Source organism: Sebastes umbrosus, chromosome 24 (genome assembly GCF_015220745.1).
Source record: "Sebastes umbrosus isolate fSebUmb1 chromosome 24, fSebUmb1.pri, whole genome shotgun sequence".
In the NCBI taxonomy this organism is placed as follows: domain Eukaryota; kingdom Metazoa; phylum Chordata; class Actinopteri; order Perciformes; family Sebastidae; genus Sebastes; species Sebastes umbrosus.
This window is the reverse complement of record NC_051292.1, coordinates 2,269,087-2,413,265: the sequence shown is the minus strand read 5'-3', so window position 1 is coordinate 2,413,265 and position 144,179 is coordinate 2,269,087. Positions and strand designations below refer to the sequence as shown.

The following is a 144,179-nucleotide window of genomic DNA, read 5'->3' as shown; positions in this document are numbered from 1 at the left end:
ACATAAACTGCCTCTGTTTGTCTCTCGTTTACTCTTGTTTACTTCCTTTGGCTTGTTTACCGTCGCACACGCTGACACTTTAAATGCTTATTCTGAGTCCACCAAACCGTGATTAATGAAACATCGAAGCTTTTCTAGCGCTTTAAGAATGATTTTTGAACACTTAAAGCCTCACATCCCTGTTTATCCCTTCATTAGTGTCCCTCGCACAATCAAAAACAAACTTTTGAACATGAACACACAGCGAACTCTGAGCTTCACACATGTGCACACACATAAAGTAATGAACTTTAGCTCGCCAGCTACGCACAGTAAGACAATTCCAACCCCTCGCACGCTCACACGGCGCTGCCAGCACAGCTTGCCATTAGCCCAGGGTTGTCCGACTCCAGACGATGTTTCCAATCTCTCGCACCATCTGCTCCTCGCCTCGGCGCTATCAAAAGGAGGAAGAGTGCAGCTTCCTCTTCCTCCTCCTCGTCCTCCCGACGAGGCTGGCCATCTTGTGTGGAGGTGTGAAAGCGCTGGGACATGATACCCCTGAAAATATAGTAGTGCTGCTATTGTTCCCTGACGAGTTGTCATCCTCTCAGATGATTCTTTAATTTTTTAGCTCGTTGTAATGTCGCTCTAAAAGCACACACAATCAATAAAACACTCAAGACAAGACACTGAAAACAAAGTGGCATTAACATAATAGATATTTGCAGGTAATAGCGCAATAGCATCAATAACATTTGCCATTAATTTCCTGGAAACGACGACTTTGATGGATTTTATCCCTCTGGCAGGAATGTTAAGAATAGCTTTCAAACTGTCAATATTCACTTGTCACCTATTGACAAATGTAGGTTTTAATGGAGCATAAAAAATGATGCCAGGACAATAAATGTTTCTGTGAATCTGAATAAATGGATGTACATTTATTTGCTGTTCATGCAGCCACATGAAGGCCATCCTCTCCTCTCCTCTCCTTTCCTTCAAGGCTGGAGGATTGAAAAATGAGATGGATGCTTTCTGCAGAATATAAAGCAGAGGACATGATGCATCATGCCAAGAGCTGACAGAAATACTACATGAATCATATGTGGTGATATTACACAATGTACTTTCTTTCTCTTTTCTCCGCGTAGCTCATTTTCACACGGCCTCGCTGACGTAAGACGGCTTTCGTGCCGCTTTCTCCTGCAAGAATTATGAGGGGTAATTATTTCCTAGTAAAGCCCAGTGATGTGTTGTAATCATGGGGATTGTTGTAGGTGCGTTTCTTTAATTTGCCAAATAAAAGCTTTTGGTGTGAAAAAGTGTCTGCTGATAATACTAAAAACCTCCATGTCAGCAGCAGAATAACTCATTTATTTTCATTCTTCTTTGAGAAATGAAGGCAAAGCTATAGACGGGTTTGAAGCACATTTAGCTCAAACTTCAAGGACAATCTTCTTTGTTATTTATCATCAGTGTGTGATGCTCAAAATAAGCAGTGAAGCGTAATTTAAACTTCTAAATCAGTTAGTGATTTCCTATATCTCCCAGAATGCTCTGCAAACCTTTACAACCTGTTTAAATATTTAAACCATCCATCTATCCTGCCATCAGTGCCCAAATGTCCTTTTTCCTTCCCAAACAACTTCCTCCACCTCCCGCTCGGGGACAAGCGGTGGCTCCCAGGCCAGCTGGGAGTTGAAATCCCTCCAGCAGGTCCTGGCTCTCCCTGACTCTTGGCCCTCCCCAGCTGGTCGGGACCAGACCACGGCAGCCAGGAGGCACAGAAACCAGTCGACCATTTGTTAATTGTTCTTTGTCTTGCATTAAATCATGCTTTGCTTTACTTGCTCACAAGCTGTCAAAGGTGGGAGTGTAAACTGAAAAGAACAAAACATCAAACTTCGCTGTGCTTGTAGATGTCGCTGTCAGCGCTAATGGAGAAAAAGAGATTTGTTTTCCAAAGCCTCACATGCCTTTAGGGGCCAGTTTCATAAAGATACAGTTAGACTGTAGGGATGTATGGGGTTAGTCTTTAAGGTTATGCCAGTTTACATTTGAGACTGGACAGAATGGACTTTTCCTCCAAAATATGACAACATGACAGAGTGCCCGGTGGAGAAAACATGATGAAATGACCTTCCAGTGGAGAAAATGTGATGACGTGCCCTTGAGGATGACCTTACAGTGGAGAAAACATAATGAAATGCCCTCTAGTGTGCATTTCTAGTGGAGAAAACATGATGAAGTGCCCTTCCAGTGGAGAAAATGTGATGAAATGACCTATAGGGTGACCTACCGGTGGGGAAAACATGATGAAGTGTCCTCCAGGGTGCCCTTCCAGTGAAGAAAACATGATGAAGTGTCCTCTAGGGTGACCTTACAGTGGAGAAAACATGACCAAGTGTCCTCTAGGATGCCCTTCCAGTGAAGGAAATATGATGCAGTGCCCTCTAGGGTGCCTTTCTAGTGGAGAAAACATGATGAAGTGCCCTTCCAGTGGAGAAAATGTGATGAAATTACCTATAGGGTGACCTTACAGTGGAGTAAACATAATGAAATGCCCTTACAGTGGAGTAAATGTTATTCGGTGTCCATTGGGGTGCCCTTCCAGTGGAGAAAACATGATGAAGTACCCTTAAGAGTGACCTTTCAGTGGAGAAAATTCAATGCAGTGCCCTCTAGGGTGCCCTTAAACGTGATGAAGTGGATCCTATATATCCAATAATGTAAATTAATTGCATTTTTCATAATGTTACGAAGTGTGAGGAACAGCTGGTTGAAAAATTGTTTGCCCTTCTAGTGGAGTATATGTGATGAAGTGCCCCTTAAAATGGAGAAAACATGATGCAATGCCACATAGGCTGCCCTACAAACTACAGAAGTTCAGAAATAGTTTTCTCGTGGATGTATTAAGAGATGTGGACATAGGCTGGTGGCTCTAAATACTACAATACCCATGAGCCTCAGCTGCCACTGTTATGTAGAAGAAGCCAGTCAAAGGTGCACAATTAGAGCTGTAGTGCACTCAAAACGCTTTGTTGTTGAAGTCGGGAACAAAACACAGTGCCAGAGTCGCAGTATAAATAGAGAATCTGAAAGTGATTTTGGTTTCAGATTCCTTAAAAGGCATAAATATGCATTCCCCTATGTTACTATTCAGCTCGCTAGGGTAAAAGGGAAGCAACATAAAACCAGATTTTCTTGGTAAATTAAGTATTTACAAGGAGTTTGATTTTCTGTTGGTGAGTGGTGAGGCAGACAAAAGGAAAAGGGTTGCTGTTAGAAATCAAGGAGACAAATAGAACAAAAGGAGGACTCCTAAAAATGGGAGAGGAACATACTAAAAGGTACAGAGGCGGATCCTCCAATTAGGAACCTCCCTGAATATCCGGCTTCCCAAAAAGTGACTCAAGACAGTCAAGGATGCAGCTTCGTGCAACTGATGGTCGTCTTGGACTGTTAGTCAGATCTCTGGGTGAAGTCTGAGTCTTTGCCACTTCTGTTTTTCTCTACTTGCTGCTGCTGATGGTTCATAATAAACCAGACAGAGTGCACGCACTACAGTCGAGCTGTACATATTCAGTCTGCAACAAAAAGGAATCTCCTTGAAGTCAATACTTCTCACAGTAGATCGTTTTCTAAAGTGAGACGAGATGCTTTTAAATCCATGTTTAGAAAGATATTTTGAAGCTCTTGTCTCAACAGTCTTTTTCCAGCACCGCTCTCATGCCAAACATTTTGACATCTTCACATAGTTTCTACAAAGCTTGTGTTTTATTTAGCTCTTTAATTTCGCTTTGCTCTTTGATTCTGGGGGACATAATCTGACTTTCACCATCAGTGTTTCAGGCCTCTTCATCAAGATGATTAATGGGAGTAAAGTCTGACCTTTCACAGAGATTAGGGGATAAATCATTAGTTATGAAATCCCAAAATAATACTGGTCCCATGCAAAAGGCTTCACGTGGATGAACAGGAATCCTTTATTCAATCTATTAGCATCTATATTCTACATGCAGACGTCTCTTTTCCTCCAACCTCATTTGTCTCCTGATTTTCCAAACCGAGTGGTTTGCTTCTCCATCTGCCGTTTTTCAATCTTCCATTTTCTTTGGATTCTCCTCTTTTCCTCTCTTTAAGTATTTACCTGTGTCTTAAAGCCATCTATCAGCCGCACGCATCCATCTCTGTGAATAATTTATAAATGCAGACTCGTTCTCTCTCGTTCTCTTTGCTCTTTCAATCTTATTTCCCCGTCTCTTCTTCTTCTTCTTTTATAATAAATGCAGACCTTTCTGCCCTTTTCTTGCTCTATTCCTCTTTCAGGTTAATTATTGCTCTTTCTTCCTGGATGTGGCTTTCGCTCACATTTCTGCTGCTTTTGTCAAGCTCATTTTTCTCCTTTGTTGATGGATGCATCTCATTTCTTTTTTTTTTTTCTGTGCAAACGTGTCTCATTTTTCCCTTTTTCAGGCTCATTTTCTCTCTGACTTCATGGATGTGCACTTCTATCTCTCATTTTCACTCTTTCTCTTTAACTACTAAACAAACACTGTTTATTTTTTTGTTCCTCTTTCAGTTTCTTCACTTTCCAACTTGTTCTTCCTCTATCTTTCTAGATGCAGACCTGGGTTTATCTTCAAACTATCTATCTATAGGAGGTGCTGCGGCTATCAAAATCGGTTTGGTTTGTAAACTACACAGCAAATACGCTTGTGGGAACTTTACATCTGTACCAATACTGTATATAATATATAGTTCCTATTTCAAAAAAGGCTTAGTAATTTCCGATAACAGCTGGTCACTGTATAGTTTCAACATTACTCAAACCGACATCTTATTTTTTCGTGCACTTTGCTCCGAATGTCCAGCAACACGTGTCAATTTCAGCACGTTACATGCATGCAATCTTTTCAAAATAAACTTCCATCTTCACAGGAAACAACTTGGTTAAGTTTAGGAAAAGATCGTGGTTTGGGTTAGAATAACTACGGAAGTGACGTAACTTAAAGGGACTATTTGTAACTTTCAGAAATGTTTGTTAACAGCGACACCTGTGGCCGTGAAATCAACGAAAGTCAGCGTCGGGCTCGCGCTTGCTCGCTCTAAATATACCTGAACGAGCATCGCTCAAAACAGTGAGGCGACACACGTCAACTAAAAGCACAATATCACTCTATATTTCAGCTGCTTGGCAGTAATGTTAGCTGACCAGACGAAGGTCTCTTCATGAACAGGATTTAGATCTGATCCTAGTGTTGGCTTTTCCTGCCTCAGCGCAGGCTGATGCAGCGGGGCTCTGCAGCGTGTCTCCCTGCTCCCTCCGCTCGCAGCCGGAGAGAGCAGGGAGACACCGGCACCCGGGCGGTAACGAGACTACAACGTGTCTCTCTGAAGAGCTCCGTCACTTCACAAGACACGGGAAACCTCTGTTGGTCTGGAGGAGCTGCAGCATTTATTTCTGCACAAACGTCCCCTGTACATTCACTAGATATTCTCAGAGCTAAACTAACTCTTCTGCAGTGTGGAGTGAGCGCGCGTTCACGTCTAGAGGTGGAGCGAGCTGATCGAGAACGTGCGCTCTCTCTGAGTGAAGGCGAGCAGGCAGAGGAGGAGAGGCAGTGGCCACACGCGAACGCGCATATGCGAGCGCACGTGTCCCGACCCGGTACATTTATACGCTTAAAAAGTTACAAACAGTCCCTTTAAGTACGTTGCCTTCTGGTTTCACATGAGACACAATCATCGGTTTCCTAGGTGAAAGTTTGGTGTTTTTGGACCTACTCATCCACCCCGACATCCTCCCTACGCAGCGTTTGTCGCTCTTTATACATGTGGATTTAGTGGGATATATACGATTACAGTGCATTACTTTTCGTATTTATAGGTACGTACGGTGTATGAGAACAACCTGCTCAAACAAGAGTAAATGGGGATGATATTCAGCGGTAGATTAATCCACATTTGGTCCAGTGTGGCTCCCTGATGTGTTTTTAATAGTTTCTGGACAACAATGGAGCTCTATAGCAGAAAGGAAGAAGATATATCAGGCTTTTGTTCGTACGATCAATTCACTGTTCTTTTCACAGGAACCGCTGACAATAAGAGAAATGTAGAATATAGCGAGTCCAATCCTCTCCATCTTTCCTCCAGGATTGCTCAGCCTCACAGTATATATCTGACTCAGTTGTGTAATATCTCACCTCAGATGGACCACTCTGTCCTGGTCTGACCCACCAACACCACCGCACACAGCAGCAGCCTGGCAGCGCTAAAAGCATGTTTGTGTTTGTGTAACTGCTTGTGTAACTGTGTGTTTGCATCAATTTCTGCTTGTTTTCTGGGTGTAAAACATGATAAAAAATAAAAAAAAACCTGGATGCACAAACCGGATTTCATGAAATCCAACAACTTACAAAACAGATTATGTAATCAGAGAAATTATCACCAGACAATTAAGGTTTGAGCGTCTCTTGTAGCTCACAGCGAGACCAAAATGTGTGACTCTCTTGTGAAGCAGACGCTGCCAAAGATTTCTGCTTGTGTAAGTCTAAACTTCCTTAGTGGTACGAACACATTTTGACTAATTAGACCTACTTTACTGTGTTGAAATCTGTAACTTCCAGCACCATAATGTAACTGACGTGACATTTCTGTGTGTGTGAATGAGTAAAACCTGCACTAATGTGATACTACCCTCCAGTACGCGGCTGATTTCCTCCGCTCTGAGCAGCTTGTACCAGGACAGGTGCCAGCACACATGCTGATCAACATTTCTCAATAACGCTTCCAACCACAGTTAATGTGACAGTTCTTGTGTTTTATAATACTCCAACAAAGAGACGATGTATTCATTAAAATGCATTGTGGCTACCAGCTTGAAAGTCATGAAGAGGGAGGTGTGGGAACATGAAATGAACTAAAAACTTATTTAGTAATTTGATTCTTTTACTCAGTACTTTGAATATCAAATATTGAAATGCAAACCCTTTCATGCAGCTCGGTCGCACTAAATGGAGAACGAATGACACAGTAATGCAAGTTATTTTGCATGCAATAAGAACGCCTTTCTTGCTTTTGGCGTGTCATGTGTACGCCATGTTCTGTATTGACTGCAATGTAAATGCATCCTTGTGATTACGCTACACCAACCTGGTCTCAAAGGAAGGCGTTTAAATACCACGACATTACAACAACATTCCTTGTGTCATGTAGACACATTAAGGCTTTTTTGCGTGTACGCGATACAACAAAACTATGGTAATGCCTGTAGTTTGGTTTAGGCAACAAAACCACTTAGTTAGGTTTAGGAAAAACGTCATGGTTGGGCTTAAGATAAGTATTATTTTGAAGTTATGTTAGTGACGTTTGTGTATGTTACGTTGTTTCCGTACATATTTTACTTAGTTCACGTACTTATTTGAAGTCCAACCATAATTTTATTTCCTAAACCTAACTAAGTGGTTTTGTTGCCTAAACGTAACTACAGCTGTTACCTGTTGGAATGGTGAAAAAGCAGAAAGAGGACACAGTCGAGCTAAACAGTCCACCATGAGCTACTGACGCTTCATTTCACTACATTTGATCTTGTTATGTAACAGCGCTGCTTCCCGCAGTCTGTCCTCCACTAGCTCCCTGTGTGTGTCTGCATACCTGTTGCCTATTACTCAACCGTGACACACACAATCATAATTATATGGACAAAACATGTTGCTCATGTTTACCAGATTTCAGCAAAATAATTCAGAGATAGTTTGCATCATCAAGCAGACAAACACGGCGCGGACACCCTCTCATCCATCCGTCCATCTCTGACGCTTTCTCTGCAGTAATTGCAGCACAGGGTGGTTGTGCAGGAGGCTGTTCCTCTGACTGGGATTGAGGATAAGAGGCGCCAGCCTGCCTTTAGGGCTTTGAGGCTTCCTCAAATCTCTCTCCTCTCTGCCTTTGAAATAAGACACCCTCCCTCGGCTTACTACAGACCCCCAGCAATAGCTCACTGAGGTGTCGGGACCCCTGCCGAGCGAACCGAGGGGGCCCATGGACCTCCGGGTGTCAGGTCTGAAAGAAAATGCTTGTCATGGGTGTTGCTGGTAAAATGTAAAGGCAGCTTCTTTTAAAGAAATCTTTTCATTTTCAGGTTGGTGTTGGAGCGTCGTTGCAGCATGTCCGCTTGATGAACGGGATGTAAGGAGAGGAAGAGCGCTTCAAGGACAGCGGCGTGATGAAATAGGTGTGGAAAAAAAGGAAATATTATTGAGGGTACATTCCTGGATGTTGTTGTTGAAACAAGCGATGAGGTTTTTGTACAGTCTGATGCAAATGATGTGTATTATATATAGCTGTTGCTGCTGCTGCTGCTGCTCCCTGGAGACGCTGCTATTGTTGCAGGATCAGGTGAGGTACTGACAGGTGTGTATATGTGTGTCTTCACAAAAGTATATTCAGGGACACACACACACACACACATATATATATATATATATATATATACACACATTGGAACAGACACTTATGTCTTTGCTGTCTCTAGCGATGGTAATCCCAGCTGTTGATGTTACTGTGTTTTTCTATTTGGGTTACCCGGAAAACAGAAGAAACAAACTTTAAATATAGAATTTATAACTTACAGTTTAGATATTTTTAGTTTTTAGATGTTAGATATTTAGTTCAGAGCATTATGCATCTATTTTTAACAACGTATTCTCATACTACGGTTCATCATCCCAGTCTCACAGGAAGGCGTATAAATACCACAAGTGTCATGAGTACGCATTGTAGCGTCATTCAAAGTACAACGATTTTATAAAAGTTACAAAGATCAAACTTTCAGAAGTTGTTGGGGATCCCGAGACGGTTCCTTGGGGAACTCCTTCATGCTCCGAACCTCTGGACTCAACAAATAACCTTGAGGCTTGATGAGAAAATCGGTTCTTCTGCTTCTGGAGAGTGTTTTCTATAAAGCAGCAAAAACACAAAGCTCCGAGTTTGGGAGGTTTTGCAAGTGATAATCAATTCCTGCTTTCTATAGTGGAGCAGAGACTAATGAGGAACACATCTGCAGCACCGTAGGGATCACTTTTATTAATACCATCGTGTCTACGGCCTCCCCAGAACACACAGCTTGGCCGTGCATCAGCGCTTACTCAGGTAAAGTCGTTAAAAACTGAAAAATAAATAATTCCCCTCCCTGTTTCTGTCTCTTTTTCTATTGTTGCTGTTTAGTGAGAATCTTTAATATCCAAAATATCAACTTTTGAGGGGCTAAGCGTTGTTTTTAGGTTGATATCAACTCTTTTTATAGGAAATAATAAGAAAAGATAAAGTTCTCAGTCCACAGAGATAAATCTAAGCTGAATTAAATCTTTAATTACAACATTAAAAAAGCAAGAAATTACCAAGCAGGTAGTAAAATGCTTTATTTACTACATACTTTGTCTTTTGTTTTGTCATTCATCCTTTTTCCTGTTCCTTTTGGCCTTATCTTCTTATTTTTTATCTCGTAAGTCTGTGGGGAGATCGTGCATGGTGTATGTCGGTCTGTCTGCAGCTAGTCTCGCATACTAATGGACCCATCAGCCTAATATGTTTTTATTTATTTATTTATAATTTATTTTTTAATTATTAAATTATTTTTTATTTATTTATTTATTTTTGCACTTATTTTGTATTTATTATATATTTATTTTTAAATGCATGTATTTATTTTAGCATTTATTTATTTATGCACGATTTTTTTCTTTGCATTTCCCCAAACTTATTTATTTCCTCTTCTGTTTAATTTTCCCCTTTATTTATTTTTATATTTATTTTTATACATTCTTTAATTTGTTTATTTATTTTTGCACTTATTTTTTATTTATTATACATCTTTTTAAAAGGATGTATTTATTTATGTATTTATTTATTTATGCACGATTTTCACTTTGCATTTCACCCCTTATTTATTCCCTCAAACTTATTTAATTACTCTTCTGTTTAATTTCCCTTTTTATTTTTTGGGTATTTATTTTAATTAATTTTTAAATGTATTTATTTATTTTTGCATTTATTTTTTAGTTATTGTATATTTATATTTAAATGTATCTATTTCTTTATGCATTTATTTATTTATGCACGATTTTCCCTCTGCATTTCACCCCTTATTTATTTCCCAAAACTTATTTATACCTCCATAGTTTTGTTCCTTTAAAAAGATGAGGGATTATCTTAGATCTCTTTTGCCTCTTTCTTTCCTCCCTTTTAACTTCCTGTTCGCATTTTTGCCTCATCCTTGTTTCCCTCCTATTTCCCCAAATATCAACCTCTCCTCTTCCTCCTCTTTCATCATTTATCTGCTTCTTTTCCACTCTCTCCTCCTCTCCCTCTTTCACCTTTAAGTGTCTCATTAATAATTCTTCAGCTCTCCCTCTCCCAGAGCGTTCATTATCGTGGCGGCTGCAACACCTACGCCACTGTAATCAATCCAAATTAAAAACTTAAAGTCGGCTGGAAATAGGAAGAGTCGGGAGTCGGACGAGTACGGAGGGATTTGCTTTCCTCAGCGGCCTTTTGGAGGAGAAACGCCGGCTGTGTTTTCTGTTTTTTTCTGTTGTTGTTTTCATTTATTTCTCGCCTGGCAGCACCTCAGAAAGAAGAAGGCAACAGTAATTGAAATTAATGTTAGTGTTTGCATCAAACGGGCAAGGGTGTGTATGTTTGTTAGGGTGGGTGTGTTGGGTCAGGTAACACATACACACTGATGAAGAAGACACACAAACTCACAGAAGATCATGCACACACAAACACACACACTCAGGAGACTCCTCTCTGACAGTGATGAAGTGGAGAGTGTGTTGGAGCCAGGAAGAGAAGAGTGATGAACGCCGCCGCTGAGACAAGTGGAAACCACCTGGGGGAAGTGTGAGGATGTGAGACGGTGTTCGCACGGAGGATACCAAAATATATAACGTGTGCAAGCAGAAAAATCTGATTCAAAACAAGCAAACACAAGTCCAGGTTAAATATATTAAATTTTTAGGTGCATAAGCAGAAGTTTCTTTTACTTGAAGCATATTCTGAGCTGCACTCACTGCAACAGAACCTCAATAAGTCAGCGACTTCTTGTGGCCGAGGACAACTTTAAAGGGATGGTGTGAAGGATTTGGCGACATCTAGTGGTCTGGCTGCAGATTGCAACCAACTGAGTACCCCTCTGCTCACTCCTCCCTTTCCAAGAATGCAGCAACGTGAGTCAATCTCATGAAAAGGTGTATAAATAGCACGACATTACAAGGACGTACTGCATGACATGATAACGCATTTTAGCCTTTTTCCCATGACCCCTACTGAAGGCAACAAAACCACTCACTTACGTTTAGGAAAAACGTCATTGTTGGGCTTAAAATAAGTAAAATATGTACGGAAACGACATAACAGAAGTATGGAAAACAAATCACAAACGTCACTAACGTAACTTAACACTTAGAGACACGAACACCCAACACATTCTCATCACAACTTGTCACATACTGCTGCTTGGTCACGAACCTTGGCGTCACATTTTCAGCATCAAAACCACTATAGTTACCCTTCTCGTCACTTTAGGATTAGACAACAAAACCACTATAGAAAGAAATACATGATTGGGTTTAAAACTATGTTTGTAAAGTGAAAATGAAACTGAACGTTGTGAACACGGGACATGAACAAACAGCTGATTGTAACGTGATACACGGGACACGAACAGCGGTCTCCTGGATGAAAGCCTTGTGTTTGTTAGACAGTTTGTTGATGGGTCCAACAAACACAAGCCTTTTTACCAGTGTTTTGTTTTGCAACTTACGTTAGTGACATTTGTCATAAGTTTTCCATACTTATGTTACGTTGTTTCTGTACATATTTTACCTTTAAGCCCAACCATGACATTTTTCCTAAACCTAACTAAGTGGTTTTGTTGACTAAACCTAACTGTGGATGTTACCGTAGTTTAATTGCATGGTGTACAATGACATGTAAAAAGCCTAAAATGCGTCCTCATGACACGCGGAATAACATGCTATTTATACGCCTTCCCATGAAACTGGATTGGCGTACTTTGGCCGTGACAAAGCCTCGGTATTTGACGCCGTTGGAATGAGAACGGGCTGGAACTCTGGTCTCCTGGTTGAAAGTCCTGCGCTTGTTTGACCCTGCCACCATAAGCAGTCTTTCTCGCTCTTTATTCTACGTCACTAGATGTGATCGCATGTGCATTTACATTGCAGTCAGTACAGACTACATGCTGTGCATCTACAAATGACACGTCAAAAGCAACAACGACAACGATGCGGGTGAATTTACTGATCGCAGCAAAAAATGAACTGCATTTGTTTCTTTTTTTGTATGTTAAAATGCTGATACAACAAAGCCCCTAAAACCTTCCTGATTGCTAATGTTGCATAGAGAAAACCCTGGATTTCACTTTAGAAATACAATGTCTGGTAAAAGGGAATAAAAGAGGTGACGTGCATTAAGTTACTATGAAAGAAAGTGTGTGTGTGAGCGAGACAGAGCAGGCAAAGGGGGGGTGGGGGGAATGCATTATAGTTAAATGTAATGTCTGTGCATGTGTGTGTGTGCAAATCCTTCCAGGAAAAGACAGACTGCAGAATGCAGTATGTGCTTTGTGTGTGTGTGTGTGTGTTTCTGCAGACAGATAATGTATTTGAGAAGTCCAGTCGTCTTTCTGACTGGCTGCAGCGCTCAGCACGGAGCCGACGATGATGCAGGAAGTACCAGTAACTCAGTACTTTTACTCCTCTTTGGTTGTAACGCAGTCATTTCTACAGTTTTAATCTGTGATCCGAAGATGAGCAGAAGATGTTGCAGCGATCTACATGTAGAACATCAATAACTGACTTCAAGTTTTGGTTTCTGTTCCTGTTTTGTAAAAGGTTTTAGGATGGACACTCTGTACTTTAAGACAACAGGGAGGACTCCATGAAAGAAGACGTACAGAGATTGATTTCTTTATGCACAAGAGCAGGAAATAGTCTAGAATCAAATGCAGCTTTTAGTTTAGAGAAAGGAGATCCTGGGAGATGTAGGAAACCACTAAGGGAAAGAGAAGCAGTTGGTTAGCACAGTAATGAGACCTAGCAGCGTCAGAACCTGTTCTTCATGTAAGAATGTGGTTGCAGGTTGAACCATCAGGCGCCAGGATGTCATCTTCGTCCTCCACAACAACCCACCTCATCTGCCTGCAGTGCCCTCGGCGCTCGGCCAGCAATAATTGCGTTTGGAGTCGAGTCAGTTGAGCGTCGTCTCCGAGCTGAAGAGCGCTCCGGCAGCAGTCTGCCTCACTGCGCCCAGACTCGACTTCTTTTTTGTCTCTCTTATGTAATTAAGCAAATGTGGTTACAATGAAACGACTCCCCGAGCTCCCAAAATAGGAGGGAGGTGTTAATCGAGGAAATGTACATAAGCTGCCTGTGGAGAAAGCGCTTCAGAGAATAGGATTAACACATCAAAACGGTATTGTCAAAGGCCATAACACTCACCTGCAGATGTTTTCTCTCCACAGGATGAAGAACAGAAGGAGTTAGTTTTTCCCTCTCTCTCTGACATCCATGTAGTCGACGTGTCTGACATCACACGATGAGCTTTAAGGGGCGTTTAAGACGATGTAAGCTTTTCACTAAACATGGCAGTTACATGGTCTCAGATCCATGAAGGTATGGTGCAACTGGTTTTTCAGCTCCATGCTTGAGGGCACATTGGTGGAGCAACAAGAAAAAAGCTATTGGGTTTCACTGTAAAGCTGAGACTCTTGTGGATCCAATGAGTCCAACTGTATTCATGTGTGATGATGTTAGTCCCCATAGGAGACATTTCATTTTGTTTAAACTTGACCTTACTGTATAAAATGACCTGTGGTGACCTCTAGGATAATCACAGCCTCATGAAACTTTACAGCCACAAACTAGAGACCTAGAGCATTCAGAGGATGGATGGATCAGACTAGATACCTAGAGCATTCAGAGGATGGATGGATCAAACTAGAGACCTAGAGCATTCAGAGGATGGATGGATCAGACTAGAGACCTAGAGCATTCAGAGGATGGATGGATCAGACTAGAGACCTAGAGCATTCAGAGGATGGATGGATCAGACTAGAGACCTAGAGCATTCAGAGGATGGATGGATCTGATTTATGACTCCCAGCTTTCAGATGATGTACACCACTTCTATGTGACATCTACTGTTGACCTGCTATCTCCCCGTAAAGACCCCCTTTACCCCCCTAAAAAAAGAGAAAAACAGGTCTGTTGTGGGCCTCAGAGGGTTAAAGAAGACGTGAACCAAATCAAATATTCTGCTGAAACTTTATATGAAGGCTGTATTCTCCACAAGGTACATTCTGTCCATTAAAAGCGTTGTAACCACAGCGTATAGGTCCATTTGGACTGTACGTACCATATTAAACTCCTCTAACCTTCCTACTGTGAATGTTATGAATCATTGCACAGAAACATATCTCATGTGTCCTTGCAGCTCTCGGCCTCAGACTTTTCATTTCCATTTCCACGCGTCCCGCTGCCTTCTGGGAAGGACCTTGTTATGTGACGAGCCGGCCGGCGTGGAGGACGACACACAGACCCGTGTACTTGAGGGCGAACACACCTTATTGCAGATTTCTATTTCAACCTTTAGTTTTCATGACTGGTCTCACATTTGAATTTAAATGTTCAGAATATAGCTGAACGCTTGAACTTGTCAATTTATGGTGAAGGAGTAGAAATTTAAAGGACATTTTTAAGTTCCACTTCTCACCACCACGTATAAAAGCATTGAATAAAGTAGTGACAAACAGCACGGAGTGATGAATAAAACATGTGACTTGAAGCTGAGTTTGTGTGTTCGATCAGATCCATCCGTGGAGGTTGAGGGGGGGTTTAGCTCGGTGGTACAGATCGATGTTCGCTGGAGTGTCTGAGAGCACAGCGATCCTTTTGTTGGCTAAAAAAGCTTCTCGCTCGCTCTCCCTCTCCCAGCCTTTCATCTTTCATTTGGGCTCGGGGCATTGATTGGGAGAGCGGGGAGCCGTTGACATCAAACCGGGCCACTGTCTTTTATTCCTTCCACTTTTATTGAAGCGAGGACTCATACAGGTATGCCTGTCGTCGTCGTTGTCGTCGTCGTTGTCGTCGTCGTTGTTGTCGCCGTTGGATTGCAAGGCTACAACGCAGGATTTACTTCAAAAGGCGGGATTATGTGTCATATATTGTCCAAGAGAAAATGTCCTTCAGTGAATGTGAAAAGAGGATTTATAGTTGCAAACATCAACGGTCGATATTTATGAATGAAAATAATAATAAATAGTACTTAAAGGAACACTTCACTCATAAAATGACCATTTCTATATCAATTACTCACCCCATGTTATCTTCATTTCTCTTGCACGCCTCCATAGCCTATTCTCATTCCCAGGGCGTAAAAATTACCGACGTTTTTGTCACGCCAAGTGGCGTGTGATACCAACACACACGGCAGCCTTTTACATCGGTATGAAACGCACAAATGCCCCCTGCGATTAAGTTTCACTTTCACGTCACAATCAGTTGTTCGTTCGTGTCCTATGTTCACAACGTGAAGTCACATTTTCACTTTACAAATGTAGTAATTATAAGCCCAACCATGTAGTTTTTTCCTAAACCTAACTAAGTGGTGTTATTGCCTGAACCTAAGTAAGTGCTTTTGTTTAATTCACAACATTAAGAACGTGTTTCCTGCAACCGAAAAGTGAGAAAAGTGCCATTGGAATAAGTGAAAATTTGCTGTGTAAGATTTTTTGAAATATGATGTAATATTTAGGCCTTTCAAGATAAAAAAAGATCATGAAATTAGCTGGAAAAACACATTTTGAGCTACATTTCACTAGTTTTATTGTCTAAAAACATCCCTATATCTCACTGAAATGTTACTTGTTAGAATATTTTGTTTTATAGTGTTCTTTGTGAGATATTTTGACGAGTAATTAGACAAATATACTTGGTAAGATTATTCGTTAAATGGTCATTTTGTGAATGAAAGTATTCCTTTAAGGCTCGGTTATGCTTAAGCTTGCAAAGACTGTGCTCACGGTTAAAAGAAAGCATGTTTGTCGGAGACGGGAGTGTCAAAGTCAGACATTTATATGTCCAACCATCCAACTGATCTCCTCCCTGAGAGGATTAATGTCATTAATATAACGTCACGCTGTTTACTACGTTGCTTCTGAGTGAGGACAGTCATTGTTCGTCCGGGAAAACACAAACACAGATCATTTTTAAGTGTTAATGTTTGTAATTTTGCAGCTTCTTCATCTTTAGTAGCTTTTTAATATCTGAATAATACTCTTTTAAGCGATGCACTATTACAAAAGGCCATTTCAAAGCAACAACTGACGGATCTTCTCATGAAATAAAAGCATCAAGTTAATGTGTAGAATATGAAAAGTGCATTCAAGGTCATTACGAAGAAACAGTCATCGACCCTGAATCACAACTCCAGATGTTTACTTTGACACGCTATCAACGTGATGGAGTTGTTTGCGTGCACGTCTTCATTAGGCTCCGGGGTTAAACTTTAACCAATCAAATCGCTCCCTTAATTGTGCACCTTATTGGAGGATTGATAATAATTAGAGTTGCTTGATGGGAAGTTAATATCCGTCAATTATGCAAGAGACAACAGAATAACAAAGATGAAACAACGCTCATCGTTATTCCCCTGCTGATGATTTGTTTGGAGCGGAGGATGACAGAGACTGCAGGCTGGCCTCAATCTGTCTTCAAGAAGAAATACATTTGAATATTAAATACTTTTTAAATCTCTCCGGGGAGGGTTGCCTTAACAATGTGTACTCTTTTAACGCATCTGTAGCTCACATTTACACTAAGAGCTGTCAAGAAAGGTATTAATAACACATAATATACCTAATTTTATGTCTGTCTGTCCCATATTTACTTAAATAATTAAATATTAAAACAAACTTTTTTGTGTGTGTTTCTATTGAATTCCTACGTACTTACTGTAGGCACAGATAGAGAGCAATAACCTTGTATATTTTATACTCATTATGTACTGTACTGCCGGTTAAGAAGATGTCACGGACAAGCATAATTGCTTTAAATAAGGACATTAGTTCTTCAGGTTATAAAAAAAGAGAAAGAGACATTACATTAACTCGCTCTAAGCCTCGCCCTGACGACTTTCAGAAACATCTGTATAGTGAGCGGATGCACCGGCGAACAAAACAAGACGGAGGTCACAGGAAGTTGAAGTGGAACTCACTGTGTTGCATTAAGTTTTCAGGGATTTATACGCTTTCTCACTAAAAGATCTTTTGTATTACTGTGCTCGTATACATTTGAATAACCCCCCAGCTTTGCAGAAGTTTTCATTTGTGATATCTGAAACTCTGCTTGTAAGGGTTCAGTTTAGTCACATATTTTACCTCTATAGTACCCTCTTTTTATTTTCATAATGTATACCCATGGTCAATGATATTTAAAACTGAATATGTTGATTCACCTCCTACATTGTGTAAGAGTTATTGTCCCCAAGGCTGCTGAGAACAAAGCTGGTCCTTGGGACCAAAAATACACCAAACACTGTTTTCTATATGCGTTTAGACAGAAAATAAAAATCAATTTCCCCCGACAGCTGAGACCAAAACACTTCTTTCAGATGTCAGAAACACACACACACACACACAGCGGCGCTCTGCCTGAGCTGCAGGTGAAGGCACGCAAACGTAGAGGAAGCCACAGTGTGAAAAACGCCTGTGGTCGACTTAATACACTGCAAAATATGGCGATAAGCACGCGGCATTCACAGCGAGCCGGTGGGCCGGACTGATTACACCCTGTAGACCACAAGACAACAACACCAGCAGACGATCTCTGCTCTCAGAGCGCAGCTGCAAACACACTCTCTCACTCTCTGAATGATGGTTTTACATCGTGAGTGATTGATTTTAATACTTTTATGAATCATTTTTATTTTAAAAATCCCTTGAAGGACTTTTTTATTTGCCTTCAAGTGATTTTACTTGACATACTATCATGGAGAATCTCATCAGAAAGGTCAAAGGTCATCACAGCAGTGTTGGCTGTCCTCTGTGCCGGTGTTGGTCACAAATATAGCGGTGGGATTCCTTCCCTCTGGCCAACCTGATTACTGAGATCAAAACACTTCAGCAATGGAAAGCATTTTTGAAAAGTGAGGATTTACTTGTTCTGAAATTAAATAAATTAGTTTTCTTACTTTAAGTAACTGTGAGGAACTTTTAACAAGACCATCAGCGAGAAGATTGGCTATTGGCTTATTGTCATCGGGTCAGATTCCCCACGAAATCACGCAGGTTCACCAGAAACCCTTTCAGCCCGCCGTGGACAGACCCAGATCCGGCCTCGCTACCGCCTTTGACTTGCAGTCGGAGCTCCGACGGGAGGTGAAGAGCTCCACGCTGGGAGCCAACACCGACACCACGCTGCTGGAGGCCCATTGCTGGGCTCGCTGGAGGAAAGGGAGGCACGGGAGAACCAGAACCAGGACTGAGCGGGACAGACGGTCAGACTCTGCTGCAGTAAAATGACTCTGGTGCTTTTGTCCACAGGGACCGCCAAAATCAACACAAAATGAAAGTTTCTCGTAGTAACTTTAACTGTCTCGCTTCTATTTCTTTGTTTTTTGCGTTGCTTTGTTGTTTTGCATGAATAAATTAAAGAAAAGTACTGTAAATGAGTTGCTTTGTCTCTAAAGACTTTAGTAAAGGCACTAAATAGCCGCTTTCTCTGCAATAATCTGTATACCAGAAATCTGTTTTCAGTTATCAGAAACCTGATAAACCCAGCTAGATTTCTCCTGTAGAAAGCCAAATTGCATAGATGTGCATGACAAAGACTTTAAACGGGGAATGTACTTCTGTTTAGAGATGCAGATGAAAGAAAAGCGATGCAATGTTGTATTCAGAAGAAGTTAATCCAAAGTCTGATTTTACCTGAAACTGACACCTCTGCAAATCTACATACAAGCTGGCTTCTAGAGCCGAACATTTGATTATTAAAATATAAAATTCAGTCACATTGCGTGACCTGATTTCTGTTTTTCTGTGTATGTAAATGTGCAGAATTTCCCTTTGAGACTGGAAGTTTGCCCCGTCGTCCTCCTCCTCTCTCTAAGTTGTCCAGCTGTCAGTCATATTGATGAGCTGTCGTCTATCATGTGTCTGAGGTAACCGATGTCCTTAAAGCCCCTACATTAATCTGGTGATCTAGTGTGCTTCTGAACACTCTTTGTCCTTCCTTCGCCTCGAGGTTGTTGTTGGCACGCTCACATGACACGCCCAGCGGAGGTGAAATATACCCCAAAACATCAGACTGAAAAGTCAAATTCAAGAAAAACGGATGAGGATGCAAACTGCTCTGTAAATATCATAAAATATGCATATATGCACATTGCTTTTGGTTCAGTCTGAGGCGGTGACATGGCTTTTGTAAGTGGGGTTGTATGAGGTAATTATGCGTAGTAGGTGTATTACCTACGGTAGATGGCGGTCGGCACGCCCCCAGTCAGGAGTACCAGCACCGGAGCAAAGCAATGTACTGCTGTACGTAGTACTGTAGCCACCAAAACAAAATCTATATCAGTTTAAGTTTACGCTATATTAAAGGGACTGTTTGTAACTTTTTAAGCGTATAAATGTACCGGGTCGGGACACATGCGTGCTCGCTTGTGGCTGAAGTCCCCGCTCCTCTGCCTGCTTGTCTTCACTCACACCGGGCGCGTCCTCGCTGTCTCGCTCCACCTCTACACGTGCATGCGCGCTCACTCCACACTGCAGAAGAGTTAGTTTAGCTCTGAGAATATCTAGTGAATGTACAGGGGACGTTTGTGCAGAAATAACTGCTGCAGCTCCTCCAGACCAAGAGAGGTTTCCCGTGTCTTGTGAAGTGACGGAGCTCCGCAGCGAGAAACGTTATCGTCTCCGACCAAAACTCCGGTGTCTCCCTGCAGGCGCAGTCGGGACGCGATAAAGTTTCTCTTCCTGCTTCAGCACCGGCACCGACCCGCTTTTCCTGCTTCGAAAAGCCAACACTAGGATCAGCAGTGATTCATGGAGAGACCTTTGTCTGGTCAGCTAACATTACTGCCAAGCAGCTGAAATATAGAATGATATTGTGGTTTTAGCTGACGTGTGTCGCCTCACTGTTTTGAGCGATGCTCGTTCATGTCTACGTAGAGCAAGCAAGCACGAGCTCGACGCTGACTTTCATTGACTTAACGGCCACAGGTGTTGCTGTTAACAAGCATTTCTGAATCTTACAAATAGTCCCTTTAAGTGTACGCTATATTAAGAATATTTGCACCGCTTTACCTCGCCGTCAGACAGTCCTTTCCAAGGGGGAACTGAAGTCGTTGTCTCCACCTATGGTATTACCAAAGCCACCAGACTCCATTGAAAAAACACGGGGGTTGCTGTTCTACGGCTGCCTCAATCGGTGAATTTGTTTGTGTTATAGTGTGACTTTGCTGAATCCAAACTAGTCACACAATAACGCAAACAAACCAACCAATCAAGGCAGCGATAAACCAGCAAACTCAAACTGTTCTGAGAAGTAAAATTGCAGTTTTGTCTGGTTGCTTTGGCGAGAGCATAGATAACAGCTTCAGCTCCCTGTTGGATACCTGTATTGAGGCAGATCCTAACCCATCTGCCTCGACTGGAAAGCACTTTGTGTCACTTCCTGTTGTTTTTAAATGTGCTACATAAATAAACTGACTTGACGTTGCAGCTTTTATGTCCAGTTATGTTTTGATCCTCTAAAACTGGACATATACACACTTATATTACCCCTGATTCCAACAGGCTTCAACCTCGAGCTCCAGCCAAAAGCCAGACAGGCGCCACACACCAACACACACATACACACACTCAGCACCGCTGGTCCGAGGCCAGCTTCCAGTGCTCCGTGTTTGTGCCAGCCCTGTCATCGCCGCTCCAAACACGCTGCTTGATAACGCCGGAGAGAGACACAGAGAGCTGCTGCCAACGCGGTATCTGATCTAACTATCGCTTCATGCTATTAAACCACAGTGATCGTCTTGTGTAGAAACCTGGCACGGGTGTCGGAGGGAAGGTTGGGGAGGGCATGTAAGTCATTGGCTTATTCGATTAGGCTCCACCCATCACAGATGCTTCATTGATTTAGTCCTGCAGCACCTCCAGAAGGCTCAGCACTGATTTTTCATTATTGCGCTTAATAACCTGTGACACTTTTATACAAGAAAACGCTTGTTTTGCTGCTTTTTAAGGCGACTGGAAAACCTTCAGGAGAGGATGTGAGGAACAAGACAACCTTTAATATTTCATTTAGTGTAATTAAGCAGGCAAAGTATTTTAGAAACACTGCTTGCATTATACTTTCTGTGTGTTTTATCACCCTTAATACAACCTTATTCACACCAATGTTAAAATAGTTTTGAATTTTCAATTAGTTTTGAATTTATTTTATTTTATGCAGTTGTTTTCTACTATTATTATTTCAAACCATGATTGTTACTGACGCATTCAGATTTATACGTGTACGTGCACTAGATATATGTATTTATTATTTATATACATTTTATTCAATATGTATAAATATATATATATATTTTTACATGTTTTTATGTTTTTTATTTCAGTCATTATAATGTATCTTATATTTTTACATTTTAATTTACTCATTATTATTATTATTATTATTATTATTATTATTGTTATTATTATTATTATTATTGTTATTATTATTATTTAAAGTATATTTGATACAAGGCTAGGTTAATTATAAATAATATATCAGTACCACATTTCTTTCTATAATTATCAATTTCTTATGTCATTTTATTTTATTTTATTTTTCTGGTTTCAATAGTTGTTTTAAAAACAAAAAAAAGAAATGTTGACACACGTTGGAATTGAATTGTAAAATAAGCCTTTCGCTAATAAAAATAAATATTTATAGTTTTTATTTAATTAAATTTTTACTTTTCAATTTTATTTTAGTTTAGTTTCAGTTTTTTAGTTTTGTAGTAGTTTTAAATTGTGTTTGTTTTGGCAAAGTATACATATATATATAAGTATACATTTTCTTAAAGGTAGTCGTTTTTATTTATTTTCAGGATATTAAAAAATGAACCCCAAGTTGCGCTACACAGCAGCCCACTTACTCCTAAATGCTTAGGACGGGTTAAATGCAGAGGTCAAGGTCATGTATGTATGTGACGATTCAAATAAGTTAACATCTCAAAGTGTGAAGCTTTAGAATGCAGCCTGATAAAATAAATAGCTGAAGGAGGTTTTTAACCAATCTATCTCACAAAGAAATACGATTAATCCTGATGCTGGACCGGACTGCAAACTGTGTATTGACCTGAGGATGCAGCTTATCCTCTGTTATTTATTACACCTCCTGCCTTGATCTGCATGCAACCTTGAGTTTTGTTGTTCTTGTTCCTCCTCCGCTGCTCCTGCTGCAACTTCCCCTATAACATCATTAAAGTTTAATCTCATCGATATTTGCACATTCCTGAATGTTGGACTGCAGACACACAGATGTTTTGTTGCTGATATTGAGCTGCATGTTCAGTTAGAGAGACTGTAACTGGGTTGACTCTCTCTCTCTCTCTCTCTCTCTCTCGTGAACACAATGTACCTTCTTAAAGGGCGAATGATGCTAATCATATCAGTGTGATGAGCGCTGAGCGATGCCCACTTCACCTTCTCCTCACTGAAAGGAGGATGCAACAGGGTTGTGGAGCAGCTGGATTCAACGACACTCTCTATCAAGGTCAAAGGTCATTCAATCAATCACTCAATCAATCAATCAATCAAACAATCTATCTATCTATCTATCTATCTATCTAGTGCTCTTATAATCTGTCTGTTTCCACCAGTTCATCATTCATGGAGCGACGGGTGGGTTCATGTTGGGTAACTCGCACGCACGCAAGCACGCACGCAAGCACGCACGCACGCACGCACGCACGCACGCACGCACGCACGCACGCACGCACGCAGAGGTTGAAGCAGAGCGAGGCTGACAGCTTTACAGCCTCGTCTTGTGTACAAACAGCGTCCCGAAGCGCCGTCGACCTCCAGAGCTCTGCATCACTTTTAGATATGTTGTCATCATTGCCATCCGTTTCTTCAAATAAAGACCACATTTCCCATCAGCCCCATTGATTCTCTTCTCTCTCTCTTCTGTACCCTGAAGAGGAAACAACATGTTTACAGTAAACGTGATATATCAGCTTTCCACCAGCAGAAACAAGACCACAGGAAATGATCCTCTGAATGGCTTTTGAGGAGAGATGATGGCGAAGGAATGCTGCTTCTGTGTGCACTGAAACCTTAATTAATATTTTTGCAAGAAAGATGGTCCTTTATGGGTGGAAATTACAAATTAGTAGTAGTCAACAAATGCACTTTTTCTCAAAGATTGAAGGTTAACTAAGTTTCGCGCACCTCCAATATATTGGTCAAAATCGAGGCTGACAGTTAATCAATATCACTCTCTCTATTGAATAGAGACTCGATGTAATAGAGAGTCACCGAAAGATGTCTTATTCACCGTTCGGTTGGACTTTGCACCTCTCGGGTCACTTTTGGTCGCAAAAAAACAAGATGGTGATGGGCAAATACTAAGAGTGTGTTCCAATCTGCGTACTTCTGTACTTGCACTTTCTATTTTGAGTGCATAAGTGCGTTCACACTGTGAAGTACGGCAAAATGCAGTGCACTCAAAGTACCCGGATGTTGTACTCAAAATGGTCAGATCGTTGAGTGTGGGACGCTGGACACTTTTCACACTCAATTGTCGCCATCTTGGCTACGTAGCGGAGCCACGACCACTATTCAAACATACGTAGATAACAGAATAAAACAATACGTAAACGTACCGGTGCATTTTCAGCCAACAGGAGGACACATTGTAGGTGACGACGTTGGAAACGTTAGTTAGTTAGTTGACGGGTAAAACCTGAAGGAGGCAGCAGCAACACAACGGATGCCAGCTGCCGTAAAACCCGAAGAAGAAGATATTTTGGCGGATAGCGAGCCTCGGTGAAATGTTGCGGTCGTCATTTCCGGTCAGTGCGCCGCAGTGTATTCGATTTGAGACGACCCTACCCCGTTGAAATTTACGCACTACTCAAGTAAGTACAGAGTGCACACAGTGCACTACAATGAAGTGTACTTCAGGAAGTACGTGGATTGGAACACACTCATTGTGACTTGCAAAAACTAACATGGTGACGGCCAAATTCCAAGATGGTGGAGGCCAAGAACCAAGACGGCGATGGTCAAAAAGCAAGGTGGTGACGCCCAAAATGCCGAACTGGAGGCTTCAAAACCGTAATGGGTGATGTCATGGTGACTACGTCCACTTCTTATATACAGTCTATGGTCGATACAAAATGCGTTTTCTGCAGACAGTTCATTGGTCTGCAATGAGGCGCCAAATCCAACACGTGGGGTTTAGTCAGGCCTCTTTCAAGGTCTTCCAAGTCACGGAAGGACTTCTTACTCGCATCACCAAGGCTTTGGACGTTTGAACCCAACGCCAGTTGACCTTGTGACCTCGTTCTCTAGGTCACATCCAGCTTGTGTCACTCTTTCCCCACGTTAAATTCTGCGACAGACGCTGCTCTGAAAGCTCGCGTCAGAGAGCAGGGGATTGGCCCGCGGTGACGTAATCTACCTGATGAATGCATACCGCTCCTCCTCCTCCTCTTCCTCCTCCTCGTCCAGGCAGCCGGCCAGCCAGCATGAGCTCATATGTCCTTGGGAAGGAAAAAAAAAGGGCGAGAGGGGGCATCTTTCATTCTTAAGTAGCCCCTTGACAAATGAAATGGGACTGAGACACTTTTTTTTCATAACACTTCAGAGAATAAGAGCACTGCTCTGTGAGGCTGCATTTACATTTATGTGGTCAGAGAGACTCTAAGCAAATGATACAGTAGGAATGAAGCTGCAGAGGCATCATAAGATCAATAAATACTAAAGATAGTGACGCAAAAAAATGCAAAAAATCACCTTTTAATTCATCTAATCTTGAGTTAAGTCCATATGTGACCTGTGATATCTTTAGTTTTCACTTTTCACACATTATTTCTGCATTGTGCACATCTTAACTAGTCACTAAAATGACCTAATGTAGTTCAAACAAATGGGAAAATCTGTCTGGTTCTATGAAAAGGTCTGCAGTCTTTTCTGCTCTTCCCCTGCTCATTTAAACACTTGTTGACCTTGATACTAGAGAGCGATATTGAATGATGAATTAATAATGTTTTCATCCCCAAAAGGAGTCTTGTTAATACAGCACTGCTTGCCCAGCTATTAATCTGCCCAAACACAACCTTGGTAATAAATTCCTGAAGCTAATATAACTATAAATTTATCCCATCTGAATGTGAGTGCTGTTATCTGATAGTTTGTTAAACACTGCCCCCTTGTGGCTGAATATGTCAACTACATCACATTCAAATTAATACATATTTCAGCTCATAAACTCCCACTGCAGCATTAGAATAACACAAATAATAACATTAACTGTCCATACTGATAAAATAACAGCTGGAGTACAGTTTATCTTAATTTATGTAGCTATAAATACTCTATATATTGTAAAACAATGCTGTCAAATGGAGGAATGAACCTGTGTGATGAAATACTGACACTTAGTGGCCAAATTATATATGACCAGCAGTTGAGAGTTGATGAATATAACTGAAGAATTAGTGTAAAAATACTTAAAAGTAAAGCTGGAAAGAAAATATAAAAAAGAAAAAATCACATTTAAAAAACTTAAAACAATAATAAGAACAAATATTGTGCATAAACTTGTCCTTGAGTAGAGTTCTAATTGGCTTAATTACTGTAATAATTATATTTTGCTGTATCATCACTAACTATAATCCAATTATATGATAAATAATGGCACTTTAAGTGTTTTTATTTTTTATTCTAACAGTGTTTGTATAGTTGTTTGACAGTGTGGTAAAGCTAGGTCTGAGTATAATAACTAAATTATACAGGCAATTAGTGGTGGAAGAAGTACTCAGATCTATTCTATATATATATATATATATATAAATAGATTTTATTTAATTTTATTGTTTTTAATTTTATTTTTTTACTTGTGTATATTCTTTTTACTTATTTATCTATTTTTTTGTATATAATGTGTTTTTCCTGTATATGTACTGGCTGATTTTATATTAATATTAGGTTTGTTAAGTTTCTTTGTACCGAGAATGTTATTATTGGGGACGTTTGTGAATGTTTCAAAATTAACAAAAAAACAATAAATATAATATTGAAATAAAAAAGACAAGAAAGAATTAGGGTAAAAAAATACTTAAAAGATGAGGTGGAAAGATAATATAAAAAGGCACATTATAACAGTAATATAAAGAAATACTGAGCAGTCATTTGTCTTTGAGTAGAGTCCCATTTACTGTAATATTTAATGTAATATACTGTAATAATTCTATGGTAGAAATACTATAACTGCTAATTATGCAGAATGACCAATTTTGGAATAAAGTATATTATATAATTTGATTAAATGTAGAGCTAATTTTAATTACTTTATAAAGACTACTGCTGGGTATAATAATACATCATAATTTATGAGTTGATTTACAATTCGTTGCAAAATTGCACAGTAATTGAGTGAAAGTAGCAAATGTAACCTACTTAGTTACTTTCCACCACTTCAGATTTCCTTTTATTAAACAGGGCAATAAACACAACGTTTGGAACCTGACGTCATGACGTCGTGGACATGCATTACGTCATGACGTCACCATGGACTTCACAGGTGTGGCCACATGGCAATTAGCAGCTGAATATTATACAGAGAATATTAACAATAAATTGTAAATCGATTAAAAAAAAAATGATTTAGAATGAAAGAACAGCATCTTTATCTTCGACAGACTCGACCTGGAGTTTGGTAAAATGTTTTTATATATATATATATATGGCTTTTTCCCTACAAATTGTTAGCTATAAGCAGCTATTTCACTTTGCAGTGTGTAGTTAGCTGCTCAAGTTGGAGCTTATTTACTTTATATACTTTTGAGAAGTTTAATGGATTAAAAATGCATTTTAATAATGTTTTATGTTTTGTGTGTGAAATATGAATCTGCATATTAAGTGTGGAGAGATGAATACAGTGTAGTGGAGTAAAAGTAGAATAAAGTAGAAATACTCCAGTATAAAGTACCTCAGTACTGTCCTCAAGTTACTGGAGTAATGTACTTACTTTTCAGTGGTGGAATGTAACTAAGTACATTTACTCAAGTACTGCATTTAAGTACAATTTGAGGTACTTTACTTGAGTATTTCCATTTTATGCAACTTTACACTTAAATATTGTACTTTTTAATGCACTACATTTAGCTACTAGTTCATTTTAACATAAAAAACACATCATAGTCTATGTGTTTATGATATAATGCATGCAGTGCTGTACTACTAACCTACCCAGTAGTATTTAAAGTACCAAATTGGACTCCTAATTGAAGAACTGCAACATTAAAATGTATTTTGTTAGTGATAAAACAGAATAATATAATATTCAGCTATTCTGCATAATGAGTACTTTAACTTTTCACTACATTTTGCTGATAATACTTCTGTACTTTATTGCATTCATTTATAGTGAATATACTTCTACTTGCAATGGAGTGTTTTTAGACTGGTATTTGTACTTTTACTTATGTAAAAGATCTGAGTACTTCTTCCACCACTATTTATTTTCTTTATTGTGACATGAAAAAGCTTTGTAATCTGGAAGATGCATACATAAATAAATATACAGTAGTGTAGCTGTTAGAGAACCTGAAGGAAGTCGATAATGTACTACAGTTTTGCAGGTTTAATAATGCAAAAATGTATAATCATACAGATTTGTGCCTTTTTTAAATAAAGTGATACCCAATTCCTAACATCACACTGTGTGACAAACGCATGCAGTGATCTAATTTGACTAGGACATGATATTCTACAGTACTGTTGTGTTTTCAGTGGATATTTGAGCTCCTTTGTAGCTGAAAACTGAATAGAAATATCTTGTATAGAAGTCGTGACAAGGCCAGTGATTGATGGGATGTGGAGGAAATTAATTGAGCGTCTCATATGAAGGTTGATCTCTCTATCTGTCTTCTTCTCTCTCTTTTCTCTCTCTGTTTTTGCAGTTTTATTCTGTGATCTGATGTGTTGCAGCCACGGTCCAGCGCACAAACCAACTCCACAGAAGAAGCAAGGACACAGGTAAACAAACATGTTCACCCAGGTACACTTTGTTAGAAATACAGCAGTGTGTTGTCTTATTGTGAAAATAAAGGTGTAACTAAAATAATCTCCGATAGATTAATCATATCAGATTATATATTTATGTTTCAAATTACATTATGCTTATTTTTCTTAAATCCTGATTTAGTTTTTTACATCTTTGACCTTCATACCTATTAGTAGTGTTGTCAAAAGCCCAAGTTGACGTCCTCAAATGTCTTGTTTAGTCCACAACTCAAAGATATTCAGTTTACTGTCATAGAGGAGGAAAGAAACCAGAAAATATTCACATTTAAGAAGCTGCAATGAGAGAATTTAGACAGTTTTTTCTTTAAAAATTACTCGTCAATCATCAAAGTAGTCGGCGATTAATTTAATAGTAGACAACTAATCGATTAATCGTTGCAGCTCTATCTGACACGCTTGTTTTTAGGCTGATTTTCACCTCTTAAATATTGTAAGGAACAATTAAAATCGCTCTACACAAATGGAAATAATGACTCAATCACCTCTACTGTCAAACATAACTAGAGGAAGGTTGAGTACACCCTACCTTGCTTCTACCTTGCTTGAATTTATCTCTTAACTATGATCACAAGGCTGCAAATTATCATCACCTTCCCTTCGTTATTCTTTAATTTAACCAATATAGTGTCTATTTGGTTAGTCCGGGGAAGCCCAGCCTAAGTGAGATGTCGGATTTGAGCGCCACATTATACATGTAATAACAGTTTAAGGATACAATCCATCACTGCTATCCTGTGTCACATCAGCCGGTGGAGGAAGGAGAAAAAAAAGAAGTTGATCCGTCTCCCTGGGTCATCGTTTCTCAGCGTAATAGATGACAAATAATTGGTCATTCATCAATAGCAATAGATGAGAGCTGAAATGATTTATTGCCTTTACAACAAAAATTGGGCCGGCCGTGCAATGATGATGGAGCTCTCTGGTCAGTGAAGCAGAAAAAAGGGAGGGGAGGGAGGGAGGTAGAGAAGAGATGAGGGAAGGGATAAAGGGAGGAAGAGGAAGAGGAAAAAGTGAGGGAAGGAAGGAGGAGGGGTCAAGAAGAGAGGTAAGAGTGATGGAGATGGAAGAATGGAAAAGAAAGGGGTGTAAACAAACTATGAAAAAAGCAAAAGAGGGAGGATTAAAAGAAGGAGGATAAAGTATCAGTATATTTGTGTTATTGTGTGACTTTGGTGAATCTGAATTAACCCTTTGAAACACCAACGTCACACAACAACACAAACAAATGAACCGATCGAGGCAGCGGTAGACCAGCAACTACCGTGTTCTGCGAGGTAAAATTACTGTTTTTGTCTGGTTACTGTTGGCGAGAGATAACGGCTTCAGTTCCTCGTCGGAAACATAGACTGTATAGCTGTCTCACTGCAAGGTAAAGCAGTAAAAATATTTTAAATATAGCGTACACTTAAACTGATATTTATTCTTTTAGGTGGCTAAAATACGTTTTGCTCCCGAGCTGGTACTCCTGTCTGTTTCTCCAAACTGGGGGCGTGCCGAGCGTCATCTACTGTAGGTAATACACTGACTATGGGTAAGTACCTCGTAAAACCTCACTTCTAAACACCCAAACTATCCCTTTAACAAGTCATGTTTGTCTAAAATGTTGTTTTGTGTTCAGTGCAGTGAGAACATTTCAACCTTTCCCCATTAGAAATAGACTTGTTTCAGGAATTAGTTAGAAGCTAGTGCCTTAATAATGAAATTTTGAGATGCATCATCACGTTTTCGAAGGGGTCCCAAACAAACACTAAATGGAAAATGAGAACAATACAAGACACAATGTTATATAACACAAAAACTTAAACTTGAATTTGATTTAAGTTGCTGCTTTTCCAGGGAGATGACACTGCCGAGGCTGGGAAACGGGAGAGCGACGCATCCTGACGCATGTCATCGTGGGATGGGGGCTCGCACAGAGAACGACGGTGGGTGTTTTGTCCTGAAGGCAGGTTGCTGCAACAGAATCAAGAAAAGTTAGACGTGATTTTAGTGTTAAGTTGACTTTTATTTTTTGCTGATTGGCCCGAAATCCTAATCCAAGTAGAAACCAAATCTGCAAAGGCCGTTCGTTCTAGTGACAGTTTAACTTCTCCAATAGCACGATGCTTTGACAAGCAGGCGGTCCCGAGCTACATTACACCTCTTCCACTTATTTAGTTCCGGCTGCTCCGCCATTGACCACCTCTCAAGTCATGATGGATCGCCCACGACCTGATAATCCTGCACAGTTGCAAGATGTGAACGCACTGCAATCCTTTTATTGATCGCTCCAGTGAAACACAGATCCCTGCCTGATTACCACCTTGCTGTGATACTGACGGAGGCCTCTCCATCTTCTGCTATCAGAGCTCGTCCTCCAGGACCGTCCTGGATGAGGTCTGGGGTTAAAGCTGGGTAATAAACATAAACAGACAGGCAAACTTAATTTTACTCATGTTAGTATGAGCTTCTGCTGTCCAAAGCTGTCAGTTGTCATCCATGTCATCCAAAATTATCCAGTCTTCAACATCATGAATGCTACATCTTTAAGTGTGATTGTCTCCTGCCATCATTTGGTCACTTTGGGATGCCCTTATTTGACAGATGACAGTGTAGAGGAAGGTAAACTCACTATTGATGCATCTATTTTTTCCCCTGATATTGCGACATTGTGAACAACTAATCCTTGTTGAAATCAGCAGGTTAACGTCATTAACTAGCTCCCGTCCTGCCGATTTCAAACGTTAACTCAACGTTAACGACGTGCAGGACTGTGCTGCTAACATCTAACGTTAACTAGCTCTCGTCCTGCCGATTTCAACACGGGAGGTGCCATTGATTTACATTATGAGGCGTTCAGGTTCTAAAAAATGAGTATTGGGTGATGATGTGTTCAAATGTAATCTTGTAAAATGTAGTTTTTTTTGGTGAGAAACTTGAATAAATTCAGTTGTTTGAAGGAAATGTTTTCACATCAATATAAAATAGATAATAGAGAGAGAAATATGACTTGTTTAAAAAAAAAAAACAGTATGCAAATGGTAATAAAGGAGTGGATGTTGAAGTGTATGATACTTACTGTTTTACTTTACATTATATATATATGTTTTGGCATTTTCAAGCCTTTATTGACAGGATGGTGGACAGTTTAGAAAGGGGAGAGAGAGCAGGGACGATATGCGGAAATGTCTGCAGGTCGGATTCGAACCCGGGCCACCGCGGTTAGGACTCTGCCTTGCTTTGTCAGCGCCCGCTCTACCAACTGAGCTATCGGGGCACCCTATATGTCGATTTTTACCGTGGTATTGAATTGTTATTGAGAATTTCATTGGTATTGGTATTCACTGCTAAGTTTCTGGTATCGTTACATTCCTACCCGGCACGTTTGATACACGTTTTAACCACTCGGCTTCCAAGGTGCTCTGAAAATAAACTAATCTAAATGTAGAAATACATAGTGCATGCATGATGAATGGTAGCTTTGGATGCATTGTGTAGCAGCCAGTATGGCAGATGATAACTGAGACTCTTATCTAACAAAAAATATAAAATAAATCAGTTTTGGAATAACTTACTTTCTAGAAACTAATGCATGTTTTCATCCTCAGGGTTCGGGCTGCGGATGGACCGAAGTAATGGATGGAGTCTTCCTGGCATGATGAGCAGTCTTGAGGGTATGTAAGTAACATGACACTCCCTTTAAACAGTAGGCAGTCCCGCACTGCGTTCACAACAACCTGAATCTGACGACATTGAAACGGTCATCGATGGCAGACAAGTTATAATAATCCTATAATAATCAATTGAAAAATAAAACAGATAATGGTGTAGCCACCTTTCCACACAGTCAGACTATGGTTCGAGCCTGTCAGGTACTTTTGTTTGTAAAAAACAACAACATAGATTTCTGAAATGCTACTTCCTTCCTCCTAAAAGTCAGGGAGACACATTTCTTTTGGCTCTTAATTTGTCAAAGCACTTAATAAAACAGTTAGTGGAAGAGTGAAAGTGCCTCAGTCCATCTCGGAGCTCTTACTCGTCAGCATCACAACAGCTACTTCATCTGAGCCGAGCGCTCAGCCAGCCGGCGTGTCGCAGTTATCAAAAGTCATAATCTCTGTATTTATCTGGCCGGCGGCCGAACTGGCACGTCTTCAGTCACAGAAACAAACTGGATCCACGACCTGCCAAAGCATCGTCCGAATCGATAGATCCAGTTACAGTAAGAGGCTGTTTATCTCGTCATCTCGGAGGGAGGAATTACAGCCAGGCTCTCGCTCACTCTCTCGTTGCATTCTGGGAAAGCTGACAGACACTGGGAGCTCTATGGTGGACGGTTTGTTGGTTGTCTAGGTAGGGGTCCAATTTTGAGGATGAGTGATGGAGGATTGTTTTACAGCCGTGGCAAGAGAGACGGCTGGCAGATCGGGAAATCTGAGAGGTTTCACTGGCCGTCTCCTCTTACTTATTTCAATGTTTCTGCCCTCGCTTCACATCCTTTATCCACTTCACAGCACTATACTTCCTCCTTTCATCCCTCTTTTCTTGCTTTCTTTTCATCTTAAATTCATCCTTTACTCTCTCTGCCCTTTGATCTTCTCCCTAACGTCCTGTCCACCCTCTTTTTTCAAACTTCTTCATCATCCTTCTAATCCTTCCTGTCATTTCTTTCGTTCTTTCATCTTGCTTTTCCTCCTTCATGTTTCCCTCCATCTGCATTTGTGGTGGCCTGTTCTTTAAAACTCTGCTACCTTAACGTATTTTAGAGCTGCAACTATTTTGATAATCGATTAATCAAGTATTTTTTCATGAAAAAATGGCAGAAAATGCCTCTCAAACATGTCAATATCCTGCTTTTCTTTGTTTTATATCATATTAAACTGAACATCTGAATCAAGACTCAATAGTCTAACAATGGTATGTTTAAATCGCATCATGGATTTGGAGAATCGTGACACCGCTAACCATTGTAGACATCTTTATGGTCAGTTTTCTTCGCTTCTTTCCACCTTTCTTTCCTCCTCCCACCCTTGTTTCCTCACTCCTTCCCTCCTCCGTCCTCGCCTCCTCTGCCCTCGGTGTCATGCAGACTTCCTTGCAGATCACGGTCTCCTCTCTTCTGCTTCTCTGACTTCTGTAATTCTGTTCACTCTCCCCTTCCTGAGTAATTGAAGTAATTTCCCACCTTGGCTATGATGAATGTGTCCCACGCTCCCGCCATGCCCTTCTACTTTAGCCGGCCTAATTAAAGAAAACATTCCATGATTGCCTATTTTTCCTCGAGCGTGACAACCTATTATTCTCCCCAGCACCTGATTAGAGAGTTATTATGCTTAGATTTAGATTGATTTAACCGGGCAGCCTAATAAAAGACTACTTGGGGTTTGATTTAAAGTGGGTGAATTGCAGGTTTTGGAGCCAGTCACGGTGTGTAATTGTTATTACTGGTTCATGATATGAGCCGAGTCGCGGGGAGGGGAGTTCTCCAAATTGAATTAGAAAATTAGAAGGTCACTCTGCGTACAACAGGTGACATTTTGGGACATTCTTGCCACGATGGAGCTGTCAGGAGGAGGGACGTTCAGGCACAGATTTGTCCGGAGTGATAAATCGCATCCATCACCGCCTGCAGAAACTGACATATTTCTATCAAAGCAAGATTAATCTCTCCATCAACCGCTGCAACGCGGCTCATAATAATCCCAGAGAATTGGATGCAAAATGGGTAAATTGACGGGTGTTTGTGTTGTGGTGCTCTGCCCTGGGTTTATACTGTCTCAATAAAAGCCAAATAGGAGGATACAGTCACATAACCCAGCTGCTCCCGTGTTTTTCTGAAAGAAAATCAGAGTTGTGTCGGGTGGCAGCCTGGGCATCTTTTAATTGTAATGAATGATTGCTTGGCCATGTGAGTTAATTTAATTTAATTTTGCAGATTATAGACAGAAAATATCTTTTTTCTAAGACCTTAAAAAAACACTTCTTGAGGGAAAATCTAATACTAAATTTAATTTTTTTTAGATACTATATTGCTGCTCTCCTTGACTGTATAAAATGACCTGTGGTGACCTCTAGGATAATCACAGCCTCATGAAACTTTACCGCCACAAACTAGAGACCTAGAGCATTCAGAGGATGGATGGATCAAACTAGAGACCTAGAGCATTCAGAGGATGGATGGATCAAACTAGAGACCTAGAGCATTCAGAGGATGGATGGATCAAACTAGAGACCTAGAGCATTCAGAGGATGGATGGATCAGACTAGAGACCTAGAGCATTCAGAGGATGGATGGATCAGACTAGAGACCTAGAGCATTCAGAGGATGGATGGATCAAACTAGAGACCTAGAGCATTCAGAGGATGGATGGATCAAACTAGAGACCTAGAGCATTCAGATGATGGATGGATCAGACTAGAGACCTAGAGCATTCAGAGGATGGATGGCTCAAACTAGAGACCTAGAGCATTCAGATGATGGATGGATCAGACTAGAGACCTAGAGCATTCAGATGATGGATGGATCAGACTAGAGACCTAGAGCATTCAGAGGATGGATGGCTCAAACTAGAGACCTAGAGCATTCAGAGGATGGATGGATCAGACTAGAGACCTAGAGCATTCAGATGATGGATGGATCAGACTAGAGACCTAGAGCATTCAGAGGATGGATGGCTTTCCTAGCTAGATTGACAATAAGGGGGTTTCTGAGCAGTTTACACAACAGAAGTGCTCGCTATCCAATCGCCGAAAAATGCAGGAATCTCCAAATGTCAAACGTTTTTCATCCCAAATCACAGCATGGCTTTTTCTATGGTGTTCCTCAAGGTCTTGGTGTCTTAATGTGGTATTTTGGGGGGATTATTGATCACTTTTATCAATTCTCCAGTGGTAAAAAAGTGTTAAATTTAGCACCAAATCTGTGTAACAAATGGTATCAACCGAAAAAATTGCTGCAACAACTTATGAGACATAATAGAGCATTGGAATTACCATCATATACTTCTATCACAACGCTCCTATACACTATCACAGATTTATGACTAGAACAACTTGACACACAGCGCTGAGCTGCATCTCAATTAATCTCCAGGTTCCCAGCTTTCAGATGATGTACACCACTTCTATGTGACATCTACTGTTGACCTGTTATCTCCCCCTAAAGACCCCCTGAACCCCCTAAAAACAGGTCTATGAAAAAGCAGGATGGAGTTGAAATATCCTCGGTATACCACCCTGTTTGAACCTTAAAACACTAAAATCTGCTCCTGTAAATGCAAAAAGTGACATTTTAAAACTAAAAATATTAGATTGGTACCTGCTATATCTAACATCTGTTTTGGACCCCCCATAGCTGACTGATGGCTAGTCCTCTCCGTGACCTCGCTCAGATCTAGTTAGCATAACTGCACTTACTGACGCGGCTGAGCAGCATTTTGATAAATTGCACGATTAGAGGTAAAATGAACAATTTGACTCGGGCCACGCCACGAAAAGCACAGAGGCTTTACACTCTGCTGTCAGAGGGTTGAAACAAGTCCATCTTTCATGTCTGAAATCCAGCGGTGTCAGAGTGAGCTCTGTGTAAGTTGTCTTTGACGTGTATTCACTGTTGGGATTATTGGCAGTCACTTCTTCACTGTCACTGTGAGTAATGGCCACGTACTGTAGTGCAGCTTATAACTGCAATGGGTAGATTGATAGATGAAACGACTGACGGGGAGATGCATAGATACAGTAGGTGAATGAATAGATAGTTTAAATAGATTATGTTTGAAATAGATGCATCAGACAAATGCATTGATTAGTTTTTGAGCCGACAGAAAACAGAAAACAAACTTTGGTTGATGATTAATGTGTTTTAATGAATCCATTTAGGTGTCAGTCTAGTCTAGTTAAAGCAGGGGTCAAAGGTCAAACCTGCAGTATATTGCTCCGTCATTCCCTACATGTCGTTGCTGTACAGAGGATGAGCAATAGATATGATTAATGATTGCATATTGTCAAAAATGAAGCAGTATATGTAAGAATATGTTGCAGTCACGGCTATTCTGGCTTCTCTTCACTGGCTCCTTGTGCGTTTTAGGATTGATTTTAATATAAATTGTTAAATGGGCACGCTCCGACTTATCTCTCAGACCTTTTAAAACCACATCTTGATGATGAGAGTTGACCATTTCAATCCTTTTTCCTTTCCTATTGGTCTAAACGCTTTTATTATTTTAATGTCCTGTTGGTTTTAAGTTGGTCTTAGTTGTTTTATTGTGTTGTTTTTATGTTTTTATGTTTAATTGTACAGCACTTTCGTCAACTTTTGTTGTTTTTAAATGTGCTTTATAAATAAATTTTGGATTGGATTGGATTGGATAAAGAAAATAGAAAATAGGATAGGAAAATAAAAATAAATAACTAATAAAATAAAAATAAAAAAGTAAATAAAAAATGCTACTACTACTAATAATTAAATATATATTTATTATATATACTGTATATATATATATTTAATTATTAGTAATAATTAAATATATTTTAATTTAATTATTAAAATGCTACTACTACTAATAATTAAATATGTATATATATATTATATATATACATATTTAATTATTAATAGTAGTAGCATTTTTTATTTACTTTTTATTTTTATATATATATTATATATATTATTTATATATATATATATAATATATATATAATATATATAATGTTGTTAAGTTGCACAATAAAGAAAAACATGAGGTCTTTAGGTTTGCAGTAGACGCTTAACTATCTATATAAAGGTCAATCGCTCAAATAAAATAAATAAGAAATAATATAAAAAGAAAAAACTAAATAAAAAAATACTACTACTACTACTACTACTACTATTACTACTAATTAAATATATATATAATATATATAATATTGTTAAGTTGCACAATAAAGAAAAACATGAGGTCTTTAGTTTTGCAGTAGACGCTTAATTATCTATATAAAGGTCAATCCGCTCAAAAAAAAATACCACAAAGCAATTTAGAAAATTTCTGCGTTAGTGTGGATCATGTGTAATCATGCTTTTCATATTTTGAATTGATGATTAAATTCAAATATATTACTTTACAGTATTCCAGTATAAAAGTGTAATCAGATACGCGGCACAGACAGAATATAGGTTAATCTGTATTAGAGCCAGAGAGGTGTTTTTCCTTTATTTTAATGTATATTTTAGTCAAATCAATCTTGCTAGCACGGCACTTTAATCCTGTGTGAAGTCATGTTGACATTGAAGCTTTAAACTTGACTCTACACATGTTTCTGTGTGGTTAATTCAAGCCCATAAGCATGTATTCAAATAAATGATAATACTGAATTACCAGTCCTAATATCATGCTTCTTTTCACGTTCATGCATGGTCATGCATGTTGGTCTCGCCTCGCTGTCTGTAGTTGTGGCTCGGGTTGCCAGTTATGTGAAAGACCTGGTCATATTCCCCTCACAGTTTATTTGTTACATTGGTTATTAAAGCTGTCTGCCGCCTGGCAACAGAATGAATGGGAGGAAAATTGTGCACAGATAGATCCTCTATTTGTCCAGTCAAGCAGCAAATATAGACCTGAAGTGGCGCAGCATGAGTGGAGCGAGATACTGTATGGAGGGGAAGGAGGGAGGATGGGGAGGGAGGAGGAGATGAGAAGAGAAGGAAAGACCAGGGAGAAGGCAAAAGCACAGAATGAGGCAGGTTTTTGTAGTCAGCTAGATGAATAAGATCGAGGGAGAGCACATTTCATACATACATAATGCATTAAAACACACATAATATACAGCATAAAGCATTAAAACATACAAATTAACAGAATATTAACTATTTTAAAAGAAATAAAAATGATAAAAACAGAAATAAATGTAAGTTCAAGGTGGATAATGACGAGTGCAATCAAAGTTGGTGATGAAAATAGATATTTCTAACCTGGATTTAAAGGGCGAATGCATTATTTCAGTTTTTCCGAGAGGCATAAGAGCAAATTAAATGGTATAAAGGGAGATGTAGGAAAGAAATGGAACTATCGGAGCAATAAAAAGCAGAGAGAGAGAAATCATATATGCATGATGTTTATTAAGTCTTGGATAAATGAGATGTTGCAGCAGCCGGCTGGACGATAAACATTAAAAATAAAGAGATGATTTCTTTAAAGGATTAATAGTACTCCGAAGTCACTGATGATCACTCACTGAAGACTTCATTATTCCAATTAATGGGCCCCTCCGCTACTTGACCCGACCGTCAGAATTAGTGGCAAGGAACCTTTAAGTCAGATGGATGAACTGCCACCGCCTCGCCGGCTAATTGGCAGCCACAATCAAGAGCGAATATGTATCAGGAGGAGAAGAAGAAGAAGAGGCTGAATATATTAGCAGAAGAAGAGAAGAAGAAGAAAAATGAGGCTGTAAGCAACATGGCAGCACCAACTGTCTGGGTGTCAGGGGTGGTGGAGAAATGGTGATGGGACGGGGGAGATGGAAGAAAAAATGATTCATAAATCACAGAGAGGAAAGCTAATGTTTTCTAGGAGTTGATCAGAGTATCATATATGTGTGTAATTTTGTTAAAACTGATCTGGTCCAGTCAGACGTGATTGATGCGCTTTTGTTATGCATTAAAACATAAGAAATTGATTGCCTATCATATAACCTTTTTCCAGCAAAATTGGTGCATATATGCACGTTTTTTAAACACGTGAAAATCCACTAAAAACAGGCGTTAGACTCCTTTCCCATTGCGAGTATGCCGTGCTGTTTCACTGGCCTTTTTTGTCCTGGTGTGTCAAGTTCGACATTTTGAATGAAGTGTGTAAGCGAGGTAAAATTACTGTTTCTGTCGATGGAGTCTGGTGGCTTTGAGGAGCGCATATAACGGCTGTTTCTTTCACATCTAACTCGGTGAACTAAGGGTTTATTTCGACCAAACCAGAATTGGTGATCGTTGGAACAAAACCAACTAACAAAGACGATTTTGATGAGTTTTATTTTGTTTCCGTCGAGTATGAATGAAGTGTGTTTTACGATGAACGGCGAGGTAAAATTACTGTTTCTGTCAGTGGAGTCTGGTGGCTTTGCGGAGAGCATATAACAGCTGTTTCTTTCACCTCTAACTCTGTGAATTAAGGTTTTATTTCGACCAAACCAGAATTGATGATTGTTGGAACAGTGGACAGACTAAAGCTTTGTTTATACTCACGCGCTTTATTCTTTGGTAAGTCTGGTACCTGAAGCTTGATGTGTACAAAGCGATCTCTCATATTCTTCCACAGCATGCAGCAAAAAAGCCTCTACTTTCTTCAAAGAAGTTAATGACATGTGACTGTCCCTGTGGTCTCTCAATGAACAGTCGTAGAAATGTCTGCACAGGCCAACCTGCTCGGCCAGTCTCCCCTTGAAGGCGTGCATGGTGAAATGAATACTGCAGTGCACACAGTGGGCGTTTTTTATATATTTTATGGCGCGCGCACCTTGCGGAGGGCTTCACTACAGCGAGGAGGATTGTTTCTGTCGAGTTTGAATCCCTGTTGATTTTATTTATTATATATTCACTTCAAATTTAGTGAGTCCACCCGGGTGTCATGTTTCCATCACTGCCGATAAACACCTGTGAATACTGCAGAGTTATTTGTCCTGGGAACGAATACCGGTTGTATCCTTTCCCACTAAAGACAAAAGCCAGATGTTAGTAGGTGTTAGTGGGCTGTAACAATAAAATAAATACAGTAAAAGTGGGAACAAGAGCCCTGCTGTACTATAAGCAAAGGCCAAAGTAAAATACAGTACAGTTAAATGTGAAAAAGGAGATGTTTTGGCATGAAACTGGTCAAAATCTCAACATATAAGGGCTCAAAACGTTGGTGTCTTGTGTTATTAATCGATTCCTACCTCATGTATACAGATGAGCCTCTGAACGTCAGATACTTTGGTTCTCATGGCTCATTTCAGCTGCAAAGATTACATATAAGAATACTACAAAACACACACCTTCTGTGACAGTTAGATCCCAGCGATGTGTAGGCGCCGTAGAGTCGATACTACCGGTGTGGGTGGTGCGTTCAGGGCCCCTCGGGGGGCTCCACGGAGCCGAGATGAACGGGGCCCAGGTGAGTCGTGCTGCGTGCTGCGTGCAGACGCAAAGCTTGTTTCCCGCTAAAGCAAACATAACCGATGGCCTCTTCGTGTCCTCACATCGATTTTCTCTTGCAGGGGAAGAAAAAGGGATAAAAAATGGCGGCGCACTCTCCTTCTCATGCATCAGACAAGTCGGGCATAAAATAGTCCGTTTGGATGGGTGATCATGAACTGGAAGCAACGGGGAAGTTTACCAGAGCTAAATGGATGCTCAGACGCCACTTTTTATCTGCCTCCCACCTCGCGTTACAGCCGTAATTTATGGTAATAATATCCCTTGAAATGGTGGCGGGTAAAGAAGCAGATGAGAAATGGGCCTCCTCGCAGCATGTTTACGTTGCCCTATATGATTGGAGAAAACAGTACTTTCAGCGCCGTAGGGGGGAGAGTGGATCACCTCGGGCTGATAGGAAAAGGTGATTCATCCGAGGTTTTTCACAGTTTCACTGAGCTTTAAGCTTCATTACAGGCATTGCTCAAGTAAATTCAAACGCTCAGTCTTTTCATTCTTCTCTGCACGGACTGTCTTGTCTACCGTGTTTCGTAAAGTCAGTGTCTATGTTTGCATACATGGTCTTGTCCCTTTGTAAGTCCTCTAACTGCAGGCATTTTTCTAAAAGAAGAAGTCCAAGATGTTAAAAGTGCAGCAGATGATGATTCATACTTTAGTAGAAGCCGTGAGGTGATAAGACATGTAGGTTTATCTTCGTGTGAGCAGCCCACGCAATGCACCTGAATGTACATACCTCTCCCGTAACTATAAATAAATGTTCTGTAACAGCAGATCCTGCTCTTAGTATAGCGTGGTTTCACAGTATAAATGCTCTTAACCATTTCAGCCCCAGTTTTCTCAGTGAATATTGCTAATTTCCTCAGTATTTTTTTCTAATTTTCCCCTTAATAAGCTCGTCAAGCTTGTCATATATACAGTGCATAAGCACTAGGAATGATTGTGTCCCATGTTTTAGATCCATATAAGCAGTTTCCACTTTAGTTCTTAACAGTGACGATTCTCCTGTGTAGGAGTGAACCCACTCTGGTTGGTTTATGGTAACCGTTGACCAGAACCACTTCATCCTGTGACCCCAAAAAAGGCCTTTTTATCATAAGAGGGTGACTCATATATGAGGGTGTTTGATGATCCAGCACATCGAGTTCCTCCCTTCTCCTCCCCATCGTGGCCCTATAAGTCGTGACAGCAGACAGAGAGCTAGTTAAGATCATTTACATCCTGGCCATCAAGAGTTTGAGATGGCTCATTAGCCTCTAGCATGTAGATAAAGCTCCAAATTGACAAGTGCAAAGTATGGGCTGCTCCTTCAATTTGGGGAGAACAGGAGGAGGAGGAGCTGAAGCTGAGGAGATTGATGGTGCTACGTCCTCCTGGCTCTGCCTTCGCACTCCCAGAAGTCTCGTGGCTCGGCTTGGTTGTTCGCCGGCCAGACGGCTGCCACCGACCCCGACAGAAGGCCAAATGTGCTCTAACTGTAACAGCTCCATTACCATGGTGATTAATGAGGTTGTCAAAAACGTAACTCCAACACCTCTCCCTCCTTTATTTATATTTTTATTTAACCCACAGCCACTTTTTAAAAAAATGTTTAATTTATTCTAATTATGCACACCGCCTACTCCTGTGCTGTGTCCCCAACCCACACCCGGCTCTCCTTAAACCTTTTGGTGCAGATTAACGTAACAAAAAGTCTATTAATTAATGTTTTTTTGTGGCTTTTAATTTCTGGCAGAGGATGCCGTCTTGATGCAGCTGCCTGTCGAGGCCCGTCACTGTTGAACCCGTGCCAGGGAAGTGCAGATGTAATTCTGTTATCTCTTGCTTAGTCGTTTACGCAAATTAATTTGAACAATTAGCCCTCTACCGGCCTTTCATGAATCATGCACGAGACGCTGCCAAAAAATTAATACCAAAAGATTTCCATTTCAAAATGAGATAGCTCCCTTTTCGGGACTCAAATGTTACACCTGCTGTGGTACAAAATTAAACAGATGAAGGGACTTAAAGTAATATCACGTGGTTACTCAAGTCATTGGTGGATGCAATGTGAATACGTCTGAGACTTTTAAATTCACCTGTGTGATATGTTAAGATTTACTATATATGGACTTTATAAATAAGAGGTTTATTCCCACTTTGCAGATAAAAAACCCAGAGTTTCCATTATACTAATTAAAATAACTGCTAACCTTAAAGGGTTTTCATTAGTCTTGGTTTAACTGTTTCAACCTAACGAAAAGGAAAGTCTGGTGTTACTTTCGATGGTAGTTTTGCATGAAAACGGACGAATATAAAAGTACTAAATATCTACACAAATACAAGCTATCGTCACCTTAAATCAAAAGATAATAAAGCCACAAAAGCAAAAGAGAAAAAGAAATAATGCAGGCACGTTACTAAAATATTTCAACATGCAATATTTTCTCGGCGCCGTCAATTACTGTCGCAAAATGAAAACGTGCCAGATCAATGTTAACTGGTTGACCATCCATAATAAATACTTACATGTAAGCTATGTCACTGAGTTGTCTCTTAGCTCTAAGGGAATTCTCGTTCTCTCTGGTAAGCAGTTATGCATCATATACGTCTAGGACTTTTAATGTGAAAGGTAACAGAAATAAAAAGGGAAAAGCGTTGATCCGCTGCCGTTGTCAATGTGGGGACAATAAGTGCATTTTTCCTAATTAATAACGCTGCTCTGCTCACATTTAATACCTTATTTTTGCACCACAACTCATGGATTTGTCTCAATCGTGCTGCTCTGTTTACCCTCGTCCGTCTGGCATTTTTACTTGATTGCAATGCCTTATGGTATCTGTTAGTGACCATTGTTGTCCACTGCTTTCACAATGCATTATGGGATAGTTTCAGTCCACTAGGGTATATTAATTCGCACTACACATTTGGACAGCACTGAAAGCACCCAAAGACAAATTACTGCTCATTTACTACTTATGTTATTAATGTTAAATCCTGCAAACAGATTACTAAATACAAAGCAAACAAAGATTTAATACAGATGAGAGTTATATGCTCACTGCTGCTGGCTCCACTTCCTCTGATACAGACTCTGTTCTATCTAACAGACTTCAGATGCAGTGAAATAAATATGATTATCTCTTTTTGTTGTGGTGCTTTCCCTCTGAAGGCCAGCAGGGGGCGACTTCCCTCTACTCCTGAGCTGCTGCTGTCTCTCCTGTCCTGGCTGCGGTATGAAACAGGCCTTTCTTGGACACGCAGCCACAGTGTGTGTGTGTGTGTCATTAATGGCTGCCTTTCAAGCTGTCAGCCCTAATGAGCTGATTGCAAACGGAAATTGAGGTTTGAAATGTAACTGAATAAGCAGATTCTTGCTTTCACTGAAAGGAGGGAGCGAGGGGGGGACGACACCCCGGCATCCTCCTCGGCATTATCTTTAAACACCGGCTGACCACATTTTTTATAAAAAAAGAGGCCATTAAGCAACAATAAGTGGAATCCATACGATCTGCTCAATAATGACATGTAATTTTGTGACATTTATGTGTTCTTACGCAAATGTATGGGGCAAGGCTTCTCCCCTGTAAGTGCCCGCTAACTCAATTGAGCTTGTGTATTTCTTCAGCTCCGTGTTTAATGTCCATTAAGAGTTGAGAGACGGTGACTGAGGAATGTAATGGTGTCCTGGAGCATGAGCCCGTGTTCTTTCTTCTGTTACGCACTTTTAAAAGGACAATTTAGTGGGAAAACCTTGACTCGTTAATTGTATCATCAATTACACAACATCCGCTAAACTTTTTTTAAGGGTCATTCAGTTAATAATTAAGTGCATTTTGCTCACAAAAGCAGAGCTAATTGTTTAGGTAGGATTGATAACTTGAGTAAAATGACCAAACAAGTGATCTGGAAGGGAAGTTTAATTATGTAGCCTGTACTTCAAGTAAAAGTATTTTGTTTTAGGCAGAAACTTGGATATCTTTGAGTGGTGCTGCGTAGAGAAAATCATTTTCCATTGACATAAATTTGATGATTTTCATGCCAAACTAATAGGATTTAATATTGTAGTTTGTAGTCAGAATGAAAGGATATTTTGCTGTATATTTGGGTGTCAAGCCACCAGTTTAGCACTCTGCGGCTCACGTTACCGCAGTTTCACAAGCATGTCGGAGAACTACGGTGGCCTTCAGGTAACGTAAAAATGCAAAAGGCTACATGGAAAGAGGACTTGCTCCCTATGTAGATATAAACGTCTCTTTCTAAGCTAATGAAAACACAACGATTCTTAGTTTCAGGTGATTATACACTAATGAAAACATAGTTATGAATATAATATTCCATTTCGGCACCAAGGTACAGGACCGCAAACAGATCTCAAAGTTTTTCCAAATGTTTTTAAGGTTGGACTTGCAGGTGTTAACAAATTGTGAGCTTTATATCTTCACTCGTGCTGAGGTACTTTCCACACCGACGCCATGATGTGTGTCTGGCTGTGACGTTACTGTGCTGCTGTGTGCGTGGCGTAAAAATCGGATATATGAGACTGATCGGACGGTCATCGGTCATCGCCGATCAGCTGAAAACCACCCGGGTTTCTATCGTGCATCTTTAAAAAATATAGATATGGCTTTTAAGAATTTAAGACAGAAACACTACTAGCATACTCTATTAAATCGGACGAATCTACGCCACATATATAGCCTAATAAAGTGCATTTCTACCCAGCCTCGCCGGCTAACGCCAGTCCAGGTAGAGCAGCCGTTACCGTATCATCATCTCATCATTAACATACACAACACGGCTCAGGCTCTTCTCATTGACTGTAATCACCTTAATGCAAAAAGCTGATGAAGTTGCCAAGGCGCAGAGTGCTCTGTCTCAGACCTTTTCTCTTTTTTGTGTGTGTTTTTGTAATGGCGCTGTCATAACCGCTCTGCTCCGTCTGGGCCTAAGTGAATCTGAGGCGCCATCTTTTAAACGAGGCTAACAAATGAACACGTTTTCCCCCCATCAAACGGCTCCTGACAGTGATGCATGGGCTTCCAGATGAGCTCTGAAAAACTGATGGATCTGCGACGGTACAAGCGCTTAGATAAACTAATGCATGTAATTATATTTTCCATTCCCTCTCCATTGCGAGGCATCTTATTACAATATCATTAGTTGAAATGGTCGGCAAAAAAAATGATATAGTTTGCAAATTTCTTTCTCTTTCTTTTTTCTTTCTGTGTTTTTTCTTTTTTTTTGTCCATGTGGGGTAATTACTGGAAGTTGATTTCTTTGACTGGAATAAAAACAAATTCAATTTGTTTGCTTCTCGGGAAGACATTATCGGGCATCTCTGTGTAAGTGTTAGTAATTGTTGGAGGTCTTATTCACCGCTGTCGTGGATAAGGAGACCATCGAGATGGTTAGAGATGCCCTGTGTGTGGGGTGAGCAACACATGAGATAGATGTGCGTTGGGTGTGATTTAGATGTATCGGGCCTGATCCTTATCCTGCTTTTATAATTGATTCTAGCTCTTATCATATACTCTCTTCGATTCTTGTCATATAATCCAAGAAAGAAACCAAAATAGGCCTGCGTTGAAAGCTGAAAACACTTGTTTTTCATCAGATTTAGACTTCTTTTTGGTACAAAAGTTAAAATTAAAAATAAATATATCAATATTCTCTCACTTGCGATGAAGTGAAATGTATTATATGCTTGTTTATGACTATCACGGAGATCATCAACAACGCTAGTGCACTCCTACGCCAGGCTTTGTGATTATTGTGTATTGTGTATTGAGTATTGTGACTGTATTGCTAAGCGTAGACACATTTTTGGAGATTGCACTGGTGCATGATGCATGTGTAACTGGGAGGGTAACAGTTTTGGCATACTGTTGACTAATCAATGAATCGTTTCAGCTCTAGTAAGCGGTGCTGCAGAGTCCACTCAGTTCCTAGTAGCAGAGATCTGACCAGAGTTGGGAGTCCTAGTTGGGTCCAGTTCTATTTCTGCAGATCTCGGATATGTGCATCGGAAAGCATGAACTGTGAAGGAAAAATTACTTTTTGCTGCTCTTTTTGGCCGCATCGTGCTGCGGCGTTGTGTTTCTATTTGTGTCTGCGTTGATCATGTTTTGTATTGAATCTTAGTTGACTAATTCTGATTTCTATAGTAGTTTTTAATGCTATTTTCATGCTGAATGACTTATTTCCAAGAAAGTTCTGAGCACACCGGATTTCAAAGTGGTGCTTTTGTGTGGTTCTTTGTGGAAAAACTCAGTTTTACAGATCTGTCGCTTAAATCAGTTAATTGATTAGTCGACAAAATTGAATATGAGTGTTTTTCAACTATGAATTTCTTTGGTCGAGGACAGCCTTAGGTCTAATCATCGTTGGATTGACTGTCCTCAGATCCCTTACGGATCGTGTCTCTTTTATTTTGAAGATTAATTAATGCACAGCAGGTTTGGGTAGGTTCTCCACGGGGCAGATATCACAATATTGTTTACCTCGATATCGATATTGCGATGATATTGTAGGGTTGTACAATATTTACAATGAGATTTTTAATAAATAATCATCAGTAATGTGAATATAATGACTTAGTGGGTAAAGGAAAATAATAGAACAGCTAGAACAGTCTGGTAAATTCAGAAAATGTCATCAATTTGCTGTAATGCAGCCTTTAAAACAAAGAAAAGGCAACGCTTATGCCATATTACGATATCCAAAATCTAGTCTCAGATCAGGATATCGATATGATATTGATATATTGCCAGCCCTAGATCCATTTAGACTTTTAAATGTGCTGCTGAATTCATTCATATGTATTTTGAATCGGCTCCAACTCAGACCCTAATGATGCTTGTGTATGCATCCAACTTGCATTCGACACGTCTATCCACACGTCTTTATCTCATAGACTCAGGAGTGTGTAATGTTACAGTCCATCATAGTCTACATCTGTAGCAAGTGTGTTTATGCATGCATATTGCAGCTCTCAATTGCTGTCTCACTCTCGCTCTAATAAATACTCTCTCTCTCCCTACTGGAGTGCAACAGCTGTGTGTGAGTGGAGGGACTATTTCTGCATCCGTGTACATACAGTATGACTGTGTGTACACTTGTTAGTCTGCGTCTGTATGTTTAAACATGCATATAGCTCCTCTCCGAGTGTGTAATGTTCTTGCTCCATGCTGCAGCTGTGTGTTTATATATGCTGCTGCTCTCTCGCTCGCTCGCTCGCTCGCTCTGTGTGCGAGTGTGTGATGTTGTGGAGGAGCGAGGAGGGCTCATGTTGGGAGCAGTAGTGGAGCTCATTAGGGGAGTACCAGGGGAGCTCGGCCGCTGCAACCCCCAGCTCCCAGCGCTCCTCTCCGGGCCGCCGTGCCGCCTGGCCGGGCCCTCAGCCGCAGCCCCTTCATCTGCACACATCACACTGAAGGCTTGTGCACAGCGCAGTGGCAATATGCTGTCATATGCTGGGTGACGGGTGCACTTCACACCAGCGTCAGGCTTGTTTGTAGTGCTGATTCTGGCTGGGTTTTGTGCAGCGTTGTGCAAGAAAAATAAATATATTTTGAGCTATGAGCAAGCTGTTTTGAAATTTAAACAATATTTATTAAGACAGCCAACTATTATTTATCATTTATCCATTAATCTGGCAATTATTTTTGATTAATTATTTATTTTTTCTCTATTTATTGATTCATTTTTGGTCTATTAAATGGTGAAAAATGTTGATCAGTGTTTCCCAAAGCCCAAGATGACGTCCTCAAATGTCTTGTTTTGTCCACAACTCAAAGATATTCACTTTACTGTCATAGAAGAGTAAAAAAAACAGAAAATATTCACATTTAAGAAGCTGCAATCTGAGAATTTAGACTTTATTTTCTTAAAAGATTACTGAAACCAATTAATTGATTATCAAAATCAATCAAGGTGACTTCCCAAAATTGCTTTTTACAGTCCAAAACCCAAAAATATGAAGCTGAAATCAGAGAAAATTAGCACATTTCACTTGGCAAATGATGAAGTGATTAATTAATCATCAAAATTGTTTGAAATTAATCAATCTCAGCTGATTGAATAATCAATTAATTGGGTAATTGTTTCAGTAATGTGGATGAAAGGTTTGCCAATCAGGAAATATTCTGGTGGTGGAGTCATAACTAAAACAGGAAGTAGTTTATGAAAGTAAGAGAGTATGTATAGCATTTATATATGCAGCTTATTTTGCTTATATCATTAATTCTAGTCTTTTGGAAGAGTGATAGCAAACGAATGCAAGGAAAATGGGTCACCACATCACTGGCTAAAACAAAAACACACTGAATAGAAACATGCAGCTGACAAATTCAACACTACATCATGTTCACTTGATAATATTTTAATGCAGCGCAGCTTGAAACTAGTGAAATATCATCGCTGTGTACTGATTGCAGTGGTTTTCTTATCCGTCTCATGAGCCAATGCCTGATTCAGATCGTCATTCTGTTGTGTGTGATGTCATGCGATATCATTGGCTGTGACAGGCATGTTGGGAGTATGTTATATTTGGATATTCATGAGGTCAACAAAGGGAAATATAAATAGTTTTCTTTGTTTCCGAGTAGCCCAGTTGTGAGCCGGGCCACAGTAGTTATAGTTGTAGTCTTTTTGATGATCCAACTTAAGGATTTCATCAATTAGAAACAAACCAAAACACTTCCATCCTGGAAAAAGCTTCTTGAAATTAATGTGACATACCTATTCTGTGATTTGCAAGATATACTTAGCATATACGGGACTATCTTATTGATCAGAACATATATTATGCTGGTACTAATGCATGCAGTAATAGCAGGAGGCAGAGGGGAATGACCCAGTTATTAAAGCTAAAGTAAAACTCAGCTAAAATAAACCGTGATGAAATTTAAAAGCAAAATTAGAGAGGATATATATATTTTTTAAATCATGCTTTTATTGTTTTCCTTAAGAAAAATGACCACCTAAACCATAACAAATAAAGTAATATGTACATATAATAACAGATAGTAACTGTAAATTGAAAAAAACAAATGAGAAAAAATGATAATAGTAAAAATAAAATAAAAATGAGAAAAAAGAATAAAAAGCAAAAATAAAGAAATATAATAGATTAAAAATTAAAACTTTTAAATAAAAACAAATACTACCACTACTTATACTACTTCTCCTAATAAAGAAATATAAAGAAAAAAAATAACTGCAAATGGAAAAAAACAAAGTATTCAAAAATAAGGGAGGGGAAAATGGTAATACTAAACAAATAAAAAATAATTATAAAATAAAATAAAAATGAGAAAAAAATAATAAAAAATAAAGAAATATAATAATTTTTTTTTTTTTTTTACTTTTAAATAAAAACAAATCATACTTCTACTATACTATTACTACTACTACTACTACTACTAATAATAATAATAAAGAAAATATAAAGAAATAAAAATAACTGTTAATTAAAAAACAGAGTCAGAGTGGAAAAAATGTTAATAATAAAAAATAAAATAATAATAAATAAATAAATAAATATAATAAAACTTGTATAAAAACAAATAATAATAAATAAAAAAAATAATAATTTGGAGGTTCATCTTCCAATGTCTAAGACCCTCTTTGCATTGGTAATAGCAACTTTTAGCCATTTCAAATATTTAGTGCTCACATCTTTGATGAGAGTTCATTTATGAGGACCTCTTGTGGTATCAACTTAAGTTGACCTTAAGTTTCTTAAGGAATGACTCAGCAGTTCTTGAGGTATCAACTTATTTGCTTAAAAAATTGTGGAATTACTAAATATTTTAACGTTCATTCCCTCTGGAAAGACCTCTTAAATAAAAACAACACGTTATATAATGGACAGTAGAACAATATGTTATATTATGGACTGAACTGGAAGCTCTGCCTCTCTCTCTCCGTTTGACAAATGAGACTTTCATTGGACAATTATCGTTTTCGGGATCGCAAACGTGCGAACAGAATTTGTCACTGTCACTTTGTGTGTTTAAGGGCATATTAATCAAGTGATTAATTGCCAGATATTACCCACTGAACATGGCCTGTGTTCCCATTCAAGTGCTACTTTGCCTGTGAGCGTGATTGGTTAATGATTACGTTTTGGGTTTTGTTTGCAGAGGGCTTCTGAATTGATTTGTTTTATGTTTAGTGGCACATCTGAGGGCAGCTCTGCGTGCATTTTGACAATTTTTTATATTGAAGATGAAGACTGGAGGATATTTTCATTTCCTGGGATGAAAACTAGGAGCGGCATTTTGTTTTGACAGTATTTACTCTCTTCATTTAGATATAAATCCACATTTTGAGATAATTGATGGTGACTTTTTAAAAGTATCATAGCTTTAATTTCTGTCCCAATTTTAATGCTATTTTAAGAAGACATTAGCGAGTAGATTAACGTCATATCTGAATTATTATACTGATTAATTAAGATGTACATCGGGTTTTAATCTCATCTACAAATGATAGAAGGCTATATGTTGCCATGATTCTTTTTAGATGTATAGTGCACCATATATTCAGTTTCTCACTCTAGTTTTATGACATTTGATCTCATGTAACAGCGAAAATACTCCTTAATTTGGCTTTAATTGTACTAAGGCTGCAACTAACGATTATTTTCATTGTCGATTAATCTGTTAATTATTTTCTCGCTTAGTTGTTTGCTCTATAAAATGTCAGAAAATGTGGATCAGTGTTTCCCAAAGCCCGAGATGACGTCCTCAAATGTCTTGTTTTGTCCACAACTCAAAGATATTCAGTTTACTGTCATAGAGGAGTAAAGAAACCAGAAAATATGTACATTTAAGAAGCTGCAATCTGAGAATTTAGACTTTTTTTTCCTTAAAAAATTACTCGAAATGATTTGAAAAATAATTGACAATTAATTTAATAGTTGACAACTAATGGATTAATCGCTGCAGCTCTAAATTGTACATCTTTTAAAAATAGCACGAGCATTTATTGTCAATTAGATATTTAAAATTGAATCACAAAAGCCTTTTCACTGTGGTTGCACACCAATGCAAAAGTAAATAAATAAATAAATAAATAAATAAATAAAATAAATAAAATAAATAAAATAAAACACGTCATTGGAGTTATGTCAACTATTCCCAGTGATACAGCAAATAATAATAATAATAAAAAGACAGACATAAAGATAACGATTGAAAAGCTTACATATATAATCAATATAATATACAAAAGAGTCTTTTTTTATTATTATTTATTTAATAATATTTGTTTATAATTTTTTTTTATAATTATTACATTTTGTAAACTATCATTTTTGTTGTTATCTACGCCGAGTGTTCAGAGTTCATGCGTGGGTATTATGTTCAAAATCAATAAAGATATGTGACAGAAAAAAAGACAAAATCCACCTATTATTTATTTTGATAAAGTAATATAATATTTTTAAAATAAACCTTAATATCACAGGCTCCTTCACTCAAATATATTACATCATATTAACTGTATAAACAGCGTATTTAAAATATTGAATTGTTTAAAATCATCCTGAATCATCCCTGACCCCTGCATGTCCACATTTGTCTTATTTAATAATGCTTTTTATTTGTAGTTTCTGGTTTGATTTTTGAAGATGCACCAGCGCTGTAATTAAACACTAGAGGGAGCTAAGCTAATGCATGATGTGAGCATTTGCAGCAGGCCTTCCTCTCTCTCTCTCTCTCTTTCACACATACGTCAACACACACACACTTTGCTTTTTCTGCTCCAGTTCAAAAAACAATTCTAATTGGGCCTTTTTGCTCTCCTCCAACTCCACGAAAGACACGTACGTCTTCTCTGAACCTCCACTCTTAGATGCACAATTTAGTTTTGACAAATGTGATGTTTCAGTTAAATTGTTAATGGTGCTACAGGACTCTGCAAGCCAGACATCAAAGGGCATACATTAATACATACCGCTCATGTTATTTCTTGTTCTGTTTAGTCTCCCGGGGAGAGGAATACTCCGTCGAAGAGATCCTCCTGTTTTTTTTTCTTCTTAATAAACCCTGATATTTCTTTTCCTAAAGGTAAAGCACCTCGGCACGCAAATGAGGAGCTGATAAAATGAGGGATCTGAAAAACGAGGGGGCCGAGCCGGATGATCCGCCGACGTTAAGAGGCGTGCTTTGAAGAAAATTCCTTCAAAGGAAAAACAATAAGTGAAGCGGTGTGTGTGGAAAGCTGGTGTTAAATACCTCGTGTTGTTCTGAAATGCTTAAAATCTCAATTGGCTCCGTTAACTGGCATCTGGAGAACAATGAGTTGAATCTGTTAGGGGTTTGTAAAAGGCTTTTCCGTCTCCTTCCATATGCTGTTGCTTTGCATCTTCATATTAGGCAGCACACCTTGCTTCCACGCGCCGCGGCTGGATAATGAACGCTGGGGAACGCTGTGTTTGAGTGTGGTTTCTGATGTTTGAACAGCGCGAGGCGTGCTTGATTTACGGCGTGGATGGCAGCTTCAAGAGAGGACTTTAAAGATGGGAATTAAGTGTCTACTATTTAGACAAATTATTCCATATTTAATATATTTCACTGTTACAAATAGAGACAGGTACTAATGGTTCACCTGGGCCTTTTTGCATCTACATTTAAAGATGTGTAACAGTTTCTTTAAGGCTTTTTCAGATCTTAACAGATGTTGAAAATGTGAGAGAGCCCACACGTAACAACATGATATGTTCAGTTTAACAGTTTTGTTCCTATAGTGTGTGAAGAGCAATGATTTTGCCAAAACAGCCACCAAACACTAACAGATTCATTCATGAACAACACGAGTCCCGACGAAAAAAACAAACAGAAATCTCGCAAAATCTCTCACGATCAAACGTGACTTTGGCGGACGACGGGCAGGAAGATAGATGAAGTCATGGAGACACGTTAAATAAATACGCGTGTTGTTGCCACAAATCAACAAGTTGGTCCTACATTTCTGAGCTCCATCTTACTACTACTTTATGCTTCACATTTAGCATTAGCTCATGCATCAGCTGCGGTTGCCATGACAGCAGTGGTTGTCCAATTGGCTATCGTTCTCTTTCCCACGTGACGGCGTCATCGGCTGTCCTCGTGTTTCCCCACACATCGTAAATATTGAACATGTTTACACTCGGGCTGTCAAAGTTAACGCTATAATAATAATAACGCTTTAACGCCACTAATTTCTTTAACGCATTAACGCAACTTGCTATTTTTAGGTTGTAGTGGGCTCAGTTTTAAAGCTAGAGTGAAGATACTGGCATCATATGAAACTACAAAACCTAAGGAATCATATCATGTCATACTAGCTTGTAGAGAAGGAGGTTAAATAACGCTCCAAACTTACGCACAATTTTTGGTGAGGAAACCTGGCATGACCATTTTCAAAGGGGTCCCTTGACCTCTGACCTCCAGATAAGTGAATGTAAATGGGTATTGATAATCACATGCAGTTTTGGGCAGGTTTTTTATGCTAAATGCAGTACCTGTGAGGGTTTCTGGACAATATCTGTCATTGTTTTGTGTTGTTAATTGATTTACAATAATAAATATATACATACATTTGCATAAAGCAGCATATTTGCCCACTCCCATGTTGATAAGAGTATTAAATACTTGAAAAATCTCCCTTTAAGGTATATTTTGAACAGATAAAAAATGTGGGATTCATTTGTGATTAAATATTTTAATCGATTGACAGCCCTAATTTAATATTAATGATTTGAAATCGGTGAAATCTCTTAACATACCTCACACCGCAGGAATATCTAGAAAGATAATCTTTAGAAGCATCAAAGAATCAGGGCTTTGCTGATGATTGTCGGGAGGGGGGAATAAGACCCGGTGTGTACTCGGCATTACAGTTATGAATGGCAGATGCATAAACATGAATCCATGTCTTAGGGCGCAGTAAAAAAAAGCAGCTTTGAAATGCAAACCTTTCCTTTGCCGGTACGACTTTGGGTTGCAATCTATTTGCATGAAGCTCGTCATTGGCGCCGTGGAGAGAAAAGCTTCCTGCCTCTTGTTTAGCAGATGTGTGGAGGAGCTGAAGACATGTTCATTTCTGACATTTTCCCCAACCTGCTGTGACACAAATAGACTCACTGTCACATGATGTATAGTCAACGATACATCAGGGACCAGGGAAAGCCAGGGAAAATGGTTGTCGACTAAAAAGAGCAGTGAGCTTTTATAAGGCTGTGTGAGAAATTTCTAGATGTTTTATGATATTATGTGGCAAAAAAACTCTTTTGAAACCCGGATGAAGATATTTCTTTTAGATTTAGCTGCTCCTCGAGGCACGTAGCCTCTTACTTTATCTTTAAAATTAAGACTTATTTTACCAAAACGGTTATTTAAGAGACAAATCAAGTGCAAGTAAAATGTGTCAGTTTTTTTCTGTAGTTGTTTGAGGTAAAAAGGCCCATCCTTGTCCGTCTCATCTCCGTCCTCTGAGGTCAGCGACACCCTGGAGGCTATATCACCTCCTCCGCTCGCCGCTGTGCTCACAAACGTCTCGCCAACGAGCCTGCCAACTGTCTTAAGCGTCTCTTAACCAGGTGAGACACGGACGACCTCCCCTCGCAACCTCTGCATCCTCTTCATGACAGGAGAAGAGCTTTGTGTGTTTGCGTCGATTGTGTTTGGCATTTTCGCTGTGAAGTCTCGGACCTCGCTGCGGCGCCACGGGCCGTTACCCGTCAGGTCTGAGACGCCGTCGACGGTTGATGGGAGCGGGAAGGGGCCAGGTAGAGGTGGACCTGTCAGCGCTGATTTGTCAGGCCTTCACTCACGGCCTCTCAGGCGCCAACAGAGGCTTGGCTGCACGGTTTCGTTGAAGTCTGCACTTAGTCAGACGCACATTGACGGTCATTTGTCTCCTCTACGCTGTCCAAACAAGAGAGAGTCTCTTGAAGAGTTAATTTATTGCTGTCTCGGTGGATCACCTTCAGAAGAAAAAGAGTACAGGCAGATATGGCAGAGCAATATAGCTATAACAGTGTTTTATTTATTAATTGTTTTATGTTATGAACGCTTCGTTGAGTTTTTACTCAGCTGAACCTGCACTACGGTTGTGTTGTAATGTTCCTAACAATGTTGTGTATCCTCCTCCAGCCTTTGGTGTGCTCTAACTGCACAATGAATTCATGGTGGAGGAAATGCACTTCATAAATGACAAGTAGAATAATAAAGACTTCCTCAACAACTTCCTTGAAAGCAATTGACTCCTGCTGTGTGAGGGAAATGAGACCTTCCAATAACTGCTGTAAGACTGCCGGGATTTATTCATTTGGAGCGTTGTTTACGTTACAAATCCACCACCTTGGTCGTCATAAAGCTACGCTGGGCAGCAAGAGGGCTCTTAAAATAGTAACTGACTTCAGCAATTAATCGGTTTGTGTAATTTATTAAGAAAAATCCTCTGATTGCAGCTTCTTTAATGTGAATATTTTCTGGTTTCTTTCCTCCTCTATGACGGTAAACTGAATATCTTTGAGTTGTGACCATTTTCAAAGGGGTCCCTTGACCTCTGACCTCCAGATATGTGAATGTAAATGGGTTCTCTGGGTACCCACGAGTCTCCCCTTTACAGACATGCCCACTTTATGATAATCACATGCAGTTTTTTGCATGCAATACAAATGTGTTATTTTCTCCTATTCTAAAATGATGTGTTTGAACATTCCTGCATACTGGGGTCCCTAAACAGTCTTTGAATTACATAAAATGGATATCACTGTAAAGCTGAGACTCTTGTGGATCCAATGAGCTCAACTGTATTCACGTGTGATGATGTTAGTCCTCATAGGAGACATTTCATTGTAAGTGTCCCATGTGAAGCGACTGTGACATAGCGCCATCTCCTGGAAGGTCAAGTCTGTTCAATTTAACCAGGAAATACAGTTTAGGACTTAGGTTTTATTTAGTTTCAGTTTACTAAACATTTTTGCTACTGCTTATTTTCGTTTTAGTTTACTATAATTACCCGTGTCCATGTTTGACTTGAGAAAATAAAACCTGGTGAAGCTGCAGGATGTCGTGGGAATTAGATGCTCTTCTGTTATTTTAGTCTTGGATGAGTTGAGACGTTTAAAAATCATAATAGATAACAATATCTGAGACATCTTAGAAAACAATTGTCCAGGCATGCATCTGTATTTTTTCCAGTGTTGTGTAAAGTTGTTTAAAGCGGTGGTTTGTTTAAACTACTCTAGGCTCTGCGCTGTAACCTTTTTTAGCCATTCAGCCCTTCTTTCCCTCTCCTGCCTCTTGATTTCCCCAAAGTGCCGTGTTTTATGTGTGCTTTTCTTTGGAATCGGAGGGAACTGGCAGGGTCGAGAGGAGCAGAGACGACCGTCCGAGACGTGGGAGAATGAAATGAGGTGGCTGTTTATTCTCCCCGCCAAAGCCACATACCTTTTTAGAGTGGCTTTGGAGCGCGGCCTAAAACAACACCAGAGGCCATGTACACAAATTACACGTCTCGCACTGCGCAGACGGTTGGATGGACGGATGGGAGGATGGAAGAGTGGAGTTCCCACTGAAGAATAATAGCGGTCTGATATTGTTTTCTTAATACGTAGATGTTCTTAGATCACCTCGAATGATTGCGTGCCAAATGAGCTTTTTTTATTTTTTAGTTCACATCCATTTTTTACTATCTTCAGGCAGAGTTCATCTGGAGGCCGCACAAGATTATACAACACCAAGTTAAGAGCTCATGTTTCATTTTACAGAGGAAACGAACGGTGACTATGATAGATTACGGCTCGGAAGAATCCTCCTAATTGAAATGAATATCATAATTTTTCCTCTCATGGTATTTTTCTTGTCTGCCCTCAAAAGCCAGACAAATAGGAGTAGACCCACATTGTGTTCACACTGTAGTAATAACAGGGCGTATTAGTAATAAATGCCACACCGGTGTTGTGGTTTTTACATCTCCGGGGGAAAATAACGGCCAGAATGAAATGATGGGGATCCAACAGAAATAGTTTCAAGAGCTTCAAGTTGCATTTAAATCTTTTAACACATATTATATAAGGGTTTCTATAATTTGATACCTACTTATACCTTTCTTCCACTGTTTTTTGTTGAGTAATCAGCGTAGAAATTACGGCTGCCACCTCTTTTTTGGTAGTTTTGGTCTTGGTCGACTAAGATTTCTTTAGTGGATTAGTAGTTTTTTATGCTTTTTTCATGCTGAATGACTTAAATCCAAGACATCTCTAGTAAACACCAGATTTAAAGTGGTGCTTTTGTGTACCTAATGATTATTTTTGTATCGATTTGTATCGATTTCGATAAATGTCTAATTTAACAATTATTCTAAAGATAATTTTTTTAATTCCTGATTATTTAAACAATTTATTTACCACAAATAAATATCCAAATCTTGTCTTATTAATATTTCAATATTTTATTCAATCATCCTCTCTTAAAAACAAACAAGATAATGCCTGATCAGAAAAATACTGGACCTCAGATTCAAAAGGATTGCTGTTACACATAGATTAAAAGTATTTTTACTTGACTTGAAACTTAAAATGGTTATAATATGGATTGATTTCATCTCTGGAGTGATATGCAGTGAAGATAATCAGTGGCAAATGTATTTTTGCATCAGTGTGGGAAAAAATAGAAACTATTTACTGGCCGTAACAACAGTCTGTAATGTTAGTTTAAGCCAATAACAACGTTTGATGACGCATGGTGTAACGTTACGTTACCATAACAGCAGCACTGCAGAAATTACTTTTAACATGGGGGCGATGAAGAAACCTGTAGAAAATCAAGTTTTAAGTGTCTATTACTAGCAGAAACATGTTGATAATCCTTATATATCATGCTTTGGTTTCACTCTCAGAAGTGTTCGTGCATAACAGTTGTACTGCTGTGACATTTCCAATGTGTTGAGTTTACGGAGCACCACCTTGTTGGGCCGCTGTCTAAAATACCTCCACACTTCAGAGGATCGTGAGCTTGTTCTCCGGGGGAATCCATGCTTTGACGATGGCAATGTGCCGATGCAGGTTATGCGAAATCTACGTATTTATGCAATCAATGATGTTGATTATGTCAACGAATCACCCCAGCCCAGTCTCCAATCAACTAATCAATTAGTCGACTTTGGTTGAGGACAGACCTAATAGAAATCTTGCATCATTATTTTTCTCACTTTGTCTTTGCTTATCATGAATATTCAGCTACACTACCAGGCACCTTGTGGGCTTTTTGTTTCCTCATAAATGTTTTAAAACCTTTGCTTTGTTTGCTTATGTCAAGGAAATGCAAAGACATCCTGTAGTGTTTACCTACCCTGAGCTGTGTACGAGGCTGTCCTTGTTATTAATTTGTGTCTGGCTTATTTATTATTAGGCTTGTCTAAGCACTTTATCTCTGCTGCGAAAAAAACTGCTGCACCAATAAAACTGTATTATTATTGAGACTATTCTTATTTACTTTGCGCTTAAGTAACCTCAGGAAAAGTGACGATTCCTGGAGTGTTTACACACATTAATCTGCCGTGTGAGCTGTGATCCGGCCTCCCCCATGTGACTGAAAGCCTGGACCCGTCCCGGGGCTGATAGGGGCAGGACGGGGTCAGTGTGAAGCAGGAAATGGGGGTTCCTCAGCGCCGAGCTGATGATGACCAGCGGCCTGGAAAGCGTACGCCCATCCATCACGACAGTCCCTATCTTCCACGCCATTACGACCCGGCTCAGTGTGTGAATCGATGTCCACAGTGTGTGAGCAGAAAGTGTAGCTTGTGTCGGGTTGTTGTGAACGCAACGCTGCTGATTGCTGTAATTACAGACTTTGCTATTCCAGTTCAGAGAGAGGGGAAGGGAGCCCTTTGCTGTTTGGTAATTGTGTGTGAAAAGGTGGAAAAGCAGGGTGGGTGATATCATCCTTCCTCGGAGAGATGAGAGTCAATATTCCCTGTGTGTATACGTGTGTGTGTGTGTAGGCTCAGTATTGTTTGGCAGTCAAACATTACATTAGTGGTGCTGTGGGCTTTGACACACCCCAGCTGTACTTCGTGTGAGAACGCAGGTTTGTGACTATTTTGGATTTTCCATCCAGTCTGCGGCGCGCTGAGACGTAATCACATAGCCGTAGCAGAGCCCTGGTTATTTATTCTCTCCGCCGACAAAAACACACACAATCAAACACACACAGGAACAACCAAAGTTATACAAAGCAGGAGAAACACGGAGCTACAAGAACAACAAGGGTAAAGAAAAAAAACAAAACTGCCCATAGGCCGCGCAGAGGCGACCACAGCTGCTGGCTGGTGGAGCAGGCTGCTGGATGCTCCGAGGCTATGCAGATGTTGGGACCCTGCAGCTACGTTAACGTACCTTTTAACCCCGCCCCCGCCCTGATTCAGCTCCCATCATGCTCAGCCACAGCCGTCTGGAAGGGATGTGCACACATATGTCCATACGTGCACGCACACTGTTGTTTCAAACATCTCTCCTGTTGGATAAGTGACGATCTGTTCTCTGGAAAACAACACAAACAACGCAAATCAACTCCCTCTTAGAAGATCTGACACTGTTTGTTTGTGAACATTTAGCCTCTTTGCTTCCTGCTTGTAGTGTTTGCTGTGACCTCCCGCTCTACGGTCACCGCCCCCACCTTGACAGCCTTAAGCCTCGGACATACTTTCCATTCATACTACAATTGAGGGTTTGCGTTGGTCTGGCGTTCCACCCATGCACATTCCCCGATCACACACTGCATTCCAGTCGGTAGCGCTAAATAGGGCTGCACGATTATGGCCAAAATCATGATTGTTTTGATCAATATTGAGATCACGATTACTTAATTCTTTGCATCAAAATAAGCACGCATGTTAAACGTCAATATTGCAGTTGATCATGTTCATTTAATTGTGGGAAGCCCAAATCTTGATCGCATTTAATATTTGATTAATAATTAGGGCTGCAAATAAGTAATATTTTCAGGATTAATCTGCTGATTATTTTCTTAAATAATGGATTAATTGTTTAGAATCAGAAGATATTCTGTTCACTATCATACGTGACAAAGAAAAACAACAAATACTCACATTTGAGAAGCTGAAACTAGTGAATGTTTTTGCATTTTTTGCTTGAAAACAACTGATATTACCACTTTATTTTCCGTCGATGAACTAATCGATCAATCAACTAAGACTTCGTCTTCGTTGGTGCTCACTTAGAAGTGTGTACAGCGACAGAATCACGACTTTATACTTTATACTTTTAGGATAATACAGCGTTAAAACTGCAGCTGTAAAGTTAAATATCATATTTTATGAAAGTTTTTCTTACAGAGGTCACATGTATGCAGGCAGGGAAATATGTAAATGTCTTTGTGAACCAAACGAAGGCAACCAGACTACAGAAATAAATAGTGTCTGCCCAAGTGGGGCGCGAGGCAGAGGAAAAGCACCAGGGCGGGCAAACAGCCATGAAATCCCTGATGCTTCCTGCCAGTGTGGAGATAGGCCCCGCCAACTGCCCAAATCCAGAGCAAGTCCTCATTCCTCCAAAGCGGGGGGACACCGCTAAAGCCTCTCCCAATGTCAAGTGGCATTTATTAAATACACGGAGAGGCGAATGTTTTCATGCGAGTGTCCCCGGTGATCTGTGTGGTCCAAACACGAATGCCAAACCCAGAGCTGCTGTCTTTCTCCCCGTCTTAGCCGCTTCTTCTTTGCCGGTTTTGACGCCGGTCCAGATTTCCCCGGTAATCCCTCGCCTGAGTCTCAGGTACACCTTGCATGCAAACAAAAACGTCTGATAACGCACGTGGCTGACGATAAATAAGCCATTAGACGCCACAATACCTCTGGGAGATCCATTCAGCTCTTCCAAAGAGACGTTTCATGCTCACACTCTTGAGAGGATTTGGGTGCAAATCACATTTTGTTATTTCCTCTTTTGTGCGCGGTAATGTTTTGGCGAGGGGGTAGAGTAGGGTGGCATCTTCCACACCCGCCCAGTGGAGTCATGGGTGGTAAATCTTCCCCCACTTGCAGTTATAAATGAGTTGCGGTCTCCTCAGGGGCCTGGGATTAGTTTAATGTTTTACATGTTAGGGCCGTATGGTGTTGCGGCGTCCCTGTGAAGTCACCGGATCTTATTTTGCTTGTTCTGCTGCAATCTGCCCGTGCAGATGATACCGGCTACAGACCCCAAGTCAACCGCTTATTGTTCATTTTGGCTACAGCTGTCCAGCAATCCCAAGAACATGGGAGTTCATATCCAAGGATAATCTGTTTTTTTTCAGCGACGTTTAATGCCTCGTCTCGGGTGTATCCGAGCTTTTGGTCAAAGAATAGAAAAAAAGAAAAGAGGGAGGGTTACGGAGAGAGAAGAGAGAAAACAGCAGCCGCTAATCCTTGGGTGACCACTGGCGAGGCCCAGATGAGCGCTTACATTAAGGCGACTGGAATAGTTTTCAAAACTACCGGGGCCGTCCTTTTGTCTTTTCAATGCGCCGGAGCACATTAAGCAGAGAGCCGGAGACGAGGCGGGGCGACATGAGAAGCTACATTTATCAGTTCACAGTTTCAGAGGATATTGCAAATCAATTTATTAGATTATGAGGCCTGCTTTGAGCTCTGCTTTTTCTCCCCCCCTCTATCCTCTGCCTTCAAACGTCATATTTTAAAGAAAACTCTATTTCCAGATTATAGAGCACTTTATCGCAGAACAAGGAAGTATAAATTCTGGCCCAGACATCCTAAATCCTATTTTCTCTCTTTCCCTTACAGTAACGTGTCTTTATCTTCTCAAGGACATTGACATAATGCAGTTTGTTAGGCCTTGTCTGTATTGATAGTTTAACCTCTTTAGATGTGGACTCCTGTAAAAACACAAACAGTAAATCAAATATCAACATTTATATCTTTAACTTCTTATATTTTTAAATTCTACATGAGCTTTTTTTTAACTACAAAAACCAGGGCTGTCAAAGGAAACACAAATTCATTTTAACAACACTAATTTCTTTAATGCAATAACGTAACTTGCGAGTTTTAGGTTGTAACGAGCTCAGTTTTAAAGCTAGAGTGAATATACTGGTATCATATGAAACTAGAAAACATAAGGAATCCATCGGTACCAACCATGTCAGACTAACTCGTCACGAAGGAGGTTAAATAACGCTCCAAACTTAGGCTACATTTTGGAGAGGAATAACTGTCCATTTTCAAAGGGGTCCCTTGACCTCTGACCTCCAGATATGTGAATGAAAATGTTTTTTTTTGGGTACCCACGAGTCTCCCCTTTACAGACATGCACACTTTATGCCATGTTATGATTTGATCATATTGTTTTAATGCTAAATGCAGTACCTGTGAGGGTTTCTGGACAATATCTGTCATTTGTTTTGTGTTAATTGATTTCCAATAATAAATATATACATACATTTGCATAAAGCAGCATATTTACCCACTCCCATGTTGATAAGAGTGTTAGATACTTGACAAATCTCCTTTTAAGGTACATTTTGAATAGAAAAAAAATTTGCGATTAATTTGCGATCAAATATGGGAATCTATTGACAGCTCTATATTAAAGATTTAGGGCTTTTAAATGTAGCAGGAAGGGAAGAGATGAACAAATAAAGACCTGATAACCTGATAAAAGGAGTGAAGCTACACATTTATATCCTTTTTAATATTTTTTTTATTGCAAGTTTGTTCAGACTAGAGCTGCAACGATTAGTTAATTGACAGAAAAATGCAACTATTATGATAATTGACTAATTGTTAAAGTCATTTTAATGCAAAAATGGCATTAAAATTAAAACTGTTTTCAGCAAATCTCCCTTTATGGTACATTTTGAACATGTTAAAAATGTCCAGTTAATTTGTGATTAATCGCGATTAACTATTTTAATGGATTGACAGCCTGTATATCTTTAACTTCTTATATCTTTAAGTCCTACATGAGATCTTTTCTAACTTTATACAATGCATCTGTCTTCCTCCTCACTATAAGAATAAACAATTTGAAGACGCTGGGGTAAAAATAGCCTTGGCTAGCACCCATCCATTGATGACAGTTTGTGCGGCAGTCCACATGAAGTATAAAGTGTAATAACACGCAGCCGCAATTAATCTTCCAGCAAGTGATCCAATTATCCAATTGAAGCCGCAATTTATGAACGCTCGGCTTGTTATGTGCTAAGATAAAGCTCGGACTTCTCCGAGACCAATGAGACGCTTTCTTAAACGGTATTATCCATGTTTGGAGACTGTTTCTTACTGGGGATTTTTCTCACTGTGCGTTTCAAAGCGGCTCGCGCATCCCTGCTATGAAAAAGATAATTCACAATGGTAATCAGTGCTCTTTAATTCGGCGCCTCTCGTGTTGGGCTGACTTAGGATAAGACCCTTGAGGGGAAGCCCCTCTCTCTGCTGACGGATGTCCTTTTTTTGGATCATCTAATGCCGAGGATTAATGGGACTGATGGCTCAAAACGGGTTGATGGTTTGAGCCGTCATATCAAGTGCCAGACAATTTTAAAAGTTAACGTACGTTATCCCCGAGGGCCGGCGGAATCCAATCAATGATATAATAATAACTCCGTGCTAGAGGGCGGAAAACTTAGGTTTTCAGGTACGACACCATAGAGCTTTTTTTCTTTGTAACGGCAGTTAGTTAAGTTCTTGTGCACTTTTTAACGTTTTTAAAGCTCGTGCTACAATCTACCTTTTTACATTTGCACATTTCTAGCTAGAGTGCAAAAGCAGAAAAGTACTCTACTAAAGCAAAAGTATTAATACACCAATGATAAGCATTACAGTCTTTAATTTGCTTGCTAATTTATATAGGAAACTTGAAACTTATCATTTGACTTATATCCATTTAGGGCCGTTTTTACCCTTTAAATAAGAGTGAGGGAGAAAAAAACTAAAAATACGTCAGTCACCAAATGCACAATGATAAATTTGCTTTGTCAAATCAAGCAAAGACAGTTGTTTTATGTACCACAAATAAGGAATTGCATTACTGAATCACAACAGGAAATGCATCCTAACCTTTATAAGATAAGTGCATAATATTTTAAGATATTATACATTATGCATATAATATAACAAATAACTTGTATAGCAGCTAAGTATAGCAGATAGAAAGTAAAAAAGTGTCATAAAAAGTGCAATATTTTGCTTTAAAATGTGGTTTAGTAGTTTCTTATGTATAAATATTTTAGGGCTGCAACTAATGATTATTTTTATGTTAATTCATCTGCGATTATTTTGTCTATAAAATGTCATAAAGAAACCATAGAATATTCACATTTAAGAAAATGCAATCAGAGATTTGCTCAAACCTATTAATCAATTATCAAAATAGTTAATTTAATAGTGAGATTAATTGATTAATTGTTGCAGCTCTACATCCTTACTTTATAAAATACATAATATTAAGATGTAATATTTTAAGAACTTACACATTATGCAAACTGTACAGTATAATATTCCAAAATAACTTGAAAGAATAGCAGGTTAAGTTAAAAGTATATAGCGTATTAAGTAAAAACATACAATATATACAAAAATACAATAAAAATAAAATAAAATACAAGCTCATACATGGCAATACATAAGCAGCTTCTTTATATCAAGAAGAAATACATCAGCAAACTGCACCCACATGCAGTAATACATACATATATATATATATATTTATTTATATATATATATATTTATATATATAGATATTTATATCTATATATATATATATAGTAGTCATAGCAAAACCATGTTAATATTTATATTTATATTTATGTTATAAGTGAGAGTATAACAAGTCAGTAACATTATGAGATCCAAAATAAGTCTGAATTTTTCCCATTTAGTCCACAACCTTCGTACCTTACTGAACATTGTAGATGGTGTTGAGTGGATCCAAATCAGCTCCATGAGAGGACACTTTTCAGTCCAAAATCACTTAAAGACGTATTAAAACTGGGGGTTGTAGTGTTGCTTTCTGTGCTTTGAGATCCACTGAATTATCTTTACAACCCAGCCTCAGTGAGTGTCCGCTGGTTTGAGTGTACCTGTCACATTTGCTCCTATTAAAGCAAAAAAGACCTGCAGAAGAGAGACACTTCCTGTCTGCATAAAGCCGTCCCCCGCTGCTACTGTTTATCCAAAACACTGGCGTTTTACTTCTGCTAATGGACTGGGACTCAAATCAAATCTGACCCCGAGAATGAGAGCGAGCATTACCAAAAACAATATGATAATTCATTTTTCCCCCTCTCTCTTTTTCCAAATTGCAGCTTCCATTTGATGAAATCTTTTTTATTTTTAAGGAACAAGAGGACAAAACAAAGAGATGAAACGGCTGAAACACCCTTCAAACTATTCAAATCCTTTAAGGTGGATCGTATCGATGCAAACATTCGGTTACCTGGGTGTGCTTCAGCTGCATTTATACATTTTTAATGCACATTTTCATCTTTTTTTTAATCTAAATTCTTATAAATGTGAACATAACTTTACTGCACACTGCACCGCATGGCATCTTGGGATTTTAGTGCTTTTTTATGGGAGCGTCGGTGATTTTCGTACTCATGCACATTTCTGATTTACCTCTGGTGTTTTAATAAAGACATAGTCCTAATAATGATAATCCTGCAAAACAAATGTCAACATTTACATCTTTAACTTCCTATATTTTTAAGTTCTGCATGAGATTTTTTAACTAGTGCTGTCAGCGTTAACGCAAATTCATTTTAACGCCACTAATTTCTTTAACGCATTAAGGCAACTTGCCTATTTTTAGGTTGCAGCGGTCTTATTTTAACCTGAGGAATCCATCGGTACCAACCTTGTCATACTAGCTTGTCGCAAAGGAGGTTAAATAACGCAATAAACACATCTCTGATTTACCTCTGGTGTTTTTCTAAAGACATCTTAAAGAGATCACCTTGGACTTTGAGAAACTGGGATGGAATCGATAATGAAAATCGTCTTTCAATGTTAATAGAAGTGTGTTCTCATGTTTTACCTGACAAGAAAGAATTCAAATGTGCCTTTCTTTTGCTTGTGCAAATAAAAATACGGCACAAAAACATGCCCACAGAAGATAAAACCATCATCGCTCTTCATCCTCATTAAGCTCAGTATCAGTATGGGTGTTAGATTTGTAATAATTAGTACAATAGATATTGGTTTGATGTTTTTCTTTTACCTCGTGCAGGTATTAGTGGTATATCTTTCTGCTTTTTTTTCACCCCGTCTGTCTCTTAATGTTTAACCACGGTGGAAATAACCTCGGATAAAACAACTGCAAGCTGATCAAAAACCCAAACACGTTCTTGAAACCGTGCTCTCAACTGTCCACCTTAAAGGGAGAGAAAAAGAAGAAGGGGGGAAACACAGAGGAGAGTAAAAAGGAAAAAACAAAAAAGGGAAGCCAAGCTGATGAAAAGGACGTTATTAGCTTGGTCGCGGTCGGAGCCCATTTGCGTCCATTTGCATCTGGGCTGAAACCTGCAGCTGAGAGCATCTCGGCGATGTATAATGACCGGTTGTCACAACAACACGGGAGGTGGCCCCGCCGGCAAAATGACGGCCCTGTCACTCCTCCGCAAAGACAAAACGCTGGCAACCTGTAATTCCCCTCGCAGCGCTCCTTCCTTCCTGCCTGCTGCCTGGTTAAATGGCACTTTTGAAGGAAGTAAATCTACAAAGTTGTGTTTAATAACATTGCTGGAGCCAAATGTTTGACGGGGTGAGGTGTGTTTGTGGGGAGGCGGAGAGCGAGAGGCTCACAGGGTTAAGAGGGATTTGTCATTTGTTTGTGCTCGCAGGCCCTAATCTGTTCATTGAAACGGCCCATCTTTTCAGCTAGCCGTGCTCAAAGTAAATGAAAAACAATTATACAGTGCGTGAAGAGGAAGCAAGGCAAGGTGGGAAGCTGCTGGCTCAGTGTGTATCGATGCTGGATCCCCTCTGATAGTGTTCATCTATCCCCTTTTTTTTTTTAAACCACTCAGGCTTTTAAAACGCGAGTTGAGGGAATCAGAACATGTTTTTGTGATATGCATGTTATTTAATATATATATATATATTTAATCACAACAATTAATTATATGCACATTTTTATCTGTTAAAAATGTACCTTAAAAGGAGATTTGTCAATTATTTAATACTCTTATCAACATGGGAGTGGACAAATATGCTGCTTTATGCAAATGTATGTATATATTTATTATTAGAAATCAATTAACAACACAAAACAATGACAGATATTGTCCAGAAACCCTCACAGGTACTGCATTTAGCATAAAACAATATGCTCAAATCATAACATGGCAAACTGCAGCCCAACAGCCAACAACAGCTGTCAGTGTGTCAGTGTGCTGACTTGACTATGACTTGCCCCAAACTGCATGTGATTATCATAAAGTGGGCATGTATGTAAAGGGGAGACTCGTGGGTACCCATAGAGCCCATTTACATTCACTGATCTGGAGGTCAGAGGTCAAGAGACCCCTTTGAAAATGGCCATGACAGTTTTTCCTCACCAAAATTTAGCAATGGTTTGGAGCGTTATTTAACCTCCTTCACAAAAAGCTAGTATGACATGGTTGGTACCGATGGATTCATCAGGTTTTCCAGCTTCATATGATACCAGTATCTTCATTAATTTGCGATCAATCGTGATTAACTATGCACAATCATGCGATTAATCGTTTTAATCGATTAACAGCCCTGATATCTATGTATTTATTTGTTAGATTTTGTTTTACAAAGTTAGAAAAACACTGTCTAAGTCAAGTCTGATGTTGCCGTACGCATAAAAGAATGATCCCAGTCAGTTTCACACAGTGAGGCATACAGATTATTAATTAAACACTGGTATGGGATCGGTACTCGGTATCGTCCAATCGTCGAATCCCAGTCGGATCGATGCATCTTTAGTTGCTATAATGAGTCTTCTGCAAACACAGAACATAAAACTAAAGCTACATCCATCCTGCCTTGAACCCTCGATGAAACCAGGCAGGGGAATAAACTGTTATTATTTCTCATATCACTATGTAAATATATTGTAATTTACATATCACATGTATGGTCTTCAGAAGAAACATTTCACCTCCCTTGTCCGCCCGTCTTTCTGCTTCAAAGTCACAATTTTCTCTGAAAGAAAAAGTGAAACTCCAAAATAGATTTTATATCGTCTGTAATGAGTCAAACACCAGAGTTGACTCGCTTGGGTTGCAGCCTCCTGTCTCTGCAGATGTGAAGTGAAGTGACACATTGATATGCAGGGAGAAAAAAAACACACTAAAACTCACAACCAAAGGCCTCCCCAAAAGGCAAACACATAACTAAACCTGTGCGAAGAAGAAGCAGCGGGGAAATTAGCGACAAAGCATTATAATTTGTCACTGATGCATAAATCTTGCTGACGTGCTCAGTCACTTTAATGGTGCCGCGGCTGCTCGGTGGAAGGCTGTGCAAACTTGCGCAGTTGCAGAAAAACAGCAAAACTATATGTTCGAACATCACCTTATTTGCATAATTTACCAAAAGCCAATGAGGCAGCTCAAGGAGTGCGGGTGATAGTAATAAGTGTTTGGGAAAGGCAGAAAGATCACTAATGGTTTGCCTATGGGGATTTCTCCACGCCATGGGGGAGGAAAATGAGAAATATTTTTCAAACAGCGGGGGTAAAGGTTTTAAAACTAGGAGCACATGGGGAGATAAAGATGTTCCTGCCACGGGGTGCTACGCGGGAAAAATGCAACTGCGAGGATGACAAAAAGAATGCCCCCGTAATTTCGGCATTAAGAGGTAATAATCATGTTTCACCGATGATATTAAAAACGGTAACCCGCAAAGCCGGCGTAAAATAGATAAATATATAAATAAAAGTGGCGGGGGAGAGGGGGGGAGGAAAGAGGAGTGGGCCCATCAGGTAGAGGAGGTAATGAGGTGGTGGGTGGGTGGAGGGGAGGAAGAGGAGGGGCTCGGCGCCCATCACCAACTCTGTGTGAGAGTAAACAAAGAGTGAGGCAAGTGGGGAGAAAGAGTTCGGAGATCACGACCGAGCCGTAGATCTGCGGCGCCCCGCTGGGCGGAAAAAAAGAAGGGCTCATCTATTTGAAATATGTGAAGACATCTTTTCCACACATGTGATGTGCAGAGAATATGTTAGGAAAGAGATGTGCGTCATGTGTATGAAGGCCGTCCACGACCGTGACGATACGGCAGTTTACGGCGATATTGGACGGGTAAAACCATGGAAAAGATTGTCATATGATCACCCCATCCTCAGGGAAGAAGTCGATACAAATGCACAGAAATATAAGATGTTTATAAGACATAAAAACAGTGGTTATAAAGTGTTTTTTTTAAGGTAAATGCTTTAGAAGTCAGGACTGTTTTCAGTATATTTTTAAGCTTTACAAACCATAGTTTTTTAGTTTTATGTAAAGTGATTAATTCAAACCCCAGATGCGTTTATAGCCAATACTTGGTCCTCCAGTGCCGACTAGTACCTGGTATTTTTGCTTATTGTGATGTAATTCGTTGGAGTATCTTCAAATGCTTCATATCCCTAAAATCTGTACAACCTACGTTAAAAGGTTATGTCAGTTGAATAAACCATAATGACTAACAAAATATTAATATTGTGTCATAAATGTAAAAAAAAAATTCATAAAATGTTATATTGAATAAACACTTAAACTTAAAAAGTATAAACACTCAAAACATATCGATCCAAAAGATTTCTAAATGTAGAAAGTAGGGCTGTCAATCGTTTAAAATATTTAATCGCTATAAATCGCATGATTGTCCGTAGTTAATTATGATTAATCGCAAATTAAACACACATTATTCATCTTCACTCTAGTTTTAAAGCTGAGCCCACTACAACCTAAAAATTAGAAAGAAGAAATTAGTGGCGTTAGAACAATGTGTTATTATCGCGTTAACTTTGACAGCTAGAAGCATGACCAAAATATTTCTTACATTTCACATTTTTTAGTTTTTGAGATGCTCATTTTTATGGGCAGATCAATGACATCATCACGAGAGTATAACGTGATGACGCGAAAGACAGAAGCCTTAGCTTTCTGCTGCAAAAAGAATGAATGCTCGAGATATTATGGTTTTGATTTTACATCGATTTAAACAGGATCATGCAAACAACGATCTCCTGCTGTAAATACGGGACAATACTCCGGCACCTCTGCACGTTGTCACCACGTTTTGTACCACATGTAATGTAATGTAATGACGTCATTACGAGCATACAGCATAATGACGTGAAAGAGAGAAGCCTTAGCTTTCTGCTGCACAATTAATGAGTGTTCTAGCTATTATAGTTTTTATTTTCGATCGATTTAAACAGGATCATACAAGCAATAATCTCCCGCAGCCGCCCGCAGGAGGTCTGTTTTTAAAGGGTTAAATAACTGTACAAATGAGCCTTATAACAACTCCGCATTTCCTCTAGTTGTTTACACAGTTACTAAACTTTTAGTGCACAACTGTACAACAATGTCCTATAAAAGCATACAGTGTTAAAAGTGTCCAACACGGAGGCGTGTCTCCTCTCACCACTGATGGCCCCTCTCCAAGTGTTTCATGATAAGCCTCTTGATTCAGATCAGTATTTTCAGTGACGTCATGCTTCCTTTAAGCGAACTCAATGTGTAACAAACACCAAAACATAAACTCAAAACTACAGAACTGACTTCTGAATCCACGAAATGTGTTTGTCTGACTCGCCGAGGACGAGCGCTGCTGCGGCGAGAGCTCGGTGAATGTCAGCGGACGCCTGCCTCCAACTTCCCAGGAAGAAAACGATAAGCAGGGAGCCGGTTGAGACGGGCCGGTCGGGCGCAGTACATTGTGATAATGACATTTGGGGAGGGATAGTGTTGCAAAGCTGTTAAGCTCTTTCATTGCACCAAGAAGATTAGTCGACGAGATGGGGCTGAATGACAGCGAAGGTAGCGTCCCCAGCCTCGCCTGCCGAGGACTTGGCATGCAGAGGTCCGTTAAAAGCCAAGCGCTTACTTTACACCGAGGACCAATTGTCCTTCACTCGCAAAGTATTGCAAACCCCCACAAAGCAAGGGCATTCTGTTGTTTGTTTCTCTTTCATCTGCTTGTTACCAGTGATTTCTACTTCTGCGCTTGTTTTTTACCTTTTACTTTATTCCTGCTCTTTTTTGCGGATGACTTTCACTCCAGTTTGTAAAGTTTCTCCGTCACGCCGGCGTGCAGAGGTTTGTATACAGCTGAGGCCTTTCTGGTGAGGCTGTATTTAGTTTATCTACTCGCCCAACCCTCCCTCAAACCCCAGTTGGTTACAAAGTCACCACATTAGGCCTTGTTTGACCGCACCAAAGCAAGAAGTGGGAACTCTGGACAGCTTGTCCTATTATCTGGGACACTGGCCTGCCATGCCTTTAACTCTTTGTCACATTGCCTATTCCCATTATAAGCCTTTGGGGAGCAGGGGGCCGCCCGCCTGCATCCTAAGTGTATGTGTGTATACATCGACGTGTGTGTTGGTCTGTGGTTTTAACCCGAGTTTCCCTACAGGCTTCTGGAAACACTTTGTCCATCTCTTGATGTTCTGTGTCTCGGCCCTTCTCCCTCCGCCCACGCAGGAGTCATTTTTATTTATTATCTCCTCTGACAGCAGAGGGAATGACGGGGAGTCGGAGAAAGCGTTTTGTCAGTTCTTAAGTGTCTGACAATCCGAATGAAGTTTAGCATGTGAAGAACAAGAGGGCGTCCTGTTTTTTTTATTTATTTCCTCGCTGATGGGAAGTGCCACAGGGAGATGGAAATGACAGACGGTCGCTGAAGCCACCAGTGTATTAAAGAAGTCTTCTTTCTGTCACAGAGAAAGCCCCGATAGGTGGGGAGGTAAGGGAGCATAGTGCGCTGACCTCCAGTGCTTGCCCTTCCATCCCCTGGTGGTTACAACCCCGGGAAAACGCCGGGCGCGGAGTGATGAAACACGCAGGCTGCCAAAGTGACAGGAAAGTCCTCTCAAGAGGGGATCAGTCTCCAACATGGCGACTCCTGGCCTGTCAGCTCCGACGCCACCTCCTCCCCCTCTCTGCTCCCTCGTCTTGTCATCGTGCATCAACTTGATTAGTGCTCAAACTATTAATTGATTTCTGTGTGACATAAAACACAACAATTTTCATAAATTACCAAACAAAAATGCCAAATAGAGTCTATGCGGAGGTAGAAGGAAGTTACCACTTTTATTGTTGTAGTCTGAGTAACGCTGCGTCATATCTTGTCCATCACCAAAGCAAACTGCAGCGAGCTGAAACGGAGGGTCTGCGTGGATACGACCTGCAACCTCACATGTTAAATCCAGCGTGGTAAACACTGCACATCCAGTAAAGGATGGAAACACATTGCAGGAAAAGCAGAGCTAGACATCACGGCTAAAGCTACATGCTTACTCTGTCACGGAGAGGAAACGTTATCGTACCTCCATATCACGGTGCATTGGCTGGATTGTACAGTAATAAAACGTCTGGTGCATGTGTGTGGCTTTTACCTCTGTCCTTGCTAACCTAAAACGGCTGTGGATCGAAGTGTTTATTTGATTATTTGGCTCTCAAGGAGTCCAAGAGTCGTATAGGTGGTTGTGTTTGTTTGTCTTGAGGCTGTGAGGAGGACACATCTGTCCAGGGTGATGTTTAGTCACAGTCTCTGTCTGAATTCCCAGGTGTGAGCTCACGCTGAGGCTGAGGCCCCGAGTGCCGCCAGGACGCCGCGGTGTGCGTCTTCAAACCAGCATGTTGTTTTCAGTTTGGAGGGTACGGGGAGAGAGGAGAGCTCAGGGTGTTATGTGATGCAAGTTGTGTTTGCGTACATGTTGAGGTGATTTTTTCATTTTGGTGTTAAAGATGTTTTTGCTCCTCTTTGTGTTTAAAAATATCCTTAATGTTTATGTTTTGTTATCAAATTACAAGACTGTTTTTCTTGCGTATGAATGCCACGATAATGCGCAAGGCATTTAGCGTGCAATAAGAACGTCGTTCTTGCTTTTGGCATGTCATTGACATTGGCAGTGTCCCTTGACCTCAAGATATATGGATGAAAATGGGTTCTATGGGTACCCATGAGTCTCCTCTTTACAGATATGCCCACTTTATGATAATCACATGCAGTTTTTTATGCTAAATGCAGTACCTGTGAGGGTTTCTGAACAATATTTGTAATTTTCTGTGTGTTGTTAATTGATTTCCAGTAATAAATATATACATACGTTTGCATAAAGCAGCATATTTGTCCACTCCCATGTTGATAAGAGTATTAAATACTTGACAAATCTCCCTTTAAGGAACATTTTGAACAAATAAAAATGTGCGATTTAATCCCGATTAAATATTTTAATCTATTGACAGCCCTATTTAATAATAAAGAATAAAAAACAATTCAGTAAATTTATATTTATTTGTTACATTTAGTTTTTACAAAGATAAGAAAGCAATGTTAAGTCAAGCCTGATGTTGCCTGACACATACAAGTCTTTATTAAAATTCCTAAATTGGAGGTTTTAACTTATAGCAACGATATAAAAGCGTGCATACGTACAAGTGCAGTAAATCTTCATATACACATACATGCACAGAGTCATACAAGCAGACTTGGCTTCACTCGCCTCAGCAGTTACATAAATGTAGTCCTTCCTCTCCGTTGTAATTTGTGGCCTCAGTGGGTTTTTTGTGTTTTTTTTTTTAATGTGATGTTTATCCCTGCAAACACAGCAAACAGATTCTGTGAGAGCAACGACAGCCGTGAAAAGCATCGGCGAGCACAGCAGGTACTCCTGAGCTCCGCTGTAACAAATACCTCTTAAAGACTCTTATTTAAATGCCCCATCTGCTTTGACAGGTGCTGTTTGAAATCTAACCCCACGGGGGACAACCTTGTAACTTTTTACGCGCCTCTTTGTAACCGCGCGAGGAAAAACAACGGGGAGCGATCTCTTTTGTCAACCCGTCGCACTTTGAAAAAAAATATACTGTAGAAAAGGAGTGTGTGTGTGTGTGTGTGGCGAGGGGGGTGATGCTGATGCCTTCGAAAACTTTAACTCAAAGATTTCTCTCCATGTGGCGACTTTCCACTCTCTATCACACACACAACCTCGAGAGAGAGGGAAAATTTCTCTCTCTGTTTGTCCTGTAAAAGCCTGATTTGATGAACACAATCCGCCCGTTGGATTATGACTAATAAACTACCTGCTTTCCTCTGCGTTCCTCACGAAGATGAATTACCCGTTTAATAAATAATGACATGCAGTGCGCAATGACAATTACCTGACTTATTTTTCATTTGGGGCGGGGGGTTGGATGGAAGACACCTTACGCTGTCACGGATGGCAGAGCGTAAACTGCACGCTTTAAGCTTTAATTACCTTGTTGTTTTTGTCCCTCCGTCACACTGGCCCCTGCACTCAATCATACTGCTGCCAAAGCTCCACTCCAGAGACCCCCTCCTTCTCCTTCAGTCCACCGCAACACATTAAGAATCGATTAATAAACAACATTAATATCTTTTTGTCCCTCTCATGTCCTGATTTTTTCCCCCCCTTTTTGTTCTCCAAACCTTTTCTTTATTAAATCTTGTCATCAGGCTTTGTTCGCCGTTAAAGGTTCACCAAAAAGCATTGCATTTAATTGCCCACCACCCTTGATTGCAAGCTTGTCGGCGTGTGCATGTGTGTGTGCGCTCAAGAGAGGCCGCCGCCATTAGAGCCTCCTGAAGGATAATTGCTATCAGTGTAATGATCACAGCGCTTTCATGTATCGGGCTCCTCCATCTTCCAGATATGTGCCATTAAGAGCAAGGTTGTCTTTGTTGCTGCTCATGCTTGGACATAGGCCAACCTCCCCCCCCCTCCAACACACACACAAGCTTAGACATATTTCTAATATGCCAAGATATTCTCCTTGGGGGGGAAACAGAGAAAACAGAGACCAGTTCTGTTTTATCTCATCAGTGGAACAGGCCTGCATCATCAAGGTAACATAAATAATTTATGGCGTCATTGTCGAGCCGTCATCTGCAGCTGAGAAGCTATTACCGCCGTGAATTAAAATCAATTAAGCCGACGTCGCAGAGCCAGGTAGGGCTGATTTCACCTCAAAGATGCTGGTGTTTTGACGGAGAAGTGACACCGCTGAACTTCACGTGCGAGATCTTAATTGTATTATTTTCCGACATTAAGAATGCGAGCGCTCTCAGAGAAAACAAAAGCAAAGCAAGGAGGAGAAAAAAGCACTAGCCAGACATCTTGGCATCTGTTACCATTAATTTACTGCTCACTGCTTTCAATGTGATTTCCTCCCATATGTTTCAGATGTGTCTTTGCCTTCGCCCCCTGAAAACAAACGGCTTTTTCTCTGAATTATTCACTCAGCTTCTCCCCCCCCACCCGACCCTCAACATACACACACAAAAACACATGCAGACATACACACCCGTAAAAGCACCATAAACAATTCATCCGCGGCTTTATCATTAAAAGATGTCACACTGACTTTTCATGAAAGATCCTCTTGGATTGTGGTCCACATGTTGTGTTCAGTCTTGTAAAAGAAAAACACTCAACACACACATAATTAAGGATCTCGTACCTAAACACAGAGTTTATGTGTTCACAAATCGATTCAAGAAAAATGCACTTGACATTTTAAATAGAAAACACTGACGCACACACACATGGAAATTGGTCCGGATGCATTTTGTTCCGGACATTGTTCCATTTCCCATCAGATAAGCCTCAGGTGTGTCTTCTTACGCCCTAATATGTTTAGTCTGAACTCGCTCCTGAACACAATCTACTCCGATGGCTCACAATGAAGCAGGAACCGTCCCTGGTAGCCTTCGGCTGATAACAGTCTCCACTGTAATGGCTCTCCATTGTTTGTGAAAACACAATACTGTTTGGTGCCGTGCCACTCTGACAGCGTCGCGGGCCGAGCCCGACCTGCCTTTGAAGTTTTCCCTTTCAGTCTCAGATGCCCTCGCCGAGCCACCGGCTCTGACTGAATGATTGATGACGCTGATCGGGAGAGGCCACGGAGAGTGAAATATAGATTTTAGAGACCGTGATTTGCTGCACGGAAGGCAGGAGGTGGTTACCAGAGAGAGATGCATGTTGTTCCAGTTGTTCAGATCTGTTATACCTTCTATATAACTTTTTGTGTATATTTTGTAGGGGTGGGAATCACCAGATACTTAAGTCATGATATGATCGTACTGCAATAAGATATATTGTGATTTATTACCTTTTTTTAAACTGCAAATTATGTAGTTTGTCAACATGTTTTATCTAATAAGATACAGATCTCAGAGTTTTCATTCACATATCTTGAGGTCAGAGGTCAAGGGATGTGACAATGACAGTTTTCCTCAACAAAATTTTGCGTAACTTTGGAGCGTTATTTAGCGTTCTTCCCGACAAGCTATATAAGCCATGACATGGTTGGTACCAAGGGATTTGTTTGCAGTACGGAGTCTCTGTGTTAGGTGCAACTCAACCGGTTCCAACGTGATTGGTTAATACCTTTAATTGCAATGTGAAAGAAATACATTGCATTTTTGTCACGTAATATTTGTGTTTTGTGTGAAAGTATTCATGATGAAAAATAGTGACTTGGTGTGCAAAGACCTTTAATCCCATGAAAAGAAACACCGTTGGTGTGTTACGGCCTTAAAGCATCTTATTATTTCGACGTGCACTCCTTTGTTTTGTTGTATCATCCTCCCAGTTCAACACATTAATAGGCTTTTTGGGCAACAAAACCTGCAAGTTTGTCTTCAACTTTTCTTTGAAATTCCAGTCTGATTTCACCCATTTCCATAATTAGCTTATTGTATTTGATCAATTTAATTAAAGGGATAACAACGCATTAGTGTAGTGTTTATCTTTCTCCAATTTCTGAGTCAAGTTTGTCACAGAAGAAACCCTCCGACTGTGATTTACTACAGGTTTTGCTCAGCGTCATATACCCCTGCTGTTTTCAAAAATGCATCAGAAAGAGCTCACAGACACATGGCCTTACAGGCGAACAGCTGACAGCTAATGAGCTCGACCATCATCACCACGTCGCAGAAAAAGAGGTTGTGTACAGTAGAGGCGCTGGCTCGACATTTCAGCTCGCTCCAACTGAGAGGAATGTATAGTTGCAAAGAATAGCAAGGTTTCAGTCTTTAAAAAATCATTGAAAGTGAGTCTGTGGAGTTTATTCCCTTAAAACTAATGTGCAAGATGTTAATCAAACTTTTAGTTCCTTAAACGTAACTAATACTGTAAGTGTTTAACATGTATTGTTTTTCGCTGTTGGCATTACTTTATTGAAAGACATCAGTGTCTATGTTTTGAGAAGGGAGCTCATTGCATGCAAACATTTTTAATAACCTCTATTTTTAGAGGTTTTATTGTGAGTTCAGATCACACGATCAAAACAATTCCTCAAACTTTCCCTTACGATGATGCTCCTCAAACAGTACCAAAGGCACAGATGCCAAATCTAACCAAAACACACAAGAGTATCTTTGTTGGTGAAGCGCGGGACTTTCCAGGCTCTCCTGCTCTGAAGAGTTGTTGGTCATGGGGATGGTTTTTATCTGCCGTAAATTAGATCAATGATAACAGGTGACTGGTTGTACTGAGAATCATTATTTGGTTTGTGGAGAATTTTTCAATAAAATAAGAAAAGACGAATAAACAAGACATGTAAAAACAACTTTTTCTTCAAAGTTGAGAAGAAGAGAAAAGGCAGGACTCAAGCAGACTGCATGAACGACAAGAAAATCTAGTTTATTCCATTAAAATCTAGTGTTGTAAGGATAAACCGGTATCAAGGTATACCGTGGTAAAGTTGACAGTTGACAGCTAAAAGCAAATAAGTAAAGCAAAGCAAGCAAAGTACGCCTTTTCATGCAAACAGTCTGGGTTTACTCAAATCAAGTGAAGCAACTGTGAGTTAAAGTTTAGTGTAACTTGCTATGTAACTCATGACTTTCAGAGTTTATTATATTCTAATCCTAATCTACTATTCTCTTCTCAAGATTAGTACACTTTGGGGAAGTAAGGCACATTAAAATGAGCGTCATAGTCACGTTTATTCTCATCTATTCTAATATATAAGTGCACAGCGTGTTTGTTGTCAGTAGTTGGACTTTGCAGTCAGTACATTTTGAAGTTTCCGTCTCCACAGACGGACAAACTGTCCCCAGCGTCTCTGACTCCATCATCCATCCAGACAGCCCTAATGGGAAAAATAGACATTTCTTTTTTTGTGTCTTTTCTTTTTTTTTTAGTTCAAGTGCCATCGTTGTGACAGGCAGAGAGACGTCTTGGGGGCAGATGATGTCATTTATTGATAAGCTGACGGCCTATCCGCCAACAGAAGGACCATGTCACCGTTTTTTTTTCCCCTCGACTTATCCGCCCATTTACCGTCACTGCTCGCAGCCTTATCAAACAAATGGAGACGTAAAAACCAAGTGAACAAACAGAGAACAGATCTGATTTTCTGCGACTGGAAACAGAGCGTTTTCGGTGCAGTGAGTCATCGCGCACGACCCACTTCCTTTTGATATGCGGCACAGAAATGATACAAATTGCATTTGGTCCCTGTGAAATACAATAAGCGGTTGGCGTGATGGAGAACATATTCATTTATTAGCAAGGAGCTTTAAGCGAAGGGCTCTCGTCCTTATCTGAAGGGAGTCATCAGCTTCCTTTTTGATAAAAACCAAAAAGGGAAGAGGCACCGGCAGCAGCGGCGATCCCTCCGCGTCTCTGACTCAAAGTGGTCTGATTTACGGACACGCTGATTCCATCAAGATGTGGATTAACCCAGGAAATAAGACCGGGGAAATAGAATGATATATATATTTTCAATTATAATATACAGACAGGCATTTCCTGTTGAGCATCACAGATATCAATGCTCATTTTATTCAGTTTGTCTGAACGTGAATTCCCAACACTGAGTTATTTATTTCTTTTTGAAACTCTAGTACAGGGGTGCCCAAACCTTTTCCCTCAGAGAGCCAAAACTGGAACTCAATGGTTGGCCACGGGCCAAAAGTAAACACCTATTGTAATGTATTGTTAAGATGCAAAATGGTACTAGGATCCCAAGTTCCCCTCATTGAATATCATTTTAGCTTTTACACAGTTAAACCCTTAAAACGCTCCTGCTGAATACAATTGGGCTCATTCTCAGTTATACCCAGTTTATGCATTTCCAAGACTGTTTAACATGCAGGAATATTCAAATACACCATTTTTAGAATAGGTGAAAATAACACATTTGTACTGCATTAAAAAAGCTGCATGCATGATTATCATAAAGTGGGCATGTCTTGAAGTCCGAGGTCAACGGACCCCTTTTAAAATCCTCGCCAAAATTTAGCTTAATTTTGTAGCGTTATTTAGCAATCTTCTCGACAAGCTCGCATGACATGGTTGGTACCAATGGATTCCTTAGGCTTTCTAGTTTCATATGATACCAATATGTTTGGTATCTAGCTTGAAAACTCAGCCCGCAACAACCTCTGGAAACAGAATAGCGTCCGGGCCCGCCGGCGGAGTTTTAAGGGGTTAAAACCCACTTGCTGAATCCAATTGGACTCATTCCCAGTCATACCCAATTTATTCATTTCCAAGACTGTTTAGCATGCAGAAACATTCAAATACACCTTTTTTAATACCTGTGAAAATGGCCATGCCCGTTTTTCCTCGCCAAACTTTTGCCTAACTTCAGAGCGTCATCTAGCCTCCTTCCCGACATACATGGCATGGTTGCTACCAGTAGATTCCTCAGGTTTTCTAGTTTCATATGATACCAGTAACTTCACTCTAACTCTAAAACACACTGTAGTTCTCAACACCATGATGTCAGACTGCTGTAGTAGCCATGAACCAGCTTAATTCCCACTGGGAACGCGTGTTAACAAATTGATTTCTATAATAAAGTAACATCAGACTAACTGCTGCTGCTGCTGTCTGATGTATCTTATAAAGGGCACGAGCTCGTTGACAGTTGTGGTCATCAGCCCAACTTTTCCACGTGTCCCCAAGGCGCCTGAATGTTTCCCATTTGCTAATCACAGACGCATTTAAAGATCCAATCAATTATTTCCCCTACTTTTTATCGCTTTGTTTGTTTGAGATCGTTAATTACAAACAAATCAGAGCGGCGTTGAGAGGATGCTCCTCGCTGACCCGGAACAGCTTCCCTCCCTGCGTTGGTCAGTGAAAGGTGGTTTGCAACAGAAGTGAGGTTTTGGACTAAACTTTTGACCCCCTCCGTGACTGCAGTTTGATCCAGAATACGTCTGGAGGCCAGAGGTTGTTTAAGGGTCACAGCCTTCAGTAAACCACCGTGACCTCTGCGTATTGATGGCTGAAATTCAGTTTGTTAATGAGGGTTTTATTGTAGGAAGGGAAGGTGAATGGGAATGTGTTTTGGATGTACTTGACTCCCAAGAGAGTCAAGTACATTTTGATAATTGATTAATCGGTTTGAGTAATTTTTTTAAGGAAAAAAAGTCTATAAATTCTGTTATTGCAGCTTCTTAAATGTGAATATTTTCTGGTTTCTCTACTCCTCTATGACAGTAAAGTGAATATCTTTGAGTTGTGGACAAAACAAGACATTTGAGGACGTCATCTTGGGCTTTGGGGAACGCTGATCCACATTTTTCAGGCAGTTTATAGACCAAACAACTCATCAATTAATCGAGAAAATAACGGTGAAATAACGGTAATGTATTTATTTTGTGGTAGCTCTTAATAATGATAGCTCTTAGCTATGTCATTACTAGTTAAAGTACACGTTTTGGCCTTTTGGTTGAGACATATGCATGATCTGAAACTGACATGTTGGCTTTAGCATCGCAGAACAACGCTGTCACCTTGCATCAATCCCATAATGCAAAACACGGGTCCTTCCGTTGCCTGTGCATGACACTAACACTACCATATGATTCCCACCGGGGCCCTTAGCTTGCTGAAATGCGAATTTTTGATTTGCGTTGGATGTCTGAAAACAGGTACACGCCATAAACAAGACCAGATAGTCATTTAAAGAAATCTGGTATCCAAAACAGACGCTTCTATCTGTGAAAAATGACCTCATCCACTCAGAGAAGATGTTCGATAGATGGACAGATAGAGAAGCGAGTTAGCTTTGACCCAAGGTAAATATAATGTGACAGGCCAGGGTTCTCCCTCGAGATTGTGTAATTGTATTTCCACATTGTCACGTCAAAGATTCCCCCGAAGCGTCTGCAGACAGATGTGCACTGCTGCATATTTTAAAGGTGACAAAACTCAATCTTACATCGTTTTACAGTGTTTTTCTGTTTCTCTCTGAGATTGACACAACCTCCCCCTCCTCCTCCAACATCCACATCCTACAGCATCCATGCACTTCATGGTTCAGTACTCAACGAGCTGCTCAACCTGGAGCCTGGACAATGAGACTGCAGATCCCTCTATTGTTCTTTTTTGAGGAAACTAAGTGAAGTTGTACAGTAGATGTGGATATACAGTTGCTGAGACACAGTGTACACAGCCTGGAGGCTGGCATTACAACAATGCAGGATCAGCATTCTTAGAAATTGTGATTTATGCCTTTTAGTTTAATCATTTCAGATGCCATTGAGATGCCAAATCTCATTTATGGAGAAGATATATGAGGCATTAATGAACACTTTAGATGCTTTGGCTCAGAATCTGAGATAAGAGGGTTTGGAGGCCTGCACGGCGGCCTGAGTTGTAGTCAAGACCACCTAACCAGACACCAAGTCATGACCAAGACCAGAGCACTACACTTTGGTTTTGACAGCCAATAGGGCCGTTAATATTCCCTTAATCCAGCCATATAGAACGACCAGACATGTGTTTTAAATAGCAATATAATAGCCTACATTTGACATAACTTGAGAATAAGTTAAATGAAGAAGTGGTTTAAAAAATTTAAATTCAAAATAGTGTTATGTGGCTCGTAGGGCTGCCGAATAGCTCGAAGCTTCATTCATAATGTTATTAATAGTCCACCTTCTCTTTCCCTCTCTGTCTCTCTCAAACATGCACGAGCTCACAGCAAGCGTGGCGGCGCTCCTCGTCTCTGTCATTGTCCGAGTTCAAAGTCCAAAAGTCAGAATTTATCAGCTTCAATCCATATTTGTTGGCGTAGTCGTTCAAAAAAACTAGAGCTGTCGAACTCAACGTGATAACACGTCAATGCAAATTTGTTTTAACGCCACTAATTTCTTTAATGCATTAACATAACTTGTGATGTTTAGGTAGTAGTGGGCTCGTATGAAACTATAAAACCTAATGAATCCATTGGTACCAACCATGTCATACTAGCTTGTTGTGAAGGAGGTTAAATAACGCTCCAAACTTGCGCTAAATTTTGGCAAGGAAAAACTGTCATGGGCATTTTCAAAGGGGTCTCTTGACCTCTGACCTCCAGATATGTGAATGAAAATGTGTTCTAAACCATAGGTACTCCTCAAATTGATCTAAAAACACCCACAAAATACACATTAATTCACCTGTTTTATTGCAATATACAGTATATGTGTGTATGTATAGGTGCACCATGAGAAATGTCTTGATAAAATAATCAAAAGGTGAATTTAATGTGTGGGAATTTTCCTTTGTTTTAATGATTAACAAATAAATAAGACAATGCACAGGCTATTTAGTGATATCCACACAGTCGTGGTCTTGAAATAATATCCAGAGTCCTCTTTGTTTGAGACCGAGACCTTCAGAAAGTGGTCTTGAGACCAAGACCGATGTCGAGTACTACATCACTGACCGCAGCTTTTTAAAGGATGTGTTATTAATTATCACTTTTAAACATCTGTATTAGAAAGAAGTTTGAGTGTTCAATGTGAGGCCGCTGTGTGTGTGTGTGTGTTGTGTTCCTACATCAACCCGAGGCTAGTATTATTACAGCGGCAGATGTCGGCTATCTCACCCCGGCCTCCATCATACACTCAACTTATTTAATTTTTTTTCCATTTTGGAAGTTGTCTGAAGGGAATCCATTTTGACAGAAAACCCTGTAATTAAGTGCATTGGTTTGCCCTCTCGCTAAGCTAATGGCTTTATTTTGACAGTGTTAATTGTCATAATTGTCAGAATGGTACCTCTGACACTCAGCGCGGAGATGTCGGCGAGGAATTGTTGCGCGTTGATGAAAGCGTTGTCATACATACTTCATCTCAACGAGCTAATGCGGCCTGCGTCTTGCCTCTCCCCGTCGAGCCTTATGGGACGCTGCAGCGTCGGCTTTCTAATTGCCTCTAATGAAACGCCAGCGAGGGAGGTGATCTACTCCTATTTAGATCTCAGTCTTTAAAGAGAGACGGAGAGACAGATGGAAATGAATAGACGGGAGAGAAAAGAGACGGAGGGAGTGAAAGAATACACCCTGATGTTGAGACAGGGGGGAAAACGAACAGAGAGTAAAGTAAGTCCGGGGAAAATGAGAGGTATCAAGGGGGAAAGGCTTTTTTTAGCTACATCTACATAACGAATGCATGCTAATTAAGGCTTAACCCCCTCTCAAACTAGTGTTGTGAAACTTGACACAGTGATATGATTTCACTGCAGGGCTGCCTGGCTGTTTGTGCATGTTTTGGAAGTGGGTTGCTATTGTAATAGAGAGGATCGGACAGCAGATGGTGCTGTGCGTGGCCCTGCCAGTCCACAACACTGAACTCCACAGTGCAGACAAGTTTCTACTTCATGGGGTCTGTTTCCAAAATGTTCTCCCAGTGTGTGACACCTCCTCTTGCAAAAATGCCTCTCGAGTAATTAAAACACAGGAAGAAAGTATGAAGGAAGCAGCCATGTAGAAATACAACAACATTTTATATCTAAAATAATGCAAATGTCAACCATAGCTCTGGATAAATAGATTTTTACATCTTCTCTTCTAAGAACCTGGATAGAAGAGACTTTTAATGTTGAATTTGAAGCCCTGACTTTTCAAAAAATGGCACATAATTACAAAAGGTGGTGAAGCATGTTAGTTAAATCACAAAACATGCCTAAAAAATAGATTTATTAAGATCTTAACTTGATTAAATAACAAAGTCTAAGTGGTAAATAGCCACCTTTCACCCCTCAGTGTGTACTGTTGTGGGTTTTGTTTAGAGCTGCAACGATTAATCCATTAGTTGTCAACTATTTTGATAATTGATTACTCGGTTTGAGTATTTTTTTAAAGAAAAATAAGTCAAATTTCTCTGATTTCAGCTTATTAAATGTGAATATACCCCTTTTAAAAATTATTTTCACAAGAAAAAAGGAAAGATTACAGAAAAGTATGAATAATAAAGCTAATTTTATGAGGAGAATTCAGTATTCAGTAGTGATTTAACTTAATCAAAGAACAAAATCAAAGTAGCTTCAAAGGGTAAATAGAAACCTTTCTCTCTTCTTAGACTTTTAAAAGCAGTTTAGAGGCCAGAAAAGATGAAAAAATATAGTATTTCACAAGAAGAAAGGAAAGATTAGAGAAAAGTCTGATTATAAACTATAAACTTAATTAAAATAAACCTCATTTTATGAAGTGAATTCAGTATTTTCTTTCCTTGCGACCTCCAGGTAGCTCCGCTCAGCTCTAGAAAGATTTAATGATGAACTTGGAGTCATGATCTCCGTCTCGTTAAAACTCGGAGAAAAGGCTCGACCAATCGCCACAGAGGTGGAAACCAAACCCGAGGAACCCAGAGGAAGAGTCACTTCTCTGCAATAATCCAAGTGCAATTATTGCAGCAGCCGCAACAACAACAACAACAACAACAGGGTCACAGAACAGATAATATGCACTGGAAGTTCAAAGGCAACGATTTAGATGAAACTGCGTGCGCGCTGGTAAACAGCGCCCGGATTATCCGGAGGAGGAAAAAACGAGACGTAGATGGAGAGTGGTTCCTCGGAGAGATCGTCTCTCCTCAGCTCAGGTCCAGATAAGAGAATTATGGCACGACAAGGAGAGTTGACAGAGCTCGCTAAGTCTGTTTATTAGCAAGCGCACTTCATTAGAAACCAAGATCAGGTCGATACCATCCCCTCCTCCTCCTCCTCCTCCTCCTCCTCCTCCTCCTCGTGGTAAATAAGCATCCTTCACGTCTCTACTTTTTTTGGAAACAACCTGAGATTCATAATCGCTCTGTAAATGGCGACAAAGTGTCAAGAGCAGCAGGAGAAAAGGCTAAAGGGAACAAAAAAGCTTTTTTTCTTTTTTGGAAGATTGATAAATATGGTGGAATCTCAATTAGGCGTCGAGCACGAACGCAGATATTAAAAATTTGGTCAAGAATCTAATTAGCTGGAGGTAATTAAACAGTCTCACACAGGGTCATTAATCTTTCCCGTGGACCTTTGATGTTTTGCATACTGTCTTGCAAGTCATTAATAAAATTCATAACGCTTTTCTTTGTGGTGTTTTATCATGGCCGTTTCTCCCCCCCCCCCCTTCTTTCTCTCTTTTTTTTCTTCTTCACCCCCCTTCCCTGTATCCTCCCTCCTCCCTCTCCCACTCTTCCCTGTAAGAGAGCCCAGTGCAAGTGTCAACACATCACAAGGGCCTCTCCTCTTGAGTTAATTTACTTTTTGTGCATATTACATTTTAAAGTTGCACGCACTGCGACCCCTCCCACCCCAGCATGCTTCACCCACCCCTCCACCCCTCCACCCCTCCACCCCTCCACCGCCACCACCACTTTTTCTTTCCTTTTTTTTTTTTTTTTTTGAGAGCACAATTACAGCGGCAGATCAAATTAAATTCTTCTGCAAGCACAGCTCATTTGGAGTGTAAAACATTCCTCGGCAGTGTGCAGCCGAGTGTGCGGCGTGTCAGCGCCTCGCAAGAAGGGAAGAGAAGAAAACAGAATTGTGTGGCCATTGTGTCCCCCGTAATTAAATCCCCACAATCAGTCCATCTTAAATCAGTCACGCCGTAAATATGAAAAGGGACCGGGATGAGCTTGAGTACTTACTTGGCCGTCAACACAGCGGGGTAATATATGTTATGTAAATGTGTCGGAGATTATAACGCCGCCGACTGACACGGCAACAACGTAAATATGATGCCTTTAAAAAAACCTGTGTGTGTCTGAAAAGGTACAAATGGTGTTTGGAAAAAAGTGCAAATAAAGGACAAACAAATGTGTGAATGCAGTGTGGATAATTTGAATAAATGCAAATGTAAAGACGTGTGTAAGTGCACATACATGTAGGTGTGTTTGTGCTTCCTATAGCTTCCTGTGTTTGCTAACATGTTTGTGTGACGAAAATAGTCCGCACCATATTTATCTCTTTGTGTGTGTGTGTGTGTGTGTGCATATTGAAGCGTGTGCAGGCGTGTTGAGTGTGAGTGAGTGACATTAATGCACAGCTATCGTGGTGAGCGTGTAAGTGTTGCTGAACCCCAGGAGGACGCGTTTCAAACACTGACAGCTCCGAGTGGCTCCGAACAAAACAAAATGCATTATCCGCCGAGTAAAACAAATCCAAGTACTAGTTTTTACATTTTTTTGTTTTTTACAAGCTGAAATGGAATAATTTTTAATTATTAGGGAGGCTGAAAGGATTGCACCAGTACCTCTATAACTTAAATTGCGATTGACGATTGCAAAATCTTATCTTTTGCGAATTAGCAGTGAACATTAGAGATAAGTAAACCATAATGTGTCCTGAAAGTTAATGTTTTCTCCTTTCATTTTACCAGTGGATGAAATAATCGCTGTGGTTTTTGACAGCACAACAAAAGCGAAATCTGCTCTCTCATGTCATGTCATGTCGTACTCACCAATCAGCTCTTTTCCTTTTTAACAAATATACCACTGTAGGGCTGCAACTAACGACTGTTTTGATAATCGATTAATCTGACGATTATTATTTTGGTTAATCGGATAAAAAGAACAAAACAAAACGTATTCCTCGTCGTCTTGCACAATGCCCTTTTTACTACAATAAAAAATGTAATTAAACATTGGGGGTGCAGCCATGCACTGAGAATAAAAGGGAGCTTGACGGACAAATGCACGGTTACAAACAAACGTTAAAAGACAGAAATGCCTTCTGTTTGTTTCCTCTTCGGTTTGTGATGGATCAATGTAGCCGGGCGTTGGCTTTATTAAGCGTTAGCTTTAAAATAGCTTCATCAAGGGGCTGCCGGCTACATTGATCTTACGTTTGCCTCTGCACTTTTCTCCGCTGTATCTTTAATTATTAGTATTTAGTCTCTAGAAGATACCGTCATTTCCTGTTATTCATCAGCTACACAAAGCACGGCATTGGCTGGCTTGCTGCCTCCACCTTCGGAGACGTTGCCACAGCGCATTGACCCAACTACTCAATGATGAAATACGTTGCCAACTATTTCTATAATCGATTTAATCGAATAGTTGTTGCAGCCTTGAAACATTCTGCTCTTATTTGTTAATAACAACCAGTTCATTGGTGTTAAGCTACTAAAAATAAAACTCAACACTTCCTGCAGATGTTTCACATTAAAAGCCTGCCAGGAAAGGAAGCGACTATGCTTTTAATGTGAAACATCTGTGCAGGAATTGTTGGATTTCTTTGACAGTGGCATGGGTTGACTTGATTGTTGATAAATGTATTAATACACCAGGCCTTTCCGTAACATATAGTCAGTATCCACTTTATTAGATACACCTAATTAAGAATAATGCAGTGTAAAACAGCAGACTGAAGGTTATAATGTTTACTTTTTGTTGTTTTAGAGAGGTGTTCACTGAATTTGATGGTCATTTTGGAGGATGTAGTAGGATGTAGTTGGTGCTGCTGCAGGATTTGATGATAAAATACAGAGAGGTGTTATTAAGGATTTCAGAAACAGAAAGAAACTAAGCATTAGTTTGTTAAAAGTTTGGCTCCTTATGGTGATCTCCTGTTCACATGCTCCAAGCTAATAGTGGATGTTCACCAGAAGAGCCTTTGACAATATTTGGCCCCAATTAAGCCGCTGTGCACAAATTTAGCAGATGGAGGGGGGGCAAAACTTTCATATTATACTTTGGCTCAGAGGTTTCTCTCTCATTGCCCCAGTCAAGAGAAATTTGGATGAGATGGCAAACTGTGCGCCTAATTAACTGAGGAGCTCTTCGAAAATATCTCCGTGTCCATCTCTCACGTCCAAACACAGGAGAGAATATTTATCATGAGGAACTAAAATGTGAGGAGTGAAAAAATCTGTTCATGAATGCTTTTACTTTCTTAAAAACACACTTTTTCTACATGGTTTTTGTCTGTTTTTAATTAATTAATAAGGGACTGATGAGTGTATAAGGGTTTAGCACATTATGATAGAAGTATATGATGGTCATCCCCATGCTCTATTATGTCTCATAAGTTGTTGCAGCAATTTTTGGGTTTGATACCATTCGTTACACAGATTTGCGGCTAAATTTAACCATTTTTTACCACTCGAGAATTGATAAAAATGATCAATAATCCCTCCAAAATATCACATTAAGACACCAAGAACTTGAGGACAACAACAAGCTAGCATGACATGGTTGGTACCAATGGATTCATTAGGTTTTATAGTTCCATATGATACCAGATCAGTCTGCTACAGCCTCTTAAAGACAGTCATGTTGGATGTTAAAAAGCAAGTACATCTCCGGCCTTTAGTGCAAATGAATCAGTCATCTTGATAGTCTAATAAACTGGAGAAATTAGAGGATGAGTCTGGTTTATTGAGCTCTAAACTGTCACATAATTATCTTGATTGTCACCAATTATCAAAGTTTAAGAGCAACAACAGAAACAACAATACATATTTAACATCAGGGTGCACACTGTGTGCAACAGAGAAGGAACTTCTTCTTGCTTCTTTGCTTTGAAGGAGAACAAGTCATGCCACTTCCTGTGTTTCATACTGGCTATTTTTAGTCCAGACAGAGGGAAAAAGTCCCCGACATGCCTGCGAAGACACACACAAAGACACTTCTGGCATGTTCTGCACAGTGTTGGATGTAATTCATCACATCACACATGATGTAATCGGATAAACATCTTTTGCTGTTATAGGGAACTTCCATAAAAACAGACAACTTCTGCTGCTAATGTGAACTTAGATGTATCGAGTGATTGAGTGAATGCAGGTAAACCTACAATAGGAATAACAGGAAGCTGATTAATTACTTATAAGAAGTGGGGGAAATAAAGGTGGACTTTCTGGTGATGTTTTGTAATCTTTCCAGAACTCATAACCCTCTGCAGAGTCATTCCTTTAACTACACAAACACACATTCCTACTCACATTACATGCACATTTTGCCCTGCCTCAGCCAAAGAAATGACAATAAAATATTTAACCCTCTGATACTGGGAGTGTACAGCGATGCCAGGCATGCCAGCTCCTCCTCCTCCTCCTCCTCTTCCCAGTTCTCCGTCGCAGAGGTCATACGAGGAGCAGCTGGGCATGGGAGAAGCACTCCAGTCTGCAACCATTATATCATTTCCTGTTCTGTTTCCTGTCGACCTCGGCTGCCAAAAAGAGAGAGGAAAAAAATCCCTTTAATGGGCAATTTCCACAGGGCAAAGGGGGTAAACCAAGAGGGAGCGTTTAAAACTTCTTTATAGGGAGGAAACTAAAAAATGTCGGTGATAGGAAAAGCAAGGTGAGTTTCAGTGTAGCGAGATAATCCGAAAAGAGTTTCATCCTCACTTGTACCTTTTTCAACCAGCTGGTATTTATGTGGAAAACACCGTCCCTGCCCCCCCCACCCACCCGAGGCCCTCTCTGTGTCATCCTCCTTTCTGGAGACGGGAAAATGAAGTGGTGTACTGCTAAATATAAACTGGCAAACAGAGGGGCGGTGGCGGCGGTCCTCAAAGGCACATTTCATACGCTATCGGGGGGGCTTGGAAGAGAAGAGGTATTCGCTTACCTGATAAAACGCCGATTGTCTCCCCCGAGAGCGCAGGCAGATAAAATTATTTTGAGTGGGAGCACAATGGCGGAGGTGCTTATGTTAATCCTGACACTTCTTTAAAAAAAAAAAAAAAAAAAAAGCGGCAAATAAGATAAGCTGCTGCCTCAAGGTAAAGAGCAAGGAGTGGGGAGGGGGTGGCGGCGGCGGCAGGGGCCTCCACCACCGCTGCCACCGCCACCGCCATGTGAACGATTCCTCCTTCACCGGATCCCCGTCCAAGTTTGTGTCAGAGCAGTTATTTGCATAATTCACACCTACTCCCTGCATTCCCCCCCAACAAACAATATCCTCCCCCTGCAGGAACAGGATGTTCACATATTCAACCTGCAGATTTAAACATATTTACCAAGAGGAAGGAATCACCTCATTGGTCGAGGGAGGCCTCAGTGGGCGGAGCTTAAGAGACAGTGATGTAAGAGCGGAGGATAGATCTATCGTATAGTAACTTTTAATTCATTTCACACACACGTATCAGCTTGTTCCAGCTTTTCGTTTAAGATGTATCATGTTCACACATTGAATGAAATGTGTAAAAACCCTAGACTCCACCGTTCAATCAAATCAAATGTTTAGATGTCTTGTGCATTATTTTACAATTTTGTAAAGGAGTTGAATGTGCAGAGTCAAAAGAAACACAGTTTTTTATCTGATGTCAGCATACAAAAAGTGAGATTTTTCTGACTATTTTGCTTCCATAAAACGTCGTCTTTCAGACAAGTGGAAAGAAAACATACAAAATACACATTTTGGTGTTTATTTTACGACCGTTTGTCTATTTACGTCTGTAGATTTCTCTTAAACGTTAGCATTAGATAACGCCTCATTTGCATATTTAACCAAAAAAAAAATCTGAAAACTAGTTACTTAATGTAAGTAATCAACTCGGGAAGTTACATGGTGATATCTATTAAGCTGGGCAAACACTGTACGATTTTAGACGATTTTGAGCCGCACGACTCGGATTGAATTTCAGCTTCGTAACACACGTTGTTACATTGTTACATTGTGACGTTGTTACGTTGTGAAGTCGTTACATTGTTACATTGTTAGGTTGTTAGGTTGTTACATTGTTACATTGTGACGTTGTTACGTTGTGAAGTCGTTACATTGTTACATTGTTACATTGTTAGGTTGTTACATTGTTGCATTGTGACGTTGTTACGTTGTGAAGTCGTTACATTGTTACATTGTTAGGTTATTATATTGTTACATTGTTACATTGTGACGTTGTTACATTGTTACGTTACATTGTTACGTTGTTACATTGTGATGTTGTTACATTGTTACATTGTTACATTGTGACGTTGTTACATTGTTACATTGTTACATTGTGACGTTGTGAAGCTGTGAAGCTACGTTGGTCGTCCGTCCACAGGCTCTCGCACAGTTGAAGCAGAGCCATTAAATTGGTGCATATTTAATAAGATAATTCCTAACTTGTAATACCAAAAATAATTGTTATAACGTCAGTAATCAACTGGGGAAGTTTCATGGTGATATCTATTAATTAAAATGTTTACCCTATTTACCTGTAGTGTCCTCAAAATGAATGAAATTTTGCAATCCATATCGTTGAACGCTGTTTTCTCAAACTCTGAGCCATAAATCTCCACTTCAGCAGCTCTTACATCCGCCAAACTCTCCAGTTTCATTCCTCTCTATATGCTGAAGGTTTTTACAGAGGGGTTTGTTCATACATCATTCATCGCCTGATTTATACAACATTTTACTCCTAAAAACATGGTGAAAATTGATCATATTTGATAAGATAATACCTCATTTGCAAACTTAAACATACATTTTCAGAAAACTGGTATTACAAAAAATAACTGTCTTAATGTAAGTAATCAACTGTGGAAGTTTCATGGTGCTATCTTATACATTAGTTACATGTTTTACTCTATTCACCTGGGGTTTCTCCCCTCGAGGATGAACTCAACCAGGATTGTTTCTAAATCTGTCTCTGACTTGAAAGACTTTGACATTTGAATAATATTCTCCACACCTTGTTTGTGAGCCTTTTTGAAAAGGTTATGCAACAGTCGGGGGATAATTTGTTTTGTGCTTTGAGACTCCTGACGCCCGTGTTTTGTTTCCTCCTTTGCTGTCATGTTTTAGGAAACCCAGGAGAGCCGCTCTCCGGGGATCAACGGTAACTAACTGAGGAAGTGGCAGCAGCCCGGCAGGTATTTTACCACACAAAGACTGTTTGTTTTGTTTCACATGGACTATTTTTGTCTGTCTATCTTTGTTTCTTTCTTCTTTTATTTTTTTCTCACAGCTTTTTTTTCTTCTCTTAGTATTCCTGTTTGTGTCATAATTTCCTTTTATTCTCTGTGCTTCTCCGTCTCTCTGCCTCCCGTTTTAATAAGACGGGTTGGAGGGGGATTTTATTATTATTTTGTTTTTAGCTCCGCCAACGGTCTTGTAACTAGCATAATTAAACGTGCTTGTTAACAATGGCAGCTAATGAGCAATACAACGGTATTAACAATAGCAGCTGATTAGACAAAGACAGGCTGATAAAGCTTGCAGAGAGCTCACAGTCGGGGTTTCTCTACCTGAAGACACCTGTCCTCTGACGTCTTTTACACAAGAAATTACTCCGAGTGTAATTGTTTTAATTGTAGATAAGTCATCACATCCTTTGTCTTCTAGAGGTGAGAATCTAACAAGGTGTTTTTTTGCAGCTTTGTGGCAATTAATCATGATTTTATATAAATGATTCTTACAACTCTGCTGCACACAATGATGCAGTAAAACAAGCATTTTCTATTCAGACTCTGAACATGAATAATGTCACAGGAATACATGTCAGCGTCAATCCACAGTCGGGAGTTATCTCTCTCAAACTTCTCCTTTTTAAACTCATTCGTATTGCTTCAGTGTTTACACCTGGGAGCTGCCCAGTACAACCACAGCGCTCTGCTACAGGCCACTGGGACTCCAACTGGAGCAATTTGGGAGCACTCAAGCATTTAGTAAAAGGCCTGCAATGTATTGATATAGTTGACATGGACGACATATTGTCCTGGAAGAAGAACATGCAGCAGGAAGTGGCTTTATGTAATCGGATCATGTGTTTGGCAGCATTTATGGGTGTGATTATTATTGATATGACATTTAAACACACAGCTGAAGACCTTAAAACATGTGGTGGACAATTGTTTTTACGAAGGCAGATAATAGTTTAGGCGTCATGACTGACTCTAATATATAAAGTAAAGATCGAAGATCAATTAATCAATCAAGTAGGCTTTAAAATGCCATAAAATATTGACATTTGAGGAACAGAATGGCCTTTTTTTGCTTGATTTTATTTACGTCAGTCAACTCAGTGCTCGATCCAGTTGCAGCCAGCGTATCCTCATACAACGGTTCGTATGATATCTTACGAAATGTTTTGTTGTCTTGCATTTTCCTACGAATGTGCAGGAAGTGATCAGTGCACATGTGCGAGCTCCTGCGGTGTTTAGGCAACTAAACTACTTGGTTAGGTTTAGGAAAAGATGATGCTTTGGGTTAAAGTACGTGCGTAACGTACATACTTAACTAATGCCATGTACACAAGTAACATGATAAACGTATGTTAAACTAAGTCAACGTTGCATTTTGGTTTCCCAACTTCCTCCTTACGTGGACTTTGTCGCTCTTTATGCTACGTAACCTGACTTCTTTAGCAGCAGCTCTGCACGTCCTGGCTCACGATTACGTAAGTTAAACACAAATTTCAGTGCATTACTTTACGTAGGTTTAAGTACAAACAGTGAATGAGAATAGTTTGGTTTTTACATCTGTCACAGATGTTAGTTTGAAAAATAAAACTATTAAAAAGCAGAAAGCAAATGAAAAATAAAGCCTTGTGTGCCATGACTCACTCTCCTCTGAATCTATTGCTGCTAAAATGTTCCTGTTTTGCAGAACAAGGCACTTTTCTCTTGAGAAACTTCTCATGTCATCATCGATAAAGTGTCATTTGGATTATGCATGTCCTGCTTGGTGCAGCCGTTTGACAGCTAAACTTGGGAACAAACTGCAGTTGATGCAAAATAATATTATTCAGCATTTATTAAATGCATTACCTCAAACTCACGTTGGCAGTGATGAAATCAGAAGAGTAGGGGTTTATAGGGACATTTGTAATGATATTGTTATTTTAGCTGCCCTTGTTTTTTGTTGTTGGAGTTATTTTGTATTTGCTTAAATTGGGGCGACGTGTTTTCGGATTTCAGGATTGTTTTTGTGTCGTTTTTATGTTAAAGTAAAGGGTTTATCCTCATATTTTAGATAATACTAGTGATCCCTTAACATACCATATCTTGATTTTGGTGCCAGTCGTCTCGTTACATGTTGTCTAGATGGACCAAGTGGCCAAACTTCCACTAAATCATTGCAGACCTTTAACATTGCAAAGTGCAGTAAGCAAGCAAACTGTAGTTTAACTCTGATTTAACTGGTTTTGGGTGTTTTTAGAGGATCTTATTATGGATTTGAACCCAGGAGCTGTTGTGAAGCAAAGCGAGAAAACCACTTATATTCCATTATGTTTCCGTTTGTTCACACTGTGTATGTTACACTTACAAAGAAGTACCATAGAGGTTATTTACACCGTTTTTTCTCCCTCTCTGATATGGAGAGCAGAGACCTTTTGAGTGATACAATAGTGCATTTACACGGAGGAACAGCAACCTGACACACCGTAAAGTACTTCTGAAAAGCCCTCAAAATACGCCGAGAGTCGGCGGGAAATGAAGGAGGCTACAGATAAGAGTCGACTTGTAAAACATAATTATATTTCCGTCGCCGGGGTGCGCAGCCGTTGAAAGGAATGCATTTAACCTGTGATTCATGCATGGCAAGAAGTTGTCGAGGGAAAAAAAGAACAGCAGTTAAATTGTGGAGGTAAGAAGCCTTGAATAAAGTGTAGCTAAGGTCATACCATCTTATGAGAATAATTTGATTCGGTGCTAGTCTTCTCTCCTGCAGGCATTTTCTACAGGGAAAAGGATTATATCTTGGTACTTTCTCTGCTCTCAAAGGATGGGGAAAGGTCTAGTGGTATTAAAATCCTGTGAGCAGGTTTGGGCCTGAATAACTCCACAAAGTAAAAGGAAAAGGTTGAACTGTCGACTTTGTTTCGTGCCACAACTCTAAAAACCATTTCCTCCTTTGATTGAAACTGGATTCATTCATTCACAATTACTCCCCCAAAGAGGTCTGTTTCCTTGTTTGAATTAATTCACAAAGGGTTCATTTGCTTTGGGAGGAAAGTACAGATGAGTATCAACACTTTTGTATATCAAGGAATATTTAGTTTTTTTCAGTAAAAACAAGAGCAGCACGTTTGATCAGATTTGGATTTTATCTTCTCTTTGCCGTACGTATTGCTTACCTCCTCGGTTTCCGTCTATTTTAGTGCAACAGTAAACAGAAGTGTTGTTTGGTTTGCAGTGGAGGGAGAGGTTTCCCAGGCACCGACTGATATTCAGCTGCTGAGAGACAAATCACATCCGGTTCCTTTTGTGCTGGCAGGAAATCAAAGCAGAAGGACTTTAATACACATTCCTGACTCGTCCTACTTTATTATCCACAGCTATTATTTCCTGACATACACTGCATTTATCACTCGTTATCGTTGTCTTTACCCCTTGAGAAAATATCTTTTTTTCCCATGTAATGCAGGAGGATGAACGCAGGAAATATAAATCTCCATCTGCTGTTTGTGATGGGTCCAGTGAATTTCCTTTTTCTTGCAGTGGTTAATCATGGAGGACACACCTGGTGAATCCATCCCTCAAAAACAAGCAAAAACAGAAACTACAGTTAAAATATCAAAGTAGTTTGCATCTTTAGATTCAACAGAATTGTTGTATTAAATAGTAGTCATTTGTACGCCATGTAATCTTTACCGACTGAAATGTAATCACCTCTGTGTGAATATGCTGAGATATATCCTGGATAGGTCCAACAAACACAAACGTTAGTGACGCTAGTAATGTGCCATTTGTGACGTGACGTTTGTGATGTGTTTTTAGTGATGCTTTGTGACGTTTAGTGATGTTTATGACATGTTTTTAGTGACGTTTGTGACGGGGTTTTAGTGACGTTTGTGATGGGGTTTTAGTGACGTTTGGTGACGTTTATGACGTGTTTTTAGTGACGTTTGTGACGTGTTTTCAGTGACGTTTAGTGATGTTTGTGAGGTGTTTTTAGTGACGTTTATGACGTGTTTTCTGTACTCACGTTACTTTGTTTCCATACATATTTTACTTAGTTTACGTATTTTTTTCAGCCCAACCTTGATGTTTTTCCTAAACGTATGTGAGTGGTTTTCTTGCCTACACATAGCTGCGGATATTACCGTAGTTTGTTGCGGGACATTCAAATGACAGGTGAAAAGCCTAAAATGCATCCTCATGACACACAGGATGTCTGTGTAATGTCGTGCTATTTATACGCCTTCCCATGAGATCAGGTTGAAATAGTGGAGCTCAACAGGAAATATGACGTAGATATACAAATAATAGAAATGTCCAAAGAAGGAATAATATTTACAGGCAGGTTTTGAGGTTGTTTGCAGGTGATGCATCACAGCTGGACTTGGTTTTGAGTCGCCTCTCTCCAACAAGCGTCTGAGCCCTTCCAATCAGGCAGATTCACAGTACTTGAACTGATACTCCATCTGGATCGCCTCCACTAAGCAGGTTGGCATCATTTGAATCAGGGGAGCTGCTACTGTCTGCCAATCTTTATACGTAAGGAGAACTTGTTATTCAAATTTATTCAAGACTTATTTTGTTACCTAAAATACATCACAAGTGAGGCACATTGTTGAGGGAAATATCTGAAAATATTGGGGGACCTTTGAAGTACATTTTAGGTCTGTCAGTCTATCCTGAAGAGATATTATTGGCACTGTCTGGTACAATATCTGTGAGCTAGATGTGAAAGATCAGAGCGATATCTAGCCTTGCGGGATTTTCCAGCACCGTTGGGACTTCAAATCGAGGTTAACCTCTATAGCTGTCACCTTCATCTGTCCCCCCTCTCCTCCTCCTCTTCCCAGTGCTCTGAACTCTTCTTGCCAGAGAGTTTCTGCTTAAACCGCAGAGTGCCACCCAAGTTGGCCAAAGTGTACTCGCAGTCGGATCAAAGTCGTTTATTCTTTGGCTCGGCGGCGTGCGAAAGGTGATAACATTGCTTCCCGAGTCCTCCGGCGCTTTGCTCTGCGGTCTGGGCAGCGCCGTTTGCCCCACACCAGCTTCCCCGTCTGGAGGCATCCTAAGCCTGAGCGCTGCATTTCTTTTCTCCAAATTGTAATTAAAAGGGAATAATCATTTCTCAGCGGTCGCAGTCCAAACAAACAGACTGACAGCTCTCTTCTTTTTTTTTTTTCCATTCGGTGAAGGCCCACAGTTGATATCTCCCTCGTGGCTGTTTTTTTTTTTCTTTCTGAAGCTGCCACTTCTTGGTTTTATTATCTTTGTCTCCAGCCCTGGCCCTTCGTGCCTGTGCTGGCAGCGTCGGCGCTGGCCTTGCCCCTGCCATCCCTCTGTTCGACGCTCAACTTTTCCTCGCCACATGAAAGTGGCCGCCCGCTGAGAGCCCCGACCACGTGGCCTGGACCGTACCTTTCGCTCCCAAACTTTCCTGACCTAATTAGCGCCAAATTAAATCGGACAGGATGCATTCATTATTAATTGCGAGTTGGGGGTGTTGAAATAGACATTGGACATAGAGAGAGTCAGAGCTGTGAGGTTGAATTAGATGCTCTCTAGTGTCGACTCTCCCTCCCCGTCTTGGACTTCATTTGAATGCAGTGCACAGTGTTAGCAGAGCAACACTCAAACACAATGCAAGTTAATCAACGCACTTTGCATGTTCCCTTTCTCTGTGTCTCTCTGTAGCTTTGGATGTGCAGCCTGCCAAAAAACTCTCTCTCATCTGTTTCATGTCTGTCCTCTTCCTCCTGCGGTTAACCTAAAACCTTCTTTTCTTCACGGCGTCTTTAAACAGCAAGGTCACCGTTAAGTAATCAACAATATATTATTTTATAGATTAATCGTTTGGTCTACAAAATGTCCCAAGGTAATGTCTTTAAATGTCTTGTTTCGTCAGTCCAAAGATATTCAGTTTATTATAATACAAAACAGATAAAAGCAGGACATCTTCATATTTGACAGGCTGAAAACAGCATTTTCTGCCATTTTTTTTGCAGGAAAGATTACGTTAGCGACTACTCGTTGCAGCTCTAATAAATTCAGGTTTGTATTCCACGTTATTATTGTGTTAACTTTGACAGTCCTAGAATATTTACATGAAGATTTCCTGATTATTTTCTTTGCCGATTCTAAATCTGAACACAATGATTTACATATTTTACTACCAAACTGCAGTAAAATAGATTCTTTGTGGACGCTTCAACACAACCACAGTAGCAAGTGGTCAAATGATAACACTCGTGTAAATATTATATATAAACTATTACAACTTATGCCTGTGGACATAAACTCAACAGTGAAATGCCTCTACTGTCTCTCCAACAGCTGCATTGAAACATGTTATTCCTCATCTGACATGACTTTATGCCAATATCTTTGCATCTGTTTTTTTAAATATCATGTGTAGAGATCTTTGTTCATGCTTGCCTCTAACTCTGCTGGAAGGTTGGTTTTGACTTGCTGTCCACGCCAATAGAAAATGAGAAAATAGTCCCATTCATTGCTATAGATAACTGCATAATATAGAGCTATGTTATGCTTTTGTTTGTTTCTTAAAATGCTTAAAAACTGAGACCGCTGTAACCTTCGAAAGATCGTTTACGTTAATGTGTTAAAGGGACTGTTTGTAACTTTTTAAGCGTATAAATGTAGCGGGTCGGCACACATGCGCGTTTGCATATGCGCGCACGCGTGTGGCCGGAGCCTCGTCTCTGCTGCCTGCTTACCTTCACTCAGACAGCGCACACGTCCTCGCTGTCTCGCTCCACCTCTAGACGTGAACGCGCGCTCACTCCACACTGCAGAAGAGTTAGTTTAGCTCTGAGAATATCTAGTGAATGTAGAGTGGACGTTTGTGCAGAAATAAATGCTGCAGCTCCTCCAGACCAACAGAGGTTTCCCGTGTCTTGTGAAGTGACGAGGCTCCTCAACGAGTTACGTTATCGTCTCGTTACCGACCGGGTGCCGGTGTCTTCGGCTGCCGGCTGCGGTCAGGAGGAGATAACGTAACTCGTTGAGGAGCCCTGCTGCTGAAGCCTGCGCTGAGCAGGAAAAGCCAACACTAGGATCAGCATTGATTCAGAGAGACCTTCGTCTGGTCAGCTAACATTACTGCCAAGCAGCTGAAATATAGAGTGATATTGTGGTTTTAGCTGACGTCTGTCTCCTCACTGTTTTGAGCGATGCTCGTTCATGTCTATGTAGAGCGAGCAAGCGCGAGCTCGACGCTGACTTTCGTTGATTTCAAGGCCACAGGTGTCGCTGTTAAGCAGCATTTCTGAATCTTACAAATAGTCCCTTTAAAGAAATGAATGGCGTTAAAACGATTTAGATATCTTCTAAAATATGTAGTTGGAGTGATGTCCTGACGTATTCTCTTTGATCGTAAAAACACGTCAGTAAAGTCAGAGATCAGCTTTAGGTGAAATTGCTGATCACTCGCCATCACTTTTCTACCACTCTTGGAGAGAACAGAGCGGTGGCGAGGCCTTTGAGTCCCTCTCTGGTTTCTGACTGTGGCGAGCTGCAGGTCCTCGGTCTGAAGATCAGTGGACATGGGCTTGAGAAACGCCGCCGGCCGCTACCTCCTGTGGTGGACGAGAAGAGAGCTGTTGACTTCCCAAGTGGTGTTTCTCTGTGATCCTTTGGGACTGGGAGTTGGTGGAGGCGATCGGTAGAAACAGTGAAGGCAAGAAAATCAGAAACAATCAGAAAATACTTAGCTAATAGAGGACTTAACAGTTTTAAAATCAGACCGGGTATCTGTATGTAATCGTGTGTGTGCTTCTTTGAGGAATTTTGAGGAACAAAAATACAAACCAGACGTCAAGCAGAGGAGGAGAGCGAAGGTCAGACCAGCTTTGGCAGACTGTAGGCTAAACTAATTAAAAGCTTTTTGAGTTTGGACAGAAATACAAATGTAAATGACTGCACACTGGGGTACATTTAGACTTTGGAGATGTGTATAATTGATTGGACTTGACTTTGTAGTACACGATGCACCCTATGACTTCCATAATAAAGAAAACAACAATCGTCTATCGCGATAATCAGCAAACTAATTGCTGCAATGCCAATCAATCAAACGAGCATTCTGAGTTTTAGTGGCGCTTTTAATTGTTGCTACTACTCTTCTTTTCTTTTCTTCTCCTACATCACTTTCTCCTCCTGCTGAAATAGAAATATTGAAGTGCTAACCATAGCTATAATCTTCTAAAGAGCTGCAGTCTGTTGTGGAAATCGTTCGGTTGGAAGATTTCACTTGTATCCTCTATTCAGGCGTCCAAAGCTGCAGCAATACAGCAAGCTTGTGATACAACAGCCTTCCAGATGGTTCCATCTGCAAATGATGCTCTGAGTTCTTGGGAGTCCATTTAGATAATGTTGTTTTCAGCGTATATTTGTCTGTTGTTGTGTGTTTTCAACCTGGACACATTGTGTTCAGATGTTAAAGCTCCCCCCTTTCCGTTTAGTTTATGAAACCAGTGGACATAACGTGTGACGCAAATGGGTGAATTCCTCATTTTTATGTATTTGTATGTGTCTGTGTTTAACAACATTCATTTTTTCCTTGTAATGCGTTTCATCTTTCCTTGTTTCCTCTGTGCTGGTGACCCATATTAGCCCAAAGAGGAGAGATCTGAGTACAAAGACAAAAGTCTGGCTTTGCTAGTGCAACACAGATTCTGACTTCGACAGCGGTTCTGAGAAGATTTATAACGTTTAAATTCATAAAATGTGTGGTTCTTTGTAGAGCTGCAACGATTAATCAATTAGTTTTCTACTATTAAATTAATGGCAACTATTTTGATAATTGATTAATCGGTTTGAGTAAAATCTTAGATCTTAAGGCTTCTTAAATGTGAATATTTTCTGGTTTCTTTCCTCTTCTACGACAGTAAACTGAATATCTTTGAGTTGTGGACAAAACAAGACATTTGAGGACGTCATCTTGGACACTTTTCTCCATTTACTGACATTTTATAGACCAAACAACTAATTGATTAATTTAGAAAATAATCAACAATGAAAATAATCGTTGGTTGCAGCCCTAAAACATTTATACTTTCTAGTAACCTTCTAGTTACTTTGGAATATTATATGCATAATATATAAGTTCTTAAAATATTACGTACTTTATCTTATAAGGTGTAGAGCTGCAACGATTAATCAATTAGTTATCAACTATTAAATTAATCACCAACTATTTTGATAATCGATTAATCGGTAAAAAATGCTCTGATTGCAGCTTCTTAAATGTGAATATTTTCTGGTTTCTTTCCTCCTCTATGACAGTAAACTGAATATCTTTGAGTTGTGGACAAAACAAGACATTTGAGGACGTCATCTTGGACACTTTTCACCATTTTCTGACATTTTATAGACCAAACAACTAATCGATTAATCAAGAAAATAAATAAATAATAAATAATAATCGTTAGTTGCTAGTTTATTTCACATATAATGAATAACTTATCAAACTGTTTCACTGAATCCTTGTGTTTAAGGCTTTAACTGTCTGAAACGACCTGAGAAATGGTGTTAAAATCCCTGCTGCACAACCCAAACCTGAGCGCTAACGTGTGTCTAACATCAATACGCATTTCTTTGCCTGGCCGCAGTGTGAGTTATCTGTAAAACCGGCAAACACATCAAAGCAGCAGAGGTGTCACACAGGCTGAGAGGTAAAAGATTTTTCCAAAGTCGTCAAATCAGAGCTGGATTCAAACACGGTACACAGTCTGAGTGCAGAGAAACAGAAAGAGAAAGAGAGACATAGGGAGCGATATGTAAAAGAGAAGAGATCAACCGTACAGTCATGTCATAGCCCAAGGCAAAGAGCTGCAGATGTAACAAAGACAGGGCCTGCGATTGTCAAGAGGCATGGATAATGATAGCTTTGCATGTAGGGTACAAGGCAAACATCAAGGCCATGCACATCGCAGTGCAGGACTTTAAAGGCTGTGGCGAGAAAGGGGGCCATGGGAGCGAAGATGGCCCCAATATGGCCCCCAGTGGTTCCCCCTCTGATGGCAGGGGCAGGTAACTGGGAACAAAGCAAATTGGACGGGTACAGTGTGGAGCCAGTGTCAGGGCTCGTCTGTCTTTCTGTATTTTGAGGGGTTTTGTGAAAAGTTTTTCTTCTGCTTTCGTTTGTTTGATCCTCCCTGTCCCCCAGCATGCATCACGCCAACTCCCTCTGAGTGGACGAGCTGCTCCGCTACATGCAACGCTGCAAATGAGAACATATTGTACAATATAAAGCGCTGTATTGTTGGAAATGTGTTCCAAGTTGCAGGACCAACAAGTCCCCCGAGCCACCTCAATGATACAACGCAACTTTTATTATATTAGTTTGGTTTAAAATGAATGTGATCATTTGAGTATTGAGTCACTTTTATGATATTTGGGGCGTACTAAATGAATAATTTGAAAGTCTGATAACAGCGATATCTGTCTGTTGGTTGCATTAACTCAATATATGACACCGGATATATAATATGATTGGATATACTCAGAAATAAAACTGTTTTTCCCTGCACATTTGGCCCAGGAAATATGTCTGCTCTCTTCACAGTCGGTGCATTGCTCGCTATATCATAGACTTCAGGAGCAATTAATGAAATTATGATAGAGAGCTGGAGTTAGTTCAGGCAAGCGTGCAGCATTTCCCCTCTGAGTATTTATGTCTTGATTTTGTGTGTATTTTGGTAAAGAGTGCAACTTTTCACTTGGCGGGACTCCTCTTAATGACCGTTGGCTGCCAAATGTTTCTTCAGAAGTCATAAACATCATTTTTCCACAGCCTGTTCCTTGAATATGCACAACAAAAATAACCATCTAAACTTTATTCTGTGTCCAATCCAATTATGAATACTTTGAAAAGTTCATCAGTAATTGCCAGACACTGAGCTCTTCCATACTGTTTAATCCACATACTACATCGCTCCTCTTGGCGTTTTTGGCTTCGGAAAAGCGAAAAAATACGACACTCGCCTGTAAACTTTGAGGATTTTTAAGGATTTGCAGGTTCCACACACACCGCTGAAAGCTTGACAGGCCTCCTGCGCCTAGTTACGGTTGCTAACGTTTGATCAATTTGACTCTAAATGGGACCATAGTTTACTAAATGAACATCATGCTGTATTGAAGAAGACTTGAAACTAGCGATTGAGACCATAAACTCATGTTTACAATGTTTACTGAGGTAATAAATCAAGTGTAGACTTCTATACAATCAGACTTCTTTTTGCAACCAGAGGAGTCGCCCCCTGCTGGCTGTTAGAAAGAATGCAATGTTAAGGCACTTATGCATTGAAGTATAGGTGTTTAAATGGATGTTGAAACAATGGTTATGAGTACCCTGGGTTTCTTAAATACTGATATCCCAACGCAGTTTGCCCAAATCACTCCAATTTGTACTTCACTACTAAGTAATGATTCATTTCTTCCTTTGAATGAGGAGCTCCAGTAGTTAGAAATGGGATGAGATAATGAATTTCTGATTTCTGATTCTGTATGTTTACTTGAAAGTCTTGCCGTGCTTGTGAGCTTCAGGATCAGCTCACCATTTAAAAAGAGATATACTGTATGTAGGTAGAAGAGGCTGTTGCTGGGGGGGCTGTGAAATTCCCCAAGAGACCACAACGGTCACGACAAAGGCGTCTTAGCCCAATGCCACTACAAGCCGCTGCTCCCTCATCTGTAGAGGGGCTCCAGCCATCAGGAGGGGGTCCAGCGTGACGCCCAGTAGGGGTCCCCGTTCACCCCCCCGGGCCCGCGGTTGATCTGATGGTTAAAGCTCAAGCGATGACTGAGGCCTTGCCGGCTAGACGGGACCCTGACGAGACGTCTGGGTCGACAGGAGTCGGCCTCACACATGTCTCGTTCAAAGGTTAAGCACACTATTATGGGCGTCTCGCTGAATTCGGCGACTGCGAGCCGGTGCGATGGCCTGTGGTGTTTTCTTCATGATTAGACCGGCCCGTCTGACTGGCCCACTCATGAATCTTTGAGAGCTGAATGCCAACGAGGTTGTTAGTGGAGACCGAGTCTCAGAGTGTAATATGTTGCAGTCGCTGTATAGGTAGCACATGATATACTTATAGTTAATGACTGTTAAAGAAATGACTTTAATAAGGTTGTTTCACCTCCATCATTGCTCAGTAGATTCATTAGTTTTGTGATTGGTTGCTGGATGTTTATACATTTGATTAGGATAAACAAACAGCGCTTTCAAGACTCCAGTGGTTCTGATTTAGTTGTGTTACACTGATGCATGTCTTTCTACAGCCACTGTCTCTTTATGATGACCTGGAGGAGCCATATTTCCTCTTTTCTTTAAAACTAAACAAGGCCATGTTGCACTTTCGTGACCTGAAAATTGGTTTGGAAGACTATAGAAATAGCCTTCGCACATCAAGTCCGTGTTTTTCATCCAAAATTGTTGCACGTTTAAAAAATAAATACGACCTTGAGTTGTGTCAATCACATTTACACACCGTCTCCAAAACTTTCATCCGTTAGTTATCGAAACAGGTTACATTTTTTGAGTTTTTTGGCATCCGTCAAAAGGCAAAAGAGAGATGTTTGACCACTCAGAGCAACCGTCCGTGCAAACGTCATCATCTCAAAAGGGCATCTGATAAACATTAACTTGGTCTCCTCTCACATTATACGATAAAGAATTAAAAGAATACAGAGATCTGTTTGGTACTAGCACCTTTACTATAAGACCTTTACTTGTTCTTGGAGCTTTTCTAACTAATAGGGATAGTTGGAAATGTTCTGAATCTTGCCTGTAACGTTGGATTCATTGCTGTGGAGAGTTTGCTGTAAGTGGGCGAATGTACAGCACCTCAATTAGGGGAATGAGGGAGTCACTTTCTCCTTTTAAGAACAGATTCTTTGAACAAAAAGCCATACCAAATATGTAATTTAAAAACAGGAATCGGCCTTGATACTGTAACATTAAATCCCTTAAGGCTGACTCAGTGAGGAGCTATCTGTTTCTCTATATTTAGACTTGGCTCATGAGTCAGTTGTCAAGCTGATGGAGTCCTTTTAGGCTGTTATATGGTCAATTTCATCTTTTCACTTGGCTTTTATTGTGGTTTTGATGGTCTGTTTGCTGCCTGTGACCTCTGTTTGCTGTTTTTGTGGTTAGGTATAAAATTATGTGAGTGTTTTCCTTTGCACTATTATTATTAAAGATGCACAAATGTAGGTGACACTTTGCCAAGACTTGAAACACATTCCTCAGTCAAGTAAAGTTGAGCGTCATTATCTTCCATTATCATCTACGCTGCTTTCTTCAGACCGTGACGTTGACTCATCCTCCTCAACGTCCAGATCGGGAGCAGACGGCTTCAGTCGTCTCAGCCCTCGGCCAAATTAAAACCGAAACACTTTAATTACTCCGAGCGTTTGCTTCGGGCTGTGCGGATACCCAAATGGTTTGCATCTCCGACACATTACGACTCGAGTCAGGCAGTCTTAATAAATGTTATTGGAGGCTTTTCAGATTGTATTTGGAGCCAGGTCTGGCGTGTAACTTGTGGCCAGCAGTTAAAACTGGCATTGTTTGTCCAAATTCCTTTTAGTCACATTTTGAGCTTCCTACAATTTACATTTCCCAATACTCCCAATGTACACAGGCCTTAAGATGCATGTAAATGAGTTCTTATCAGGTGATTATACACTAAAGAAAACATAGTTATTAATATAATATTCCATTTCTGCTAATAGAACTTATTCTTGGTGCCTTTTACCAAATCATTTTTATTATATAGTCAGAAGAAGAGTGAAATATCCTTAACGTAATTCAAATGTATAGCTGAATTGTTTGAATTTATACACCAAATTAAACCAAATTATTTCATGTTTTATAATTCCCAGCCTGCGTGCGACAGCAGCCTCAGGTCCTGCACTTTCTCCAAAACACACATCATCATCATGCTCTTATAAGCCTCGTCTCCTTCTGAAGGGGACTCATTTTCTACAAGAGCCTCAATTTCTTGCTTTTCCAAACCAGCGCAAATATTTGGAAAGGTGATTGGTTACGGCTGTGAAGTGCCTGCCTGGAGCCAGAGAGACCTTTTTTTGATTTGAGACAAAACGCTATATGATTATGAGCGTCATCAGAACAAGGAGAGTTTTTGCGCTGTATCTAAGCGAGAGTTTACTCATGTGGGACTCCTCCGCTGATGAAAGTGAGAAGCCTCTACACCCTGAATTTGTGACAGGACGCCTTGAAAAGCAAGAAGCCTTGTTTATCAATTTGCTTTTAACATCACAAAGATGAGATGACGTGCGTTGCAGAGGAGCGGTTTGTTTTATCTCGCTTCAAAGCTCCCCCCGACACACACTTTTTTTTTTTTGCTTTTCTTCCATTCGAAGTAAAGGTTTGCGTAAACATATGCAGAGCTTCGCCCCCTTGAAGAGAGAACAAGTCGTGGGATTCATGTCTGATTCTTTATCCTGTCTCTTGCCTTTCTTTTGAAAGAAACATCTCTCAAGGCTTGTGTACACACTGAATAAGCCTGTTTTGACAAAGCAAGGTGGAGAGCTACGTATTTAACAAGCTCCTCTCTCCGTCTCTTCTTCCTCTCTCTCTCGGCAGCTCTGTACTTTTTGAGAGGCCTTTCTTTCTTTGTCTTGACAGGGACAGCTCCCTGCCCATTTGATGTCGGCTTGACGGTCAAGGATAATGGTGCGTCGTGGGACCGTTGTCATCCCTGTCAATAGGATGGCCGAGGGGGAGGGGTGGCGGTGGTGGTGGGGGAAGAAATGGTGTGAATCCACCTTTTTTTTGTGCTGCATTGTCTTCTCCGGACATCGGCGTTGGTCACTTTATTTCAACTTGACGCGTCCTTGCAGTGGCGTCATGTACGAACCTGATTTTCTGACACGCCACCCTCGAATGACTTGTCTTCTTTTGATAATCCCCGCTCTTCTTCTGAGCCTCACTGCACGACAAACTCTTCTTTTCTATCCCCTCCACACACACTTCTTATTTTTACATTCACGTCTTCTCAATGTCAAACAAAGCTTTGAAAACTACTGATCATTTTTTTTCTCTTTTTTTTTTTTTTTGTTTGGATTGAATCTAACAAGGATCCTTTTCTCTTTGATGTAATTAAGCTCCTGAGGCTTGATCTGGGCGTCAGAGTTAATTTTTTCCCGAGCATCGCGGGGAGCTATCAGAAGACTTCAGATGTCAGGCACTCTTTCAAGCTTCACGGCACCTCGTTTTTACTCCACCTCGCATAAAAGATTGGGGGGGTAAGGGAAGGAGGGAGTGTGGAAAAACAAACGGACTCGCCAGACGTGGTGAAACCCCCTCCCTTCTCGCCGCCCAACACCTCCACCACCCTTCCCTGGTCTAATAGTCCTCCTTATCTCGACGCCAGGATTCCCTAGGCCCCTTTTTGTGCAGCCATCAAAATTGCCCACCTGTAGCCTGAGGACAGAAGAGGAGGGGATGGTGTTTTCTTTTAATGGGAGTTGGTTTCTGTTGAGCGAGCAACCTGTGTCACTTCCACCTCCCCCATCACTAATGACGTGTCAGAGGACACCCACGGCGAAGCGCCCTCGTTTTCACGTTGCAACAAGGCAAAGCTGTCCACCGCCACCGCTGAAATTATTGACGGCAATTTGTATATATGGTTCGGTAGTCACAGGGAAGGAAGTGGCCTTCGGGGAGGTGCGAGGCCCTCGCAGGAGTTGGTAAAAGATGGAGGCTCAGTTTTTCCTCGCCTAGCAGCAGAATAATCAACCCGGGTCAATTTCATATGAGCGAAGTTTGAAGGACTGATCTGTATTTGCGCCCATGACTGGCCATTGTCCTCTGAAAATTGAGTCAAAGTTCAGGAGGGTGGATTATGTTTGTGGCGTGGAAGGAAAAGGCTTAGAGACAACGCAGTGATTTGTCTTCTAGTTCCAGCGTTTAAAGTCCTCCTTTCTCTCTCTTTTCCCCTCAACTTAGCTCAGCCCGACCCTTGGCTGACAGACACTCAGCCTGTGTTCAAAGCGTAATCTTCAACCTCTAGGTAGCGCCGCTCAAGCTTGAAAACAAAATCTCCATAAGAGAGGAGAGGAGGTGGAAGAAGACAGAGTAAGGAGGGGGGGTTGGAATAAAGGCACATTAGACAGACAGTTCCTCTCAATTGCTGAAACAATAAGCCCTATTTATCGCCCATTTGAAAAAGGTTTGACGTGGCGCCGAAACAGAGGGGGCTTTCATCTCCCTGGCATATTAAACTGTCACAGTGCTTAACTTTAAATTAAGGTGACACGCCAGTGACTTGGGGATGTCACTAATAGTGCAATGGCGACCTGCTAATAGAAGTACAATGTGACACGTTTGCTTTAACTAAAACCTCCGCTGTCAGATTACACCAGTGACATCTTAAACTTTTCATACATTAACGTGACACTTGGAACAAATGCAATTTGGCGTTGAGAGCGGGACAAAAGAAGGCGTGCGATTCAAAAGCATCGTGAATGGTATTGTCACGAGGTGTCTCCGCATAAAAGGATGACATTTTCTTGCATTAGGTGGATGTAATAAATCACACGTGTGGTAAGCGCCATGTGAGAGTCATGTGCCCTTGTTGTTCTTAAGAGGTTTAGGACAGCTGGTGCAGAGTTTGAGTGTTGTGAGTGTTTCTTCCAGACATTTAACTTCCTAAATATATAGTTTTTTAGATGCATATTTTCAAATTGGTGAAATATTAAAGGAACATCTTCTTCCCTTTGCTCCCCTGCAGGAGCATGATAGCTAGGCCTCGCGTCAAAAGGCCGTAACCTTGGATTAGTTGACTCCTTGAAATATGTTCCCATTGTTTAAAACGTCACACACTGAACAATACATGTCAGCACCGTCAAGGGATTCTGGGTATTGTGGCGATGAGTTTTATTGTGAAAGGATGACATTTTCTTGCAATAGGTTAATGTACAACATGTGTTGTATGTATATCATAAGTCATATTGTACTGTATGTCTGCACTGATGTTTGGAGTAGCAGTTAAAATCCAACCGAGGTCGGGTTCAGGCCGGGGTTATTATTACTAAAACTGAAACTAAATAAAAACGATATACTTAAAAAAAGAAACTGAAACTATATCGACTGGGTAAAAAACTAATACAAATATAAAAATGAAAATGAACAAATTCATTTCAGTTTTAGTTTTTTAGCTGCCGAAAAAAGGAGACAGCATGAATTTCCGTCAACTCTCCTGATATTGAACCACAGAACCTGACCTTCCAGGATATGGTGCTATGCAGCAATCACTTCACATCGGACACTAAAGTAACGTAAAGACTAAACATTAAACATTATGGCCATTACACAGTTCTCCAACCATGTATTTTGTATGTTTATGTAGCTACATACTACTTCTGAGACTGGGAGTGGATAAATACTATATGCTGCTTTATGCAAATGTATGTATATATTTATTATTGGAAATCAATTGACAAAACAATGACAAATATTGTCCAGAAACCCTCACAGGTACTGCATTTAGTATAAAAAATATGCTCAAAACTGCATGTGATTATCATAAAGTGGGCATGTCTGTAAAGGGGAGACTCGTGGGTACCCAAAGAACCCATTTACATTCACATATCTGGAGGTCAGAGGTCAAGGGACCCCTTTGAAAATGGACATGACAGTTTTTCGTCACCAAAATTTAGCTTAAGTTTGGAGCGATATTTAACCTCCTTCGCGACAAGCTAGAATGACATGGTTGGTACCGATGGATTCATTACGTTTTTTAGTTTCATATGATATAGTTAAGTTAAAGACATTAGTGGCGTTAACGCGTCATTATCGCTTTAACTTTGACAGCCCTAATAAAAACTGAAATTAAACCTTTCTGAAAAACAGAAACTTAACTAAAACTAGCAAACACACTCTGAAAACTAACTAAACTATATGAAATTTTAGGCTCAGGCTAGACAAAAAGTTGTATTTGTATCCATTAAAAGAGAAAAGACACGTAATAGATGTTACAACAAGTTTCGTTGTATTTATATTTGCATGGTCTCACGCATGAATCGGCTAACTATTCAGTTTAGCAGCTGTTTTGTTCAGCTTACGTCCTGCATGTTAAATGGTCCCGGATAAATGAGACAAACTTCCAGTTGAAAACATGTTGTCATGAGTCGGGCATTGTGCCTGGCTCACTAATCCATTACTGGTGGAAAAAAGCAAATTTCTTCATGGAAGCTATTTTTAGCCGCTGCGGTTTCTTTCCACAAGGCTGAGAGCCATTGAACAGCCGTCGTACGATTTGTCTTTGTGTGTCCTTCACAACACACACGCTCTCTTTTAAATGATCTTTATTTGGTTGCCTGTGATTTTAAATTTACTTCAATAAAGTCCCGTTAGTTTCAGAGACGGGCCTCTGATTAGAGCCCTGACGCTGACTCAACAATCTACGTTTCCAATTAACTGAAGGAGGCCTGGGACGACATGGGCCGCTGCCCTGTTCCCCACAAATACACTTAACACACACACACACAGTTTTTTTTCTCCACACAGAAATGTGCAAAGGCTTTGCTCACACCCACTTACATCTGTATTTACATCCACCTAGTCACGAAACTTCACCCACAATGCCTGGGGTCAGCGAAACAATCAGAATAAAAGATTTCAGAGCAGCAAAACGTCAGCGTTTACAGCTTTCCATTGACCTAAATAAACAGGAAACATTCAGAAAAAGTCCAAAATCTGTGGAGATAATCACAGCTCTCGACAACAATGGAGACTTTGTGAACTGCACAATTTAATACGTAAATATTTGACATAGGAGAGGGCGTGTTATGTGAAACAACAGCACTGTGTGAGCTCACTGATGAGGTAAAATCCCCTAAAGATCTACGCAGGTAGACGATGATTTTAAAGTAAAACAGCTGCAAAGCTGTCCCTACGGTTGTGCTATAATCATGTAGACATCCTGTTTAATTCACCTCCGCACAAAATGACATGAATTTCTACCTGGCTACATGTGTAAAAACCTCGGCGGACTCATCCTCCTGCTTAGCGTCAGGGCTAATTGGAGAGAGGGGGGAGGTTGGAGGGAAGAAAAAACCCCAGTAAAATCCCCTAATTCCTGGATTATAATTTAAAATATTCTAAAATGCTAATCAGGGAATTGCAACCAACAAAGGGATAATAAGACGGTCATCCAATTACTGGCATTTTCTCCCCCTGTTTGGAGGGGCCTGGACAGACCTGGAGCCCGAACGCGCCTCGCTTTTCCTTTTTAACTGAAGACAGAGCGCCGCTGCTCAAGCTGTGAGCAAACACGGGAGCTCCGGCGAGGCCCTCCCTGCGTCTGCCTGTCTCACAAATATGTTAATTAGGGTCCAGATATTCACACACTTAATTAGCGGGGGCCTAGGTTTGTTTCATTTTGATTGGGGGGAGAAAGAGAAAGACAGGGTTGGAAAAAAGAGGGTTTACTTTTCAATGGCGAATTTAAATATGGCCTCAAGGTGATGAGGAGGTATTGTTAACTACTGTACTCAAATGAACTTTTCTCCCCTGTTTCCTACGGCGGATGGGAAAATCCAGCGTGGACGAGATTAGCCCGTCATTTGCCAGCGAGCGTTTCCATTTGGAACATGAAGTGATTGCGCTAATTGAAGTGGCATTCATTACATTAACATATTATATGTTGAAAATGAGACGGCCCCTGTACCTACACACTGCACCGGAGAAGATACTGGGGTTAGGGGATGGGGGGTTGGTGGGAAGCAGTGCTCTAAGAAAATTGCACGCCGGCTGCCTCAATAGGCATCATTAGACATGAAATTAGAAATTTTTCGGGATGAACTGTTCACATAAAGGACTGCAGGGATTTGACACGAGCACTTTGATGTGTACGATTTAGCAAACGTCTCCTAACGTCTCCTTGCCAAGTGTGTACTCAGGCGTAATGGAGCACAATATCAACTTTTGGCCCGCGGTCGCCGGGTTACCGTACGGCTGCAACGGGGAGAAAGTAAAGATTTGAATAAGTGTCATGAGAAAATACACATTTATAAAACTTTTAGAAAAACAAAATTCAATTAGACAAAATGCTTAACAGAGAATCTCTTAGAGAAGAAATTAATTTCTGCATTTCAATTTTCTTATTTAGCTTCAATAGGGGGCAGTCCGCTATTCAATTCATCTCTTTTCTTTCATACAAATATCACTTACACACAAGAATATTATATTGCTCATGTAAATCTCTCTTTTCTTCCTTTTATAAAAAAAAAGAAAGCAGCTTGGCATATTTATTGGTGAGTCGTGCTGAGCCTCTACCCCCCTCCAAGATCTCCCACCGCCCCCGAATCCCTCGCACAAATACAATGACCCAAATACAGTAGGAGGGTCTAGACGTGGTTTTCTAAAGGGGATCCTCTGTGCCCTGTGGCCCAATATCAGCCTCAGGTATTTAACATAAACAAAATGTGTCACTCACTTCTGCTTTTTGTGCTTTATTATGACGCATTTTTGCACCCAAAATGATTTTAAATAAAAAAACAGAGAGAGAAAACAACCAGTTTAACCCTCATGTGAAATATATTTTCCTAAATGTATGTTTTTGACCCTTCGCAGACCCACTAAAACACCTGCAGTCCAGCCTGTTTACATGTCTAGAGGTATCTACCATATAATACCTTCGTAACTTGCAGCACAGCTACTGTACCAGCCCTTTTTAAATGTGCACCAGTACAGTATGTACTGTAATCCTGCTCTGCACTCCAAGCTGTATCTGACCCCGTGGCAGACATCCACCGCCATCCGAGTAGCGAGAAGCACTCAGAGATTCCCTGAATTTTCGGAGAAATTTGACATCGGTCCAAAACCAATCCCCTGGCTTTGAGAGTATGTAAAACATGCTCTTCTTTTTTTTCCCTCCTCTTTTCTTTACCTACAGCTGACTGGAGCACCAGCTGGTGGCGAGCAGCCAAGACTGCAAGGCATTTGCTTTTACTTGTAGGCTAACTGCACTGCTGAACCGCTTTGGGATTTACTCTGCATTATAGAAATGGACTGCAGTATAGATTATTAACAGGATGAGTGTGTGGGCGCGCAAGCTCGGGCTCTTAGAGTTTGTGTTGCACTCTTCATCCTCTCTTTTTTAGTTTTAATTTGCATCTCCGTACAATGCATGTAGTGACAGATGAAGTAATTTATAGATGCATTTAATTTCCTTTGTGAGTTTACAACATAATGATGTCTGTGAAATGATCTAACAAAGCCAACCTTGAAAGCTTCTGGTTTGTTTGGCACCACAGATGAAACGAAAATAACCAAAATCACATTTCTGCAGACATATTTGAAGCATATGATATGACTGTGGAGTATATTCCAACAATGCATGCTGTTTTCTAACTCTAAATATGGTGTAAAGATGGCTGACTAAATCACAAATCTGATATATCCATGATTTCTCCTTTCTCTTTTTAACAACCTAGTGCTCTTAGAGTCTGTGTTGCACTCTTCATGCTCTCTTTTTTAGTTTAATTTGCATCTCCGCACATGCATTATAGTGACAGATGAAGTCATTTATAGATGCATTTAATTTCCTTTGTCAGTTTACATATGAGAACAACATCCTGATCTCTGTGAAATGATCTAAAAAAGGCAACCTTGAAAGCTTCTGGTTTGTTTGGCATCACAGATGAAACACAAATAATCTAATTTCTGTAGATATTTGAACCACATGATATGATCTGTGGAGTGTATTTCAACAACGCATGCTGTTTTTTAGCTCTAAATATGGTGTAAAGATGGTGCAATAAAGATATTTTATCCCTAAAATGTAGGAATAAACGTGATCTCAATATTGATCAAAATAATTGTGATCATCAGCCCTAAAACAAGCTGCAATTTTCTTGTTTTTTGTAGTTTTAAACCTCCCAAATCTCTTTAATTTGAAGTGCAATGGACAATATTTTGTATATTTCATCACACAGGACAATGGGAGAAACTCCAGCACTCAGTCAGCGCTGTGTTTTGTCATCGTTTAATTGTCACTCTTAACTTTTTGAAGTGTGAATCGTGGCCATAATAAGGAGAAATGTTGGCATCAGCCTCCACTTACTACCACTGTATCTGCACCGCGAGCTTAAAGCAGCTCAACTATAATGAATTCAGCGGTTAAAAAACACCACAACGGAAGATGTTGCAGCTGCTGTACTGTAAGTTAGACCTTGGCACACAAGATAAAAAAAGAAGTTGCATATTGAAAAGGTTTATTCCTTCTTTAATTTTGAGTACAGATGTGAGAGAAGAACGCACCGTCTTCGGGAGTTTGCATGTGATGTGATTGGGTTGGATTTGTGTCCATCACCGAGGAGTGAGCGTGCTCGTCTCCGCTCTTGTCAAGTGTATTTATACGTCGATAGGGCAAAATAGAGCAAGAGGGGAGGAAGAAAAAAAATCTCCTGTCAGCTATTCTTACATAAAATATTAGAATTCTCATTGTTATGAAGACTTGCGCTGAGAAAGCCTAAGCCTCTTGACTTATGAATTTTAAAAGTATCCAAAGAACGGAGAGAGGAGCCTTTTTTTTTTCCCCCACTGACCTTAATCTTAAATAGGTCTCAGAGACAGGTAGAGTGATAAATGGACTAAAGGGGAAAAGAATAGGAGCTAAGCCCACTTTTTCAGAGGGCTTGCACGGGCTCTTATCGCTGGCAGGCGACAAACAGCTCCAAACTCCAGGTTCCAGAGGAGCGTTTGGGCGCGCGGTGCCAGCTGGGCTAATGCATAGATTAGTTTACAAGTTTGGCTCCAATGCCAATTGGATTAAGCCTCATCATGCAGGGGGTGTTTCCACATTGTTTGACAGTCTACATACGGTCAGCATCAGCCTGTGATTGACTTATGCTAAATCCTTTCTTTTATCTAAACACATTGTGACCAATAATGTCAGCGGGGTTGAGCAGTTTTTGTTGGTGACGTGTCGTGCTTACTGTAGAGCGGCACCTTCAGAGCCAGGAAGCCATTGTACCCTTTTATTCCTACGATAGAGCCCGTCTTTCGCCTCGGGCTGTGTCTTTGATATCCAGCTCTTGTCACCCGGTTCAAAAAAGACCCGTGTCAATATCAAAATATCCCTGACAGAGACTGTATCTAATGCCTCTACACTGAGCTATAATCAGAGTTATCGCTTTGAACTAGTTCACAGAAAGGCGCTTTATTTTCCAAAGTAAAATTGGTTTGGTCTCCTTTAAGGTTTATTTGATTAAGACTGGAGCGGAGCATGAGAAATCAAGGAGGAGGGGGACTTCAGTGGCATTCCTCAGTAATATTTATACCAATCCCTCGGCTTGTAAATCATTTATGCACTTTCCCACTCACGTTTGACTCAGAGTCAAACGCGAATTAGGTCTCGTAATAATAAACTAACCTCCTGCTCGGGCATTGTCTCTTGTCAGATCAGAGGAAGAGGGTCAAGAGCAACTGGACCTCTAGGGCACCCCAGGGACTCCCCCAAAACCCCTAACAGCTCAGCGGTGGGACCGCTGCAGAGGCCTTTAATTGTTATTTCAGCACCCCCCCTTCCCCTGCACCATCTTCACCCTCCTCCCCCACCGCGGTGTCCGGGCAAACAGAACGGTCCTGATAGCTTCGTAATGAGCGGCAGCGTCCGGAGGGAGCACGCTAGTGACTTCCAAATACATTGCCCTTGTTAGCAATGTTTGGCGCAGTGCTCCGTTGTTACAGATGTCGGTAATAGAGCGCTAATAGAGATCCATTACCCTTAGGTTGTGTGTGTGTGTCGGGGGGAGGGCAAAGAGCCCCATAAGATTACCACACTGGCTGACCTCTGCCTCCCTCCAAAACTGATTATTTCATTTGATCAAGCCCAAAGGTGGTGGCGGGTCCGGCACCGGGGTTGATGAAGACGCCGATTCGATTATCCTCCGCCGTCGTTTGTGATTCAGGATTATAAGTCAGCTTTGCAATGGGAAATATTAGCAGAGAGGAAGCAGGGAGAACAATAGAATAACAAATTGCATGTTGCCCTCAGGACAGAAGGTAGACAGAAACATTAAATTAATGAGCCCAGAAGAACTTTGTCACAAATGAATCGTGTAAATACATTGATCTTCTCTGCTCTCTAGTCTTTCTTTCCTCTGCTGTTTCTTTTTTTCCCTCGCCAGCCTAATGATCTCTTCCCCTACCATTTTTACATCGCAGAGGAAAGGAAAAAACCTGTTCTGTTTTTCACCGGCGCTGCCTCTGTAAACACTCTTCCTTCTTATCTGCACGCTGCCTTCTCCCTAGGCTATGGAGCAGATTTTTCATTTAGCTAAAAGCTCGGTAAGAGGTCTATGAGAATGATAATCCTACCACGGGCCGCAGCTGGCGTTTCCGCGGCGCGGATGATTAGTCGGGAACGTTTTGCATTCGACCTGGAGAAATTCTCTCAGTGGGAAGTTAGCATCCGCTTACTGTCTTTTCCAGCACTCATGGCCCTCACCCCTCCCTCTCTGTCTACACACTCTCCAGAGGAGGCTTTTATAATGGATGATGAAAATCTAGCATTTACCTCCCTCTCCTCCTCCTCCTCCTCCTCCTCTCCAAATACCGTCACTCCTGTCACCGCGCACGACGCTCGTTGACCTTCGTCAAATATATTCCTAATTGCTTTTGACGGCGAATTGGCTCCCCGCTGGTCCAAAGGGCCCCTTTCGGAGCATCACCGTGATGCAAGATGTATACCTGCAGTATGCAGAGGGATCCCCTCAGACGGAATTAAGGCGGCGAACAGGAGGAACAGGTCATGAATGCACTTATCTCATTTGTCTGACAGGTTTAAACGTTTATTAAAGGCCTCAGCCCTAATTCCCTCAAGCAGGTGTAAGCTTCCGTCGAGGTGTGAATTATATCCAATCGAGCAGATACGCTCGTAATATGATGAACGCCAGCTAAGCTTTTCCAGGTGGAAATTGAATAACTCATGGTTTCTGGGCGTAATCCAGCCGTGCATTGTCAAAGACAAATAGAAGAAAAGCGTCCTCTGTGCAGAAACACAATAAACTGTATGAGTGGCTCTCAAATTACACAAATACAAGAGCACTGAATGTAAAAGCACCTCTTAAATGTCAGGAATCAAACCCCCAACAACCCAGCATGCATTAGTGCCATTTTAAAGATACACTGAAGGAACACATGGAGCTTTTTGCACTTTTGGTGCCCCAGGTCACATCACAACAGGCCTACACTTGATGGACAATGTTCACCGATGCAACAAACTCAAATGGGTATTTGCTTTCCTCCGAGCATCATCTGCCACCTGGCTTTAGTTATGAATACAGCCATTATTCCTGAGAGAATTCATATAAACAATATAGACATAAAAATAAATGAATGGGAATTCAGTCATTTTAATATTTTAGGGCTGTCAATTGATTTATAATATTTAATCGCATTTAATTGCAAATTAATCGCACATTTTTTATCTGTTCAAAATGTATTTTGTAATGTAAATGTAACATTTTGACCAGTTTTCCAACCATGTATATAATATATAATTTATATATAGCTACATGTTTCTTTTGAGACTAAAACTACTGTAAAATTAAATATATAAAATTAAAATTAAACCTTTCTGACAAACTGAAACTAAACTAAAACTAGAAAAAAAACTCTGAAAATTAACTAAATTTAAATTAAAATATTAAAACTAAAATAAAATGAAAAACTACTAAATATTTGCGATTACTCGCAAATTAATCACACATTTTGTATCCGTTCAAAATGTACCTTAAAGGGAGATTTGTCAAGTATTTAATACTTTTATCAACATGGGAGTGGACAAATATGCTGCTTTATGCAAGTGTATGTATCTTGAGGTCAGAGGTCAAGGGACCCCTTTGAAAACAGTTTTTCCTCGCCTAAATTTAGCGCATGTTTGGAGTGTTATTTAGTCTCCTTGACGACAAGTATGACATGGATTCTTTAGGTTTAGCCCTAGAATATTTACATGAAGATTTACTGATTGTTTTCTTTAAATCTGAACACATGATTTACATATTTTCCTAACAGACTGCAGTAAAATAGATTCTTTATTTATGCTTCAACACAACCACAGTAGCAAACGATAACACTCGTGAAAATATTATATATATACAATCACAACTTATGCCTATGGACATAAACTCAACAGTGAAATGCCTCTACTGTCTCTCTAAACATGTTATTCCTCATCTATGACTTTTATCATGTGTAGAGATCTTTGTTCATGTTTGCCTCTAACTCAGCTGGAAGGTTGGTTTTGACTTGCAGTCCAATAGTCCCATTCATTGCTATAGATAACTGCATAATATAGAGCTATGTTTGCAGCACACTTTGTCTTAGTTGGTTTGTTTGATCACGGTTTCCTGAAGTGATGTCTTGTGGTCATACGAGGAATGACTGCTGTCTCCCTGGAGCAAAAGCGAAAGTAGCGTGATGTTACAAATCTTCAAATGTCCAGCTGGAAGATCAGCGAGTTTGTTATGTTTCACGTGTTCTCTTAGCTTTTTTAGTAATATAAGAATACAAAAAACAACTCTGTTACATGCCACAATCATCAAAATAGCCGTCACTAAAGTACCTTTTGCAATTTCAGTTCACTAAAGAACTAACTTATTAATATTATATTCAATTTCTGTCATTAGATCCCTCTAAATGCTACACACTGTTCCTTTAAAGGACAGTTTGTTCTTTTTGTTTGATCTTATTTTCGATTTTGAAAATCTGAATGAATAACAAAGTGTTTTTCAGAACAAAGTGTTTGTATTTTTAAACCAGCACATGAGGTTATGACCTTGTGTCTGGTCTATATTTACACCTCTCAGTTGAAACGACTTGTGACCGCGTAACAAATGTTTAACTTCAGGGGGAATTTCTGAGGAGTTCCTCCAACACTGAAGCTCCATTGTCATCTCGGGGCTAAAAGAAAAAAGGAGAAAAACATGTTGGATGAATACAATCATGTGACCAGAAGTAATGACAACCGTGACCCATTTGCACGATGATAATTAGCCATCCACAGCCACAGGGCGCTGACCTCCAAGCAGGGATGAAAACAAACCCACGGATCTAAAGCGCTCTTTGTCACGCAGGAGAACACGCTCACACTCATTGTGTTATATGTTCTAATATATTGTATGATATGTATTATAGTAGCACATGAATAGTCTCCAGTGTTTGAACTCAAAGTCTGACCTTGACAAATTTCAAATCTTTGCACCAATAAGTTTCTCCGAGCTGTAACAGAATCAACCTTAAGGGTTCTCTGTGATCAGATTGAACATCATCGCCCTCTTGATACAATAAAACAACACAAGGAGAACATTATTTCTACTTTCTGATAGCGACATCACTCCAGCGCTCCTCCGGGCGATGCTTTGACACGCGACGGAAGATAAAGACTTCTGTCCTGCTCTGATTCATTTTTAGCTGCCGTTGTGTAATCTGTTTATTTTTTTCCATCAGATGTAAATCCATAAAGTCACATGAACTATTATCAGATTTAAAAATTACTTCACCAGCAGCTCCCATTTACTGTGAACCCTAACAAGCTTCCTGGACTCTTATCAAATGTATAATCGTGATATTGAAATTGTATCATAGTAGAATGAAACGGCAGATTAGAAGAAGTAATTTTATTTTTCCATTTGAACATCTCCTCCAACCTTGAGGCAACATCTGATACGTGGTTGCACAGACCTCTCAGAACGCATTCTCGTCCCTGTTGGAAAGATTTAACTACATGCACATCATTTTCATTTAGATGTGTTTGTGATCAAAGAGTTTTAGACTTTTTAAGGGTGTTATGGGAACATAAGCCTCAAACTCGTGAAGTTGAAATGAACATTATTCTTGACCTCGGCCACAGTATGTTAGGAAACAAAATCAGGAAAGCTTTAGCTCCCGGAGAACGACTTTACTGTCTTTCAGAGGCTGTAACAGGTTCAATTTTAGAGCTAAAGTTAAGGTTCAGATATCATATGAAACTAGAAAACACAAGGAATCCATTGGTACCTGGTACTTGTTGGTAAGGAGGCTAAATAACGCTCCACATTTGGTCCAACTTACTCTTTTAATGGATAAAATGGCACTTTTTTAGCCTGAACCATGGTTTCAATAGTTGCGAATTTTAAATTAGTTTTTATTTTATTGTAATTTTTACTTTTTGATTTAATTTGAGTTTAGTTTAAGATAGTTTTCAGAGTGTTTCCTAGTTTTAGTTAAGTTTCAGTTTTTATTAGAGCTGTCAAAGCGTGATAATAATACGTTAACGCAAATTTGTTTTAACGCCACTAAATTCGTTAACCCATTAACGCAACTTGTGATTTTTAGGATACGAGAACTTGTGAAACTAGCCGCTCGCTGATCTCCCGGCTGGAGACTTGAGGATTTGTGCTGTACCGTTGTGCTCCAGGGAGACAGCAGTCATTCCTTGTATGACCACAAGAGATCACTTCAGAAAACCGTGATCATGGGTCAATTTCAAGCATTTTAAGAAACATACCAACTAAGACATAGCTCGCCACAATTCCCCCAAACATAACTCTATACCATGCAGTTATCTATAGCAATGAATGGGACTATTTTATCATTTTCTATTCGCGTGGACTGCAAGTCAAAACCAACCTTCCAGCAGAGTTAGAGGCAAACATGAACAATGATCTCTACACTCTTCAATGCAGCTGTTGGAGAGACAGTAGAGGCATTTTACTGTTGAGTTTATGTCCACAGGCATAAGTTGTGATAGTTTATGTTGTTATCGTTTGACCACTTGCTAGACATCTACTGATGACCTGCTATATCCCCCCTAAAAAAGACAATCACCGGGTCTGTTGTGGGTCTCAAAGGGTTAAAAATGGACTTTATGACTGAACAAAGTTGCACAAAGTCGAACCATAAAACAAGTCCTCTAGTTTTGATTCCTGCATCATCTTGAACCTCGAAATATTTTGAAGTCTTGAGTGAGACGGAGAAGAGAGACGAGATTAGAAACGGAGAACCTGGCGCCGCCGCGGTGAGCCATAAGCGCCCGAGCAACGGCTTCCTCCGCCGCTGTCTGCGCTGTAAGTCGGTTGAGTATCGCACCTACCAGGCAGATCGAAAAATTCAAACACCGAGTGCCAAGATCTTTATGTGGATTCCCTACTTCCAAATAGCTTAGGATAATTCTCCGTCTAAGCTAATACCTGGTGAGGAAGTAAAGCCTGAAGGATGGGATTATTTAATATGGCATTTTTAATGTGTGACACGCTAATCACATCTCAGAACAGGAATACTTCAACCATTTAACTTTCGTCAAGGGAGGAGAGACGGTTTTGGGGGGAGTAAGCCTTCAAAAGCCCCCTTCCCTTCTTCCAGCACCTCATACCGCAGAAACCTGCTGCAAAACCGCCATGACAATGACACATTGTCGTGCCTTAGAGGGGGAAACGCGGGGAGGGAGGACGACAGAGACGGAGTAACCTCGAGTGCATGAGTGAGGGAAGTTTTTCTTCTGACTGTTGTGGTGAAACACGGCGACACGGGGAGTCTTTCCTAAGCATTACACATCAATCCGGGGCCTAGACGGCAGACAGAATTACTCCTCTGTGTACCGATAATGATTTCACAATCCTTCGCATACCGGCGTCTGAATCTCCGGCGGATTTGCGGATAAAGCCGAGTTTTCCACAAAGTTTAACAAGGTGAAGTCGCTCCCATTCGACCAGCCGGTGAGGAAAGTTAATGCACGACGTGACAGGCAGATTTGACGGGTGAGGGGGGTTCACTCGTCTCTCTATCTATCTGTCTGTGATCATTAATGGTTAAACATCTGAAGCGTTGCTATTATACCAGCATGGAAAGTTATTAAAACGCACACACACACACACACACTCGTGTCTTTAAGGATCGCGCTCTGATAGCGGTGAGGAAATCAATGAAGGGCCTGAGAGCAGCCGGTCTGGCAGACTTGACACGCAACAGAGGAAGGTAAATTATTGGAACTTTAATTACTTTGATCCGTCATGCATTGTAGCATTGTGTCAGGGAAGTCAATGCCATGACAGACGCCGAACAAAGGCCAGCGCCGCATTTTCATAACATCTTCACTCCCTTTTCCTAATGCCTGATTAAAGCCGGGGTGTCGAGGACCAAAAGCCCCCAGCCCCTGTTTTATTTTTTCCTTCCTCTCCTCTGCACTGATTTAGAAACTCATTTTGAAAGCTCTGTTTACCCAACTCATTACTGAAGTCAGGGATTGAATGCTGGTCTATTATGGGCCTCTGCACCACGGCTTTACAAACAAGCACAATGCACCGTGCTATCACCATTATCACATTGTATGACCGTAATGTATCGCGCTGTTTTCCTCCCATAAATATAAGTCCGTGTTTTCAGCTAAATTAAGAAGGATTTTCCTCCACAATGAAGCCTGTCCTTTTTCTGAGTGGCCGCACAAGAAAACAATGACAAAAAAGTAAATGAGCAAGAGTGAGAATTTTTTTTATCATCAAAAGGGTGTACAAAATTACTCCTTTTCCCCCCCCCCCTATTTCATGAATATTCTGCCACTTAGCGTTGGGATGAATCTGCAGGATTGTTCTCGGAGCTGATAAATGGCCAGCATGTGTGGTAATTTAGAAGCGCACATTAATCTCCAATCGTGGCCTAAGAAGGGAATAAATAGGAAGCGGGGGAAAAAAGGTAATTGATATCTAGCAAATGGGCAGACCCCCTAAAAAATAAAAAAAAGTTATGCAGATATAACTAAGGCGATCATGTGCGTTATTAATTGCACAAACTGCAATATGTGAGCCGAACAGGAAAGTGCTTTGTTTTAATTCTTCATTCACGCGTTAAGTACGATTAAGCAAAAGTGTTGTTTTGAGAAACTGAAGGGAATAGCTCAGAGAAATTGTCAGCTGTCATCAAGAAAGGAAACGCTGCTCTTGACTGGAGTCTTAATTCATTAGCGGATCAGGGATTTGCTAACTTCAGTCCTAATCATCCTACGCAGTGTTCCACTGATGGTTTATATTTCTGTCTCTGAGTGATTTGTATTTTATTGTATTCTGCACTTCGGGATAATCCGGCACAATGTGACCAAATGGGCTTTGAGACACTCGCTCAGTTGTAGAGGACAGCGAGGACATTAGCTGTCGCCGCTGCTGTTGTTGTGATGTGTCCACGTTGATACGCTGCAGGCAGACAGGCAGTCACTGACACCAGCAACACACACACACTCTTTCTATATGCACATAAACAACACATATACATCTCTTTTGAGTGTTTTCTTACTAAACCACGATCAAAACCACAACCAAACTATTTCAGTTAGGGATGAACCGACTCCACTTTTTCAGTCCCGATACCGATACCTGGACTTTGGGTATCGTCCGATACCGAGTACCAATCTGATACCAACTTTATTAGATTCGTCATATACATACAGGTATATGCATGGAAATAATAAGCTGTGTGCCTCTCTGTGTGGAAGTGACAGCATCATTCTTGTATTTGTAAGGCAACATCAAGCTTGATTCAAACTTAAAATCGCCTTTCTAACTTTATAAAACAAAATGTAACAAATAAATACATAAATATAAATTTATTAAATTGATACTTAATATTAAATGAATACATTTTACCCCAGCAACTCGGTAAAACAGCTTCAAAATTAAGTGTAAACCTTTTTAATGCAGCAAGAAATTGGTCAAAACGTATTACAAATTTTTTACAAACTTTATTTTATAATTTATTTAATGTGTATAAACACAGAATTCAAGACTTCAGTTGCCTAAATTGAAACATGAACTTAACTGAACCCTAATAACTACTCAATTACCATATTTCAGAGAGAAATATTCTACCTTTTACTAACTACATTACAGATTATGATTTTACATACTATACAAAACATGATCATCTTAAAACCTCCACCAGCTGCAACATTAAAAAGCTGCTTACATGTTATTGCATCAGTATTAATAATCCTATAATGTAATATATATAAACTGACTTCCCCCTTAATAAAGTAAGGCTGTGTATCGGCAAGAATCTGGCGATACGTATCATGATACAGAGGTTAAGATTCAATATATTATCATATATTAAGATACTGTATAGAAGGTGATATATTGCGATTTACAAATCTAATTTTAGTGTAAAGAATACACCACCATATGCATACAATTTTAGTAAAAAAGCAAACTTGTTTTTATGCAATCAGAACACTGGGATGTGTAGTTAGTTATAGATGAAATTAATTAAAATAATTTACTCCCCTTATTGTTTGGGATCCCCTTAAGGACCCCTGGGGATCCCCGGACCTGACTTTGAGAACCACTGTTTTAGGCTTTATTCAATATTTTGGACAAATTTTGCACAAAAAGCATGTGCACCAATTGCAATTGTGTGTTTCTCACACACTCAGAGAGGAAAGTAGTCAAAGGGACTGAGAAATGCACTTGTCATGCTTGTAAACATACACTCAACTATACACACACGCGTCCTTCTTGAAAGCAAAGAAGTCACTTCTCAGTGTTGAGAAAGTTTTGAACCCAAACCGGCGCTCTAGTGCGAAGTGAACATTAGCGCTCTGTGCAAAACTTAAAATGTTAAGACCCTCAGACAGAGGGGGAAAAAATCATACTTCTCCCTTAATTTGTATTGATGGCCTGGAAGAAACCAGCATGCTTTGCAGTTCTGTAAGGGGGGAAGATGTTTAAGTGGAGATTAATTCAAATTTCTGCTTGCTCAGTACTTGTAAAACTAAAGCAATTTATATTCCTTCTCTTAACGATCCCCCCTTTCTCTGATTGCGGTAATGTAATCTAATTGTAATTATGATACTATCTGAATCATGCAGACCTTAACATGATTGGAGCTACTCATTGCATTAAAAACTAATTTTTGAATAATGATGAAAGGAGCACTGGAAAATGTGGAAGTATTACATTTTTTCTTTATCTCTGTTTTGTGGGGGGATCTTGTTCTCTCCCCTCTCGCTCCCCCCTCGCTCCCCCCCGCCTACAGTCATAGTTCTGGTATAAATGACAAGGAGGAGTGGATCCAAAGAGTGGTGGGAGGAGGTGTTAAGGGGGGGAGGCTGGATGGGAAATGGACCACCCCAATTAAACGTATCAGGCTCATCAGTGGCTGCAGGATAGCAGCGTACCGCTGCGAACAAGTTCACTGTCGTCCCACGAGGTTTAGCTTATCATACGCATGTGCCTCCCACGCCATCTATCACCCCCCCAACACCCTGTTCACCTCACCCAAGAGGGGAGGAGGGGGGGGGAGTGTTTCCTGCTGGGGTGATAAGACTGAAGTAAAACAGTTGTACAAGCCGTGGAAGCAGCAGCGCTGCTGATACGGGCTCAGCGACACAGTGACGGTGTTGTTGGTTCAATCTGGAGGTCTGGATTTATATTCGAATGCAAATAAATTAAAATAATCATTAGTTGCAGCCCTGTAATAATGTTGTTAGAATAAAGGAAGTGCAAATCGCTCTGCAACAACTCCAAAAGTAGGCAATATTTAAAAAAAATCATGATTTAAATAGTTAAAGATGTGACGTTGAGCTCCTTTTTAATGCTTTTTAATCATTTGTTTTAATATTTTGATTTGTCCAAGTTACCATAGAGGTGTTATTTATGAGGAAAATAAACCAGAAAGAAGAAGATGCATCAATTTTAATTGCTGCATTAGTTTCAGTGTCATAAACGAGGGTTATCAAACGTAGCAGTCTTCTTCTTGAGACAAACAAACGTATTTGTTATGAGATTATGTTTCATGTTATGTTCACATCTTTACTTGGATACAGTAAATCAAAACTCATTTTATCTGTACACTGAGATATTGTAATACTGGTGCTATTAGCTTCACCTTATATGCAGTAAATCATTGCAGAACTGGTGCTGATGGCAGCACAGCAACACTTTTGCACCCTTTAAGCTCTAAAGGGATGAGGAAGGTACTGCACCTGCATGTTAGCTGTAAACTCCGGGGTTTTTATCACAATATGACTCTGGTACAATCTCATTTGAGGGGCCAAAAAGCCTGGACCACGAGCCTATTCACAGCGGTTAAAAAGCAGACGCGAGGCCGAGGTGAGGGAGCAGGAAAGAGGGAGGGAAGGGCAGATAACCCGACAGCTTTCACACTCCTGAAGGTAAAGCGTTTAACGTATGAAATGAGGTGGTAATGCAGGAAGTGGCTGGCCCGGTGGCAGCGGCTAATGGGCAGCGAGACACTGTGAAAGTCTCTGCAGCACAGAAGGGCTCCTTCAAATCATGCATGGGGAGATAATTTACCTGCATCTTCCAAAACAGGTAGAGCCGACACTTCTGGAACAAATCAGTCGGGTAAAAACTGGAAAACAGGGAAGGCAGTCGTGTTTACGGAAAGGTCAGAGAACTTTCTCAACACTCAAATGATCATGTAAATATCTGTTAAAGGTAGAGAAGGTGGTGGACATCCAGAAATGGAGAGTAGCAGTGAAATCTGAAGTGTTGCTGAATCAGCTACTACTTATAAAGTCAAACAGGTCAGGGCATCAGTCTCCTTCTTACACAGACCAAATGCATTTCAAACCAAATTTCAAAGTGCTGATAAGTATTATTATAGACTAGAGAATTTTTTCTGACCCCAGACAGCTCAGACTGTCAAATGAAACCAGAATCACTTAAACATAATCTATCTCTAGACGAGCAGTAGTTTGGGAGTTGGGTTTTCAGGAACTATACTCGCTGTATTGCGTTATATAACTTAAGTTCACCACCTCCAAAGCGCTTAATGGACCCGCCTGTTCACCAGAGGATAGCGTGTCAGTGTCATGTTTTGTCTCACCTCAGCGTGAATATTACACGTGTGTATGAAGCTGCAGCACCAGCAAGGGGCAACAAAACCACTCACTTACGTTTATGCAACAAAACCACTTAGGTTTAGGAAAAAACATCATGGTTTGCCTTAAAATAAGTAAAGTAAAATAGGTACGGAAACAACATAGCATCAGTACAGAAAACACCTCACAAACGTCACTAAAAACGTGACAAACATCACTAATGTAATTTACAAAACACGTCAAAAATATCACTAAAAACACGGTACGAACATCACTAACATAACTTACAAAACAAATCAAAATGTCACTAAAAACACGGTACAAATGTCACTAACATAACTTACAAAACACGTCACAAACGGATGCGTTTACATTGCAGTCAGTACAGACTACATGGCGTGCAAATGATATGCCTAAAGCAAGAACAGCGTTCTTATTACAGGCTTTTGCCTTGTGCCTTATCCAGTCATTCACACTCCTTTTTATGTGACCGGGCTTAACTGTGATACTTCAGTACACTGGCACCAATATGGCAATATCTGCTCTTCCTTCTTAACTCTGTACCTGTAACGGTCTACTTTTGCTCTTATGTCTTTGATATTGAAAATGATGGTTCACATCTTCATGTTGGTGTATAAAGGCTGCGTCTCTGTACACTCGGTTGTACTGTAATATCAGTAATATCTTGAGAAAGTGTTGTTGATCTTTGCTTTTTCAAAAATGCATTATTTAAATTAGTTTCTGTTTTGGGTTACACAGATATCCTGATGCTTTGCAGATGACTGTCTGGCATAATACATGATATTATATCATGAGTTACTCAATGATTCATGCCCCCAATGCTCTCACCACTCATGGAATTGGAAGGCACTTTGCAAAATGCAAAACTATTTTTATACTGCTTTAAAATGGTAACAGTTTGTCCCACCCTCCAGAAACAGGGAATAAAAAGGAAGCAAAACAATGAATGTAAACAGTACATTTCTACAGAGCACAAAAACGAGAATAATGGCCCATAAAAGAAGATGTCAGAAAGACTGAAAGGCCAATAAATATAAATAATCTGATGCTGAAGCCTTTCCCACTAGCTACAAATGTCACCATGTATCACCTGAGTGGCACCTGACTGAAGCAGCCGCCGCCGCCGCCGCATGAATACAGTCACGAATCCCTCTGCGAACTATCTTTAACACTGCTGAAGGATATGTGATTTTAAAACCCCTCCAACCCTGAAAATCCATCTGTGCGTGTATTTTTTTTTCTTTCTGTTAACGCACAGCCACACTCAGTCCGTTCAGCCGTGGCAAACGCGCACAGATCTCCGGCTATTTGCCTTCTCCCGATGCCCCCGCTTCGCCTCCTCGGTGCCACCTGGGTGCTCCAGTGGCTCCGAGGCGAAGATGTGCAGGATGTGGGCAAACTGTGTGTGTCTCAGTTTGTTTGTCTGCTGAGGGCATGAGAGCCATATTTTCATGGAAAGACTTGAAGCGAACACACAGACCGCTCTGTGTTTTAGAAGTATGTCAAAGTGTAAAACCTCACATCTTGAAACTGTCACCGTATCAGGAACCGACTAAGAGTTTTTAAACTCTACGTCATCACATTTTCTTATTAGCCCGTGAACTACCGTGTAATCATGAATATGTAAGTACCCAAATTATTATTATAAAATTATATTATATTATATAAATTATTATTATATACTAAGAGACTTCCCAAGTTGATTACTGACATTAAGACAATTATTTTTAGTATTAAAAGTTTTCTGAAATGTTATGTTTAAATATACAAATGAGGCATTATCTAATGCTAACTTTTGGTGAATTTAGGAAAAATCTAAAGACAAAAATAGACAAAATAGTCAAATAAACACCTGAATGTGTCCTCTGGATGTTTTCTTTCCACTAGACTGAAAGAAAACAAAATATTTTTTGTTAGTGCAGTTTTGATATTGATGCTGTCATGATTTGCTATGTTTCCGATTATATTTGGAAAAATAAATAATAAAATAATATTTAAAAACACATAAAAAAATATAATAAATAAGTAAACTACAGATTTAATCCCATTTTTCCCATTTAAAAAAATAAAATAACCAAGTAAATTCCAGATTAAAAAACAACATCAACAAAAATAAACTTCCAAAGTAAAAAAACATCAATTAATCGATGAATCGCTGCAGCTGTAGTCACGTTTATTCAGTATTTTACAGGTGAAAACGACTGCTTTGTTTGACTCCTGCAGAGCCAAGAAATCCCCAGTAATAATCTTACATTCACATGGTTCAGACCTCTGGATGTATCTGGATAAAAGGCTTTAAAGCGACCTGTCCTAAGGTCCCGTTTTACACTGATTGGAGGTGTGTCATCACGCCCTTAACATATGGACCTTCACATAATCTCCCGCCACCGTGAAGGAGCTCCCATTTGGTGAATGGGTTGAATTCAGACGGCGCTGGCTGAGCCGTAGGTGTAATTTACTGAAGATACCAATCTGACCTCATTGTATTTTCTTAAGTACCCGGGAATTAGTTTCCGAGGAGCTGTGCGGGGAGGTTTTATTCAGCGTGGAGAGGTCACAGGAGAGCCAGAGCCTTGATGAGACGGGATGATCAGGTTCTGTCTCTCTTAAGTCTCAAGGGTTTCCTCTCTTCTCAGTATTAAAGACTCCCTGATTGGACTCTGGACACCCTGCAGATGTTAGCAGCTGGCTGAAAAGGGAAGTCACGTGAGCGCCTCATCGTGCCTCGCGAGTCGTTTTAAAACTACTAATAAACGTGGGCGCACACATGCTCACGATTACATATGTTCGGCCGGAGAGATGCAAAGGAATCTACATTTCATCGCTCACCAAAGGGTGCGATGATTAAAAGAGTTTGCATGAAGAAACAATATTTGCAAAAGGAGAAGAGGCTTTGAGGAAACATGTTTGTACTTTCTCCGGGCCTGTGATGAATTGAAAACAATTAAAAGTGAGTTTCGGGGCCCCGTGAGTCAATTAATTTCACCCTTGTGGAGCAGACAGGAGGCCACATAGGAGGAGAGGTGGGATTGAAGGGAAAAACCCCACCGGTCTCTTAGCAACAGCATCACCCCCTTCCCAACCCCCCACCTCCTCTTCCTCAACATGTCAGAAACCTTTGCCCCCCTCCGGCTCCAGGAAAGTTTCCCTAGGTGTCTCTTACACCGCCGCTGCTTCCTGATTGGCTGAGGGCTTCCACTGGCTGTCAACCGCCTCCCTTAAGGGAACCTGGCAGATCTCAAGGAGAAGAAAAAACACAGAAGGGGGGAGAAAAATCAATTTTAAGCTCACATGCCCCACTGGGTGCCAAAGCCACTTCGGGGATGCTGAAGGATGCCCGAGTTGACAGGATTTGACTTCCAGAGGTAGAGAGGTGACAAACTCTATCACGGGGAGAGGGCAGCGGCGAGGCCTGGGAGGGCTAACCTGCTCGACCCGCCGTCGTATTGAACCTATCTATCTCTCAACACCACCATAGGTACCACGGGGGAATGTGAACGCGAAGGGGAGGTGAAGAAAGTTGAAAAGAGAGACTGTGGCGAGAGAGAGAGAGAGAGAGAGGGGGGGGGAAAAAAGGAAAAAAAGTGGCAGAATTCAGGGGTGTAAATGATGAATTACTTTTCATCAAGTGAAGGGAAACATACTCCGGAACAATCCAGAAAACGGAGCAGGGAGACTCTGACCTCGTGCTTCAGAGCAGCCAATATCTTCATTCAAGAAGACAACCATGAAATTACACAGAAAATGGGATTGTCATGAGCGGGCCCTTGAAAATCTTGGTGTACAGTCATTATGGCGAGGGAAAGAGCCTTCATCCACACATCATACCCCGTAAGAGAAGGGAAGCAGGCTGTGTATCCGCAGGGACAGCTGCTACAAACCAGCGGGTTTAATGAAAAAGAATCTTACTTTGTACATACAGTAGTTTTACATTGAGACACGTCATCCTGTAAACTGTGTTTTATTCACAGACGTCCACATACATGCGTCCTCGGAGGAGTGTTAACAAATGTTGGCGAGGCGGTGTAATTAAAGGGAGACGGTTGTTTCTCTCACATATGAGAAATCACACGCACACAAAAAAAAGGTTTCATGAGCAGATGCATGCACGGCGAACACGGCGCCTAATGAGCAATCAAATAATAATTAGGAAAACCGAGCGGAGGAAATATGAGCGAGGCTTTGAATACAAGATGTTCAGGTTAACCTCTGAAATAACTTGGAAAAGGAACTTTTGAACACACAGTATGTTTTAAAGGTACGTTTTGATATATATTTTATAATTCCGAGGACGGGTTTCTTGATACATTCGACTGTGCATCTGCATAATTGTATGTCACATTCATGCTAATATATATAACCATAATTACAAACTATACAATGACTGTAATATATGCACAGAGAGGATTTAAAAACCCCGTTAATTGACTCCGTGTGGATCTTCATTTACATGACAAATCATTTCTATATTAAAAAGATTGAGATGTGAGAGTAAATATTAAAAGTGGAGTTCCCTATCTATCATCACAGTCACAGTGAGGAGTCTGTTTGCTCCCTCAGATTGTGGTAAACCAAAGACTCACCACGGATTTTATGAATAAAATGTTCTTTATTTAATGTCAGTAAGTGACGTCCATCACTGACGTCCACGGTTGCAGAACAAATCTGAAAGCTCTGCTTTAAAATCATGTTTTTTGTGTCTGACGGTGGTGTAAATGCAGGTTTAGGGTGTTTAATTGTCTAACGAGTAGAGCTGGCAATTATACAATATGATAATTTATCGTCTTTCAATGGAATTATACCGTGATTAAATCATATATCAAGACATGATACACAATTACGTCGTCTAACTTAATAATAAAAAGCACATACTAACCCAAATTTCTCAGAAATTTTGATCAAACTCAGTTAAATCAAATAATAGTCTTAATCTGATTACTCTGTATTTGAGTGCATGCATGTAACCATATATAATAATATATAATTATTCTAGGGCTGTCAGTCGAGTAAAATATTTAACCACGATTAATCGCAAATTAATCGCACATATTTTAGCTTGTAGTGAAGGAGGTTAAATAACGCTCCAAACTTGCGCTACATTTTGGCGAGGAAAAACTGTCATGACCATTTTCAAAGGGGTCCCTTGACCTCTGACCTCTAGATATGTGAATGTAAATGGGTTCTATGGGTACCCACAAGTCTCCCCTTTACAGACATGCCCACTTTATGATAATCACATGCAGTTTGGGGCAAGTCATAGTCAAGTCAGCACACTGACACACTGACAGCTGTTGTTGCCTGTTGGGCTGCAGTTTGTCATGTTATGATTTGAGCATATTGTTTTATGCTAAATGCAGTACCTGTGAGGGTTTCTGGATCAATATCTGTCATTGTTTTGTGTTGTTAATTGATTTCCAGTAATAAATATATACATGCATTTGCATAAAGCAGCATATTAACTTCTCCCATGTTGATTAGAGGATTAAATACTTGACAAATCTCCCTTTAAGGTACATTTTGAACAGATAAAAAATGTGCGATTGACAGCCCTACTTTATATATTTGGTGGTGGCATGTCCAATACAAAATGACTCGTACCATTCAAGCTTAAGACATGATCACTTTAATTATGAATTATACAGCCGCACAAGGATTTTCCATGGGGGTCTATATGGTGCCTGTGGTCAGTGTGAGATATAAGGCTGACAGCATCATATGAATATGAACGCTGAAGCTATACATTCAGAACAAGAGATGCATTGTTTCCAGTATGAATGTCGTGTTTCATAGAGAAAGTTTAGGAGAATCCTGTTTACGATAGAGACTGGGAAGAGTCTTGTGGGGGGGCGGGAGTGGGGAGTGGGAGGCTATCTCCAAATTCCTCTCCCTGAATGCCGGCTGCACTCTCAAAGCACAGAATTAACGAGACGAAGAAAAAATAGGAGAAGCGATGTGTCCGTGGAAAGTATTTTGAAGGATCTGTAATTTTCAAAGTGCTCTGCATTTAAATGTCCCTTTTATTCCTAAACAGCCTTAAGACACTTTTCAAACTGCTCGATTCACATAATTAGATGGGGCCAACAGATGACTCTCTCACTGTGCCACACAGCCATTAGAAAAGGGGTCATTCTCTTTGCAGAATGGCTACTGTTCTCACTTGTCATTAATTTGCCACTTCAAAGCAGCGAGAGCATGTGACACCAGCGACAAATGAAATAAGTTACACTTATCTCAAACAGCCACCATTACAGCTGCAAACTTTTCAACTCCAATCACACTCTCGCTTTTTAACAGTCTTTTCAAAGCGCGCTTATGTCCTCCAGTTTAAGATGGCATGTCAGAGAAAAAGAAAAAAGAAAAAGCTGCTCTGGAAATCAAAAAGTGGTATCATCGTCTCCGCTGAGTCTCCACTGGATGGGGTTCGAGAGTGGGGGAATTCATCTTCTCGCCAGCAGAATTAGAAGAGAAGAACACCTTCGATTTATTATATTATATTTCAAACCTTTCCTACTTTTGTCAGGTCAATCTCGGTCGGTATCACAAAGCAAAGACAAAGCACATCCATATTATGCTTTACTTTATGGTCCCTTCAGGGGAAACTGGCCTTGCAGCAGACATTAAAAATACAACAGAAGATTTTTCTTTAAACAACTTAATGAGATGAAGCTGCCTTTTATTACACGTTGATTAAAAATATGTTACAAGCTTGTTTTTCATATTATATCACACACAAGTGGAACACACATTTCCTAAACCTGATACAATTAATCTGCATTCTCAGTTACGTTTCTATGGAAACGTGTTACGGTCGCACTTTTAAACATGTGGTTAACGTTGTAAATTAAAAGAAAACAAAACTAAAATGCATTGGTTCCACCCTGTCTCCTACAAAATGACGTTCCCATACAACTAAACTGCATCCTCTATTACGTTGAGAAGGAAGCGTATTTTCTCACGGATTACGGTCGCACTTTAAAACAGCTTTAAACACGTGGTTAACGTTGTAAATTTAATCAAAACTACCTGGTTAGGTTTAGTGAACAACATCTTTATTCAAGATAAGTTTGACTTTTAGATTCGCATAGGACTTCCGCGGACAATCATTGCAAGCGTATTTGTGATACGTCAAAAACAAAAACGTAATCTGTAACTAAATACATTTCCCTTGAACGTCATTTTTAGGGTCCGTTCACATGTAATGTCTAAAAACGCGAAGAAATGGCCATCCTTTTCATCCAAGCTACTCTGGAGGTTGCGCTCCTGTCGCGCTTGCCGTTACTAGGCAACCAAAACCTGCGCGCTGCGATGAAGATGATGATGAAGTTGCGGTAATTTAGCAGTAAAACCGTCTCTGATTAAAATAAACAAAGTCAAAACAAAGATAAATGAGTTCCAGCACCGAGCACATCCCTCAACAAACAAAATTATGTAATATACTTAACAGAAATATGACAAAATATGACTATATATTTTGTATTCATATATATATAAATGGGGAATGTAGAAAGCACATGGTAGTTCTTTTTACAATAATTATAACGAGGCAATAACTTATATATTTTGCAAAATATTACATAGATATTATTCTATTTATGCAACAAGATGTTTCATATATTAGTGAAGTTAATGTAAAGTCAATGCATTTAATGTCAATGTAGATAAATCTACTACTTAACACAACAATAAGTGCAGTAAATGCATTGTTTTTTTTGTCTTTGGGCGTCTTATTATTTCGTGAAATGTGCGTGCAGAACAATGTCTTTCTGTCCTGAACAGCAGTTTACCGGCTTCCCCTCCCCTTGTCTTTACACATAGCTCTTTGTCAGTGGACCGCTGCACCACCACCGACTTTCAATCCCGCCAAGGTTTCCTCTTTCCTACCCGGAATGTTTGAAATGCTATCAAAGAGTTGGCGTCCTCATCAAAGAGGTAAACTTTAAAGGGTTCCACCTTTGCCGTTGCCTCTCCCCCCGCCTCCTCTTCCTTTAATCTGGCAGGGGTTTGGCAGTCAAAGGTAAATAAGTGTGAAATGGGACATGTGTTTTCCATCCTTTCCCTTTGTCACACATGTTCTCCTCTCTCCATGATTAACATTCCACCTACTCCAGGTCGCCTTTCTTGGCGATCCGCGGGCCTCGCGCAGGTCGGCCTGCCAAAACACTCCCCGACCACCTGGAATTACAGAGCTTTCAAAGCCCACACTTCCTGTCCATCTGAAATCCATTGAGCCTATCAGAAGCCCCCCCAAGTGTAGGATGACAAGACTCTGGCATATATGTTTATTCTGGAAGACTTTGCTCTTTCTGATCGACTGTTTATTGGTCTTCATTAGACAGTGGTAATTATTTGAATAATAAGATGAATCCAGCGCTCTGATCGGTGCCAACGGCAACGTCTTGAGAACATCATGAGACAGGAAATAAAAAAAGGGGCAAACAATTTTCAAGTCGCATGGGAAAAAAAACATTTTCCCCCCTTGTCTAAAATAAGCCTTCGCCGTGTTTTCAGGCAGAGCAGACTGCTCGAGATTTCCCTCGCCGTCGGCAGCCGCCAAGTGAGTACAGGCCTGCCTCGGGGGCTGGAGGTTGGCAGCGGCGTGCCAGTTGTTTTGTTTACCTTCCACCCAATGTCCAAGAGACGTGCTGTCAGAGGTCTTTAACAAAACCAATCTCCTCCTGCTACTGTGTTTATTTATTTATTTCATTGTATGTTTTGGCGTGCCAGCCACATTTGGGACTGTCTAAATAACTCCAGACATCCAGAAATCATTTGACGGACATGGGCTGTGTTTCATAGTGAAAGGCTGTGATTTTTTAAATGGCACTGATGAGATTATTACTGCACTTTAGGCCGCTCGGCTGACAGCTGTAGAGCAACACTAGGACCCCCGGTTCGCCATCTTTGACGCATTTAAGTTGTTTTAGGGTGTGCTGTACATCATCGGATATAAGTGTATAGGGCACAGAGCGGAGAGTGACGCCAAATCTATCCCATATGTAGCTTCTCCGTCCTTTGCCATTGTCATTCTTTATCCTGAAACGCAGGAAACTGCCTTGTTTAGTTTGGATAACTGTCTTGTCATGCAGTGTTTTCTTTAAACATACCTTAATCTGCGATCATTTTTAAGCTATCATCCATTTTTGCAGGCGCAGAGTGTTTGTTTTTAACGGTAAATGTCTCATTTTTTTTGGAACAAACCAGCTCACATGTCCTTGAAAAGGATTCAGGAGCCGCTCAGGTCATTATTTTAAATCACAGCCATGTTCTCTTGGAAGCAAGCTGCTATCCTCCCGTCCCCGAGAGCTTACCTCCATATTTTGAGTCCTTGTACCTTGGCAGGAGGGTCCAACCATATGGCAGAACTAAGTGTCGATTATCAACCAATCTCATATATCACACGCATATCCGATAAAGCCGGATATTCATCACTCATGTAGCACTTTTTTTTTCCACACTCACTGTTAAGTAATGACAGATGAACAGCCTACCTACAGCTCCACTGATCCAGAAATATCAAATGTGTTTTCGGGCTGTGCCAATAGTCTGTCTTTTTGTCATTGAGTCACAAATGTTACATGCTGGTTGCAGAAGTACTGCGTTTGACACATTTTACATGATTTCAGTTTGTTATTTTGATCTTTGGGTGTAGCAGTACTTCTCATCCTGCAGTAGAGCTGCAACCATTTATCGAATAGTTGTAAAGATGACAGTCTATTGAATTAATCTGCAACTATTTTAATACTTGATTAATCGGTTTGAGTATTTTTTTTAAGAAAAGAAATCTAAATTCTGTGTGAAAAAGCCTTTTATTTCATCTTTGTGCCATCAGAAGTCAGTAGGTAAAAGGATTTTTAAGCAATTGTGACTTTTATCAGACCATTTTTAGAGCTGCAACAATTAATCAATTAGTTATCAAATATTAAATAGCCAAATATTGAGTCATTTTTTAAGCAAATAAAAGTATAAATTCTCTGATTCCAGCTTCTTAAATGTGAATATTTTCTGGTTTCTTTACTCCTCTATGACAGTAAACTGAATATCTTTGAGTTGTGGACAAAACAAAACATTTGATGACGTCAAAAATCAATTTTTTAGGACATTTTATAGACCAAACAACTAATCGATTAATCAAGAAGATAATCAACAGATTAATCGACAATGAAAATAATTGATAGTTGCAGCCGTATCCTGCAGTATAATCCCTGAAACATTATAAAAGATCAGAAAAACTAGCATACAGTCTGTAAAATTATCATTTTGTGGTCAATCAAATACTTTAATTTCTTAGAACAAAAGCAACAAAAATAATTTCTTAAAATGCATATTAAAAAACGTGTAGGTAAGTAGGCAGGTTTTTCTGTTTTCAAATGCTCGTCATTTCATGTTTCTAAATATAATGTAAAATATGCAACAGCCTCAGCATGTAGATTAGAGCATATATTATCATATGTCATGTCATGATGATCAAAAAGCTTAATGAGTGACACAGATATGATGATTACCTATGTGCCTGTCTTTGTACGGCAGCAGAAAGGCTGCCATTGCGCTTCAGTTATTAATGCGGCACTTAATTAGTCATAATTTTATACAACTAATTTACTCAGGACGCATTAAATAAACATAGATGTCTAATTAGAATATTGTGTTAAACTTGTTGGATGGAGCGCAGGCGTGTACACACTCTGCAAACACACACTCGCCGTGCTGTGTTCATTATCAGGCGAATACCTTAGCAACTGATACTGCCTTGAGCAGAAAAGAGGGAGAGTGATTTGCATACACAAATACTTTGTGTGTATGCATTTCATACGTTAACAGTACAGAGTGTAGAATAAGCTGTAAGTCCTGGATCAGCAACAACGTAAGCAATATTCTGGAGGTCAAAGGTTAAAGCCACGGTACCGTGACAACAGATGTTTGGTTGGTTTTGTCTATTTTATGCTGAATAAGGTTTGGTGTTTTTGCTAAGTCTGTTACTCATGTTTTCAGTTTTTAAGGTCATTATTACAGTGACTTTATCACTTATAATCGCAGCTCCACTAATATATCAGCAGGCAGTATAGCTGATCACAGATATATAACAACATATAATTAAAATATTGTCATGTACATACAGTAGAGCTGCAACGATTAGTCGACTAATCGATTAATCGATCGACAGAAACATATCTGCCAACTATTTTGATAATAGTAATAGATCATTTTCATGCAAAAATGGCAGAAAATGTTGTTTTTAGCCTCTCAAATATGGAGATTTACTGCTTTTCTCTATTTTATATCATATTAAACAGAATATCTTTGATGAAACAAGACATTTAAAGACATCATCTTGAACTTTTTAAGAAACTGGAACGTATATTTTTCACTATTTTCTGACATTTCTGACGCAAAACAATTCTAAGGGACCCTTATCTATAGTATTTGTTAATGTTAAAAGATAAAGTCTGCAGAGAATTCAGTATATCTAGCTACTCCGTCTCTTGTGTAAACAAATCAATCATTTATTAAAACATGTTTTATTATTTTCTTCACTAAAAAACCTGCAGAGTGAAGCTTGAAATCCGTCCATGTTATGTCCACGGTGCCAGCTACTGTGTATAACGGAGTAGTGGAAGCAGCACAACTAAGAAAAATGCGCACTCACTGACACACGCATACATACAGAGGCGCCGACCCACCTTGAGTGAGTCTGGTGTTTAGCAGCCTGCAGCATTCATCAGCAGGCAGCAGCCGGCAGGCCGCGGTGCAGACGAGCAGTAGGACAGTGCATTAATGAAATGTTAATGGCTGAATTAAGACTGAAATAACCAATCTAGCCTGGACTCCTGTGCGAGTCCATTAGCATCAGCGCGCCACGCTGGGGCAAATGACAACACCCCCCGCCCCTACCACCGCAACCTCCATCCAGGGCAGGGGCCATGGGGCTGGGGGCCCATGCAGGTAGATGGCATTGGAGGGTGGGGGGGATGCGGAGACAGTGCTCCATCTGCCTGACCTCTGCTTGTTGGCTGCTGGGAGAGCGTCAACAAATGATTTACAAATGGAACAGGGTGGGCGACGCACGATTGGGTGTCTCTCTCTGTGATTGATGAGCGACATCAAGGACAATCTCAGCTATTTCCCATGTTGTCTTGATGGTGGAGTTGGTTTCAATTGTAATGTTGCTTCTCCTCTAGTGGTGTGTTGATATAAAAGTGAATGAGTGAGTCACTAGTTGTGTTTCCATTCAGTTGTCAAGCGAATTTTAAGCAAACTTTTGAAATATCGCAAATAAAGAAATGTGAATTAGGCACGTTTCCTTCAACTGGTCTGCAGCGAATAAACTCGGCGTTGTCGGCTACAGCGTAGTTTGATCAGATGTTGGCGCTACAGGCTGTAAAGAAAAAGTAAAGGTTGCGAACCGGGAACAAAACAAGTCGGCTTCATCTCACCATCTACGTTTCCCAAAGCCCAAGATGACGTCCTCAAATGTTTTGTTTTTGTCCACAACTCAAAGATATTCAGAACGAACTGCACCAGAGTTTGAGTAAAACAGACTAAATGCAATCTTAGAAAAAGGCTCTAATCAAATAGCTTGTTTTGTCCAACTAACAGTCCCCAAAGATCTTCAGTTTATATTTATTTAAAACAGAGAAAAGCAGCAGATGCTCATGTTTAGAAACCTGGAACCATCAGAGGAAGGTTTTACTTAGGACGTGGTCACACGATACGTTCAGTCTGTTAATTATTTGTGGTGTAATACCAAAAAAGATTACATTTCCAGCCGTCATAAAGCATTTATTTCTGATTCTTCCTGAGTTTAATAATGTTATCCTTGTTTTAAAAGTTGGCCTCCAGGGCTCGTATTATCTATCTTCAGTGACAACGACCTTTGGACTCTGTCTCTTTAAGAATTAACCAAGAGGTCAGTGCTGTCTCCCATCCGTCTAAATGAATGTAGCTCAAGATCACTTGGGTCTGATCTTGATTCGGCTTTTATTTAATTACAAGTATATGAATGCATGTCTTGCTTTGCAGTAATGCTGTTATTCTACATCATGGAAAGTGTAATTGAGACCACACAGGGCATTACAGGGCAGCATTATGGCTGAGGAGCTGAGTGATGTGTCTGTGCTTGACGCGCTGCTCCCTGTTTCTTAATTAGAAACTTAGATCACCGTGTCGGTCCAAGAATCACACTAGCATGTTTCCTTTACATCTCAAGAGAGGGGCACGGGGGGTGTCATGGACGGCCCTCCAGATCCCACACAGCAAAGTAAGTCAATAAATCTGCTTACAAACATCCACAGATACTTCATGAAAAACAATGTGAGGGAGATACATTAGAGCTCTTAACCTGGTAATGTCCTCTAATTGGGGGAAGCTGTAATTGGTTTAAGCATTAATCAGATTTGAGCCGGTTGTGGTTAAGTGTTGTGCGAATGCGAGGTTTCCTGTCGAAGTATGAAAAGAGTTTTTGTTGGAAACAAATGTGTTTGTGCCGCTGGGGGCCTCTGGAGCACATTATGTGATCATGATGACCCTTAGATTCAATGACCAAATATGCACTTAGTGATTGTAATGCTTGTACGGTGTGCTTTGTGGGAAATCTGTCTCTCTAAACATGTTCAGGGGAGGGGATTTCATTCTTGTGAGGGGTTCTTCCACCTTATATATTATGCTGATTTTATTGACATTGCATTTAGTCATTTGAATAATGACTAAATGCAGCGGCAGATTGGAATATCTGTTACAATAATCTCTTTAAAGTGAATGGGCAGAGCCAAATAACACCCAGTTCTTGTTATATGACATAAAAAAGGCATTAGATTAGCCTGGAAAAGTACTGTACATCTAGTTAGCCTGGTTCAATTTCAAGGTGCATACCTGTGGTACGAGCGTTATAGTCATAAAGAGAAGGTTGGGTTGCTAAAATACTTGTAGTCAATCAATGTAATCGTGAATTGTGGAAGTATAAAGAGTGACAAACGCCGCGCAGGGAGGAGTTTGGGGAGGATGAGTGGGTCAAACACTGGACTTATGCCCAGGAGACCACTGTTTGTCCCGTGTGAAACCTTAAGTTGCGCCACTTTCTGAGTTATTTAAACCCAAACCACGATCTTTTCTTAAACCTAACTAAGTAGTTTTTTTCATGTAACTTCCATACTTAAGTAGGGACACTTCCGGAGTTGACTTTTTCCTAAACATGTGGCCTAAACCTAACCAAGTCGATCTTTTCCTAAACTTAACTAAGTAGTTTTGTTGCCTAAACCTAACCAAGCTGTTTCCTGTGAAGATGGAAGTTGATTTTGAAAAGCCTGTATGCATGTAACAAGCTGAAATTGACTCATGCGTCACGTGCTTCTGAACATTTGTAGGAAAACGCAAAATGAGGAATATCTTTTCGTAAGATATCATACGAATTGTTGTATGAGGATACGTTGATTTTTCAGACATTTGACACCACAATCTTGCAATGCCACTCATTGTTAGGTTGCCAGTAGTGGAAACAAAGATCTTTGTAGATACACTAGATGGCCAAATGTATATGGACTGTCAATAGCATCTAGAGCAGATGCCAATCTTCTGGGGAGGATTGCCAGATTTCAGCCACGAGGGCATTAGTGAGGTCCAACACTGATGTTGGGTTATAAGGTCTTGATCACAGTCGGCGTTCCAGTTCATCCCAGAGGTGCTGGATGGAGTTGAGGTCAGGTCAGTTAAGTTCTTCAGCGCCGTATTGGAAAAAGCAGTCTTCATGGCCCCGTCTTTGTGGTCTTTGTTCATGGAGCATTACCAATGTTGAAACAGGAAAGGGTCTTTCCTAAACTGTTGCCACAAAGTTGGAAGCATTTGTCTAAAATACCATTGTATGCTGGAGCATTCGTTGGAACTAATGGGCCCAGACCAAACCATGAAAAACAGCCCCAGACCACAAGAAAACAAATGTATGTAGACAGTATGTACCCTCCGATGTATTTAGCTAATTCAGAGTAGTTGTTGATGAATGACGGAAACAATTTGACCACAGTTCTTAGCTGTTTGAAATCAGCAGTTAGCTAACCCTGAAACCCGGCTCTTTGGCTCTGCTTGCTGAGGTTTAGGTCGACCAATGAGATCATTCCAGCCTGCAGAGCAGCTCTGCCTCTGAGGGAAGTGTGCATAATTAACACTCTGATGTACAGTCTTGGCTGGATGGTGACATGCAGTACAGTACGCTCTTGTGGGGGATCAAACTTGTGAAAGATACGCCTCTAGCTACATCCTCCGCTATCTTTAAATGTTCTTTGAGATTGTCTCAATGCAAACGTCATTTTGGACAAAGGAGGGAGGAAGTTGTTTTTTTGCATAATGCAGAAAGCATGTGAATTTGAAGGCAGCTTTCACTATTGTTGAAATTCACAGCAGTGACTGCCAGCAATGCACGCTGGTATAATAGATGTAACATCACCACGGCTCTCAGAAAACAAGACCTGGGGAGAGGGGAGGGAGTCGGAGGGGAAAAAAATCATATAGATGGAAAAAAAGGTTGTCACCTTCACCTTGCGTACTTGTCATTCGCCCAGCGTCAGGTCATTAAATTCACATTAGGCCTCTCTGAGGGACCTTCGGATGCTGTTAGTGCACCTAAAGCTGTGTGGCAGTAAAAAGAATCACAACTTCCTCCTCTTCACGATGGGGGAAAACACACACATAAAAGCAGCTACGCGGCACTTTGCATTCTGACACTGGATCATTATGGTCTCTCATGTCTGTTTTTTGGGGTCGATAATGGAGACCCCGGGCACAAGAGAGACGTTGGCAATGTCCATTTGTCCATCCCCTGGAGGACGGAGCTGGATCTGAGTCAAAGTTTTAGATCGCTGCCACTGAGATGGCATTAACTCCCCGTCTCCTGGGTCAGCCGCGTGAATCATTTATTAACAGAAACCTGCGACGGACGTTTCAAATGTCAGTTCACGTTAGGTCCATGTCCCCGGATTATTCAAAGCAAAAAAAAAAAGGTAGCCAGGGTGGCACTTTGTCATATGGAGTACTTACCTCATTCCACAAAGGACAAAAAAGATCTGTCACAGCTGTGCAGCTCGTCCAAGCTGCACGAGCCAGGAAACACTCCAGTATGTCTTTTATGAATTAAATATACTTATATTTCCACAAGCTTCAAAACTGCGAAACTGTTACACAATTATTTCGGGGAAGTGGCTGGGTGGCGAGATGACCTTCCACGTGTTTATCTGGCCACGTGTGACATTGGCCACCCCATTTGCCTGCATATTATTGTTTATAACCAGGAGTTAGAGGGGTTTATAGGTTGCTGTTGGACGGACAGCTGCTGTGTTTGGCTGTTGACCAGAGGCCTAATAACTACGGCATGAGAGGGACATTACCTGTGAGCAGCTGCCATCCAGTTGCATGATACTGTGCCCAACAATAACCGTTCAAATGGGAATGGAGTCACTAATAATGATTTGAGCTGCAGCATCCTCGGACTAAAGTCGAGTTTGTAACCTCTGGTCACATCCTGTATCTATAGATGGATAGATAAACAG

The 144,179-nt window shown here is 40.3% G+C and overlaps 1 long non-coding RNA gene across 1 annotated transcript; it reads left to right on the top strand.

Annotated features, from left to right (window-relative positions):
• Positions 1-26,845: 26,845 nt before the first annotated feature.
• On the top strand, positions 26,846-29,938 carry LOC119483332. Its single transcript, XR_005205649.1, has 3 exons — positions 26,846-26,993; positions 28,240-28,315; positions 29,793-29,938. It is a non-coding gene; the product is annotated as an uncharacterized LOC119483332 (long non-coding RNA).
• The last annotated feature ends 114,241 nt before the right edge of the window (positions 29,939-144,179 follow it).